This window comes from Ictalurus furcatus, chromosome 1 (assembly GCF_023375685.1).
Source record: "Ictalurus furcatus strain D&B chromosome 1, Billie_1.0, whole genome shotgun sequence".
Lineage (NCBI taxonomy): Eukaryota > Metazoa > Chordata > Actinopteri > Siluriformes > Ictaluridae > Ictalurus > Ictalurus furcatus.
This window is the reverse complement of record NC_071255.1, coordinates 26,150,381-26,294,559: the sequence shown is the minus strand read 5'-3', so window position 1 is coordinate 26,294,559 and position 144,179 is coordinate 26,150,381. Positions and strand designations below refer to the sequence as shown.

The following is a 144,179-nucleotide window of genomic DNA, read 5'->3' as shown; positions in this document are numbered from 1 at the left end:
AGCAGTTTTAGGGCCCTTACAGGCCAGTGACTTGAATAGTTATACTGTATAGTATATTATAACTATTACTTATATAATTAAAACTATTAATTGTGTTCAGTGATAACTTATTGGAATTTACTATAGTATATTGGATTTTATTATTATTATTAGTAGTAGTAGTAGTAGTAGTAGTAGTAGTAGTGTTTCCTTATGAATTGTAGGATTTTTACATCTTTGTCTTCTTTGGTTCCTATTACACTATTCAACAATTAAACAAGAACAAAGCAGATCATCAATTTGTGCACTTACCTAAGAGGAGGATGACTGAAGTCTTTTCAGTTCTGTGGCACAATAACTTTAATGCAAGCTGGTGGGGTCAGCAGTGTTGTCACACAGGTAAACAGCTTCTTGCAGGTGCTTTAACATGGCTGAGAGAATGGAGTGGCTGGCGTAGATTGTACAAGTTTATATGCCTCAGCTCTGGGTGAATGGAGCTTCTCCTTGCAGGCTTGTAATGTGGCCCCCTTGACCAGGATGAAGTATGTGCCTAGAGAAATTGGAGCTGCCATGAATGGAGAGTAACTCCCATATCCACATTGTAGCCTGCAAGTCTTCCTACAGTACACTGGAGCTATGGGTTTACTGGCAAGTACCCTACCTCATTTAAGCAGGCCTGGGTTACCCCACTGCTTAAAAAACCATCACTTAAACCTACTGCAGTTGACAACTACAGACCTGTCTCCCTCCTCCCTTTTCTTTCCAAAACCCTTGAAAGAGCCGTTTTTAATCAACTCTCCAATTTTCTCACACAGAACAACCTCCTGGACACCAAGCAGTCTGGATTCAAGTGCAATCACTCCACGGAGACTGCTCTGCTTTCCGTCACTGAAGCCTTACGACTAGCAAGAGCAACCTCTAGATCATCTGTCCTTATCCCACTCCATCTCTCTGCTGCTTTTGACAGGGTGATCCATCAGATCCTCCTGTCAACTCTCTCCAGCCTGGGCATCACCGGAACGGTTCTGTGCTGGGTGGAATCATATCTCTCAGATAGAACCTTCAAGGTATTGTGGAGGGGAGGTATTTCTGAAACTCAGCAACTCATAACTGGTGTTCCACAGGGGTCAGTTCTGGGTCCACTGCTTTTTTCTATCTACACTACATCTCTGGGGCAGGTGATTGAGTCTCATGGCTTCTCATACCACTGCTATGCTGACGACACCCAGCTCTATTTGTTCCTCCACCCTGATGATCCATCCGTCTCTGTACGAATCTCTGCTTGCCTGTCAGACATCTCGGTCTGGATGAGGGAACACCACATTAAGCTCAACCTGGCAAAATCTGAGCCTCTTGTAATCCCAGCCTGTCCCTTAATGAACCACAACCTCACTGTACAGCTCGCCTCAAGCCAACCAGGACAGCCAGGAACCTTGGCGTGATTCTTGATGACAGCTTGACCTTTAGAGACCACATCTCAACTACTGCATGGTCCTGTAGGTTCATCCTGTACAACATCAAGAAAATCAGACCCTACTTCACTGAACAGGCTACACAACTACTAGTCCAGGCTCTTGTTACCTCAAAACTGGACTACTGCAACTCACTACTCACTACATTGAGACAATGTCTATTGTAAAAAGCGGTATACAAATAAAATTGAATTGAATTGAACTACTCTTGGGCCTCCCAGCCAGCTCCATCAAACCCCTTCAAATGATTCAGAATGCAGCAGCATGCCTTGTCTTCAACCAGCCCAAGAGAACCCATGTCACACCCCTCTTCATCTCCCTCCACTGGCTTCCTGTAGCCACCCGCATCAAATTCAAGGCCTTGATGCTCACCTACAATACCTTGTCTGGAACAGCACCCTCCTACCTTAACTCTCTCCTGAAGGCTTACCTTCCCTCCCGCAATCTGCGATCAATCAATGACCAACACTCTAGTAGTACCTACTCAGCATGGCTCAAGGTCCCTTTCAAGAACCTTCAAACTAACTGTTCCTCTGTGGTGCAATGAACTTCCAACCTCAATCTGGACCGCAGAATCGGTCACCATCTTCAAGAAACAGCTAAAGACCCATCTCTTCCGTGAACACCTAACAAACCCCTACAAAAAATATATATATATTTTTTTTAATACTCTGGCACTTACACCTCTACTCTGTGCACTTAGCTTCTTCTGGAACTCAATTAATGGATGTTGTATGGTAGCATTACTTGTATTGTTCTCTGCTTGATATCGCTTTGCTTGTATTTTCTCATTTGTAAGTCGCTTTGGATAAAAGCGTCTGCTAAATGAATAAATGTAAATGTAAATGTGATGCAGCAATTCGTGCAAAAGGAGCCCCAACCAAGTATTGACTGCATAAATTAACATACTTTTCAGAAGGTCGACATTTCTATATTATAAATTCTTTATTCTAATATTCTGAGATACTGGATTTTTTATTTCAATGAGCTATAAGCTGTAATCATTAAGATTAAAACAAAAAAAAAGGTTCAAAATATTTCACTTTATGTGTAATGAATCTAGAATATATGAAAGTTGCACTTTTTGAATTAAATTACAGAAAAAAATTAACTTTTCCATGATATTCTAATTTTTTGAGATACAACTGTATACAAAATGTAGTTCAGCACTGTAAGAAAAAAGTTGCTAAATGCATAAAGGGCACCAAGATAAATAATCATGAAACGGCTAAACAGGGAAGAGTCTTTCTTGATTAACAACAAGAAGGTTTCAGAACTTGCACACATAAGCACATATAAATGCAACAAGTCTTTAAAGACAGGGAAACAAGTAAACAAGATAAGAGAAGGTATCAATAACACTGAGGCCAGGGACAGGACCAAAACAAGTCCAAAAACAAACAATAAAAAAGCATAGCCATAAAAGCTGAGATGTGAATGCAGTAGGACAAAATCATGACATGATAATAGATTTGATCAGATTGTTTTCCTTGTCATTAAAAGCAATTTAAATGTGTCTTTTACTTTTGACATTTATATCACTGTGGGAATGTGAGAATTTCAATAGAGACAAAAACTTCTATGGTGTCAGAACAGCCAAAGGCAGGATGGCAACACATTCAGTTGTTTGTTTTTCACTATACAAGACCCAAACCCAAAATGCTTTGTCCAGATACTTTCACATTTATAAAATGTTTAAAATTTTCCAAAGGCAGTATTAACTCACTACTTCTACACTCACATTTTACACACTACCATGACAGCAGTCATATGATTAGCTATCACATTATCTCCTCTGACATGGAATACATTGGAGATTTCAGGTGTGTTCGACTTCATGCGGCACTATGCAGACCGATTGGTGGCTGACTTGAAGCATTGCATGCCGGTTAGAATTTTTGTCCAACTTGAGATGGCGCCAACGCCACGTCACTGTGACGTATGGCATCAAAGTACCGTGATAGCGATATGAGAGCAGCACAGAGAGAAAGTCTACTTCCATAATCGTCTGACAGCAGTATCCCAGGTTCCTCTAACAGTACATCAGTAGCAAGTGTGAGTGCACCCACTGCTATTAACCTGATTCACACCGATACTGACAGCGATGCATCTGCAGTTAAAAAACCACCTCACCTTCACCAGCAATTTGCAGAAAGACTATTAAAGAGTCATACATATGATAAGAAATATATTTCTTTGGGCTTTACATACATTGACAGTAAAGAAAATCCCCAGCCACAGTCTGTTATATGTGCAAAAGTACTTATAACTGCATGAAACCAGCATTTTTTCACAGGCATTTACAAACAAAGAATGCTACTTTGATAAATAAAACCTTGAGAGTTTTTCAAAAGAAAATTTAGATAACTCAAGAGTATTAAGGCCACTGTAAATACATTAATGCCGTTCTCAACAATGCACCTTTGTGAACATGGGTTCTCAGTACTTACTTGTATGAACAACAAATATAGACACAGACTATGCATAGAGAAAGATTTAAGACTCAAACTCTCACCAATACAACCAACAACTGCAGAGTTATGCAAGTCATATCAAGCACACCCAACTCATTAATCAGAAAAGGACTGCTGTGAGTCTGCAGCAGGGCAAGCTTCAATGAAGACCACACAGAGGGCATAAAGGGGGCGCTCGCGAGAACCCTCACAAGCGCTAAAATCACAAATGGGTCACATTACGGACTTTTAGACTTTAGACAGGCCATGGTTGGATCTTCCAGCAGGACCAAAACAACAAGTCAAATCAACACAAAAAATGGGTTACTAACCAAAAAAATCAAGGCCATGGCCATCCCAGTCCCCTGACTTGAAACCCATAGAAAACCTGTCGGGTGAACTGAAGAGGAGAGTCCACATGTGTGGACCTTGAAATTTGAAGGATCTGGAGAAATTCTGAATGGACGAATTGTCTCAGACCCCTTGCCATGTATTCTCCAACCTCATCAGGCATTATAGGAGAAGACTCAGAGCTGCTATCTTTGCAAAAGCAAAGGGAGGTAGCACAAAGTATTGACTAAAAGGGTGCCAATAATTGTTTCACACCTATATTTAACATACAAACACAACACAGGTTTATCCAATATATATATATTGGATAAACCTGTATCGTGTTTGCAATTGTTTGATATCCATTACATTCATGGCATTTGGCAGACACCCTTATCCAGAGTGACTTACATTTCTCTAATTTATACAACTGAGCATTTGAGGGTTATGGGCCTTGTTCAGGGGGCCAGCAATGGCAGCTTTGCAGTACTGGTATTTGAACTCATGACCTTCTGATCAGTAGTCCAGCATCTTAACCACTGAGCTGCCCCTGGCCCATTTTTTGTGATCTTTTTAACAAAAGATCTAAAGGTTAAACAATAAAGACAATTTTTCACAGACTTCTTTGCTCATATTTACCAAGGGTGCCAATATTAGTGGAGGGCACTGTATATGATTGGTTCAGCATTCATTACTCAGCATTACTGTATATTCATCAACTCAGTGTTTCATAATAAACATATTCAGAAATTTTCTGAAGTTGTTACATAAGTAATGCCATAAATTCAACAAACACTGCATTTTCCAGACTGGGAATATACACCAGGTAACCTTTAAAATAAACCCTCTCAGCTTGCCCACAAATATGTTATTTCTATACACTTGAAATGACCTTTGAAATAAATAGCATTTCACCATGGAATAACTCACATTTCCACAAATGGTTGTTGTCTTTCTAATGGCATGAATAAGTAATATCTTCCAAGTCTAAGAATTGTTTTCATTGTTCTGGGACCAAAATCAAGATCTCATATTGCCCATAGTTTGAATGTGTCTAGATCAGCACATTCACAGATGAAAGCAATTTTACAATGTTATATGCTATGACTTTACACCAATCAACCATAACATTAAAACCACCTGCCTAATATTGTGTCAGTCCCCCTTGTGCCATTAAAACAGCTCTGATCTGTTGAGGCATGGACTCCACATGACCTCTGTAGGTGTGCTGTGGTATCTGGCACCAAGACACCTACAGCAGATTTTTTTAGTCCTGTAAACTGCAAGGTGGGGCTTCCATGGATTGGACTTGTTTATCTAACACCTCCCAAAAATACTTGATCAGATTGAGATCTATGGAATTCGGAGGCCAGGTAAACACCTAGAACTCAGAAGGATTCATCCATTTCTATCCACATAGCTCACTCAGGTGCTTGTTCAGTCCCTTCTCATTTCAAAACTGGACTACTGCAACTCGATCCTGGCAGGTCTGCCTATCAGCACAATTCAGCCTCTGCAACTGATCCAGAATGCAGCTGCACAACTTGTTTTCAACCTTCCTAAGTTCTCCCAGACCACCCCATTGCTATGCCTTCACCACTGGCTTCCTGTAGCTGCCCGCATCAGATTTAAAATACTGATGCTTGCCTACAAAGCCAAAAATGGAGCAGCACACACTTACTTCAAAGCACTTATCACACCTCACACAGCAAAATGCTCACTTAAATCATTTAGCACTGCTTGACTGGTCCCATGCATCAAGAATCTTTTCTGTTCTGGCACCTAGCTGGTGGAATCAACCTCCCTAGATGTCTGAACATCTAAGTTACTGGCACCTTTCAAACAATGTCTAAAGACCAACTTCTTCCTGAAATACTTAATTTAGCCCATGGTGGTGTTGTCTGTGTGCTTTTCTTACTATATTAACACCTTATTGAGTGTCAGAATGTATATTGATAGACACTTCCAAGCACTTTTGTAAGTTTCTCTGTATATGGGCATCTGGACAAATGCCATAAATGTAAAGGTAACTCTTTACATGTTCCTGAACAATTTTTTTGCAGTGTGGCCCGGCACATTATCCTGCTAAAAGAGGCCACTGCCATTAGGGAATACCATTGCCATGAAGGGGTGTACTTGGTCTGCAACAATGTTTAGGTAGGTGGTACATGTCAAAGTAACATCCACATGAATAACAGGACCCAAGGTTTCATGGCAGAACATTGCACAGACGGACTAGCCTTCACTCTCCACGCACATTATGGGTGCCGATGACCATATTGCTGGTTCACTATTTGTCCTTGCATGGACCACTTTTGGTTCCAGGAACACCCCACAAAACCTGCCATTTTTTAGATGCTCTGACCCAGTCATCTAGCCATAAGAATTTGGCCCTTATCAAAGTCACTCAGATCCTTACCCTTGCCCATTTCCTGCTAACATATCAACTTTGAGAACTGACTGTTCACTTAATATATTCCCACCCCTTGATGGCTGCTATTGTAACGAGATAATTAGTGTTATTCACTTGACCTGTCAGTTGTTTTAATGTTATGGCTGATTAGTGATTGTAATTGTTGGTATTATTTTGGAAATATTGACTACTTAATAAGAGGTCACATGTTCCAAGTTGGATGTGGTCTTTTTTTCTTAATTTAATGTATTACTGGTACCACTACCATTAGTACCACTAATTATGCTCTTATCACAAAAATTTCCCCCTGAAACAATTTGCTGACAACTTGGGGTACAGTTGACCTGAATCAGATCAATGTTATCTATGTTTTATTACTGTAAGTGTTGCAACATTACTTGTTTGCTTTTGCACAAAAAGGCTAAACCTCACACAGAATAAGTTGTCCAATCAAAAAGTATAAATTAAAATACAAAACTATCACAGTTTTACTTTTAACTAAAGTTATATTTCATGTCTGTCTTTTGTAGAAGCCTTGTAACTGAAATGTTCATTTTCATGCTCAAATGACATTCTGCCTGCAAATGAAATAAATTTTTGTAGATTTTAATAGTTCTGCTCTGAAGTTAACATTATTATCTCAATTATTTTACCTTGCATTAGATAAAAAGTCACTGGTGACATTCTGCCTTCTGCCCTTCAACAGTTTCCTGGGTCTTGGCTGCTCTGACACTTGGATGTTTCCTGAGTCTACAATGCTACAAATGGAGCAAAAAGAACCACTCTCACAAGCCACAAAAGCTCAAGGGCCTGGAAAACGCTGGGCAATCTTTAATCCAGCCTTTTAGCTATAGAAGTGGTAAAAGTGCTCTTATGTTTCTCATCACAGGCAATAAATTAAATGGCATTTTAGGGTTTTTCTCTGTGTCATCAAATTCTGATGAAAATTGAACATAAACATACTCTGTGGACCCCTGGGAAGGTAGAGGTAAAAGATTGACATTACATGGTCAGGTTGTGCATTAGCCTGCATAGTTAGAGTGTAAATATGCAGAGATTAAGCTTGAATCTTCTTGCTTTTAGTCATTGCCTTGCAAATTATCATTAACATGTGTTGGCAGTACTTGCGTGTAGTTGGCCCCCCACCCAACGCAAAACGTCGGCAAAATAGTCTCAATCGTTTGTGCTCCGTTTGTGCAGGTTTGTGATGTACTCAGAAACAAATGCTCAATTCTTTGATCCTTCCTCTGAACCACAGGTAATAGAATGTGTATAAGAGGCTCTCCTATTAAAATCTGACTCCTAGAAAAGGTTGGTCATTGACTGTTTCATGTTATAATTTGGGATGGTTGAGATACAGCTGCAAATTAATATATTAAAACTAAGGACATGACTTGGCAGCAAACCTTAGCAATGTTTTACTTTGTAACTGAACTAGCTTCCTTCTTAGCTCATACCAAGGTCATCAAACTTGGGGTTGCTGCAAATTTTCTATCTAGACTGTCTAGCAGAGTATTGTAATCTTTGGTATAAGAAGGTGCACTGTGGTGAAGTAATACAAGCAAAGAGTGTTTCAACAACCAACAACCAACACTGTTTCAGTGCTAATGATGAGGACTGAAACCTGAATTAATTATTTCAGTGTCCTATGCAAGTTTTGATTACTTCTAGTAGGATATCTTTAAGAAAATGTGCCTATATCATATTTGAGAAGAATGGACAAAGTTCTCACTATTCAGTCCATGCACACCATATGGATGTTTCCTGTAGGTCAATCTGATTAGGGCAGCATGTTAGGATGAATCAGTGTGACTGCACTGCTCTTATTTTATTTCCTCACAAGGATTAGTGCAAGCCTCATGAGGATCTCAGCATTTTGCTGATTAAAGTCTCTATCTTTGATCAGAGTTATGATACTCCTGTGTCTGGTCAGAGGTGCACGATGTGTATTATGATATTGGTGTGTGGGATGGGACTGAGACTTACAATTCACAAACAAATTAGTTTTTTTTTTTCCAGGGAAATTTGCAGAGTGGAAACAATGGGCTTTGTCTGTTAATCTTTTTGTAAAGTTGTGTGTAAAAATTTACATAGGCCAAGCTGAACTAAAAAATCCTGCCAGATTTCAGTTCTATATTTTCACTCACATGCATATGCTGATAAATGCAAATAACTAGTAAAGTACCAAGTGCATTCACAGTACAGCTTATTTACATTTAGTGACACCCACAAAAACACATTAATAGTTGAAAACACAAAGACCTGAAAACAACTACAGTACACATACTCAGGACCACTTGTATGTATCACAAGATCACACTGGGTTTGGACACAGGTTTTTATAGAAAAAAAGATGGCAAGGGACTCCAGAGTGGTGCACCAGATAAAAATGCCCTCATGTGATCACAAATTCAAATCCTGATGATGGCAGAGCCATCTGTGGCCAGGAGCCAAAGGAGCAAAATTGGCCCTGCTTTCTGGGTGAGAGAGATGGCATACTCTCTCTCTTCTATCAATCACAGCAAAACTAGCCAATTGTTGGTGTCTATTGAGCTCATGTGCTGTATGTTCAAAAGGCCGGACAGTGCTTTCTTATGCAGTGTGTTATGCAGTGAGCAGTTGTGACACAGTAGTTCAACTTCTGCTTTTCCTTCCAGCATGACGGTTAGCATATTCACCCTCTCAGCTGGCACTTGTCATATGATAGGCGATTGCTGGCCTGTGAACAAATTGGGGAGAAAATGTGGAAAAAAGGCACAAGATGTGGACTAACTTGGCAAAGCATGGACAAGGAATCATCACTGGCTGAAAGAAGGAGCAAGACTTTGCACTGAACTGGAGTTTGCTGTGGATATCAAATATCTGGACTTTTAGTTCACTGAGGACATTCTTGACTGAAGCTGGTAGTGCCATGATATTCTGAGGATCTTCAGAAATGGAGCTTGTGTTTTTGATTGAATCAGGCAGGAATATGGCAATACAATTATTTTCCTTGCTACTGGCAGCATTATACAATGTACTAAAATATTGAATTTGCTGGCATGAAGTCACACTTTCAATACTTCTAAAAGAAGGAAAAAAGAAAGTCACTTGTTTGCTGTGACAAACCTTGATGGAATAAACTGGAATATTAACCACATTCTGTAGCAAAAGAAATTAATGAACATGCAGGCCAAATATTATTGTGAATATTAATGAGATAGGATTTGGTGCAATTGATAGAAATGTTGCCTCAGAGCTCCACAGTCCCCAGTTCAATCCTGAGCTCGGGTTACTGACTGTGTGCATGTTCACATGTTTGTCCTGTGTTTGTGTAGGTTTCCTGTGGCTTCTCAGGTTTCCTCCCACTGTCCAAGTATAAACCCCATGCATATAGGTGGATTACCTATACTAAATTGCCCCTAGGTGCCAATGTGTGTGGGCATGGTGCCCTGCAATGGGCTGGCATCTCAGGTAAGTTTTTTGACCAGGATAAAGCAGTTACTAAAGATGAATGAATGAATGTAATAGAACAAGATAGAAAAAAAATTGTATGATGACAAGGAGGGAGGGGCCAGGCTGTGAGGATGCACGCCTGGCATTGAGTGATCTAATCAGTGGGAGAGAGTGATAAAGGAGTGACTGGAAGTGCCAGAGGGGAGAGAGAGAGGCAAATGCACTTTGTTTGGCTTACATTGGTGTGTTTGTTTTATGTTCTGTTCATGATTATATATAACGCTTAAATTCAGCCAGTTCCCGCCTCCTCCTTGCCCATCTTTGAACTTTGTTACAGTGGTGCTAAAACCCAGGAAGGAGGCTGTGCTGTCGGAGAGAGCCCTTGCCGCTGTGGGAGGGTTGTGATGCAGAGGAGACAGTGGTGCTGGAGCAGTTGCTGGGAAAGACTGAGGAGTTGCTGCCAACCACCAGGAGGCAGAGGAACTGCTGCCCTCTGCCTGAAAGGGGAGGAGCAGCTTCTGTCCGCCAGGGGATGGAGGACCCTCTGCCGGGAGGCGGAGGTGCGGCTGCCATCCACCTGAAGTGGCATCGTCAGACATCATGGGGTGTCAATTGCCAGTTGGCTGAGGACCAGATGACAGCATGTGTGGGGACCGGAGTGTTTTTTTTCTATCTCCTCTCTCTCCCTCTTGCTGTCTCTCCTGCTTGCTTCTTCTCTCACCCCTCTTCCTCCCCTCATCTCTCCTCTTGCTTCCAGGATGCGGGGCCGGCCGGCTGAAGGACGCAGCCTGAAGGGTGGGAGGGAGTGTAAGTCAGGCCAGGGGCCTGAATCTGGCCACGGAGGAGTGTGATGAGGAGGAGGGAGGGGCCAGGCTGTGAGAATGCATGCCTGGCACTGAGTTGTCTAATCAGTGGGAGAGAGCAATAAAGGAGCAGCTGGAAGTGCCAGAGAGGGAGAGAGACACACATGTGCCTTGTGATCTGTTTGTGTGTTTTCTGTTATGTTTGAGCTTTGTTCATGATTAAACATTATGTTTACATTCAGCCAGTTCCTGCGTCCCCCTTGCCCAACAACAGCTCTAACTTAAAAGAGATATAATTTTGATAATTTATTTCTGGTAGGTGGAGGCTTTGGCTAGCATAGGTTATAACCCTAGCCCCTCAAAGCTAGCATCTAGTATATAAATTTAAAATGGTTTAGTGAAGTCGGGACAATCTTTTTTACCATTCTTTAATCTGCCAAAGACATCCTCACACTAAGCCAACCAATGGACAGACTTGCTTTCCTAATTCCTGATCTTGCTTTCCTAATGCATCTCTACCACATAAGAGACCATGAAGTGGAACTGCTAAGGCAGGTTGAACATCCACCTGTACAGTCCCTGGATCAAGGGTTTGCCGAGTGAGCTCTCACACTGCACATGCCTGGTGTGGAGATACCTTTATCATGTTTGCTATAGGCCACCTCTGAGTGGCCTATAGCAAGTTGAGTAAGATGTTCAAGTTGAGTAAGAGTTCACGGTTTGAACTCTTACCAAATACCAAACTCTAATACCATTCTCTATATGAGTTCTAGCCATATGCAGCTCTGTGTCTCCACCAAGATGCAGCTCTGAGCTGGGCACCTATCCTCATGGATTTGGGCCCACAATCTCACTCTGTGGGGCCATCTCTACCAGTGGCTGATGGGTCAGTCACGCAACTCCAATCTTACTGTCCATGGCCTCCTCTTTGCAATTCAGCTTCAAATCGTGATGGCTCACTTCCATTTTCCTGTAGCTGCAGAGGGCACAGTTACTTGAAAGGCAACTACACTGCATACACTGTAACATTGCATACACTACACTGGGAAGTCACCCTGGAAAAGACTCATCCAACATGTTAACATCAATGGCAAGAACGCCAGTCTCAGCTCTTAAAAATTCATCTTTAACAGTAACTACCTCTTTTCATGCACCTTCCCCCCATCCGCAAAGAAGTCTAAAATAGCATAATCTATATGAGGGATAGTCAAACCATTTTCAGGCTTACCCAATTCAGTTCCTCTGCCCTCTTGGTGTAATGTGACTCAACCATTTCAGTACAAAAGTATTACTGAAAAGGTTCGCTTGAGAGCCAGTGTCTAAAATTTCTGGCATTTTGACCCCTGCCACTTCCACTTCATCCAATCAACACTGTACAATAAGATTGGGCCTGTGAACTCCCGTATGAAAACTATTCCCGGCTTCCTGCCCAACAGAGGCTGGGGAATCTAGTTTAAAGGGTGATGGGGTGCTCCCCATTCATGGCAGTATTGTCAGATGTAGCCAACTGTGTTATACATGCTGCAAATACAGTGCTGTGAAAAAGTATTTCTTCTGTTTTTGTGCACATCTCATACTAAATTGTTTCAGATATTAAAACAAAATCTAAGATAAAACAAAGGCAACCTGAGTAGACACAACATACAGTTTTTAAATTATAATTTTATATATAGAAGCAAAAAAATTATGCAATACCAACAGGGACTGTGTGAAAATGTATTTGCCCTCATAGTTACTCATTCCCCAAATCTATGAAACAGCATTCATAATGGTGTTCAGCTGGACTAGATGCAGCCAGGTCTGATTACTGCAAACCCTGTTCAATCAAATCAACAATTAAATAGAACTTTTTCAACAATGTGAAGTTGGTTAAAAGGTCTTACCCCATAACACACTATGCCAAAGTATGCTAATGTTTTGCTGCTTCAGAGCCTGGGCAACTTGCAATAGTTGAGGGAAACATGAATTCTGCTCTCTACCAGAAAATCCTAAAGGAGACCGTCCAGTCTTCATTCCATACGTTGAAACTCATACAGTCATCCAAAGAATAGGAGTATGTCTACCTCTGAAAGACTCAAAAGAAAAGCTAAATTAAAGTTTTGGAGTGGCCTAGTCAAAGTCCTGTCTTTAACTAATCGAGATGCCCTGGCAGGACGTTTTAACAGGCAGTTTAAGATCAGTTTATGCAGTGTGGTTGAACTAAAGCAATTCTGCAAAGAAGAGTGGTAAATGGTCTGCACTTATATAGCGTTTTTTTTAACCTTAATGGTTCCAAAGCACTTTACACTGGTTCTCATTCACCCATTCACACACACACACTCACACACCAATGGTAACAGAGCTGCCATGCAGACGCTAGCTTGCCATCGGGAGCAACTTGGGGTTCAGTATCTTGCCCAAGGACACTACGGCATGTTGTGTGGGCCGGGAATCGAACTGCCAACCCTATGATTAGTGGACAACCTGCTCTACCACCTGAGCCACAGCCTCCCAAAGAGTGGGCCAAAATTCCACCACAGAGCTGAGAAAGACTGATCTCCAGTTATCAGAAGCACTTGGTTGCAGTTATTGCTACTAAAAGTGGCACAACCAGATTTTAAGTTTAAGGGGGCAATTAGTTTTTCAAATTGGTGATAGGTGTTGGATATTTTTTTTTGCCTTTGTTTTATGTTGTATTTCATTTGAAGATCTAAAACTATTTAGTATGAGATACACAAAAACAGAAGAAATCAGGATGGGGCAAATAGTTTTCACAGCACTGCAGGACTTCGTTTGTCAGCGCACTGCCAGGCTTGTTTCCAAGAAGTTTTGTGTTCTCATTGGGTAAACTGTTCCCTTGACAGGGGTCTTCCCTCTGACTGGACACAGCTAATGCTTGATTTCATCTACCAAGTTCTTAATAAGTATCGCAATTTGTTCCTGTACTTCCATGCATACATCCATTTTGAGCACCTATTTCCACTTACCCATAACCCATCTGCTGTGCTGGCAATGGGAACCCTCTCCCTGGAGGACACTACACACTTCTCCCCTTCATAATCTGCCTCTAATGCTTGGGTTCTGCACAGGTCTCTGAAAAGAGGAGATCAGGCTGTCTGTGGATGATGAGGCACCGTATCTCTCTCTGAACAGAACCAGCCTTCAGGGCCAGGATCAGCTGATTTAATTTGGCTACCTTCCCTTGAAAAAGTGGGTATACCCTGACACCTCCCCCTTAACCAAGGCCTTACTATTGTGTTAATTATTGAAGGACTTGCTGTGTTAGCTACACTGGAATTTCCTCTACTGTGCATCATTGCTGTGCTGTGTGGTAAGGTATCCTGCTGACTATGCCAAAATAAATTATGTCACAAACTGTCTGGCATACCCCAGAAGTCTACCCCTTTTTTTGTTTTGTTTTTTAGAATCCCAAGCCACCACAACACAATAAGACAAACACCAGTGGTAGGAAAAAATGCTGTACTTTATTATCACAAGGCACAGTTTAAACAATTCAAGAAAAAAAATTGGCCTTATTTAAAAAAAAAAAAAAAAAAAAGAAGAAGATTAAGATAAGGCTTTTATCTTGTCAATTCACTTGGCCATATACACAAAACAAATATTAAATCTGCTCCAACAGTCCACTCCTGTCTGTGCCAGCATTCCAGCTTTGGAGAAACTCAATGGTGAAATTTGTTCCACCATTGCCACAATGGTGTACCAGTGGCAAGTGTGTATTCCTAACTGGAACCTATGTGTTTAGTTGATTATCCAGTTGCTTGTAACATCAGAAATCTTGTCCAGTCCTCACACACACCTGCAGACTCCCTTAGCTGCTCTGGAAACAAAACAGCGAAACTTGCCTTCTCTGACAGAAAAAAAAACAGGCCACACATACACACAATGGATGCCTTTCTACTTCCCTTCATACCAAGGGATATGCGCTCATCAACATTCCCCACTTCCAGGATTGCATGGTGTTGCATGTTGCTGCAAGCTATCCCTGATGTGGAAGCTGGTGAGTTGAAACAGGAAGCCATCCCTATCAGTCCATTTCCTTGTCTTTTTATTGGATGCAATGCTTTCAGCTGGTGAAGTTCGATGTTGTTAGCATTGGCAGGTCCATAGTATCAGTGTCAGGTGCATTTGTCTTGGCAGTAGTGATAAAAAACCAGCACAGTACCCAATTTTTTTACACAATAAATTTCAAAACTTTCTTGGTGTAGCACAACATTACTTATTTATTGTGATCACATGCAAAATCTTATGATACTGCCAAACATTAACACATCTTTTGACAGTAGCACACTTGAACCTGGTTGATTTCCACTGCCCATGTCCATGACTCCTTTGCAGTTATAGTCTCCTGTGACATTCTGCCTGAGGGCTCACTTCTGATCTTAATGTACTGTACATGTGCCTTTAACCATGTTTCAGAGAAAAAAGATAGAGTGGTTTCTCTTTTATTTCAGCAGTACTTACATGTGTAATAAAATAAGATAGTCAAACTATAAAAATATTATTGCAGAGAATGAATGCTCAGTGATCAACTTAGGGCAAATATGAAATTAAATATGGATGTCACCTTTCATGTACCAGACTAATTTATAATGAAGCCAGATGTTTGCCCTATCACTTCTACCCCCAGACATCCTCATAGCAGGTGAAAATAAGATTGAATAATTGCCTAATAGCAGTGCCCCTAAAGTTAAGACAATAAAGCATTGCACAATATCAATGCTTTTAAATGAAATAATCATTGTACACTAGTTTTCATACTGTTATAAAGCTCTTTGAAGCTTTTAGACTTGAAATAAAAAAGTTGGATGAAAGACAGGAAAGGTCAATAAAAGGGTATAACCTTTTGTGGATCTGAGCAGTCAGACCAGGTTTGATCTGACCCTTTTGATTGAGAATGGAGTCTGATTTAGCTGTGCTCTGATATATTTGCCCTTATACAGCAGCAGCAGAGCATCTAAGTCAACCTGTCCCTGGAAACTGTCCCTATCCACAGCATATAAAGAGAAAGCAGATGTTCACAAGTCAGCTTGCACCATTAGATGCTGTGACAGCCTTTATAAATCTTTTATTTAGCTCTTTGCAAGTGCCTTAGCAGTACTTGAGGACAAATTGACTTTGAGAAAGAGTCAAATACTTTAAGAGACCTTCCACACTTACTGTGGTGCATAGCAAGTTATTCTCAAAACATTACAAAAATGTTTTTAAGAGACATTGATCCCCCTTCATATATCGAATCGTACAGTCAGAACAAACTCCACACAGACAGTAACCAGAGCTCAGGATCAAGCAAGGGACAAGGGACTCTGGAGCTGTGGGTAGCTAACCACTGTGCTAATGTCAGGTAATATAGTAGCAAAATTCTAATCTTATGAACAATCCACACATTTGTCACAATGATCTAAACATACAGTCTATAATTAAAGAAAAGAAATACTTGTCATTGCCCCCTTTTTTAACTTCTATCTCTAATTAGAATCCCAATGATGCCACATGCAGGGACCAAATTTGCCATGCCAATTTGAAAAAAATATATATACACTGAGAAAGAAGAAAAAAAACTCTGAAACTAAAAACAATGAACTCAGTGGCAAAAATTGAACATGGTCCTTAAATAAGCAGCATTCTTTGTTAACAGTTTTCCAAGCTTCCATTTCGCTAATCATGTGTGGTGAGAAGGGGAATTACTTAAGAACCACAGTACAATGACTACGCCACTTGCGAACTCCCAACCAAGGAATACCAGCCCATCAATGAACCCAACAAATAGGCTACACAGATTTTTCCCTTAACAGGACAAGAGACATGGATGAACAAATAAATTACTTTTATTAAGTCACCAAGATTTAGTAAAAAATTGTTCAAAACCACATATCAAATGAAGATGAAACAAGAAAGAAATGTTCAATACATTAAAAGATTAGTACAGCACTGACTAGTACAAATTATTTTGAATATTAGCAATACAAAAAATACAAAATTACTGGCAGCCGGAATGTATATCCAGGCTGTAAAATCGAATGAATGTGTGTGGCGTAGACCACCTTGCCACAGCACACACATCCTGTAAGGATACCCCTTTGGACAAAGCCTTTGAGGAGGCAACCCCCCTAGTGGAATGAGCCCTTATGCCCAGAGGCATAGTGAGACCGCGCGCCTCATAAGTGATAGAGATAGCTTCCACTATCCAATTAGAGATGCGCTGTTTCAACACAGCATCACCTCTGCTGTCACCGCCAAAGCCGACCAGCAGTTGCTCTGACTTATGCCACTGGCCTGACTGGTGGACGTAAGTACAGAGAAACCTTACTGGATACAGTCGGTGCAATTTCTCTTGTTCTGGTATGAGGAACAGAGGAGGGCAGAAAGCCTGCAACACTACTGGCTGGGAAGCAGATGTAGGCGCATTAGGAATATAATCCGGCCTAGGATACAGGAAGGCCGTGGCTAATCCAGGAGTAAAGTCAAGGCAGGAAGGGGCAACAGAGAGCTTGTAGATCTCCTACTTGCTTGAGAGATGTCAGGGCCAGCAGAAGAGCTACCTTTAGTGTCAGAAGCTTCTCAGAGGCTGACACTAAGGGCTCAAATGCGCCACCTGACAGACCTTCCAGGACCACAGAAAGGTCCCAGGAAGGTATGCGTGGTCTACAGATGTGTCTCAGCTGCCTGACACCATGCATATCCCTTGAAGTTAGAGGATGTTGCCTCACAGAGGCTCCATCAATAGTGGTGTGGCTGGCCGAAATGGCAGGCACGTACACCCTGATTAGGCAGTCATTCCAAACCCATTAGACTTTCGTTCATCTTCAGCACACAAATGAAGACATTTTCAATGAAACCTGGGAGATTTCTGTCCCTCCATTTACAGTCCAAGTAACCAAAAACTTTCAGGTTCCAAAAAGTTCATAAAGGCATTGTAAAAGTAATCCTTGTGACTCCAATTCTTCAATCTCACTTTTATAAAGCAATACAAATGCTTTGTGTGAGCAAAAATACTATATTCCAGCATCCACCAATTTAGTGAGAGTTCATAAGTGACATACTCGAAATAAAATGCTCACTGATAATAAATCCTTCTGCCTACACACATAAACAAGGTATCCTTTGAAAGTACCAGATTCAAAATTACTCACCGAATACTATACAAGTGTATTTATTATGTTGTGGCAATTTTTTTGATGACACTGAGATGCAAGCATATATTCTAAGTGATCTATTTAATTCTTTCAGTGTTGTTTTCTACACTAAATAGCATTGTATGTTTATTTGTCTCTTCCCTTCAAATGATAATCTAATTGATAGTTTATTGTATTTATTTTGCACCTGACATACATATGCATATAAGTATTCTTGACCTCTTATTCAAATAGCTAAGTGCCCCATTATTGCGTCATTGTATTATCATATTGACCACAAAAAAGACTATTTATAGTCAACACTTCATCAATTTGCAGGAACATTAACATTTTTGGGCACAACAATAGTTGTCTTATACCCACACCCTCCCAAAAAAAATATTTAAAAAAATTAAATAATCTGGGTCTTCCCATAAGTATGAGAATGCTGTTGTTGTGACTTTGATGTAATTCAAATCATTACTTATTTAAAATGAGTATACTGTTTAAAATGAGAACTTTAAGGATTTACCTTTAAATAAGTATTTGTTGCAGTGGCCAAATCACCAAATACCTTATATTTAGCAAAACTGCATATGTGCTTTAACTAGTTCACAAAAAAGTGTGTGAATGGCTTAAGCAAAGAACAGTCACTGTTCATAAGATCACAAATTTGGTCTGGTTGAGCTGAAAAAAGAAGGAGCAGTTTGAGAGCCAAAAGATTCAACCCTTATCTCACCTGTCTGTGAGATTGTGAAATTGATAAGTGCCAGCAGTTTACTACATTTTGTTGAAGACAAACTCCATAAGCTGAGCCAAATTAGCTAAATTATGTGACTCACTGAAAATAGCCTGAATTTCCTTCACTACAACTGTAAAACTTGGCTTGTTTAGACTGCTCTTTTATCCCTCTTGCCAAGTTATTTCCATGAGCTCTTGACAGTGAGTAAGCATGTAGACATGTTAGCAGTGAAAAAAATTAAACCCAACACTCTATGATTATTCTTAATTTGCTGTGTCTTTTTTTACTGAATGAATTTCAATAGAACATGGTATACAGTGTATTAAGCCACTACACAGAACAATTTGTCTATTGCTCTCTCTTCCCCCACTTGCTGTCATTGCATTGCACTGGTCTAGTTTCAATAAAATAAGATCTGGTTTCAATATAAACTCTCCTGGAGCATTCTTTCTCACTCTAACATTAGTTTGAGTTTCATTGAACTTTGATACTGCACCACAGGCAAGAAGAACTTTGAACAACAGTAGAGGTGAATTTATCTGTATGTATAGTATTACAATTAAACTAGCCATAAAACATCTGGATAAGTATTCTCTTAGGTTAAATTGTTAAAATGCTTTAAATACAGGATTTACCAAGGTGACAGAAGTGGCTTTCCAAAATGAAAGAACTCAAGTGGCCTGCACAAAGCCCTGACCTCAACCCCAGTGAACACATTTGAGATGAAGTTAAATGATGACTGTGCCACAGGCCTTCTTGCTTGACCTCTGACCTCACTAATGTTCTTGCAGCTCAATGGACATATCCCTACAGCTACGCTCCAAAATCTAGTGGAAAGCCTTCCCAGAAGACTGGAGACTATTATAACAGCAAAAATGGGATCTTTTTAAATATGTATCTTTAAATCTGGATCAAAAAACTGAAATCTATTCAAAAAGCATGTATGAGTATTATGGTCAAGTGTCTCCAAACTTTTGGCTAGAGTTGGGGTACTCGATCCTGGACTCAGACTCAAGTCCAATTATGAACGAACTTGACACGGACTCAGACATTTTGGACTCTGAAATGTTTTAAGTACACACGGGTCCGCGTCATATGTAACATGAAAAGAAAGATAAAAAAAAAATAACAACATAAAATTAAGATAACAAGAAATTCATGAATGCCTCCCTGCCTGACCAGGGGCTTTCTGTGCGCACACACTTGAAACGTGCACACAGAAAGCCGCCTCATCATATGCTTACCGAAATTAGTTCTCTTTAGCTGCTTATAATACTTGAATGGTCAAATAAATACACACACATCATGTCAAAATGCTGGTCTGGCCGAGTATTCATGTAAACACAGTCGATTATGTCTTAAGTGAATGTAAACAGTAGTGAGAATAATCGGAGGTCTGTCAATTGTCATGGATATCTCAGAGGCTACTCTGGACTACAGCTCCCAGCAGCCACTGCACTACATATATATATATATATATATATATATATATATATATATATATAATATACTGCACTTTGGACTTGCTTTACTTGGTTTATTCAATTCCCGTACTATTTCTTACTTGAATACTGGTAGACCTACCTGACAACACTTCTGGGTTACTGGGTAACCCTGTTCCCTGAGAAAGGAATGAGACGTTGTGTGACCTTCATGCTGTGGGAAGTGCCCTCGTGTGTGTCCACTATCTGAAGTCTGTGTAAAATCACGCCTATTTATCGGTCTGCCGTGTTCAGGGGACATGGCATTTAAAACACCGTGACTATAAAACACCACCTGTAAACCACGTCATCAGCCTCTATTATCTGAAGCAAAGACATGATTCACAGGCATGCCTCAGTATGACCAAGCTATGCAATGTCTCGTTCCCTTCTCAGATGACAGGGTTACATGCATAACCCAGACGTTCCCTTTCAGAATTAACTCAATGTTGCTTGAACTTCAGGCTGTGGGAATGAGTATACCCACTCCGTCATACTGAGGGTATGGCCTGTCACAGAGGCTCCATCAATAGGGGTGTGGCTGGCCGAAATGGCATCCACTTGGACCTTAATTGTAGAAGGAGCCAATCTTGCTGAGAAACGTTCCTGTAAGAACAGTCTCACTGACGTTCCTAGCATTTAACATTGTCTCTACAACCTCAGTTGAGAGACCGGAATCTATGAGCTTGTGCCCCTCAGGGGCCAAACTCACAGTTTCCATAGTTCCGGCCGAGGGTGATAAAACCCTCTGGCTTCAGACAATAGATCCCTGCAAATGGGAATCTCCCAGGGAGTGCCGTCCAGCAGAGACATTAGCTCCGAGAACCATATATGAGCTGGCCCATAAGGCCAAACTGTAATACCAAATGAATGTGTGCGGCATAGACCACTCCACCACAGCACACACTTCCTGTAAGGGTATCCCTTAGATAAAGCCTTTGAGGAGGCAACCCCCCAGTGGAATGAGCCCCTATGCCTATGCCTAGAGGCATAGCGAGACCACACGCCTAATAAGCAATAAAGATTGCTTCCAACACCCAAATAGAGATGCGCTGCTTTGACGCAGCATCACCTCTACTTTCACTGCCAAGCAAACCTTTCACTACTACTTTCACTGCCTTTCTAACACCTTCTAACACCTTGATTTCTTTTCTCTGAAACAAATTGAGAGTTTCCTTTGCTGAATGCTTTGGATCATTGTCCTGCTGGAAGGTCCACCCGCATCTCATCTTCATCATCCTGGTGGATGGCAGCAGATTCTTCTCAAGAATCTCCCAGTAAAGGGACATCAATTATATAAAGTCTGCCAGTACCATGCAATGAAAAACAGCCTCACACCATGATGCTTCAACCTCCAAACTTCACTGTTGGTATAGTGTTGTTAGGGTGATGTAACGTGCCATTACTTCTCCAAATATGGCCCTCGTCTGACCAGACTACACTCTCCCAGTATTTCATAGGCTTGTCCAAATGAGCTGTAGCAAACTTTAAACAAGCTTTGACATGACTTTTCTTTAGTAATGGAGTCTTGTGGGGGTGAGCATGCATAGCGACTATGGTGTGGAGTGCATTGCCTATTGTTTTCTCTGTGACGACGGTACCTGCTGACTCTAAGTGTTTCTGGAGCTCTTTCTGAGTGGTCCTTGGCTCTTGCGTGGCCGGTTTATGATGGAGTGATGTTGCTTCCATTTGCAGATAATGGCCCCAATAGTGCTTACTGGAAGATTCCGAAGTTTTGAAATATGTCTGTATCTGATTCCATCAATATGTTTCACAACAATAAAGCTGCAAAGGTCTTGGGAGAGCTCTTTGCGTTTACCTATCAAGAGATGTTTCTTGTGTGACACCTTGGTAACAAAAAACGTTTTTACAGACCATCAATTTACTAACCCAGCTGATATTAATTTGCACAGATAGGAGGTATAATTACTTTCTAACTATGCATTTCAGCTGGTTCCTTGCCTTACCTTGCCTTGGAGAACTGCTTTTTTTTAGCATCTTCAATACTTTTTTTCTGTGTCATTCCACTTTATTACAGACAACTTTATTTATGGACTTTAATGTTGTGAATTCTTTATATTTGCGGATTTCTTGACTTAATACTGATGTCTGGTGAAAACTTCATGTGAATAGTCTCATTGGAAATATATTTGCTGAAAAAAATGTTGATGCGTTCCATACTTATTTTCCCCACTGTATATATGAGACCACCATTATATTGTCTAACACATGGTGACCTCTCTGAGAAGGAATTCAGTGCTAGGAGAATGGCCCACACTTCTAGGTGATTTTTATGCCACACTAGATGACGGCTGCTCCAGAGACCATGAGGGAGGCATTTGACATTACCGCCATTTGATAAGAGATGTCCCTAGAATGTGACTCAAGGCTATAAACTGGGGACACCTCCAAATTCGCAGAGCGTGTAGGCATCACTGTGTGACCTTGAATACTCTCGGGGGTTTTGTCCTTGGATGAAACTCCCGACTTTCAGACACCACTGAATGGTCTCATATGCAATGGGCCCAATGGTATGACATTGGCTGCTGCTGCCATAAGCCCCAACAGTCTCCACAGAAACTGGAGGGGATGTCCAGACCTAATCTTATCTTGCTCAATGTTGATTGGATTGCCCTACATGTGTTGTTGATAGATATGCCCTCATTGTACTTCAATCCCATGTAACCCCTAGAAAAATCGCTCTTGACTGGAGAAGCAACTTTGCCTGAGGTTCAACCTGAGCCCCAAGCTCCTCACATGGGTGAGAACAAAATCTCGCTGTTGAATAACCAAACTCCCTGGACTGTTCTAGAAATATTCAGTCATCCAGGTAAACACATGGATGCCCTGGAGTCGCAAAGGAGCACTTTAGGACGGTGTGAGAGGATAAAGCTAGACTGAAAAGAAGAACTGATATTGATACACACTCCAAACTTGAACTTCAGTAACTTCCTGTGACTGGGCAATGGAATATGTGCCTTTTTAGATCTATCGTCACAAACCAATCCTTAAACTGAGTCTGTGAAACAATACATTTGAGCATCAACATCCTGAACCTGTATTTCCAAAGCATACGGTTCAGATGACACAGATCTAAAACTGGCCACATACCCCATCTTTTCTGTGGACCAGGAAATAATGGCCTCCCTCAGAGATGAGGTATATGTTCTATGGCCCCTTTGTCCAAGAGAGATCTACTTCCTGGGCAAACATCGGGCTCTGCCTTGTGGTGACTACTGTGGTGAGCATGCCTCTGAAATGGAGGGGGTGTCGAGCTATGAATTGGACCTGGTACCCTTTTCTACAAATGACAGAATCCATGGAGACACATTTGGCAGTATTTACCATGCTGCCAGATGATCTTTAGTGACGTTAACTTTCCACATTTTGTTAGAGGGAAAACATCAGATTTTCGTTGCCCTGTGACAGCTCGCTGACCAGAGATACTGAAAACTTGGGATGACATTGGCTAGGGGAGCTCTACAGTAATACTGGGGGCTTACTGCCCTAACAACCTCTTGTCCCCTGATACCTCCCTCCGCAGACCTTCAGGACATTCTTTTTTCTTTTCGCCACTGATTATCATTTTAAAACAGGCCTACTAGCAGGCTGCATCTGTGGCTTTCTGCGGGGGAGGCAGGCCGCCACACTCATCTTCTGTGCCTCCCTCATAGTTCAGCAGGTCTGCCTGGTAGGCCTGCCACCACATTGCCATTGTATGCTAAGACCCAAAGCAAGACCCACTGCTGCATAGGCTTTGTTAACCAATGCCGAGGTGGTCTTACACTGCCTGGATGGTAAAGCCAGCCCACCTGATTTTGCTGCTGTCGCTGGAGAGAGGTATAGCAAAATAGCTGTACTGTTTATTCCCCCAGTGTCCAAATAATGACACATTGCAGGGTTATAAACATGGCTTTCCCCAGAAGCGTAACACTTCATGGTGCACTTCTGGGGGAAAAAGGGAGTTTTCTGCAGCGTGAGGGAGCGCTCTCCTTCTCACTGGCTCCCCCCTCTGGCTACTTGGAGTCAGAGATGGTGGATTGGCTGAGAAGTGAGAGAGCCAAGAGCGAAGCTGCTTCATTGTGACCCCTTTTTATAAATAAAGAAATAAAGGTATTTATTTATTTATTCTTCTGGAGACTTTGACTTATTTTTTCAGCAAAACCCAGCAGTCTTCATTGTGTTTTTTGTCTGAAAAGTGGTCTCTTACGTTATATGCTGCTTTTGTTAATGACATACAAAATGTTTCTGTAACGTTTAATTTTGTGCTAGAAAACTAATGTATGGGAATGTAATATGTACTGACTTAATAATGTAGAAGTCATAAAATAAAAAAATCTATAACAAAGTTTGTACTAAAAAAAAAGGGTGCCTAAAACTTTTGCACAGTATTGTACTTCTTAATGTAGTAAATATCATAAACCTCGCTGATCAGGATTTCTTTTTAGAATTAACATGAAAAAAGTTAGAACAGAGCTGTGTTCATAAATTAGTTTATTGTCATTCATACACAGATTAAAAACAGTAAAAAAGCATGAAGCTTCTTGGAATGACATGCTGCTTAATGCAACTACCCTGTACTCTCTATCTCTCAGACTATATAACTGTGGGGGAGAGGCATGAAATTATTGAAATGTCAACTCAAACTGGAGGACACAATATAGTGTGATACAATAACAAAACAGGTTAATTTGTATTTTCATACACTTGTAATATAATAAAGGTTCTACAAATACCTCTATATCCCTTTTTTTCTTTGAAACCATTTTTTATAGAAAATTAGTTGAGGTGCTGATGACATGAGATAAAAATATTACATGGCAATGGCAAGATGTAATAGTGGTATTTTTTGTTACATTTATATTTCCATTGGTTTGTGAATGTTAAAATATAATTTAACTGTTCAGTGTTGAGCATTCAAATCTTTTTTCAATTTAATTACTTTCTGGACTCCTCCGGACTCAACTCTGACTTGGCCATTAAGGACTCGACTTGAGTCCAACTCGGCCCCTTTTGGACTTGGTCTCAGACTCAATTGGTTAAGGACTTGGTCTTGAATTAAACTCAACAAAAGTGGACTCGGACCCAGCATTACTTTTGGCCATATAGTATATTTTTCTACTGGTTTAAGTGGAGGTGATACCCTAACAATCCCCTGCCAACTTATAGAGCTTTTAATATATGATTTTTTATAGGATTAATTGTTTTAGTATCATATTGTACTGAGAAAAAAGTTCTGATGCAGACCATTCTTATGTAACTAAACATTGATCTTGTTTGTACATGCATTTAGGAGGCAGAAGATTGGAGGAATAAAGGTAGCATTGACTTGCAAAACCAATGCAAATCAGCTCATATTGGTTATGTAGGAAGAAAGTGAAGAGGTCTTAGTGACCATGGGAGCGAGGGTGTTTATCTCCATGTGTCAACCTTTCAGCTTGCTCCTACTATCCTCATTGTTACCATGGCAAAGTGACATTTTAACTCACCTCAACTGACTGACAAAGGCTTTCTTTTAAAAAGGAATGACTACGGAGTGATTTTCCTAGCTAAGATGAATGCAGACAACAGGCCTGATCAATGAATGGTCTGATCTTACAGCCTTGCTGACAGAATTGCTAATATACTGGACCCAGTGTACACCATTATCATAATGTTCTAAAGAACTTTTTCTTCTTTGTCTGATTTATCTATGTCATCTAAAAGATCAGCAGAACTCAAAACTGAGCATTATAATAGCACTCACACTTGCATCACATAATAGCACTCAAACTCAGAAATGCACACACTTCAGCACACTTCAGACTTCAGTATATTATTATTATCGTTATTGTGTTCTTTCTACTAGAGGCACTACACTGGCAGACTTAGACTTAGTCATGAATTAGACTTTCGTTAGAACTTATAGGACACTACAATTAAGATCAATGTAATGTTCCTCGAGTTCACACACTTGGTGAGATTTATTATTTGTTGATTGACCAACTTTAGATTCACTGTCTAAGCATTCCACATTGATAACACCACAGTACACCTCGGATGGGTTTCTGTACCTTCAGATAGGACTGCCAAGTCACCTAAGCAATGCCTCTGGACTATACTGCTAAAAAAAAAACACAAAACAGGCAAGCAAACAAAAAGCAACAACAACAACAAAAAAAGATAAATTCTATTGATTTTCTTTATTCAATGAAATAAAAAAAGATTGATAAAGCAAACCTAATTTTAAAAAAAATAATTTGATTCCCTTGGATATTTATGAGATTGTTCCCTAAATTGAGGGATTTCTGAGATTTGGAGCTTTGTATCTGATAAGCAGAAATTAGCTGGTTGTAATGTGTCTGCTCTCTTTGTAAGAGAAAAGCCTGTGGTATTGACCAGGAAAACACTTTACTTTAGGTGGTTTTTTCCATTGCATGGTTTCCTCCTCATTCTGTCAATCTAATCTATCCAATTACTCAAGCCATTTACTTCTGAGCATTGCTGCACAATTGAAAAGAGAGAAACAGCTATGTATGCATTTGTACAACCACACTTTTTGTTATCAAGAATCTTGCCCATATACGCACACTGGTCTGTCACATAAATATCACATTGAATCAAACAAAGAAGTTAGGTAAAAATCCACATGGCTTCAAATACAGCATGTTTTGCATATACACTGATGTTGTTGTGAATAAGAGTTCTCACTCACATCTATGTAAAATCTATTTTGTTTTAGATAATAATAATAATAATAATAATAATAATAATAATAATAATAATAATAATTCCATAACAACTGATAAAGCTGGTTAGTTTGGAAGTTCTGAAGTGTATATGAGAAAATAATTGAAAATTCTTGTATTTGGACCTCCTATGCTAATTGTTAGCCAATCAGCTTACAATAGTCAGAAAAAAGTTGTCACACAAATGCGAGAATCGACTGAGAACTCCCAGACTGCAGTGTGGCTTACAAACATAATGAATTTTCAATAGAACTCTCTACTGCAATTGGATCCTTCTATGACAGATTACTTTGCCTCACCATGGATGCAGCAGAGTCATGGTATCATAACGCCATGGCAGACTAAGGAAAGCTGATCGGAGAGCACCACCAAAACCTGGCCGAGCCTGAACTCACATTTTTCACATTTAATTTAACACTTTCATATCGACCAGGATCCAAAAATATTAAGGCTGACTCGTTGTTCCATCTACATCCCTCCACTGACAAAGATCTGAGCACCAAACCCATACTACCCTCCTGTTTTTTCAGAACTATCACTTAGGACATAGTCAAATAAATCTCTTACACTTCAGTATGAACTCCGTCCACATGCCCTGTGGGGGTGCAGGTTCATACCACCCAGCCTGAGGTGTAGGCTCATCACCAGGGCACACACAATGCTAGCTACTGGGCATCTGGGGACCCAAACAACCTATCATCTCTTGAAGGCTAAGTACTGGTGGCCCACCATGATCACCAATATTCACCAATTCATCTCCTCATGCACAGTTTGTGCCCAGACTAAAGTGCCAAGTATGCTGCCCACCGGAATGCTCCTGCCCTTACCCACACCTCAATGGCCCTGGTCCCGAATTGCCACAGATGTCATCACTGACCTCCCTGAGATGGCAGCACTGTGATATTGGTCATCAGTGACAGGTTTTCAAAGTCTCTACATTTTATTCCCCTTCCTAGCCTGCCCACCACCTTCAGGACTGCAGAGTTCATATTTACCCATACATTTGGGTATTTTGGGATCCCAGAGGACATAGTAAGTGACTGGGTTACCCAATTCACTTCTAGAGTCTGGGCCAGCTTTATGGAGAAGCTGGGTGACACAGTGAACCTCATGTCAGGCTATCACCCACAGTCCAGTTGACAAGTTAAGCAAGGTAGTCATGAGACTGGCAGATTTCTGCCAACATTCTGCTCAGAGAACCAAGGGGATTGGGCTCAGTTTTTCCCATGAGCTGAATATGCACAAAACACCCTCCACTACACCGCGATGCAACTGACTCCCTTCCAGTGTGTTTTAACTTACCAGCCACCATTGTTTCCTTAGAACACCAATCCCTCGGACTCATCCACAGTAGATGACTGGTTTAGGCAGAGTTAGCAAGCATGGGAGAACACACACCAGCACCTAGAGCAAGTTTCTCAAAGTAACGCAGAGTTTGCAGACTGACACCATGGAGAAACCCCCAATTCTAGCCAGGCAATCCAAGGATGTAAAAAACTCAATCCCTGATACTTCAGCCCCTACAAGATCCTCTGGAACATCAATGAAGTAACATACAGTTATGTGAAAAAATAAGTACAGCCCATGGAAATTGTATTTTTTTTTAAAAAACATATTTGGACAAGCAAGCATTTGATTATCTTAGAAACATTGCCTTTTAACAAAGGTGACACTTTCTGTCAGTGATTAGAACCTGCTTAGGGAGTGCAGGTGGAACCTGTCTTTTTTAAATCTCTCACATCTAGTGTCTGGTGTTCTCTTTGTTATTGTGGCGTTTGGTGTCATCATGCCAAGACCTAAAGAGTTCTGTAAGGCCTTCAGAAAAAAAGGTTGTGGATGCCTATGTGTCTGGCAAGGGATTTAAAAAGATCTCCAAATTATTTGAAATACATCATTCCACTGTAAGGAAAATCATCTACAAGTGGTGCAGATTTCAAATGCCAGTTTGACCAGGACTAGCAATCTAAGCAAATCCAGCCCACGCGCAGACCGTCTGATGCAAAGAGAAGTCTCCAAGAACACCAAAATTTAATCACAGGATCTGCTAGTAAGTCTTGCAACTGTTCCTGTCAAGAAAGAGACTGCAGAAAGAGACTGAAAGAGACTGCAGAAATTTGACCTGCATGGGAGGCTTGCCAGGAAAAAGCCTTTGCTTTCTAAAAAGAACAGTAGCACAAGAATACAGTTTGCCAATGAGCATATAGGCAAAGACCAGCCCTTTTGGAATAATGTGCTCTGTACAGACAAATCAAAGATAAAGCCTAATACCAACTGTGAAGCATTGTGGTGGAAATTTTATGGTTTGGGGTTGCTTTGCTGCCTCGGGGACTGGACACCTTGCATTCATTGATTCAAATATGAATTCTGCATCATATCAAAGAGTGCTTGAAGATAGTGTGAGGTCATCTGTCCAAAAGTTGAAGTTCAACCGAAAGTGAACCTTTCAACAGGATAATGATCCTAAGCACACTAGCAAATCCACCAAGGAATGGCTCAAAAATAAATGGAGGGTTACGGAATGGCCTACTCAAAGCCTGGATTTGAATCCCAATTAAATGTTTTGGGGGAATTTGAAATGGGCAGTACTTGCAAGAAAAACTTGCAACTGAAAGCATATTGCATGGAAGAAAGGTAAAAAATTCCAGCAAGCTGATGTCAGAGATTTGTGGACAATTATGCAACTATAATTATTATGCCTACAATAAGTTATTTCTGCTAAAGGGTGCAATACTAGCTTCTCAGGCCAAGGATGTACTTACTTTTTCCACAGAAGAATATCACATCTATTGATATTTCTGTTGAATAAATTATTGAAAAAGCTATTTTTCCTTGTGTTTTTCCCCCAAGTATATCAACTTTATTAATAGGCTCTGTTTCAAAGATGATCAAATGTTTGCTTGTTCAAAATTGGTCAAAAACGCCAACAGTTTTCATGTGGTATACATATTTTTCAACATGACTGTACAAGCTAGATCTACTATGTCACAGTCAATTTTCACCCTCATTCCATGTTTCCCATCTCAAGCCTGTCACCCCTGGACCACTAGCATCTGAATTTCCTCCCACTACTCCACCAGCACCCCTTGACTTTAATAGACCGCCCACTTACCCGGTAAAAGAATCCTAAATTCACGTAGCAATTATGGGAAGTCTTATTGAGTGGGAGGGTTACAGCCCCAAAGAGCAGTATTGAATTCCAACACACAACATTCTTGACCCCTTGATCTGCCAAGAGTTCCAGGAGAGTTAGAGGAGTGACCCTTCCAATGGTGGAGATTAAAGACCAAGACTCTCTCACTTTGCCAGAATTGCCTTTTCTAGAACCCCACCTGGGTCATGCTCAGGAGATTGAGGGGGGCTCTAAGCCGATATCACAACTTGAAAGTGGCCTTGAAAGGGTGCAACCTGTGGGCTCCTGTACAGTGGTCTGACAAGTGAAAAATAGCATGGGTGGGTGCTCACCAAAATCTTGCTGCTGCTGGTCTGAGTATGAGTAAGACAAACTGTGTAGTGGGTGTGTGGTTAAACTGCTCCATCAGCCATTGCTCTGAGGTATCAAGGGGCATGTTAAGAATCCTGTGCTTCCCAAACCACTGGCACAGCTCCTGTACCAGCCAATGGCTTGCCCACATACAGGGACATGGAGCAGGCCCTACCCTGCCCATCATTGTTTTGCTTGTCTGCCTGGTTCTTCAGTCTTACTTACACATGCACTCACTTACACTCCCAGAAACCCACACACAGTGTCTGTTGATATATAGAGTGTTAGCATTTGCTGGTGTTCTTAGTGAATACATCTGATTCCCTGAGCAGCAGCCATCTGTTTAATGGGAGTTGGCATGGAGTTAATGCTGCTTTGATGAGCAAAAAAAATAGAAGAAAAAAACATTCAACTATGCTGCCACTCAGCTTCCTGCTTCCAACCAGCCATTCCACCAGATGAACCAGTTGAATGAGCAAATCCCCACAGCCACACTCCAAAATCTAGTGGAATGCCTTTCCAGAAGAATGGAGATTATTATAACAGCAAAGGGGAACCAAATATGAAATGAACTGTTCAATAAGCACATATGAATGTGATGGTAAGATGTCCGCAAACTTTTGGCCATATAGTGTATATGATGTCTATGTGTGTATTTGCTGTAAATTAAAACTCAAACAGTCCTATCAAATATATTTGTGCTTTGGAGCTATGAGAGTCTATAAATGCTTTATAGTGTTGTCTAATGGTAGATAATTTGTGAATATGGCCTGTAGATCAGTGCAACTGGTCTATGTGGGGCTCACAGACTCACAGAAAAGCCTTGCTGAACTTATCAGCCTTTGACAGAGCCAGGATAATTATCAGGGGAATAAAGGAATTTTATCTGTTGGTCAGTGGCAACATCAGCACACTGACAGCAGCCAGAGGGACAAATGAACACTAATGAACACCCAGGAGCCAAAAGCACAAGTCTGCACTTCAAGACACACTGAAGCAGCACCTCATCAATTAAGAGTAACATGTTCAGACCTTCATCTTCAGACCATTTTAGACATGACAACACTAAAAATGGTTTAATATGCTGAGCCTCTTATTCCAGACAGAGAGATGCAAATATCTTTTTTAATTAAGTAAATTATGAATGTTATTTGCTTATTTAAAAGCTAAATAAACTAAGTTCATTTGTTTATTAATTTTCAAAAGCGGATTTAGTCCTTATGGTAGTTGACATAAAGGCTGTACCTTCTTTACCTAGAACCTACCAAATGCCGCATTTTCATGTTAGCTGTATGTGGTTGATGGAAACCCATAAATAAAGTATTTTTCAAAGTCTCCACCGACGTGAACACCACACAATTGCCCCTCTGACAGGACCGTCCATCAAATAGTGGAGGGTCGAACTACTGTTAGCTTAAAAATCTAGCGACTGAAGTTTTCATTTCCACTGCAGGTGAATTAACACAGCAAGTGTTCTTCTCATAATTTTACAGCAGGTGCTATTCAAAATAAATGAAAATCCATTAAATCAACATAACTTTTACATACCATTTATCGTTTTTATTATAATTATTACAGGTTTTTAAAAAAATATTTCAATATGTAAGATCAACAAACCTCACTCAGATGAAAGTGAGACTACCAAGAGACTGTCGAAATATGATAAAATAATCTAAATGTAAGTGACATGTCCAAAATTGGTTCAGAAGCATGCCGTGTGCTACGCTGGCAGTGACATAACCAAAAATTTATTTCAGCAGGTTGAGGACGTGTACAAAATAAAACCACAATTATTTTCCTGATCTCTACAATTAAATTAATAAGTGTAAAATGCTTGTGCATTTGAGGAGGATGTCAGACAGCAGTAGGCACTGTGATGACACAAAATTGTTATTTATTCATTTAAGGTACAACCTACCATTGGCACCCTGTCCAGGGTGTACCTAGCCTTGTGACTGATGCTCCCTGGGATAGGCTCCAGGTTCCCCCGTGATCCTGAAGAAGGATAAGCGGTATAGAAGATGGATGGATGGTACAACCTACCGTCAAATGGTCTTTTCAAAGTAAAGTCAAACGTTGCCATAAAATAGCTTAATGACAGTTCCACTGAACAAGATTAAAACCTTATTTTTGCACTTTTTATTATAAATCCTGATCTATTTTGTAGTAAACTCCAACAGGTTACTTCACCGGCTCTCACCTCAGCATCTCTGTGCTTGTATTGTAGCTGTCTGGTTAGTAACATTCGATCAGAAACAGAAAACATGCATCAATAAAATGTGATAAAGAAAGAAATGCATTCATAAAAAGCATTTATTACAATCAGTATAGTAAATATTATTACCTAATAGTCCATACACTTTAATAGTTGGTTAGCACTTCTCTTTCCTAGAAACACCCTTTCCTAATCTGATGTACACTTTGTTTTTGGCCCTTGAATGTCTCACAAACATGCTGATGTGGCTCTGGCAGAGTTCGACACCCCTGATATACGTAATCTAAGGGTAATAATAAATAAATAAATAAATATATATATATATATATATATATATATATATATATATATATATATATATATATATATATATATATATATATAAATTGTAATTTAACAAAGAAAAACACAGAATCATTGATACATAAATCATTAAGAAGAAGGACTCTTGGGTGGCGCATGTTTTCTACGATGGAAAAGTCTTCATGACATAGGACTTTGCATTTCCCTGTTTTTCAGTGATATGACAAACTGTGGTTTTTGTCTTATTAAAAAGGTGATAAAAAAAAGGAGATGCTTGTGAGGGAATGACTGTTTATAATGAAACTGTCTATGATGAAACCACAGACTTCCCAACAGATACCTTGGACAAACATGGCTGCTTCAGACTACACTCCCCAGACCACAGACACACTGCCTCCCTCTCAGTCACCCAGCTTCTAATTGAGCACACCTGGGCTCAAACACAAACACACACACACACACACACTCACACACACACACACACGCATGAGTGTGCACACACACAGGATGCTTTAAAAGGAGACTCAATCGTGTACACTGCAAAGTATACACTCAGTTACCCTTTGTCTCTGATGTTACCAAGCCTTTGTTGATTATTGCTTCTCTGGTTTTTGAAACTGTTTGTTTATTGTTTCTGATTTTCGCCCAGAATGCGCTAAAAATTAGTTTGTGTATTAATTAATCAACGTAAAAACATTAGTTTAATAAGTATTAATACATTATTATCAATGTAATCACATCTTTTGACTTAAAAATCTCTTGTCAATGTTGATGTTCTTGTTGTTGTTTTTTTGTAGAAAGAGCTACTTTTTCTCATGATAATTTCTTTTTTATTCCAGTGAAACATTCTAGGTTTGGTGACAGTCAGCCAGGCAGCTCTGTTGTCATGAATAAATCCGAATTAACATCAGAATGTCAGTTGTGTGCTTTTTAGATTATCCCATAGCAGTGAGCCCATTGATGGATTGATGGAATTCACTGCCATCATTGTAAAATGCCACAGAGCTTTTCTAATCCAGAGAGGTTCTTTGATGCTGTGAATGGATGAAATATTTTCTTCTTTTTTTTCTGAAATACAATCATATGGGGAATATTTAAGTGAGTAGTAAAATGTTCATTTATATATATATATATATATATATATATATATATATATATATACATATATACACACTTGCTACAATGTAAAGTAGTGAGTGTACAGCTTGTACAACAGTGTAAATTTGCTGTATCCTCTATCACCAGCATTGTTTTAAAATGTCATGCTTTAATTTGAATTAAATATATAAGGAAAAGCTCCTGCACCTTATTTCCTCTATAATGAACACATGACTGTATTCAGAGTTGTGTTAGACATGCATACTTACAGGCTAGTACTCCAGATGTAACTAATAATTTACACACTTCTAATACAGATGCATAGGAGTTGTGTGCAGGACGGAGTTTTCTGCAAACAGAGGTGCTGTCTTTAAGGGCAGGGTAAGCTGAGCATGAACATGGAGAACTTTCCTGGTTTAAATACTGATGTAACTGTAAAGTCACTAACTTTCAATACAGCCCATATATTTAATAAATTTCAGTAAGGACCATAGCTCAATAGTGAATATCCCTAGCTTGATTAGTTAAATATACTTACATGCCATATTTCAAGCTCAAATTAAGTTTCATTCTCCAAATTATAGCAATCCATATGGTTTAATTATTCCATAGTAAATCAGCTTTCAAGAAACAGCATGCAAGTATGACTACAATTTACAACCCAGCATTTGTTTAACATATGTCTTCTTGTGTCAAGCAAATAATTAAAATTGTGTGCTTTTAAACACATACTGTATTAGTCAATTATTAGCGTAAAATAAATTTAACTGAAGACTGAAGACTTTGTCAAATATTTAATTATTACTATGATTTTTCAAATGAAATTGGATGAAATGTCCAGGGTAACATGCATAGCCTATGAGCTGAATAGTCAAAGTAAATTAAAAAGATAATGAAAAATGCACAGAGAAACATTACGTTTTAGGCATTTTCAACTTGTATTAAACAAATGTGTCAAAAGGCAATAAAGTAGATGCTGGAAGGTGCGGTGACATGTAAACAGTCTTTCACTAGCATGAAGATGATTATGAGCACATTTCTGCTACTCTGTTGACTTGAGAGTGGCACATAATGAAATATCCCTCTGTCTTTATGAAGTTCCTTTTAAGTTGTCTCCATTTTCCAGGTAGAAACTGCAGTCTTACAGAGAGGGAATGCATTATGAATAGAAGGCTTCTGCCTCTCCTTATTACTTGCAACATCTTACTGCTTTAGTGAAGCTTCAGTGCTTGTGAGTCAAATCAATCTCCACTTTTCTTTATTAGCATGAAAGGGTTTCTCGCACCTTGCACTCTCCAAAAAGATGCATCGCAGAAGCATCCATTTGTAGCTCCAGTGGCCACATTACTTTTTAAAATCTAAGTGTGGTACAGATGCCATTATTTGTAATTGACTTTATAGTCTGCTTTCTTATTTTTATTTTCCAAGAATACACTCTTTGAATTCTTTTTCAGATTGAAGAGGTGGCAAATGAACATAAATGTGTGTAGCAATCAAGGTGACTGACATCACTGTTCTGTTGAATTGAACAAAACAACATGAAGAAATCTTTTGTTTATTCAAATAAAAAGATGAGAATCAGTAGCAAGCAACAGCAGTCAGAAAAAAAGGGGTATGACACAACAATGTGAAATTTTTATATATTTATTAGTACATAGCTGTTACAAGGGTTGGGAGGGTTGCTTTAAAAATGTATTTCATTACAGTTACAAATTGCTTCATAAAAAATGTAAACAGTAACGTAGTCCAAGTATCAAAATATGAAAGTAATAGCATTCAAAACAGTGTTGCTGTGAATGCAGACTTTAATACACTGAAAAAGACAAACTATTAGCAACACATAAATATATATAAGTAAAATTGGTTTCACTCTGCTCACGTTTTACATTTTTTCCTACATTCTTTTGAATGTGCATGGAATAAAAAAAATATCAGATGCCACGAGTGTACCTTCTGCCATTACTTACACATTTGAATGGCCATGTAATAAGTTGCAATGTGATAACATGAAATTTAAAATGACCTTATACGGCCATGGGTATTGTTTTGATTCAGGACAGCTGTCATTTGCTGCCAAATGTGGAAAATTGTGAAAATTGTGGATGTATGGTTACCCTAACAAAAGCATTTCAGAGAACAATTTGTTCATTTCTACCAAATTAACTTCTTGCAAAATTCTCTGCAAGAGAGAACCAGAACTACAATGGCAAGAAAAAGTATGTGAACCTTTTGGAATTTCATGCTTTTCTGAATAAATTTGTCATAAAATGTGATCTGATCTTCATCTAAGTCAAGGGTATTGACAAATATAATGTGTCTAAAATAATAACAAAAAAAAATTCTGATCCCTCATGTCTTTATTGAGAACAACCAAAAAAACCTTATAGTGCTTGTGGAAAAAGTATGTGAACCCTTGAGTTAATGACCTCAAAAAAGCTAATTGGAGTCTTGTTAAGAAAATGAGTTTGGAGGTGTGGACTACAGCTACTTTGACTGATAAAAACCCCTCAAACTTTTGGAGTTTGCTCTGCACAAGAAGCACACGCTTATGTGAGCCATGCCTCTCCAAAAAGAGCTTTCAGAGGATCTACGATCAAGAATTGTTGATTTACATAAAGCTGGCAAGGGTTACAAAGTGATTTCAAAGACTTTAGAAATTCACCAGTCTACAGTTTGGCAAACATTCTACAAATGGAGACACTTTGGGACTTTTGCTACTCTACCAAGAAGTGGGCGCAAAGTCAAATGACACCAAGAGCACAACGAAGACTCATCAATGAGGTAAAGAAACAACCCCGAATGACAGCCGAAGATTTGAAGGCATCATTGGAACTGGCTAACATCTCTGTTTATGAGTGTACAATACGTAAAACATTGAACAAGCAGGGTATCTACAGCAGGACACCACAAAGGAAGCCACTGCTTACTCAAAAGAACATTGCTGCATGCCTGAAGTTTGCAAAAGAGCACATTGACACTCCACAGCAGTACTGGCAAAATGTTTTGTGGACTGATGAAACTAAGATTGAACTATTTGGAAAAACCACACAGCACTACATCTGGCGTAGAAAGGGTATGCCATATCATCATGAAAACATCATCCCAACTGTAAAGAATGGTGGAGGAAACCTCATGATTTGGGCCTGCTCTGCTGCATCAGGGTCTGCCCAGCTTGCAATCATTGAAGGGAAGATGAATTCCCAAGTATATCAGACAATTCTTCAGGATAATGTGAGAATGTCTGTACGTCAGCTGAAACTGTGTAGAAGTTGGTTGATGCAACAGGACAACGACCCAAAACACTGGAGCAAGTCCACAACAAAATGGCTTCAGAAAAACAAAATCCACCTTTTGGAGTGGTCAAGTCAGAGCCCAGACCTCAACCCAATAGAGATGCTATGGAATAATGATAATGAGTCTTTATTGGTCACATATACAGTAGAGCACAGTGAAATTGTGTTCATCGCATACTCGCCTGTCAGGAAGCAAGGGTCAGAGAGCAGGGTCAGCCATGATACGGCGCACCTGGAGCAGAGAGGGTTAAGGGCCTTGCTCAAGGGCCCAACAGTGGCAACTTGGAAGTGCTGGCGCTTGAACCTCCGACTTGACTTGAATGACTTGAAGAGAGCCATACACATGAGACGTCCAAAGAATATGACAGAGTTAAAGCAGTTCTGCCAGGAAGAATGGGCTAAATTTCCTCCTGAACGATGTGCAGGTCTGATCCACAGCTACAGGAAGCGCCTGGTTGAGACTATTGCTGCCAAGGTGGGGTCAACCAGTTATTAATTGTAAGGGTTCACTTACTTTTTCCACTGCCATTTTGAATGTTGAATGAGTGTGTTTAATAAAGACATGAGGGATCAGAAATTTTTTGTGTTATTATTTTAGACACATTATATTTGTCAATACCCTTGACTTAGATGAAGATCAGATCACATTTTATGACAAATTTATTCAGAAAAGCATGAAATTCCAAAAGGTTCACATACTTTTTCTTGCCATTGTATAATCAAGCAGCTGTCTATATTGTGTTATGTCAAAAGATTAATTTCTTTGGTTTTAAATTAAAAAAAAAATTGTAATCCTGATAGTATTTTTTTTTTTACAAAATGTACCTGTTATCTGATTACTTTGTTTTTCGATGTAACTGTAACAGATTACAGTTACCAGTTTTTTGTATCCTGATTATGTAGTACTATTACATGTATTCCGTTAATCCCCAAGCCTGACTGTTACGTATGACATATGAAATAATATCATCATAATAATAATCTTCACTTTGATAAGGTATGGTCTGGCATTGTTGCTGAATGTCCTTTGATTAAACGACCCATTGTTTGTCTTGTGAAATGACTGCACACTCCTCCAATATTGTGTCTCAAATGAATGAGTGGCTGATGGGTTGGCTATTATGGCTGTGGAGCTAAGCACTATTGTTGATTTATTTTTAATGGCTTTTCCAATTATGAAAGCAACAATATCCATTAGAAGTTATTGTTGACGTATGCTGGTGCAATTGGAGTGCCGTTTTGTAGTTAGCTTTGTCATCACTTTGATTATCTCTGACTAGTCTGCTGCTATGAATCAAGAACTCTAGATCAATATTCAGATGAATTCAGACAGCCAAATAAAGCACGTGGACAACAGTGGTCATGAATTATTTCATTTTATTTCTTTCTCTGCTTGGGAAATACAGTATATTCACTTTGGAATGATGGAAACAGGTAACCAGTGGAGTTGATAGATGATGTAAACTGATCATTTGGTGTATGTGAGAGCTCGAACTGCTGCATAAGTCATACTCTGGCAATAGTCAAGATGTAAAAAAAAAATAATAATAATAAAATTTTCTAGGATAAAGAACATTTTAAGAAAAAGTAAATCAACATTAAAACTCAGCTTTGAGTGACTAGGAATACAAATGCACAGATTCATTCAGTCATTCATTATTCTTTAGTAACTGCTTTATCTTGGTCAGGAGTCTATACTGGGAACAAGAGGTGTGAGATGGGAATACACCTTGGATACCCTCATTGCAGGACATCACACACACAAAAACACACACGTTTTGTGAGGCATGATTTTGGGGGGTGGGAGGAAACCATAGTACCCCATATGGAGAAAACGTCTGGGTTATGCACGTAACCCTGTTCCCTGAGAAGAGAATGAGACGTTGTATGAGCTTCACACTGTGGGAAATGCCCTCAGGCATGAGTGGTATCTGAAGTCTGTGTGAAATCATGCCTATTTATAGGCCTGCCGTGGTCAGGTGACGTTGCATTTTCCGTGTCGCATGATTATAAAATAGCACCTGTAAACCACATCGTCATCTCTATTATCTGAAATGAAGATGCAATAAACAGTCATGCCCCAGTATGACAAAGCTACGCAATCTTATTCCCTTCTCAGAGAACAGGGTTACATGCATAACCCAGACGTTCCCTTTCAAAGGGAACTCGTTGGGAACATTGCGTGAGCTTCATGCTGTGGGAACGAGTATATCCACTCAGGGGTGTACTCACTTTTGTTGCCAGCGGTTTAGACATTAATGGCTGTGTGTTGAGTTATTTTGAGGGGACAGAAAATTTACACTGTTATACAAGCTGTACACTCACTACTTTACATTGTAGCAAAGTGTCATTTCTTCAGTGTTGTCACATGAAAAGATATAATCAAATATTTACAAAAATGTGACGGGTGTACTCACTTTTGTGAGATACTGTATGTTTTGAGTGTTTAATTAGACCAATTAAGAAATACTTTCTGTGGTTTAAGTGTGTCAGTCTTAGCTTGTTAAGTCATGTCATTAATTTGGTCAGCTGAGAACTATCCTGGAAATGTATGGATAAAATGTATATAATAATATATATATAATATATATTAATCTATTATTACAATTATTATTAGTATTACAGGCTATAACAACAAAAAAAAAACACTCATACTGTATATATTTAGTTAAATATGGTTCTAATATAATCTCCTTTTCCATCTCTCCAATCATATTCTGCTTGCAGGTGATCAGTTGGCTTTTTATGATTTTTTGAATTTATTTTGTTTTCGCTTTTCACATTCTGTGTGATATATAATTATATTGGGCTTGTTTTGAGCTTGTTTTTGAAGCTGCAGTTGCTTATTTGTCTTGCAAGAGTTGGCAACACAGCTTCCTGGCCCGGACACATGGTTCTCGCTATGATGAGGGGCTGAATGTTGTAACCAACTGCCAGTCAATTAAATGGTATTGAACTTGAGTGACAACTCAAGCATTGGTTCCAGTCAGACAGAACACAGTTGGTCGGTAACTGAATCCAACAGTTTTACACAGCTCGTATAGCTTGTTAGTTTACCATCGGTAAATATTGTAAATAAATTATTTGTAAAATATATTTAATATTATTTTATATTATATTGTAAATAAAAAAATATAAAGTTATATAATTGATGTTATATAATTTGATTATTTTCATTCATATTTTATAAATTTTTCTACCTCCATCAGCGAAACTGAGATAGTTAGCAGATTACCTGGCAAAAACTAATTTTGTTGATCTGGTTTTGTAAAAGACTTTTAAACAGAAGAACAGCCCAACAGATGAAAAAGATAAAACAGAAAAAAAGTGCTATACTTTACAAATACAATTGAACGGAATTTAATTGAATTGAACATGCACACACACACACACACACACACACACACACACACACACACACACACACACACACATATATATATATATATATATATATATATATATATATATATATATATATATATATATATATATATATAAACTTCTCAAAAATTGATCAGTGGAAACATGATCCACCTGAGCTCAATTTTGAGTGTCATGGCAAAGGCTGTGAATACTTATGTACATGTGCTTTTTTGTTTTTTATTTTTGATAAATTTGCAAAGATTTCAAACAAACTTATTTCACACTGTCATTATGGGGTATTGTTTGTAGAATTTTGAGGAAAATAATGAATTTAATCCATTTTGGAATAAGGCTGTAACATAACAAAATGTGGAAAAAGTGAAGCGCTGTGAATACCTTCCGGATGCACTGTGTGTGTATATATATATATATATATATATATATATATATATATATATATATATATATATATATATATATATATATATATATGAATATGAGCAACACAAACTTGTGCTTCCTCTATTTTAAAAACAATCAGAAGCATTAGTTTTGTAAATATTAATAGATAAAGTCTATACGCATAATCATCGGAAATGATTTGCAGGTACAGCTCTGTGCAAAGGTTTTAGGCACGTGCAAAGAAAGGTTGTAGAGCAAAGATACCTTCAAAATAATGAAATGAAATGTTTCTACATTAATATATATATATATATATATATATATATATATATATATATATATATATATATATATATATATATATATATATATATATATTGTAAAGAGCAGTAAACAGTACTAAATTAAGTAACAATATTTGGAATGACAAATAAATAAATAAATAAAAGTAGTAGTTTGTAGTACAATTACTGCAGTTTTATAAGGAAATTAGCTGGTAAGTTTTATTAAGCATCTTGCAGAACCAGCCACGTTTCTTCAGACTTTGACTGTCGCACTAGCTTTTATATTTGCAGCAAAACTCAGCAGCGTTCATTGTGTTTTTTTGTCTGAAAAGTGGTCTCTTATGTAATTTGCTACTTTTTTTAGTGACATACAAACATTTTTCTGTAACATTTAATTTTGTGCTAGAAAACTAATGTTTGGGAATCTAAAATGTGTTTTGTACTGACTCAATAATGTAGAAGTCATAAAAGAAAAAAACTATAACAAAGTTTGTGCTAAAAAAATAGGGTGCCTAAAATTTTGCTCAGTACTGTACATAGTAAAAAGAATGCCGGCCAAAAACAGATCCATGGGGACATGCCAAATAACTTAAGCAGTACATTAGTCTTTCTCAATACAGATGAAATATTCTGTCAGTGAAGTAAAATAAAAGTAAACTAGCAGAGAGCAGTGGTAGCAACACAGGTGTGTGTGTGTGTGTGTGTGTGTGTTTGAGAGAGAGAGAGAGAGAGAGAGAGAGAGAGAGAGAGAGAGAGAGAGCAGGTCTATTTGTGTGGGCATGTGTGTGGGGTGTGCCTAAGTAGGTGTTAAAAATAGGGGGAACATTAATCACTGACTAGAGCAGATACAGATTATTGTGGATGGGTAAGTCCAGGTCTCTTTGGAAGCACTCCAGTCAAGAGAGTGAGAAGGCAGGTTGTAAATCAGAGCCTGTCTATGGCTGTCACAGTAGATGGATCTGAGTGGTATTTGTCACAAAAGTAGACCTGGAGGCATGGGGGAGATCAGGAACCACAGAAAACAACCCTTAGAGAAGGAGAACTCCCCCAAGTGAAACTTTGTTTTAAGTGGCTTTAAGGACTCTTGATTTTTCTATGTTGTATAGCGCTTAAAATATTTGGGATCAAATTTTTAAAAGAAGGAAACGGGATGAACCGGCATTTGTACTATGCATGCATAATGGGTTTTTACAGAGTCATTTTAAGCATTTAAGGTTTTTAAAAACCCAGTCAAAAGATGTTTTCAGCTATTATTAAAGCTAACATTCCTTGGAACTGTTATAAATTTATCAAGAATTATATGAGCAAACTGTTGCCCTGCACAGTGAGGAAAATGCTGAGGGAGTTGCATGAATGAAGCCCTTTATTAGAGCTACTAAGAAAAAATGCATCACGTGGACTTTGCACAGCATCACTGGAAGTACAGTTGGAATGGTATTCTGTGGTTAGATGAGGCCAAAATCAAACCTTGGCTTATGAAAAATGGGCAGTGCATACAGGGAAAAGCATCCATACATATCACATATCCACATAGAATTGTCACATTTATTACTTTTTGGAGGTCACATCCTGATACTTGCACATATAAACTAGACACATTTTATTTAATATGCTCAATTTCTTTTTTTGGACTGTAAATTCTTACACTCTTTTTTGTTCTCTGAGTTTATAGGGCTGCATCGTATGGGATCTAATCAAGCCACCAGAGGTGAAAATTTTCAAAGCAATCTTGTTGATTTCACCTGATGAGCAAACACATGCAGAGCATAATTGCATAGCAGATGCACGAGAGTGGTGATTTCCATATAATTGAATCCAGATTACATTTAATTAGTCATCTTATCTGGCATGAGCTCAAGCACTGAAAACACAAGACTCTACAAACTATTTTTTTTAAAAAAAAAACAAAAAAAACTGCACTACAATAAATAAATAAATAAATAAATAAATAAATAAATAAAAAACAAAAATATAACATCTGTAAATTATACAAAATTTCACTAATATGATGTAAAATATATTGATATAAAAAGCTAAATTATTTGTACTGAAATCTGTAATTTTTTCTTTAGTTATTTGGTGTGAAAGAACACGATCAATATACTGAAGAGAAAATAAAAATGAATTAATGAATGAAAATATTTTTGGTGTAAAAAAATACAAAAATGTAATATAATATTTAATATAATATGAGGATAAGTCAAATGAAAACCTTAAAAGTGCAACAAAAAATGTGACTTTTTTCCTCCCAGAGGAATCAGCACTATAAAATAATACACTTTTGTAACATGTAAAGGAAATTTGTATTTGTATTTGTATTTGTATTTGTATTTGTATACAAATTTTGTAACCATTCATAAAAGAAAACTTCAGATTTTAAACATATCACCTAAATATAAATACATTATGAACAATTGTATTTTTAACTGTTAATAATATTACAACTTATAATTGATCACTAGAAGTAGGAAACAATTAACAGTTAGTGAACTATGTTTTACTTGCTGATAAGTAGTTTATTATCAAATAAGATGCTATTCAAAACGCCAAGGAGCTTTATGATAAGCTCTAGGCCATTAATACACACTAGAATTCCCCAAGCATCGAACCCTATCCTTATGTGTGAATGAATCTAGATTTTAGGTACAACAGATTTTATTTTTGATTTATGTAAGTGATACTGTACAGGTGACAGGTACACTATATGGCCAAAAGGTTTTGTACACCTAACCATCACGCCCATATGTGTTCCTCACCAAATTGTTGCAAATTTGGAAGTGCACAATTGTATAGAAAAAAAAATTGTATGATGTAGCTTTTCAATTTCCCTTCACTGGAACTAAGCGGCCCAAACATGTTCCATCATGATAATGCCCCTGTCCACAAACTGAGGTCCATGAACACATGATTTGTCAAGGATGGAGTGAACCTCAACTTCACTGAACACCTTTGGGATGATTTGGAATGCTGACTGCTTCCCAGGCCTCCTCACCCAACATCAGTACCTAACCTCACTATTGCTCTCATGTCTAAATGGGCAAATACTCATAGCCACACACCAAAATCCAGAGGAATGCCTTCCCAGATGAGTGGAGGTTATTATAAGAGCAAAGAGGATTAAATCTGGAATGGGATGTTCAACAAGCACATATTGGTGTAATGGTCAGGCATGGAAACCATTTGTGTATACATACATGTTTGTGTATGTGTATGTGTATACATACGTTTGTCCTGAATGAATGGTAAAACAACTTGAATGGGTTTTCACACACAAAAAAATTGCTTTTTAAATTTATGATTTGAAAAGCTCCTTGTGTCTCATTGTTCATGGGGAAGTATCGTTTGCATTCTGTAACGTGCCAAGCCGTTGATCCTCATTCTTTTGTTTCATGGTTTTGATCCTGTTCTCGTTCTTGTTTCTCGATTCTTGTCTCAGCTTGGTTTGTCCTGTTTGCCATTCGCCTGACCATTTGCCTGTTTTTGACCATGCTTTTGATTCACGTTTTGGATTTGTCTGCCTGCCTCTCTTCAATAAAGCTCTTATCTGCACTTGCATCCATCTCAATACTCCATTACATGACACAGACAAAAAATGACTTTATTTATTATTAAGGGTAATTTTAGTGATGGATCCAAATGTTCACATTTACCTATGTAAAACCCAATTCAAGTGTTTTATACTGAGCAATTGGACAAGTTTAAAAAAGGCACTAAAAGCTTTAAATTGTAGATAACTACCAATTACCAATTGCTATTAAATGCTGTAATTGTTAGAAGTTAGGGTCATTTAGCAATCAGAACTCTCTGAAGACTTTTTTTTGTATGTAGTTGATAAAACTCTCCCTTCCAGATGCATTTTTGCTAAATTTTACACAGATAAAGTCAGTGAAATGGGTCAGAAATGGCCGAATATGTCAATACTATAATACAGCCTCTTTGTATGTTTCCAAATTTTATCCATACATTTCCAGGATAGTTCTCAGCTGACCAAATTAATGACATGACTTAATAAGCTAAGACTGACACACTTAAACCACAGCAAGTATTTCTTAATTGGTCTAATTAAACACTCAAAACATACAGTATCTCACAAAAGTGAGTACACCCGTTACATTTTTGTAAATATTTGATTATACCTTTTCATGTGACAACACTGAAGAAATGACACTTTGCTACAATGTAAAGTAGTGAGTGTACAGCTTGTGTAACAGTGTAAATTTGCTGTCCCCTCAAAATAACTCAACACACCGCCATTAATGTCTAAACCGCTGGCAACAAAAGTGAGTACACCCCTAAGTGAAAATGTCCAAACTGACCTAAACTGAGTTCAAATTGACACATTTTGTTTGCAAAATGCTCTAATGCTTACAAAACTTTAAAAACATGCAAGATAAGCAAATATTTCTATTAATCATCATAAATTGTGCTCAAATAAATTATAAAATAAATAATATTCCTTCAATCAATCATTACACAATGGCCAACAAAATACAGTATGAACCTGCAACCTTCATTTGTGCTGTATGCCTGTGCCATATGTTGAATTTTACAGTACATAATCATAGTGTGTGCCAAAAAAAGGCAAGCAAGCATATCACAGCAGAAACAGTATTATTTTCTCCAAATGTGAATCCCCCCACCTGAGATATCAAACCCTACTGCACTCTACACTTTTTACTTAATTTTTAGATGCCCTGTTGAAATACTGTAAAAAAAATAAATAAATAAAAAAATAAAAATAAAGCAACATTTTCCAAGGGTTTTCCCCCATTCATTTTATTCTTGTGTGTCTTTCTGTGCCCATCAACTGTTATTTACATGCAAGACCTAAAACAAATTCAGACATTCATTATGGTACAGTTATTGTTTTGCACTGTTTATGGTATTACGTAACCAAAGAATGAAAAAACTAAAAATTTCACCCAAAATCAGAAAAAAATCACATTTAGTCCATTTGTTCATTTAATCCATTTGATGATTAGGCCACAGGTTCTCATCGCATTTGATGCTTTCCCTTGCAATACACACACACAAAAAAATCCTTGCTCCTCTGCACCTATTGCCAGGCAACCAGCATTCATTGCCTCTATAGAGACATCTGATCATATGGTTGGTTATCATACATCTTCCATCTCCAAGCAGTGAACTCCTCAATCGTGTTCAGAAAATGAGAGTATGCAGGGAGGAATTGTATCATCACATGGAGGTGTGCTGCAAACTATTCATCCACAGGGCGAGAATGGTGGAATGCACGGTCCCAAATGGTAAAATACAGAGTCATCTACAGTCCTCTATTTTCAGGTGGAACCAGTCTTTCATTCAGTGCATGCAGAAATATGATGAAACGCTCTCTATTGTATGGGCCAACAGTTGATATATGGCGAAGGACACCATCATTGGAGATGGCAGATATTGGTGTCTCTCTGCCTTGGCCTCTCTTTACAAATATGTGCCTCTGGACTCTTTGATCCATGCTTACAAATAGGAAATCAAAGGTGGCATGGCTGTAGATAGATAAGAATTGATTGCTGATTGAATAATTGTGCAAAGGATTTTCACACACGTGCATTTGAGAATCATAATTATGCAAGTAATGGCTATTAGCTGTCAATAAAGCTTCTCTTTTGTTTGACACAATTAATGCAATTGAGAGTTTGGTTTTTGGATGAGATGTGTGTTAACTTTTACTAAAAAAAGGTGTGAAAAATGTTTGAAACCAATGAAAAAGTGTTAATACATTTGCAAGAAAAGACTTTTGCTGTGGGCGCACGGTGGCTTTGTGGTTAGCACGTTTGCCTCACACCTCCAGGGTTGGGGGTTCAACTGTGTGTGTGGAGTTTACATGTTCTTCTCGTGCTGCAGGGGTTTCCTCCGGGAAACTCAGGTTTCCTCCCCCAGTCCAAAGACATGCATGGTAGGTTGGTTGGCATGTCCAAAGTGTCCACAGTGTATGAATGGATGTGTGAATGTGTGTGTGCCCTGCAATGGATTGTCACTCTGTCCAGGGTGTACCCTGCCTTGTGCCCCATGCTCCCTTGGATAGGCTCCAAGTTCCCCGTGACCCAGTAGGATAAGCAGATGGAAATGGATGGATGGATGGATGGATAGATGGACTTCCTGTCCATATTGCTGTTCTATGAAGATGATGATGATGACCAAGTGGATCCCAATTTCATTAAGCATGTCTTAGCAAATCAAGAAAAGACTGTAAATAACTGTGCTCACCAGAATACCACAAAATAATTCAGGCCATGTAAAACTCAACAGCAAAGGGTTCAGAGATGCATCAAGCAGAACAGTCATTTGTACAAACACTTAGCAGTTAGATCTTGTCCAACCAAGCGAAGAGGAAACTGTGAAAACAGATGTCCTCATGAATTAATAAGTCGAGTATGAAAAATTGCCTTATAAAATATGCTGGAGGGGAAATGTTCATTTAATTATTACTTTCATATCATTCAGTGACTTTAACCCTCCCATGTGTGTGTGTGTGTGTGTGTGTGTGTGTGTGTGTGTGTGCATTCAACAGGCTTTCGTTCCGACTTGCAAATGCATAGTCACAAAGGCTGAGTTAGCTGTCACAGGATCATACAAGCAATATAAACAAATGAGTATTATTGTTCATAACAGATTTTGTTGGGATATTAAACAAGTTAGCATAACAATAGCACCTAATCAATCATAAATATTATTATAATGCACAATTGAAGCTCATTAAACTACTATTTCGACTAGACTGCTCAAATTAACCTTAACCTTGTAGAGTACTATATGAAAATTCCATTGCATATTTCATAATTTCTTCATTCATTCTTTGATTTGTTGTTGAGAAAGCAGATAAAATAAATTTAGGCCGGACATTAGGCAGTCTGGCAATGAAAAAAAAGTAATGCAATGTTTATGTTTTTATGCAAGAGTGCATAAACTATATTCTTTAAATATAATAATAACTCATTTTTTAAAACCCGTATTTACGATAGGCTAAATCAGCACACTGCTGTGCTGTTCAGATTGGACTCCTGCTCACAGAGTGTAAATAACTCCAAGGCCACTCCAGTCATCCTTTCTGCCTCCTCTAATCACACAAGTAAGCAACTCTAGAGCTCAATATTCTCCTGATGATGGTCTGCCTCTGTTAGTTTATTGACTTATTTACATATGTTTGGGGGCACAAATGCACTGAGATGCACTTGTCAAGAACAAAAAACGAATAGGCAGTGTATACCACATTACAAACGATTATAGACATTTTATTAGAAATATGACACATTCATCTTGTGCTCTGAAAACTGTACATTAACAAAAAAGACCCAGTGAACTAAAAAAAGAGAGAGTGGGGAGGAGATGGTGGGAACAGGAAGTTTAGACAAGTACAGATCTTCTTGAGTGACAGTCAGTGATATTAAAACACACACTGTTACATAAAGTTACAGAACACTCATATAGTCCAGTAACCTGACAAGATTTGGGGATTGTGTAATGATTTTTATAATAAGAATAACAATATTCCCCAAGCACAGTAAGAAAGATATTTATAGGCTAAAATTCATTGTGTAGAACTCTTTTGGAAATAATTACAATGCTGTACAATACAACAGGGCTCTGAAGAGTGAGCCTTGTGCTTTCTCTGTGTGCAACCATCGTTATGTCATCACATAAACTCTCTGCAAATTCATATACTCTTCATATCTAATTATAAGATACATTAAACGTATATTGTATATTCGTTCCCCTGACCTTCAAAACATTCTCTGAGTACTTTCATTTCACTTTCTCTTGCTTACGGTGATTGACACCTTTAAGAGTTCTGACAAGCTTGTCAGGGCATCACCATAAAGTGAAGAGCATCATGCTTACATGCCATGGGCACAGCACAGATGGGTATTATGTTCTCATCCACCATGACATGTCCTTTCTGTTCACATCTGGACTGAAAAATCCACCAACAGGATTGAATGAGTCAGTCAATGAGATGCTGCAGTAAAACTGCAGACTTGCACAGATGTTTCTAAAGAATCCATGGATGGTTGGCATGTATTGGATGGTTCACTGGTTCATTTGGAGATAGGAGTGGCACTGACACAGGCGCTTTAGGTTGAGGAGGGTTGTGTGGTCAAATCTCTCATTTTGTGATAGTGGGGAGAGTATGGGCAGTTGTTCCTCTCATTAACAGTCATGTTCTGATGGCTTTGGGCTTTATATTTGGGTAATGGAGACCTTACCATCATGCCACCCATCATAGCCAAAGCAGCACAGAATCTTTTGTGGCACATGAGCAATAATAATAATAATAATAATAATAATAATAAAATATTACATTCATGATGACAGTTAAAGGATATGGACTGCCCATGAGGTTTTCTGGCTTTCATACCATTTGTTTTGCAAGATACCTTTGCTAAAAGGCTCCTTGTGGTTAATAATCCAAACATCCTTTATCCATAATGGTCTGAAATAGGTGTGTGTGTGAGTTCAAAAAAATGTAAGAAACTGAAGGCCACACATTCAGGATCCTCCATCCAACCACCTGAATTTCTGTTTCTCTTTTCCCATTTTGTTCCCATAGAAACACCCCAAAATGCCAACACTGCACTCACCCAGTCTCAACAGTCTGAGCAATGCCAAGCCATTTACACAACAACATGTTCAGGCCACTTTTTTCCCCAAGTATTATGATTGACATTCCAGCATCAAAATAAAACAAATTATACACCACAAAATTGCCCTGTTTCATCGCTCTTTCACATCTCACTCTCCCTGTATGTCTCTCTCTTTTTCCCTGCCAGTGGAGTTTTTTCCCTACACCTCTGTGTGGAGCTGTAGGCTGCTCAGACTTCAGTCTGCAGGTCCATGATCTCCTGGCCCACCAGTGGTATGGTGGCGCTGGTCTTCTCCCACTCCACAGCCTGCAGCTCCAGAGGAGAAGCCTGTAATGGCTCCAGCTCCTTCCGCACCCATGATGGGGGAGAGTGAGTCTTCCTGATGCCCTCCCATGCCCGCTTGCTGGGTGTCTGCTGCTTATCCTGTTCAAGGAACAAACAAAAAGGGAACATATTTGTAACAATGTTGTGCATGGCAGGGTTGCAAGGAGAAAGCCACTGCTCTCCAAAAAGAACATTCCTGCCCTTCTGCAGTTTGCTAAAGGTCATGTGGACAAGCCAGAAGGCTAATGGGAAAATGTTTTGTGGATGAATGAGACCAAAATAGAATTTGTGGTTTAAACGAGAAGCATTATGTTTGGAAAAAGGAAAAACACTGCATTCCAGCATAAGAACTTTATCCCATCTGTGAAACATAATGGTGGTAGTATCATGGATGGGCCTGTTTTGCTGCATCTGGGTTGGGACGGCTTGCCATCATCGATGGAACAATGAATTCTGAATTATTCCAGCGAATTCTAAAAGAAAATGTCAGGACATCTGTCCATGAACTGAATCTCAAGAGAAAGTGGGTCATGCAGCAAGACAATGACCCTAAGCACACAAGTCATTCTACCAAAGAACGATTAAAGAAGAATAAAGTTAATGTTTTGGAATGGCCTAGTCAAAGTCCTGAACTTAATCCAGTATAAATGTTCTGGAAGGGCCTGAAGCAAGCAGTTCATGTGAGGAAACCCACCAACATCCCGGAGATGAGGCTGTTCTGTACTGAGGAATGGGCTAAAATTCCTCCAAGCCAATGAGCAGGATTGATCAACAGTTACCGGAAACGTTTAGTTGCAGTTATTGCTGCAGAAGAGGGTCACACCAGATACTGAAAGCAAAAGTTTTTTTTGCCACTCACAGATATAGATATAATATTGGATCATTTTCCTCAATAAATAAATGACAAATTATATTATTTTTGTATGATTTGTTGCAAAGAGATTTGATCTCTTTATCTAGTTTTAGGACTTGTGTGAAATGATGCAGTAGTTTATATTTATGCATAAATATAGACAATTCTAAAGGGTTCACAAACTTTCAAGCACCACTGTGTGTGTGTGTGTGTGTGTGTGTGTGCGTGTGTGTGTGAGAGAGAGAGAGAGAGAGAGAGAGAGAGAGAGAGAGAGACAGAGTGACTGAAAGTGTGGCTGACTGACAGAATGACTGACTGACTGACAGAGTGAATGACTGACTCCCCAACTGACTGAGTGATCAACTGACTGACTAAGTGACTGACAGAGTGACTGGCTGTCTGACAGAGTGACAGAGAAACTGACTGACTGACTGATTGAGTGACTGGCTGACTGACAGAGTGACTGACTGACTGAGTTACTGACTGATCGAGTGAGCTCCTGACTGACTGACTGAATGACTGGCTGACTCACCAACTGCCTGAATAAGTGACTGACTGACTGAGTGACTGGCTGACTGACAGAGTGACTGACTGACTCACCAACTGACTGACTAAGTGTCTGACAGAGTGACTGACTGATTGAGTGACTGGCTGACTGAGTTACTGACTGATCGAGTGACTTCCTGACTGAGTGACTGGCTGACTGACAGAGTGACAGAGAAATTGACTGACTTGACTGATTGAGTGACTGACTGACTGACTGACTGATTGAGTGACTTCCTGACTGGCTGACTGATTGCGTGACTGACTAACAGAGTGACTGACTGAGTGACAGAGTGACTGATAGAATGACTGACTGACTCATTGAGTGACTTCCTGACTGACAGAGTGACTGACTGACTCAATGAGTGACTGAGTGAGTGAGTGGCTGACTGGCGGAGTGACTGACTAAGTGACTAACTGATGGACTGAGTGTGTGGCTGACTGACAGAGTGATCAACTGACTGACTGAGTGACTGACTGACTGATTGAGTGACTGACTAAGTGACTCAATGAGTGACTAAGTGAGTGGCTGACTGACAGAGTGACTGACTGAGTGACTCACTGATGGACTGAGTGAGTGAGTAGCTGACAGACTACAGATGTGGCCTTTTTGGCCAAATGTGCATTTTTTCATGTGGTTTCACACGAACTGACACGTGTGTTCACGCGGCACCCTGCAGGCACGCTTCTTTAGAATTTAAATTAATTTGCTGTGCTTCACACAATAACCACCAGGTGGCGCATAAAACAATATACTGTAGCTGAACACATAGTACACTAAAAAAACGGAAGGTGTGGTCAGTAAGATTTAAGAAAAAATATTACGTATGGTTTTGTCCTACTGGTCTTGTCTTTCCTGCGCCTGCAGCATGTGCGTGATAACACGTGATACCGCATGAAATCGCAGAATCCTTTTTTCTTTGATGTGCATTTTCAATGACTACATCTGTAAATGGTAGAATGAGTGAGTGAGTGACTGACTGACTGACAGACTCAATGGCAGAATGATTGAGTGAGTGAATGAGTGAGTGACTATCTGAATGTATGGGTGACTGAGTGAGTAACAAACTGAGTGAGTGAATGAATGACTGCCTAACTCTGAGTGAGTGAGTGACAGTAAGGGACTGAGAGTGACAAGTATTATTTTTGTGAGTGACTGAGCGAGGAGTGAGTGACTGAGTAAGTGAAGGACTAAGTGAGTTAGTGCCTGAATGACTGAATGAGTGACGGAGTGACTGAATGAGTGTCTGAATGAGTGACTGAGTAATTGATTGAGTGACTGATTTAAAGTCAGAGCCCTGAAGTGCTTTGCATTTAAAAAGTGTTCCAATTTATAGTAGAAATGTTAAATGGACAGCATAATCAAATAATCAAATCAAGAGAGAGGGAAAAAAAGGGTGAAAGAAAATGTACAGCAGCTTAAACATCAAATAAGTTAATTTATTTAAAAAATAAAATCCACCTCTCAAAAATGTCCCTTAACTTGAATGGAAGAGAATGCGGTACATGAAAAAAGCATTCACTTCCAGTAGCAGGTAATTTCACATCCACCTTGTCTGATTACATGCTGAGTTTAACCCTGTGAATCCATTAATCTTGGAAGCATGGCCCAATAGAAAGCATGTGGAGGGCTGAGATGACTTCTTTCTGGAAGACTCAACATGTAGGATCTGCTTATTTTTACCATTTGTCCTCAATAAGAAGCTTTATCTGCTTCTCGGTCACAATGTGTCTTATCACTCACAAACAACAAACTAGGTATCTGGCTAATGTTTGCTGCTCATTGAAGCAGTTTTTCTCTCCAGAAACACATCACACCAGGAATGCTGATAATCGCCTGATATTTCTCCACCCTTGCAAAGAAATTAGCAAGACGAGTGTGACTGAGAGGAAAAGGGAATTAAAAAAAAGAGATTGGCCAGGAAGCTTACGCTAAGGTTGGTCTTATCACTGCCTCCAGATGACACGCTCCACCTCTTCCCAGGCTTGCTGTCCACCGGTGGAGATTCTCTGTCTTTCTCAGCATGCTGCAATTTTCTGTTCAGGTCCTGGAACATGTCCTGGTGGCGTTTTCTCGTGTGCATGATCTTCTGTGCAAGAGTAAATAGGATAATGCAAATATCATCATGTACACAGTTCTCACATGAAAATGTATTCCTTTTCACAAGACTACAGATTAATGCTGCAGGTACCTCAAAATCCAACTCTGCATACCGTGATTTTCGTCTCTGCAATGAGTAAATACGAAAAACAATGTTAGGATCTTCAGTGTTACTGTTTTGTTTTGTTTGGTTTTTTTTTTTAGAAGAAAAGACCACAGAAGCATTAATGTTGGGGCAAAGTCTGTAGAGCATCTTTCACTGAGAACTTGGCATGAACATACAGCAAACAGCTTGTGACCTCATGGCCTTTCGTTAGCCTGTCTCAAAGTGTCTGTGGAGAGCTTGACCTTCTGCTTGAAGCTGCAACTTTGCACTGCATTCTGGGAACATGTTTGGCCTGAGGTCAAATAAATCACCCTGGGCTCTGTGGTCACTTTGCTGTCCACACTAGTTACTGGCTAACATTCAAAAACGTGAACAAGAACTGACCTTTGGAGAACACCTATAATGCTGAACAGGCTAATTTTGGGTGTCCGTGCCACTTCTATTTGTGAGCAATGCTTATGGAATGACATTTTTTTTGTTCTGCTATTTAATTCCTCCAGAAATGCTCAAAGGTGTCCATTAGGAAAATGGGACAACTATTATACACTAAAGACAGTGGAGAGAAAAGAAAGAATGAGAAAATAAATCAGACAAGATCTGAATTAAGGATCTTACAACAATTAAACAAGCCTCATGTTCACTTTGAACACCATGAGAGTTTTATGATGGTGTTCACTTTGAACACCATGAGAGTTTTATGATGGTGCCTTTTGGCATGTATAGTTAATATAGAGCAATTTAGAAAAACAAGCCTGTCACTGGTATCATGAATAATTCATGCTGCACATCCTCTCTTAATTAAGCTACACATAAACAGTGTTGCAGTAGCTAAGTTTCATCATCATACAGCCTGCAGGTAGGCTCATAGTGATACACAGAGTCTGATTAACACTCATTCACTTTTCTGCCTGGTTAAGCTAAAGGCCCCGATAACCTTCTAGTAACTAATGAAATGCTACAAGTAGTGAAATAATTTGGCATGACTGTTGATGTTTCATGCAATAGATGCAAATGAAGTGTATTCAAATCAGCTAAATCTTTATCAAGATTATGTTATACACTCCTTTATGGACTGAACACTCCACATGCTGCACTTAGTGTTAATAATATATATATAAAAAAAAATTATAACTATTTATAAATTTTAAGCTCTTTTAATATCAAATATGGAAAACGGAGAAGTGTATTTGTAGTTACATCAGTTCTATGTACAGACCGCTGGCAAAAAAAAGGCCAAGTCTGATCTTTATCCTCATGTGTGATGGCAGTGTGAACAGTAAGGTACACTGAATCTGACAGTTTCAATTTCAATCTGGGCTACTTGCATATGTACTGAAATCTGGTACAGGGCTGATATGTGGTGATTTGTGATTGAAACTCTTGAGTCTCAGATATCATGAGAGTTAGCCGCATACTGCCTGGATTTCACAGGCAGTCAGGACAAGCGTGACAACTTTATGCTGTGAGTTACAGGCTGTGAATTGCTTTAAAAACTAATAATTAACAAAACTTTCATGTAACTAGAAGGTTTCCCGATGAGACCCAACATTAAACAATCTATCTAATTCTATTTTGTGGCTCAGGAATGTTAACAAGTTACATGAACTACAAACCTAGATAAACAAGCTGACATTTATCACTTCTTATTTCACATGACTGATTTCACACTCAATATTCAGCTATATTTTGTCAACAGTTCTCTTCTAATCATAATTGTTGTTGTTTTGTACATGAGGGTCTGCTGAGGAGTGTGAAATGTTCAGACTAGTATCGGATAAACACTAAAAAACCACACTAAAAACGTTAATTTGACCAACTTAAGGGAAAAAAAGATTTATTAAATCTTGGAAATTGGAGTAAACTGGAGCTGTATTTAGCCATAGTAACAAACATCAGTAAGTGAACATCACCATGAGTAAATTGTTGTGCAGCACAATCCATTATTGTGGCACAAAAACAGATGAAGTATATAATCTATGAATTAAAATTTGGAAACAGCAACTTACACTCCTAGATAATCTTAATATATAGCGTTAAAAACTACAGCCTTACTAACTTACCTCTAAGGAGCTCATGGACAGCGTGGAGATGGTCTCGCTCTTCGACATCACGCCTGAATTCCCTGGGTCCACTGGATCTAATGCGCTGTTAGTCCTGTGTGCCTCGCTGGAGATGTTCTGCAAGGGGGAGTCCTTCTCTGAGCATGGCACATTCACCCGTTCAGCAGGAAAACTCTTTAGCCCATATCCTGGCACAGGCTCTGTGCTAGCTGTGTTGCTCAGATGGATGAGTCTGGTCTGTGGCACATGCTCGATGCTGATGTTGTACTTGGAGTCCTCTTTGGTTGGCTTGCTTGTCCTGAGGGTGGTGGCAGTGATGGTATTGTTGTTGTAGCCTTGTGTCACTCCACCTCCCTCAGAACCCACGTTGTCCCCCTCCAGTTGCTTGAAAAGCTCTCCATCACATACGTAGATGGCCTTTGCACCAGGCAGCTCAGTGCTGATGCCCGCTGTAGCTCCTTTGTCACGGCGCAGTGTGAGCGTGTGGCTGCCATATTCTGCCACGTTCTGAAGGTGTACTTTGGCCATGCTGGCAGGCATCGTATTGAAGTTGGAGCCTTTCTGCACTGTGAGCTGCTGAGGGGCCAACTTCTCCTCACCCTGCAGGGAAGAGCGCTTACCGGGACCTGCGAGAGAAAAAGACAGGGCATCAAGATCAGGCTCTACAACACACTTAACAACACACTTCAGCTAAAAACACAGTTGCTTTTGCTTTCACTCTGCCCAAATAGGAAGGGCTGGATCAAGTCTGATTCCACCCCCTGGACTTTTGGTTCTACAGCAAGAGGTACTTGACCAAATCAATAGGCACCACATTTAACACCACAATCCTCAGCAAAAGAATTCAGACCAGCTTAGCAGAATAACAGAAAAAAACAAACAAGCAACATTTTATATATTTTTTCACCAGGGGGTTCAATTAACACACAAATAACTTTTGGGTGCATCCATTATATTGTAGAAATGAAGCTTACCTGACAAGCACTCTATAGGGGTTTTCTATTTATATAAAATGCCAGAAACACATATATTTCCCCCCATGTACCCATAAATAACAATGTCTTTGCTATGACAACATAAACATAAACATGTAAAAATGTTTTAAATAAACATGAGATAGTTATCTATAGATTAATTAGATAAACTTACATTTGTTAGCTACTAGTGGCACAGGCATCACCAGTTCAGTGGTTTGTGTAACCACTGAAACCACGTATTTACTGATAATCTTTCGGCTAGTTCAATACATAGTGTACACTTGCTAAAGAGGTGGACGCTCAGTGATCCTTCTCCCTCTGTTATTATGGTATGATAACTGTATAACACAGTGTCACTGGTTTTGGTAGATCAGTATCTATTTGATTGATCAGTATCTGGCATTACTACAAGATTCATTCATTCATCTTCATAGACGTGATTGATCCAGACATCAGTAACTACTGCAGGGCACCATGCGTGCACACACACACACCCACACACACACACACACACACACACACACATACATACATACAGCCAGACAGACACACAGACACACGCACACACACACACACACACATACATACAGCCAGACAGGCACATAGACACACACACACACACACACACACACACACACATACACACACACACACACGCACACACACACACACACAGGGAAATCTCATTCAACATCATGCACACCTAGGGGGAATTAGCATAGTGTTATTTATGTATGTGCCGTTATGTTTTTGGGAGGTAGGTGGAAACTCCACGCAGACCCTGGAGCTGTGAGATGGCAACTCTACTGCTGTGCCTCCCCTACTATAAGATGGTGACATGATATATTACACTGCAGCAGCAGGGAAAACTTTAAATTAGATGTGCTAATGCTTATAATTTCAATGCTATTTTTTATAAAAAATATCTAGTAGCATATTTCAAGGTATGCATCAAGCATCTATTGTGACATAATTATCAATACTAGTATAGATTAACAAGATAAAACTATTTCAAATTTACTAACCATAAATCAAGTTTACATGGCTAATCCTTAACGTAACATATTTATTCTTTTATGCATTACAATTTGCCTGCATTATAACAGTTCCATTATGGCCGCTCCAAATCTCAAACATGACTCCTGGAATGAGTACATTTTCATTCATATTTGTTTATTTGGATGACATAAACAATCTACTAGAATGCCTGTTTATGACCAGATGTGTTTAGAAACCAAAGTAGCTTGCTATTTAATATAGCACACTGCACTTAGCTTGCTGCTTCTACTCAATTTAGGCAAATGATAAGAGATGTCTATTGGAAAACAATCATTACGTGCTAGAAGCTCATGAGTGAAAGCAATGCTGTCAATGACAACAATGCCAGTACAAGCAGATGCTAGTGCTGTCACTATAAAAACACTCCTGATGCAGCCATCTTTGATGTAACTGGCCAGATAATGGAATATGTCCATTCAACTTATAATTGTACACACACACAAAAATCACTCCTTAAACACACTGTCAGCCTTGTTGTGTCTCAGCTATGCTATGTGGCTAGATGCTGGTGTGATATGCCGTCTGAGATAATCAGATTAACAGCTCAGATGGATATCAGAGTAGAGAGTGCTGTTTGATGGCGAGACGTCGGGAGGGACTTAATTAGGAGCGGCGGATCTAAGACGCAACAAGGGACAGGCAGCCCTATTTACCTGAGCATTACAACTCAGCGGCAAGCACACTGTGGCTCTCAAGGCAGAAATTGCATTATGGGTATGTAATGTGGTGTGCTTCTTGTCAAAACAGCCGGCCGCACCCTCAAGAGGCTGTCACAATTGCAGTGGCTCTCAGGATGTGAAGCAGTTTGAAAAAAGGAAGCAATTCTCACTTAGAGGCACTGAAATATCAAGAAAAATGCATACCTGATCTGCAAGCAATGTCGACGTCCTTCTCAAAGTCAGTCTGAGGAAAACGCAAGAAGGCAGTTTTAGTGGAAAGTGGCAGAAGGGATATAGTGCGTATACTGACATCCTTACTGTGGAGTATTACTGATTTAATTACCATGAGCTGTGCATGACCATTCTGGAAAGAGCCTCCTGAGTCGCCATTTCCATCTTCCTGGCGGTCAACAACTCGACACTTCACTGCTTCTTGAACCTAAAGTACCATATAAACAGAGGTCAAAACCTGACAGAAATCACCCATTTTATTTTTTCAGAAGATTATATTTCTCCTTTTGGCCAAAAGATACAGTTAGTCATAGGTACAGTTTTGCCCATAATTGCACACCTCTCTGCGCAGGATGCAGTGCACCATCACAATGACAAAGCCCTCGAGGGAATCAAAGATGGCGAAGAGGATCTGGAAGAGAGCTGAGCGGCGGTCAGTTATGGCCAACACTGCAGACATCCAGGTGAGTGCTAACAGTGGCAGAACCACACATGAACTCCACAAAGATGCCCTACAGGAAATGAGGGGAAATATAGACAGTTCAAAACTACAAAGGGCAAAGGTAAGAACTCCTGCCTTTACTGTTGGACAACTTTAACATGCGATAGATGAAATACATAATGTATTTTCCTATTTCAGTTTTAGATCTTTTGAGCATTTAGTATTTCAGTGTAAATCAGTGTGAAATACTCAATTACTCAATACGATTTTAACATGAGCCTGTTATGTATGTATGTATGTATGTATATATATATGTATATGTACATGTAATTAATAAAAAAAATATATTACCAAGACAAACAAGTACATGCATCCTTTAATTATATTCTTATATGTGTGTAATTCACATATACAATATGCATGTATGTTTGAACATGAATGAAAACATGGGAGGAGGAACAGCAGGTAAAAGAGTAACAAATCTGAATAAAGGACTATGAAGAACCCAAGAGAAAGGTAAATGAAAAGACGAATGAGATTTGAGACAGAAATGGACATGAAAAGCTCCCTGTCCTCATCCATAGCATGATAATAAAATTGTCTTAAACTTTGTTTCATTGATTTTATCTACCATTATTATATATTCTTCTTCTTATTATTATTATTATTATTACCCCAACCAGTCGTTTCCTTACTTTTCGGTTATAAGTAAACTGAATTGACCGATGAACATAAATAATTTGCAGAGATTCTTGCAAAAAAATTTTTTTATTTGCAATTTATTCTATGACCTCATTGTGGGCCTGTGTATCAATACATATAAAAGTAATATAAAACTATTTCAGGTCACATGAGGTCACAGAATATAATATGTATGATAACTCATCTACTATATATGTAGACACTTCATCATCTGCCTCCTTTCTGCACACACACACACACACACACACACACACACACTGCAAATAATAGACTACTACACAATATCTAAACATTAATTACAACACTAATATTTTTTATACAAAAACATTCTCTGTAATAACTCATATTATTATCTTCATATATATATGAAGAGTAACTGCTCAGTACTTCTATAACTAGTGTTAAGGTAGTAAAAATTGCAGTGTTTTTCAAAGTTTTCAGAGAAACAGGAAAGACAAGACTCCTTTGTCAACCTAAATGACTTGTCCAAAAGGACACTTTATACTTTGTGACCTACACCGCAATTTTGACAATACATTCTGTGTAACCTAAACTCAACTAATCTCATACTTTTTGCCATTATGTTAACACACAGTACTACACACAAATACATATATGTATTAAGTTCTTAACATTTTCTGGCACCATACCATATTTTTTATATATTTTATATAGTATTCCCTAACATGAAACATGGGGGTGTTTCTCACTAGCTCCCTCAAGGAGACGAATCAAAGGGGAGTGGAGAATGTAGCAGGAGAAAACCGGAACCAAAGAAGAGTGAGGTAAGAAATAAGCAGGAAAGGAAAAGAGAACTGAAAGTTGAGCGGTAGAGAATTGGTAAATAATTAGCAGGACTAACATGGCGTTACTGGTAGCTGTGGTGGAAAGGTCGGCCGACGAGATAACTCCGCACTTGGCACATTTGAGCGTCATATTGTACAGTGGCACTGTCATCTGACTGCAAAGTCAAATCAACAAACTGAAAATACACACATTCACTAACATACATACACACACTGAACCTTTGGCCACAGAATCCCCTTTCCAGCTCTCTGTCAGGGCTATGGGGTGTGTTTTAAGGATGGGGGAAATGACACTCAATTTTTATGTTTATTAATTGGCCTGATTCCAGATGTGGCACATGGGAGACATAGAGAACTACACTGGAGACCTTAAACTGTTCATAACTGTGTGACTGTCATCATTTATGATTACATAAATATTATAAGATTTGAATTATCTGATGTGAAGCCTAAATGGTTTCTATTACTACACGATCTACAGTCGTTTTAATGCAGCTACGTGTACAAGACTGAGACTGCCTTCATCACACTGTGAACTTGCAAACTGATAACAATATCTCACACACACGAAGCCATGCTAATATCATACATATTAAGCACACACACAGACAATTGTCTTCCTATACTTTTACAGACTTTCCATTTACATCATTATTAATGCAGCTAGTTAAAAGTTATGCTAACACCTAAATCTAACCTTAACCTTAACCTCAGAAACCAAATGTCTGTCTTAGTGGTTGTTTTGTTTGTTCGTTTTCCATAGTTTTCCTCTTTAGGACCAGCCAAATGTCCAAATCAATGTCAAAACTATAAAGTATTCCTATCTTTGTGGGGACATTTGGTCTCCACCAGGGTAGAAAATTGTATACACCAGCACACACAAACACATTTGCCTTATCCTTATGAGGACCTGCCAATTCCATTGGTAGCTAATTAAACCTATACCTACACCTTAACCTACCCCCCCCCCACACACACACACACTGCATCAAATTCATAAAGTATTAACAATTCAAATTTATAAAAAAAAAATTAATTAAAACGTCTGTTAATTTAATATAGCCACCACATCTTTATAAGTATACTTCATTTCCTCGCTGTTCTCAGAATGCCGTGCACAAATATAGTTAGCATGTGTATATAACACAATGAGGTCACTCATTGTGACATCTCCAGAGACTGGCACGTTCACAAACCGAACAAAACAAAGAACATTATGTACTCATCTCTTATCTCTAAAATGCTACTCAGTTGTGATTCATTCTGTTGTCCACAGACACAAAATGGCCACTTGCAAAATAGCAATTAAAGCCATCAGCACGATACGGCTGGCCTCATGGCCAGTGAATCGATCCTGCAGCTGGCAGACATGTAGATTAAACCCCACATAATATCAAAAATCCAATTCCATGCTAAAGGCCAATGCAACCAATAAAAGGTGGCTGCAGGCAGTGATATTAAAAAGCAATCAGTGTTTTTGTGAATTACAAGGTCATTTTACTAGTCTTTATGGTGAAGGCTAGAGGCACAGAAGCACAGCTTTACTGCAGGGGCATATTGCTGATCGACTCTAATACACAGCTCTACTCCTGGCTTCATCTCCCGTCGTCATGTTTTTCAGTTAGACAGCGTACGCATCCTCCCTCCACCCTGCTCCTCCGAAAGCTACATTTTAAAGAAGCCAACAGTAGTTTCATCTGCCTGAGGGCATGTGAGCCAGTCTGGGATGGAGGTAACTGCTTTTCCATCACTACTTCTAGCCTCTACCAGATCGTATAGGCTTATGCCTGATTTTCATGTTACTAAAACTTCTGGCTTATGATCTTTCTTAGGATCTTCATCAATCCAGATGGACAGGTCTACTGACGAATCTCTAATTATATCAAGCTTTCTATTAATAAAAAGCATTTGAAATATTGCTAAGAAGGTAAAAGAGTTTTTTCAATAGATCAAAGGTGATTATTAAACGCAGACTAACAATGGGAATAGATTCATTCAGACATTTCACTAGTCCAGGGTTATGCAACTAAAATTGGTAAATGTTCAGTTACATTAAATTACTTGCATATGAAGACTAAGATAAACAACTAACATGACTGATCGGTGAAAACAGTTACCTTTTACTGCTTAAACATGTATGACTAGTTTATGACTATAATTAAGCCAATTTGAAGTGGTTATGTTTGTTTCTCACTGGCATTTCATAATTCAGAACCACAGACTGTGAACAGAAGAAGAAATATTTACTTGGCATTTGATGTGAGGTGAATAAACGCATACTTCCCTATCCATTCATATTTAAACATAGACTATAATGGCCAAAAGTTTGTGGACACCTGACCATTACACTGATATGTGGTTCTTCCCAAGACTGTTGCCACAAAGTTGGAAGCACACACGGAGCAATAAAATTTCCTTTCACTGAAACTAAATCTGATCCAGCATGACAATGCCCCGTGCCCAAATCGAGGTCCATAAAGACATGTTTTGCCAATGTTTGGTGTAAGAAAGTGGCCTGCACAAAGCTCTGAGTTTAACCCCACTGAACACTTTTGGGATGAATTGGAATGCTGACTGTGCACCAGGCCTTCTTGCCCGACATCAGTGCCCAACCTCCCTAATGCTCTTGTGACTGAATAAACAAATCCTCACAGCCAGTCTCCAAAATCTAGCGGAAAGCCTTCCCAGAAGAGTGGATGCTATTATAATGGCAAAGGGGAATTAACTCTGGAATGGGATGTTCAAAAAAGCACATATGGGTGTGATTGTCAAGGTGTCCACAAACTTTTGGTCATGTAGCGTATATAAAGGTTTTCACTGTCAACTTATCTTTACATAAGCCATGCCATCAGTTCACTGATCAGACCAGAATTGGTATTTTTTTTTTGTTTTTAATTTGTTAAAACAAACCCATTTCTTATCTATTGTCTCTAGCCATGTAGCTAGTTGCTGGTCTGATGAGCTGCCTCGAGCTAAATAATTTACACAAATGCATATGACTGGATAATCTGCAACAGAGGATTTGCTAGTTTTTCCCCCCACACATTTATCAGCGTTGCTAGTTTTTTATTCAAATACTCAGTTCAGTCTGCTAAAATACCAGCTGACAACCTCAAGTGCTGCTCAAGTCTACGCTTATCTATAATATCTCAATAGTTTGCTTAATATATGTGAGATGTTCACATTGTTTTATTATAGTCTATTTTCTGTGTTGGTTTAGTAGTCACCAAAGTGTATAAAAATAAAGTGTCTCTGAGAAATCATTTCTGCACCATATGCTGGCATTGCAATTGAAACTGCCTAATAATATTCACCTTTAAAGTTCTGTACGGTAACAGCGCATATCATTAGTCTGGCCTTTTCTATATTTCTTTTTTGTAATCCTTTTCATTAAAAAAAATCCCAACCTGCATTGCCAAATCTCTGAGGTTAGCACACTAGCCATGTGTAGGTTCTGCACTGTGCTTAATTAGGCACAGCACACATTCATTATTTTAATTAAGCATGCTATGGATTTGAACCTCAATGAGGCCAAGGGAGAGACAGAGGGGGAGAGGGAGCCTTTGAAGGAATAGTTGTCCTTCTGAAATTCAACGACACACACATACACAGAGCAGGGGAGAGAGAGAGAGAGAGAGAGAGAGAGAGAGAGAGAAAGAGAGAAAGAGAGAGAGAGAGATTAATTTAAATGTACCTCCTGGTCTCATTTCTGGATTAATTTGCATTCTTTAATTTGACATTGCTACATTTTGAATAATCAAATCAAAGCCTCAAGAGCCACTTAATCTGTCAAATGGACTGTGGAAAAAGTCTGAGAATTAATCTAAGTACCCTACCAACATCTAGTAATATTGACATTAGTCAAAGTATCAAGGTGATCTGAGGGGCCTTTGTCTGTGCCAATCAGTGCCCAGGTAGGCAGAAAGATCAGCCCTGAGTGGGAGCAAAGGGGGATGCTGTGGTAACCCTGGCACAAAAAGTAAGTAAGTAAATAAATAAATAAATCTGTCATAAATATCATTGCACAGACAGACACACTTGTGTTTTGACAAAAATGAAAGGAGAAGCATGAAGCTGCTGGATGCAAAAACAATGGCAGTGACGGCCACGCAGCAGCCTGCAGGCAAACATAAGCAGGTGCCCAGGAAAGGAAAGTAATATCAGAATGAGCAGTCCAGTGTCAAAAATAAATGCTATAACATAAATGACTATGGGAGTAACTGATTATTTGTTTATGGTATTAATGATCCATGACCACAACAGTACAACTGTTGTGATTGTACAAGCATAAAGTTAGACAATATTACAAATCCATACAGCACTATATTTAAGACTATAATAATGATTCTCAGTTCACATTATGATCAGTAGCCCCTTTAAGTTATATGATTTAAAACTTATTTTAATCAATGAAAGGTAATGGGAAAACTGCTCAGGCTGAACTATATTGATTAGATATATGAAATGTTAGTGCATTTTTGTTTTATGTTTGCCTTTGCTGGGCTTGACTGCTTTCCTTTGAACAACCATTCCCATAAAACAAACAAACAAACAAACAAACAACAACAAAAAAAAAAACAGCCATGGACATGTACAAATTTAGAACATCTACTGCAAATAGCACCACCGGAAAGTAAGAGAAGCTGGGGATACAGATTGAAAAAAAATCAATCAATCAAAGGAATGCAAGGCCATTTATGCATGCTATGTTGCTTTTGAAAGGATCAACAGCCAGTCCTCTCTGATCTCTCCACTGTCTCTACCCCCTCACTTCCTTCCTGATGTCTTTTGTCTACTTTCATCCATTAGTGAGCATTAAATTATTCCTATTGCTTTGCTAGAACAAATGATGCATATTTTTGTCTTGACCTTTTTATTCTGTTTCAATCCCGGACTCTCTTTCACGCTGTCCGTCTTCACTCTTCATCCCTCCCTCTCCTAGTCTGCTCTTTGACTTGATCAGTGACTAATCCACTTTTCCTATGTGCAGTCTTTGCAGGAAGAGAGACAGAGGTCTGGCTGCTGAGCCTATATGCTCTGCAGCTTTGATGGATGTGTGATATGAGGCATACCCTGCCCTCTCTTTCAGTTTCATATCAGTAATGCCGTCTTTGGACACCAGTTTGTTAAAAACCAGAATCCCGATAACCATGTTAACCTAGAGAAGAGAGAACACAGAGGTGAATGGACATTCACAAGACAAAACACACTCACTGATAAAATATAACTGGCACCAAGCATGATTACACAAAGCAGAGATTAACTCCCTAGATTCAATTACAGAGATTAGTCTACGCTGTTTTGTATAAACAGACACCTAAATCCATAAATGATTTCTACCAGATATTGTGCTACAGGCTTTCTGGGAATAGTGTTTTAGCTAACTTAAAGGCCACTTATTGATAAGCAAATAAGGATTGTCTATTTATCCCTCCATCCATTTATCTATCAAAAGTCTCATTGCCTGCCCCAAAGAACTGTACATTTTTAGCAGCTGGCTAGGTGAGAGCTGAGAAGAAATCTCTCTCTGAAACAGGAAATCAAGGACCAAGAAAGTACCAAGACTACAGCTGCAGCTGGTCCCACAAATGCGTACAAGAGCCCTCCTTCCAGAGACAACCAGCAGCTAGCAGGGTAGGGAGAAACAAGGAGAAACAGAGAGAGAGAGAGAGAGAGAGAGAGAGAGAGAGAGAGATGAGAGAGAGAAAGAGAGAAAGAGGGAGAGAGAGAGAAGTTAAAAAAGGGAAAAAAGGTAGACAGGGAAGGGAAGGGAAGAAGAACTGGTCAGACTGAGAAAGGTCATTTAAGACAGAGGATGTATGATCCATTACAGAAGAAGAAGAAGTCTGCATGTTTGTGAAACATTAAATCCAGGAATCCATTCCATGTTATTGAATAAGTGTGAAAGGGTGCAACATACTGCAAAGGCTATCTGAAAAGTACACTTACTAGTTAACAGTACCATATCCTTTAGCCTTGGTAAAGCCAACAGAGATGGCCACAACAAGAGCAGGTAAGCCTTTAGAAAATAAAGGGAGAAGAATGATTAGACAAGATCTACTGGATAATAATACATATGCCTAAATTTTAACAAGACAGACATGTCTAGTAAAGTCATTCACAATCACATAGCAAGAATGACAAAACACCAAACCAGGGCTGCAAAAACTAAGCGGTAAAATCTGTAATAATCAATAACTAAAATAATTGACAACGAATTTCATTATCAATTAGTTGAGTCTGTGACGTCACTGTGGATAACCACCGTCAGTGACATCACTTTACAATGGTGAAAAATGCATTTCTATGAATTAAACACATCTGAAAAACAGCGGAGGTCACAGAGTGAGGTGTTGCAGGAATCCAGGTTGTCCAAAACATGAGAATGTTTTATATTAATTGCTTCAAACAAACTCGTAAGTGTATTAACATGGCTTGTCATGACAGATGCTGTGACAGATGTTTGTGTGCTGTTTAATATGTTCCAGACATGTTTTCTTCACTGCAGAAATTACATTTTTACCTTTATATCCTTATCTGTAAATGTTTGAATTTCATGCCAGTATTTCCATTTTACATAAAGGTAAGGTAAAGGTAAAGGCACAATGTTTGAAGGAAAAAAAAATTGGGCAGAATGTGAAATAATGTTTTTCGAAAAATACAGAAAATAAAAATTGGGCTTTTAATCCAACTAATCAATTAATCGAAGAAATAATCAACAGATAAATTGATTATCAAAATAATCTTTAGTTGCAGCCCTACACAGAACCTTACTTGCTTTACACATTACTTGAAAACACTGTATTATCCTCTTTATTAATACTATTTGGACTGTTTAGAAGTAACAACTACTAGCAATGATTAGAACATGCAATTCGTCCAGGTAGAATTTGTCAAAATAATGCACTACTTTTGGGAAATCGAGAGTTTGATTCCCAACAATGCCACAGCCAGCTGGGAGCCAAGAGAGCAAAATTAGCCATGCTCTCTGGGTTGGAGGAATGGTATACGCTCTCTCCCTTGTCAATCACACCAATAGTGGCCAATTGTGGACATCTGTGACCTCATGTACAACCCCAATTCTTAAAAAGTTGGGACAGTATGGAAAATGCAAAAAAATAAATAAAAATGCACCCTGTACTATATTGAAAAATTATTAGCAAATTATTTGATCTTTTACTTTGTGAATTTATTTTTGAAAATATACTCATTTCAAATCTGATGACTGCAACACACTCCAAAAAAATTGGGACAGTCGACTGTTTACCACCGTGTAACATCACCTTTTCTTTTAATAACATTTATTAAGCATTTCGGCGCTGAAGTCACCATTTGGTTAAGTTTAGCAAGCAGACTTTTCCCCCATTCATCCATGATGCATTTCTTCAGCTGCACAACTGTATGAGGCCTTTGTTTCCTTATTTTGTGCTTCATAATGCACCACACATTCTCAAACGGAGACTGGTCAGGACTGCAGGCCGGCCATGCTAGCACCCGCACTCTCTGCTTACGCAACGATTGAAATCCAGGCAGAATGTGGTTTGGCGTTGTCCTGCTCTGGATGGTAGCATATGTTGCTCCACAATGTGTACATATCTTTCTGCATTAATGGTTCCCTCACAGATGTGCAACTTACCCATGCCATGGGCACTGACACAGTCCCATACCATGACAGACACTGGCTTTTGGACCTGATGCTGATAACAGCTTGGATGGTCATTTTCCTCTTTGGCCCAGAGAACATGACGGCTGTTTTTTCCCCAAAACTATTTGAAATGTTGACTCGTTGGACCACAAAGCACAATTCCACTGTGCTACTGTCCATTTCAGATGAGACCGAGCCCAGAGAAGTCGGGACTGCTTCTGGACAGTGTTGATGTATGGCTTCTGCTTTGCATAGTAAAGCCTTAACTTGCATCTGTGGATGCAGCGGAGAATGGTGTTGACTGACAAAGGTTTACCAAAGTATTCCAGAGCCCATGTCAGGATATCTATTACAGAATCATGATGGTTTTTAAGAAAATTACGTCTGAGGGATCAGAGATCAAGCGCATTCAGAAGTTGTTGTCGGCAGGGGCGTAGCCTTGTCTGGGCATTCGGGGCTGTAGCCCTGAAGATTTTTTCTTTAGCCTTGAATAATTATCCACATGGAGTGGTTTGTCACTACATAACTGAATGCCAGTAAAAGAAGATTTTACTTTTATATCTTCAGTGAACCAAGGCGAGACCAATCAGAGAAGGTTTACAGGAAAATACGTGGAAACACTCGTGTCTTATTGGCTGACAGGTCTCAATTCTGCCAAATGCTAGCTCACACAGTCAGTGTAAGGAAAAATTGATATAGACTGATTTTTTCTTAAAACCATTAAAGGGGTTGAAACTGATACGCTAACATCCTCTGATGCTGAGCAGAAAAACAAGGTGTGTAAATGTCTATATGAGTTCCAGTTTATGTGAACATGATATGAGCAGCGCATATGGAAAATAATGTACTTTGCATGGCACTGTAGCAGCTAAACCCATAGCTGTCTGGTAGTCCTATAAACAGTGACAACACCCAAGGCAAGTTTTATGATAAATCCAACTTTTTCTGATCATGGCATACACTGACAGCTAACTTACCTCATTGTCCATTAAACAAAACTTAGGCTACTAGCTGAGCTGGAAAAATGCATGGAGAAGAATCTGGGCTCAGTTGGAATATTCGCTGATGCATTTGTTGGCAGATTGGTGAGCCTCGACCCATCCTTGCCCTTGATGAACTAGGCCTTTTTTGGAGGCTCCTTATATACTATGATTAGACAATTGCCTCACCTGTTTCACATCATCTTCTTATTTCAACTTCTTTGGAACATGTTGCATGCAAAATACTATGCAGTGGATTAGGTAAAACAACAAATTCCTTGTCTTTATACGATTTTTGTTTAAATACAAGTCAAAGTACATTTACACATCACTCCTCTTTGTTTTTATTAGCATTTCCCCTACTGTCCCAATTTTTTCGGAATTGGGGTTGTATGAGGAAAAGTGTAGATAGTGCTTTCCTCTGAGTGTGTCGGTAGCTGTTGTGTGATAAAGGAGAGGTGGGTGAGAGACAAACAGGGGAAAATCCCAGCAGAATGCAGTCCTTGCTACTCTTCATCTCTAAGATTACTGTTGGATTGTTGGTCCACACTTTAACTGTCTATCACTATTCCAGTCTCTCTGGTGACTCCTGTACATGTGCGTTTAAACAGTCAGTGAATAAAAAAAGGTCTCTTAGGCTGGCCTGCTTGGTAGTCCAGACTACGAATGGAGTGCCTAGTTTGTGTCTGAGAAAATAAATTGAAGACACCTGTGAACACTGGTTAAAGACAGCTAAATATAGAGCAGACAGACAGAGCTCACCCCATCCCAAGCAGAGGAAGCGTTTGCGTATGATACGGTTTCTCAAACGGCCAGTCACAGCCATATAAGACTGCCAGGCCTCCGTCAGAACCCAACAGAAGGAGGAGAGAAAGAAGAAGTGTAGAAAAGCAGCCACAAGAGTACAAACAACCTGTCGTGGAGAGGAACAGAAAGAGAAAACTTGCTTTTAAGGAGTGTAGAATGAATTGTATGTGTATTTGTGTGTGTGTGTGCTTGTTTCCTATAGAAGTTACCTTGTTTCGTGTCTGAGTTTGACCAATGAGGATTAGTGCATTTGAGGAGATGATGGACAGGCAGAAGTTGATGAGAATGACTGAGCGTTCGGATCGGATGTACCTTCAGGTGAAGAGAGAAACTCTGCTTAGAAAAATCTGCAGCCCCCACACAATGACTCATCCAGGCAGCAGATACCATGATGATATTCATAAACAGCCATGTTCAGAGTTGCGCATTGAGGAGCTTATACAGAAGTTGCATTCTCAGATGTAATAGACTTATGCTGTCCTTGACACTTTGTGTGCGTAATGCAAAGTTTGTCAAAAAAAGAGGTGTGTCTCAGTAACACTGTGTCTCAGTAAGACTGAACTTAAGTTGATTTTTCTTCATCTGTCTGCATTTTCTATCCCGTTTTTTTTTTTCTTCAGCCTTAAAGGCAGTGGTGTAGATGCTATTAAAAAACCTATTTTTAATATTTTGAATGGGCCACCCAAAAAATCTGCTTAAGCACCTGTGTAAGCCGAGTCTGAATGCAGACAACTGTACCTGCCTAAATATTATTACATAAATATTATCATTTGGATTTACAAACACTGCCCAAAACTCACTGAGCCCAAAGTGTTCATAAGTTATTATTTTAGATGCATGGTATGAAGCCCTAAAATGATCTATCATGTACAACATAGCATATTGTGATAAACAAATACTGCTTCAAATATATTGGCGAAGAGTTTTTTTTAATGACACGGTCATTAAAAATATGGCTGCACAACGTGCATTTGTCAAACTGTGAGAATGCCTATGATTCACCAGCATGCTCAAACCATACTCAGCAGAAATCTGAAATTGGTCTGTGTGCTCTCAGCATGTTTTGCGTGAGCTGTTTGATTGTTCTTTGGTTGACTGGCGCTGTTAATTAGAACTTTGATGAATAAGTCAAGGCTATTTAACTGCAAGGTGTACAGTAATTGCAGTGCACTTTGCTTATATTTATAGATGTATTAAAAGTGTAACATAGTACAGTTTCCAGAAAAATGGGACATTTTGGAGAAAAGTTGTTCATCAGTTCATTGTTTTATGTGAATATTTTTTCCCTACTTATTATATTAAATGCAAATTGTATTGTTTCTGGCCCACAGATTCCTTGTTGAATATACCCACACTAAAACGTATGAAATTATCATAGTGTACTGAAGAACAGCGCTATAACAATCATCATATAATATACTTTTCATCCTGAAAAATACAGTATATCCTATTAAACCTTCAAATATTTGAAATACAATTAAGAGACAAAAACCTATTGCTTGGAAAGGTTAGTTAAAGCTTAATGCTGATACTGAATATGTGTGATCTGTCTGCTTTCTCCATCTTTTTGTCAATTTCATTGTGGGAGACCAGGGAACATACATGATATTTACACAAGCATGCAGAGCTTCTATGGATAAACACATATACATACTTCGTTCTCATTTGCTTTCTGCTTTAAATAATCCCCTTTCTGCCCTTTTTCAAGCTGCTGCGTACCTCCACACAGAGACGTAGATGATGATGAGGAGCAGGAGTGTGAGTGAGGAGACCCCACAGCCCACAATCAGCGTCACGGACGGAAGCTGGCTCTTGGATGGATCCATGCTCTGTCAGTTAGAAAAAAAGATGGTTGTGTTAGAGCTAATAGAGTGCTTGAATAGCACAGAGTTTGTCTTCTTCTCCTCCTCAGACAGCTGCAGTGAGATTAGTGCTGTCCACAAAGCACTGGCTGAGGAGCAAGGTCAACTCAAGGTGACTCAGTAAGGAGCTGCTTGCTGAAGGGCCACACAAACCAGAGCCAAAATGCAAAACCGTCACGGCAGTCCTCGCATACAATCCTGCTGCAAATGCCCATAACACTGCTATGCAAGTAAGATTTAACGAACGGACTGCCACCGTCACCCTTGTGAAACGAATCTCGCCATTTCCATGTTGGTGCAGCTGATGCTCCAGTTTCCATGGTGATGGAGTTGAGAAACAGCGGCCACTGCAGTGGTGGATGCAGCATTAACCCGACTAAAGGTGGCTGTTTGTGCGTTCAACATGAGCTACAGTGTGTGCTGAGTGTCTGTGTGTTTCCATTTATGCCAGCGTGCATATGTACACGTCTGTGTGCTTCTACTCTTTGTTGAAAATTGTGATACAAAGAGGAAGTGATGTGAGATCTGATATTTAAATCCGTTTTTCTTCAGATAATACAATGAAACTGGATGGATCACATCATTGTGATTTAAATTATTCAAATTATTTAACTGAAATATTTAGAAGTATGGAAATACATGGCACAGGATATGGGAGAGCTAGCTAGTGGTTGGGAATTGACAAATTACCAAATTGGGAGGACAGTGGTTTAAAGAAGTACTGTAATACTACTGTAATACAGACAAAATCAAATAATTTGCTAATACGTGAAACATTTGGAAAAAATACTGGGCCTAAAGGTATAACAAAAAATGAACAGATGTCTTAAAACTGAACAGATGTTGACAGAATCTCAACAGATGAAGTCATGGCAGATGTCCTAAGGACGTGGACTTTAGGAAAAGCTGCTACTCTGTGTCCTACGTGTGCTTTCAAGGAGGCTTGTGGACATGGTCATGCTGTGTGCACTCAGACATGTTGCATGAAGGACAGGACACTTCAGGGCTCTGCAAATCACATTCACACACACACACACACACACACACACACGCACGCATGCACACAAATAACTATAGCCTGTCTCATCTCCAGGTCTGATGGTCAAGCAGAACGAAATTAATTAAATCCTTCAGATTAATCAACACTGTAGTGAGTTCTTCTCTTTGCGCTGAAAAATATATTTGCACATACTATACAGAAATATCCATCCATCCATCCATCCATCTTCTACCACCTACTCCTTTTCAGGGTCACAGGAAACCTGGAGCCTATCCCAGGCAGCATCGGGCACAAGGCGGGGTACACCCTGGACAGGGTGCCAGTCCATCGCAGGGCACAATCACATACACACTCACATGGGACTCGAACCCTGGAGGTGTGAGGCGAACGTGCTAACCACTAAGCCACCGTGTGCCCCTTATACAGAAATATATGATACATATTGAATTGTCTAAAAATTGGCTTGTGAGAGTGTTGATGTCTATAAGACAATCTGTATGATTTGAGCCATGATTATCTACATATCTATCATAGTAGGCTGCTAAACTACAGAAACTTTCAGAGTCCATAACACTTCATGGCTCAGTTACTTCTCAGTGGTGAAAATGGATTTCATAATTCCTCTCTAATATTCTTATTATTAGTCATGTATACATACAAGAATTTTAAAGTGCGTACCTAAAGTATAATTCTTGGCCAGTTTCGATGCATCTCAACATAAAATCCCAAGCACTGCAATTCTACTTGTGTGTATGTACCCTGATGGATCTGAGGCATCACTATATGAATGATAGATTGTCTCAAACAATCCTGAACATTACAAAATCCACAGTGACACAGTGTGAAATCAACACAATGTCTGTAATAGACAAGAATCATTCTGTGCCATGCCCAAATGAAAAAGACAGCAAATCCCACCTCAGCACATCTCTAATTACACGCTTCACTAGATCAAAATAACTGGCTTGTACCTAGAACATGTTCCTCTTCCCTAAATGGGAGGGCTGTTTCCTTTACTGTAGCTTTGCAGGTCCAGATGATATTTGTGTTTGGGAATTAAGACTATATGGAAAAGCAGTGTGATCTGTTCAGTGTGATGCACTGGAGACCTCTCAACATGCAATACAGAAGCTGAGCATAGGGAAACAAATTGCTTCATCACAAACAAAACAACACAGAATTTACTTTGCATGAATAGTTCATTAGAACTATCTTTAAGTCTGGAGAAGTGGTTTTGTTTTTGAAAATTGTTATTGTGAGTTAAAGCACAGCACTGTTGAATGCTCAAATCTAATTGGTCAGAATGTGTTGATTAATTTTCTATAACTGCAGCTCTGACATTAGTTTGGTTGCAAGGTTTACTGTATATTAATATGTTCATTCTGATATATTATTTTTAGTTTCTATTGTAACAACTTCCACAGGGGCCTTAATGGTGGATGCTCCACAAATGGCTTTAAAACATGTAATTCTTGAGACGGTCAGGTTTTCTGTTGGGAGACTTTTAGGTTTGCATTTCCAGTGTCAGCGATGTAACAGTCAGAGTTATAGCTATAACTTTAGGTTTTTCTGACAAAGGAAATTTTTCAGGACAGAGGATGTTGTGGATTCTTGCTAACATGACCACTGCTTTTTTGTCTTATTAACTTTAAAGAGAGAGAAAAAAGAGACTGTGTCCACTGTAGCCTCAAATATCTGTTCTTCCAGGAGTGGAACCCAGTGTGGTCTCTGTTCTAGCCCATCTGCAACAAAGTTAGGAGCATTTTATGTTCTGTGCTGTGTTTCTGCTCACCATGGTTATAAGAAATGATTATGTGACTTACTGTAGCTTTTCTGTCAGCTCAAACCAATCTGGCCATTCTCCTGACTTCTCTCATCAACAAGCCGTTTCCAGTCACAGAACTGCCGCTCAATGGATGTTTTTTTCTTCTTCACACCATTATGTATAAAGTCTAGACAGTGCCTCCAGGATTTCGCAATTTCAGAAATTAATGCAAAATCAAGAAAACTCACAGGAACCTGCAATTTTTCAAAATTAACACAGATTTTCCGTAGGTTTGGGCCAAGACGCGTCATGTGATGTCATCACAACGCACATTCAACCAAACCCCTCTTCAATTCACGTGCGTCAAACAGCTAAAATGTCTCGTTTACCAACCAACATCACTGCGAAAGACCATGCAAAACAATTTTGTGCGATTGCAATTTCGGCAATTCAAGTAGTTTTCCCACAAAAAAAAAACACCCCACAAAAACTCAGCAAATTGTATTGCAAATTTTGAGAAAAAAAAAAACTGCAGCAAAATCAAGCATTTTTGGCCGCAACAATCCAAAAAAAAAAAAAAAATCCTGTATGGACTGTCTAGAAACTACGAGTGAAAATCCCAGGAGATCAGCAGTTTCTGAAATACTCAAAGCAGCCTGTCTTGCACCAACAAACATGCTACGGTCAAAGTCACTAAGGTCACACTTTCCCCCATTCTCATGTTTGATGTGAACATTAACTGAAGCTCTTGACCTGCATCTGCATGATGTGTATAAGAGTGTGTATAAGAGTGTGGAATGTAAGCTTAAGCTACATCTTCATCTCTTTCAACTATCTATTATTCATAAACGCCGCGCTATATTCACATTAGTTTCCTGTATGAAAATAGGAACAGTAAATCTACAATAAAAAATCAGCTAATTTCAAATTTGAGCATATCAAAGACGATCCTCTAACTCACACCACCGTGTGATCCAACACATTTTTCACATTAAAATATAGTATTTGTGGAGCTCAAAAAATATCCTGGCCAGATGAGTACAGAGATGCAAATTAGAATTTCTTCAGGGCAACTCAATACAGCTGTAGCATTTTAGAGGATCAATGCGGTCGAACTGGAAGAAATCATAAACTGTCAGTTAATGAATTACTACAACACTTGTAATAATATGGCCAAGAATATTTGATGACTCAGACCTTCTTAGGAATCAATGATCTTTTGCAACTCAATGGCAAATGCTTTGAACCAGTAAACTGAAGCAGCAGTACAAACACTTGAACTATGCTGAACTATGGATGTTTTGACTAGCCTTAAGACTACTTCTATATGTTAGTTTTTTTTATCTTATTGAAAAAATACAACTGACATGTCATTACAAAGATGCATGTTATTTCAAGCATTGTCAATCTCACCTAGTCCTTTTCTGTAGACCTTCATGTGACACAGTTCAGGGGTGGGAAAATCACTAGCCTAGGCACCTGGGACAAGCAAATTTTGTGCCTGGGCAATTAGTTTTTATTTGTGGTTGTCAAGAGAGCAAGTAGGTTCAAGAGTCAGAGAAAGAAAAATAACCAAACTTCCTACTGACTTTTAAAAATCAGTTTGCAAAAAAAAAGTTTTCATTTGGTGTGTATGTTTAACCATAATGAATTCACAGTGATGCGATTTACCTCAATGCTGCACTAGACAACTGCCGAAAAGTGATCGGGCTGATGGTCAGATCATACACGAATTTCAGATCTTTTCACAATCAGGAACATGCAGGTATGTGGAAACACTGACAAAACTGTGCAGCACATCCGGCTTACTACATTCTACCTCGCATTCAAACATATCAAGAAAAAAAAAGATGCTAGCCAGACTTGCATAATATCGTTTACTTGATATGTGAGGACAGAAGAAAGCACCTTGCAAATGTGATGTGCTACATTAAATTGTATCAGGAAAGATAAGGACTATGGCTACACAATCGCCTCCCAAAACACAGGAATGATCAAGCACATAGGAGCTCTCAATTATCCGGTGGGCTTGCTAATGGATTTATCATTTGTCCACCCCTGCAGCTGCAATTATGAAGGCTAGGCTACAGGGCAAAGTAACTTATTAAACTCAATTACATCTTGCAAAAAGAAAAAGCAAACACACACAAGAGAGCCATTGGTTACACAGTAGATAACTGACTGCACCAAAGTCTGATTTTGCTCTATAATTTCCACACCACGCATACAAGATGGGAGTAATAAGCGGTAGACATGAGAAAGACATGAATTAAGAAGGTCTATGGGCCATTTCCTCTGGCTCATTTTCATTCTGAAGCTGTAGGAGTTTAGTTGCAGACAGAGGGAACATCATTTGGAGCATTCAGGAGGTGGTTAGTGTAGTGGCAGGAATAATTAGCAGTGCAGTGGTGGGGGGTAGGACAGAGAGCCAGAAAGGAGAGAGGACAGGGAAGGAGGACAAGCTCCTTTGCTGGCACACGACATGACCGATCAAAACGGTCCAATATGCTTCACCATGAGGAATGTAACAAGCTAAGAGCCACCCTCCCTGAGTCTGCTGCCATCTGCCCAGGTAGGCCAAGATGCCTACTGAGGGCAATGAGCTTGTCCCAGGACTGGACAGGCTTTACACATGGATCAAGCATAATGCACATATACAGGACATGGTGAAAGAGAATATAATCTAAATTCAAATGTAGGATGCAAAATGAAAACCTACAAAGCCCACTGGAAGTTAAAAATAAAAAAAAAACCTTCCTACCCTAACAATGTATAAAGAGTCTACCTTAAATACACAACCAAAGTTATGGCTGTTTTTTATCCAAGTTATGCACACTGTAAACCGGTACTTGAGGACACTCTAAGGACATCATACACTGAAACGCATGACGTGTGTAGACAAGGTGCATGCTGGGAAACAGTTATACAACATACCATAATATTTAGCAAATTATTATACTGTATTCAAAATGTTTCTGTGTTTATAGTTGTAATTCGCTCGTCTGTGATATTGTAACAAGTTCAATGTCTTTCATGACATTAAAAAAATAAACTTCTGGCACACATCTAGTGTCGACATAGTGTACCGTATACTGAAGCACTGCAGACTGAATTCAGTCCAAACCCCTAACTGATGCAGTAAAACCTAGTTGAGGCGTCATTTCCAGCCTGCCGAATGAAATGACTGGTGCTTCCACAGTGATGTGTAGACAAATGTGTTATTGTCGATGCAGAAACCTTTTGATGCTGACAATGAAAAAAAAAACACATCTCTGGTTCATGAAATACAGGGGAAGTGTTTTCGGGATAGATGTGTGGGTTTTCTTTCCCCATCAAGGCTGTGTGGCCTAACGGCTATGTGGGCCAAGCAGCATAAAGGGAACGTTACTGTGCCTTGTATAGCTTTAAGAGCCTTGGCGGTCCATGCTGTTACCAGGGCAACTGGTGAACAAACTGCTTCAGAGGCAGTTTCCAGTCTAATAATAACTAATCGCATTGAATGAAAAATCCACCCAAAGATACTGCTCATACAAGCATGCAGTAAAAATAAATGTAGCTGTCTTTAGCTTTATAGTCAGTGTCCAGCTGTGAGTATTTTCACACCAGGCTACATAATGCAGGTAGAATGTTGTAGCATCCTACTGTAAAAGCCATATTTAATGTATACTTCAATCACAATTACACATCTACATTTTCTATAATTTACTATCCAGCACCTAACATATGTCCATCAAACCTAGAACAAAATGTATACATGTCCTCTTCATACACTGAAACTAGTCACTGGCATAAGCCAATTTCCTGTAACCGCATACATCCTTACACAATGGCAACGTTCAAATCTGCATTTTATGGCACTACACAGTTTGCTAATATGTATGTATTCTGCCATAATATTTAGTATGCTGTAATGGTTATGCGGAACACGCTACAGAATGGTTACAGAAACACGCTAAAAATTGTCGGGAGCTGGAGAGCGCGCTTAATGGAGAGGGGGAGGAGGGGTGAAGAGGTGGGAGAACTGTCACAGGAATGTGTGGATACGTAACGAGGGCGCCTAAAACAACCAAAAGACCAACCGACACATTCACACAAACGCGTCCTGCGGCGTCGAAGAGACAAGAAGAGGAGATGCACTTACCGCGTCGGGACTCAGGCGGGCCAAAATGGCGAAGGCGGAGAGGCGCTCGCACACGCACTTGGTCCTGAAGGCGTGCACGGGCACAGCTCTGCAAGCGCGCGCCGACCACGAGCCCAGCGGCGACGAGCTGAGCCGGAAAGAGAGAGAGAGACAGACCAGAGAAAGAGAGAGAGCGAAGCAATCAGCTCAATCAAACAAAAAGGACAAAATCAAAAACCTTCAGCTGCTCCAATTTTATCCGCGTTCTTCAACGCTGCCGAGCCGGAGAACAAAAGAGAAAAAAATCACAGAGGGAAAGAGAGAGAGAGAGAGAGAGAGAGAGAGAGAGAGGAGAAAATAGGCGAACATTGTGATGCTCTTCTGTATTTCTGCATGGACAGGTTAGCTATGGGAATGATGCACATGAGGGAAATACATTTGCTTAAACTATGGATATAACTAATCTTGCCACTGCAACAACAACAATAATAAACCAATGCATGATATGCAAATGCAAATGTATATTAGTGCTTAAAAACAATCTTAGAACTATATACCTTAGTGGCATGTCCAAGTTTTTTTTTATACATGGAGTGGCTAATTGTATAGTATAGGTTATAAAGTTATAAAGTTATAATATAAAGTTATATTTGCACATATAAGTTGTTCTGCACTTCATGCTCTGGGGGAATTATTGAAAATATCTACACCGGTGATCAAAATCAATTTGATCTACATACACTTTATTACATCCTCATGAATTAAGTAGGAGTATTTACATAGAGATGTGATTTGAGGTCCGAGTTAGGATGGGAGCTGATTTATTTCAACATGTGTGCCACACCTCTTGTTAAGGTCTTCCTTGCATGGTTTTATATTCATTAGTAGTGCTGTTGCAATTATTTTTGTGTCTGATTTCTGAATGGGTTCTCGGGGCTTGTCCATCTAGATTATGATTAGGATAAGAACTAATACTCTTGGCTCATTTTAGTATGCTTGGGCTGGTTAGTGTTTTTGGCAAGCAAAATTAGCCTCAACTTAGTCTGACAGGTTCTATCATCTGGCCTTAGGCATTTGTGACAGATTGAAAGTAACAGCTTCACACGTTATTTCCTGAATCATAATCCAGTGTAATGTTTCTTATGGCAGTGGTTTCACGTCCACTTAGTTCAGACCTAAATTCATTAGCACATCAATTGCATTTTGCTTACTCTTGAACGTGATCATCTTGGTAAGAAGCTGAATTAAGATCCTTATCATGAAAACCTGATTATTTATTTATTTGTTTGTTTACATTTACATTTATTCATTTAGCAGACGCTTTTATCCAAAGCGACTTACAAATGAGGAAATACAAGCATGTTTGTTTGTTTATAATTTTTTTGCATGCACCTTGTGAATTATTGCTTCTGCCTTCTCAGGGTGGGGGCTATGTTGATCAGAGCCACACTAGCCAATTGAAGATACACACAAAAACAGTTCAGTTAGGGATTTTCTCCAATACGTTCAGCTGCTTCATTATGGTGAAAAGATGCACTGGCTTGATCACCTGCCTACAACAAAGCACATTTTACCTCTTATCCTCTCAGATTGGTAGTAGATGTACAGCATAGAAAACATATCTAGCAGATGGGAATTGGCTTTGATAAAAAAAATTGGAGAATATTGAGTCACGAAAACATAAGACGTAAACATACATTTTACAACATAGTGTAACAACTCAATAATATAAATCCAACATTGTGTATGGGCAGCTGAGGCCATGGGATACCACACAGCTCCAAACAGGGTTACATATAGTAAGTGCAAATAACCCGAGCCCACATTACCCATGGTGCAGTGAGGCTTAGAGAACAGCCTGGGGCAAATGGAATGGCAATAAGGGTCATGCCTGTAGCTCCAGGGAAGGCTCAATGTTAACAGCATTTTCTCTGAAATCCAATATATTATTACCCCCAGCAGAGTCTGTGTGGGTGATGCGATTATCTCTGTCGACCACACAGACATTTACACTCAGCATAGCACCACTGGATTTTTGGATCACTGGGCTGACAGTGCTGTGGTGTGTATAACGTATAAATGTGTATGTGTGTGTGTGTGTGTGTGTGTGGGTCTGTGTGAACGTTCACACTAGCAGGCAACAAAATGGCAAGCGACCATTCTTTTTCTATGTATGTGCACGACACTGAGCCATGATTTCCGTGACAGTGGCAAGCTTCACAGTGACAGTACAACAAGCACGGCATTTGAACTATTTTCTCTATTTTGTGCAAATTAGATATGATGCTATACAGTGTCCAATCCAAAAGATTGCTTTGAATGATTCCTTGAACCACTCCTATGGTGTGTGTGGTCAGACATTTCTTCAGTACCCCACTCAGTTTAGTTCCACCCTGCAATTAATTTAACTTACTGTTTGACATTCAAAAATGGAAGAAAATCTTATAACCATTGTTTCATATTATCCTGTCATATACCGTGGTGCTTGAAAGTTTGAAGAATTTTCTATATATCTGCATAAATATGACCTAAAACATCATCAGATTTTCTCCTAAAAGTATACAAAGAGAACCCAGTTAAACAAATTGGACAAAAAATATTATACTTGGTCATTTACTTATTGAGGGAAATGATCCAATATTACATATATGTGAGTATGTAAACCTCTAGGATTATCAGTTAATTTGAAGGTGAATTTAGAGAATTTAGGTGTTTTCAATCAATGGGATGACAATCAGGCACGAGTGAGCACCCTGTTTAATTTAAAGAATCTATCAAAGTCTGATCTTCACAACACATATGTGGAAGTGTATCATGGCATGAACAAAGAAGATTTCTGAGGACCTCAGAAAAAGAGTTATTGGTGCTCATTGTGTACAAATGGAGGAAATTCAAGCATTGTTACTCTCACCAGGAGTGGTTGACCAACAAAGATCACTCTAAGAGCAAGACGTGTAATAGTTCACAGAGGAACCCAGGGTAACTTCTAAGCAACTAAAGGCTTCTCTCACATTGGCTAATGTTAATGTTTATAAGTCCACCATCAGGAGATCACTGAACAACAGTGGTGTGCATGACATTGTTGCAAGGAGAAAATCACTGCTCTCCAAAAATAACTTTGCTGCCCATCTGCAGTTCAAAGATCACAAGGTCAAGTCCGAAGGCTATTGGTTAAAAAAAATATATTTTGTGGATGGATGAGATCAAAATAGAAATTTTGGTTTAAATTAGAAGGAAAACACTGCATTCCAGCATAAGAACCTTATTCCATCTGTGAACCATGGTAGCAGTATCATGGTTTGGGCCTGTTTTTCTGCATCTGGGCCTAGACAACTTGCCATCATTGATGGAACAATGAATTGTGAATTATATCAGCGAATTCTAAATGTTAGGAAATCTGTCTGTGAACTGAATCTCATAAGAAAGTGAGTCTTGCAACAAGACAACGACCCTAAGCACACAATTCTAATAGTTAAAAGATAGTTAAGAATAGTTAAAGAAGAATAAAGTTAATGTTTTGGAATGGCCAAGTCAAAATCCTGACCATAATCCAACAGAAATGTTGTGGCAGGACCTGAAGCTGTTACGCTCTCACCGGCAGATGGCACTGCGGCGTCGACATGCACGGGCGGCTTTAGAGAGCGCGCGTGCACGAGACTGAACTCTTGTATACGGACACGTGCCTTACTATATAGTATAATACTACCTGAATGTAGTGGTGAATGCGTTACGCATGCTAAGCGGTCTTATTTTCGTGTCCTGCTCTCGTTCTATGCCTCGACTTTAGCTTATGTTTAACCTTGATGATCTTGTCCAGCATCGACCGCATTTTCTGTATTTTGACTGTTGTTTGTAAATAAAGACACTGATCTGCACCTGCTTCTGCCTCACCTCCCGTTTCGTAACAGAAGCAATCAGTTCATGTGAGGAAACCCACCAACATCCCAGAGTTGAAGCTGTTCTGTTTGGAATGTGCTAAAATTCCTCCAAGCCAATACGCAGGACTGATTAACAGTTACAGAAAATGTTTAGTTGCAGTTATTGCTGCACAAGGGGTCACACCAGATACTGAAAGCAAAGGTTCCCATAATTTTTCCACTCACAGATATGTAATATTGGATCATTTTCCTCAAAAAATAAATGACCAAGTATAATATTTTGTCTCATTTGTTTAATTGGGTTCTCTTTATCTACTTTTAGGACGTGTTAAAATCGGATGATGTTTTAGGTCATATTTATTCAGAAATGTAGAAAATTCTAAAGGCTTCACAAACTTTTAAGCACCACCGTACAACCTCTAATTAAATTTATATAGAGACATTATGAAGAAAAATAAAGTTACAAGGAAAGGAAGTAGGAAAGTTCATTGGTGCCTCTGGTGACTGTATGCACCTAATACAGTTAGCTTGCTTTGCTAATGTGTCAATGAGGCTAATATAAAGACTTACTTTGTGTTTAACTAGTTATGTTTTGGAGCTATATATATATATATATGTATATATATATATGTGTGTGTGTGTATATATATATATATATATATATATATATATATATATATATATATATATATATATATATATATATATACTCTATAGCTACACAGTGCATGTCCAGAAACAAGAACAGTAGTGGTCATTTCACACCTATAAGACAAAAACTATAAGTGACATGAGTGACTTGATAGTGTGAATAAAGGGTAAGAGAGGCATAGAGAGAGAAATAAGCTTAACATTTAACATGTTTAAATGCGTGTTGCGCCACTGGATGTCTTGATAGCAGTCAGTCATATTGATTGTGCAGATTGAAGAGTGTGAAGCACCACATGGACCACATGCCTTCAAGCTGTTATCAAGAAAACACGCAGTGACAAGGGCGCCACTTCACATTCCAATTTCTTTCCCAAATATTAACTCATTAATCACAGCAGCTGTCCAAGATAGATTTTAATTTTGCACCAAACCCACTCCCTATCCTACTGCCCTTCTCTTCAATATATACCTTGATTGCATTTTAGTATTTTCATCACACTGTGACTTTCCTAGTCCCCCCTCACTCTTTCTCTCATCCTTGTCTGTCTTGTCACCCTGCACTGTCTCACTCCACTCATTTAGGAACAATGCAGAAAGCATTTTACTTGTAGGTTTTGTGCACTTTATCCATTTAAATGCAAATGTTCCAGCCAATGCAATATATGCACTCTTTCTGTTTCAATCAAAAGATAAAAAAGAAAGCACAGGGATGAAAGTGTAGGGCATGAAGTGAAAACAGGACTGAGACAGGGCTACACAGGCCACAGGATTGCACCAAATGATACTACCATTTCACAGCTTGATTTCCGTTGTCCTTCTCACTCACTCTCACTCTGTTACTTTCTCTGTTTTTTTCCTCTTTCTTTTGTCCCACTCTTTCTACCTGGCTCGTTTTTTTCTGTATGTGATAGACATGCTCTCCTAATTCCGATTGATTGTGTGAGTGCTGCAGAAGGATGACAGTGAGTGTAATAGATTGTGTTCTCTCTGTCTGATCACTAGCAGTACAGAGGCAATGCTGAGTGAACTTTTCCACTATGACACTTTAGTGTCCTCTGAGACAAGCCTCTTAAAATCACTCGCTCTTGTGTCCCATTTGAGTGCTAGTCTCTCACAGCAGACGGGGCAAAGAGAGAAAATAAGAGTTTGTGCGATCGGATCAATGAGAGCAAGCCTCTTACCTGTCACTCTCATCCCAGGAAATGCATGTTTGGTTGGTCGTGCCCTGTGTGAACAAAAGAGAGAGACAGCTATTACCTTGTGTCACTGAACCACACAAAGAAGCTTAAGTCTTATTTTTAGTTCTCTATGCCTCATATTCTTGTGTAATATCAGTGAACAAGAAATCAACTAACTTACACATGACACCAAATCATAAATATTAGCTGCAGATTATAAACCTGTTTCAGGTAAACTGTCAATGTAATGGTAGTGGGTGGTGTATTTAAGCAATATCAGCACAAGGCATGAGCCTGCAGAGTGAGAGATCTCTCTCAGAGTGAGATCTCTCTCACTTTTATACAACTGTTCTATAAACAAGAAATTAATATCCAGTAAGTGACATTTCAGACACAATAAACCACACTCATCAGAAACAATAAGGCATACTCACTGTATAGCACGTCTGCTAGCGGGCTATCTAGATCACACTGATTTGTACATTCCCCTTAATGGTGCTTCCCTTTAAATCGACGTCCCTTCTTCCTTTTAATCTTCAACTGATCAGCTTTCATATTTTAAGCGAAATGTTCTGTACTTAAAAAAGTATTGCTTGCCATGTGCACTGATAATGTTGCTTACACTACTGTAGTAACTGTTTCAAAATAGGAAATGGAATTTTGTTTAGCAAACAGACAAGTGGAGTGAAACAAACAGTGGATATTCCCAGTGTGTGTATACAGTAGGAAATAAAGCAGTCCATACAGGATTTCACTGAGTTGTTTTGTGATTGTTGAGGCCAAAAATGTTTGATTTTGCTGCAGCTTTTTTCCAAATTTTGTGATGCAATTTGTAAGTATTTTGTCCTTTTTTGCAGAAAACTACTTGAATTGGCAAAATTGAAATTGCACAAAATTGTTTTGCATGGTCTTTTGCAGTGAAAGTTGAAACATCAAGTGAGATCTTTTAGCTGTACACATGTTCGACACATGTGAATCGAGCAGGGCTTTGCCTAAATGCACGTGTGATGATGTCACATGATGCATCTTGGCCCAAATCTGTGGTAATTTTGAAAAATTGCAAGCTCTTCCGAATATTGCAGAGTTTGCTTGGCTTTGCGTTAATTTCTGCGACCGCAAAATCCTGGAGGGACTGATATAGGTATTCTTGGAACCCCAATCAAATGGACCAGAACTAATTGTATAAATCAGTATAATTATGATATACGACAAAATGAAGTGGAACTTTGGCTCAGGAACACAGTTTATCATTGAAAATAGGTAAGAAGCAAAAGTCTGAGGGGTTAAGTAAAAAAATACTATTTAGTATAGTTAAAGTATAATGCATATATAATAATAATAAATAATAAATAATGCATATTCAATGCAAAAAGAAAAAAATGCGAAAAAAAAATTAGTTCAAACGAAGAACGATAAATTATTAAGAACGGTAGGAAGGCTTGCTTTTCAGACTTTTCAGAAGCAAAAATATATTGCTTCTTTGTTTCTTTGTCCTTTTAAGCTACACCTCACTTAAATGAATGATCTAACATATTTTGTATTTATGCTCCTGACAAGCAGTCAGGCAAAGAAAGCTATTAAAACCAAACAACAAAATGCTCCTTTCTTTAGGTTATACTTGTGAAATTATTATTATTATTATTATTATTATTATTATTATTTGTTGTTGTTGTTGTTGATGATGCACTACCAATAAAGGTTTCAAAAGACAAACGAGTTCAAACATCACTTTCTTTTATTCTGTGTGCATTTCATCTGATTGAGTTCAGAGGTCAGAGTAGCTTACGTTGTAAAGGTGTGAGAACTCAATCTCCACTGGGGCAGAGAGAGAAATAGGAGTGGGTTTGATCGTCACAGAGATCACCTTGGAGTTCAGCACAGTGCTGTTTCTGTGAGGACAAAGAGAAGAGAAAGTGAGAGAAGTGGGAAAGGATACAAAGGAGAAGCTGACCTTGAGCTTCAACCTGAGCACCAGTATCCAGATTTCAGTCAGATTAGAACTGCAACTTCATATATAAAAACACAACTAAACATAATAGCCATAACACATTAATAAGTCTGCACACACACACACACACACACACACACACACACACACACACACACACACACACACTCACACTCGCACACACAAACACCTGTACAAGTACATAATCAGTCAAGATGAGTGTTTCTGTCAGCTGGTGTCTCTCTCAGAACGCCACATGATCACATTCAGAATGATAAAAAAAAAAGAGGTAACTAGTAAAAAAAAAAAAGCTCAAGGGCAGGAGGAAGACAGCACAAAAAAGAAATTAATAAAAAGAAAATTACTACTGCAGATTAACAAAATTAGAAAACATCAGACCTATTTCTACTTCCCGAGCTATTAACCTTGAAATACTTTTCCTGTAATTGTGTATTACTTTTAAGAAGCATACTGAATGAATTAACAACCCACAGACGGCAATCAGTTCCTGCTCATTGCATTGCAGCCTGGATTAGCAGAAACATGAAAGGACCAAGCAAAGTTGCATAAATCAAGAGGAGAAGGTGGAGTGACACAGCTGCTTACCTCTGAAGAGACAGGATACTGCCAAGGTTTCGGTAGAGGACAATGCCAGTTACAAACGCTGAAGCCTCATCTTCAGCTGCAATGCAACACACACACACACACACACACACACAAACACACACACAAGAATGTGCACAGGAAAATTACTTAGGTGGCAAGGAGGGGCAGCAGGTAGCATTGCCACCTCATAGCTCAAGGGTCCCTGGTTCGATTTTGAGCTCAGGTTACTGTCTGTGTGGAGTTTTACATGTTGTTACATGTGAGGTTCCTCTAGGTTCTACAGTTTCCTCCCACCTCCCAAAAACACTGATGATAGATAGACTGGCTATGCTAAAGTCTCCCATTACCGAGTGTGTACATGGTGCCCTGCGACAGACTGGTATTCCATCCAGGGTGTATACCAACCTTGCAAAGTGTTCTTGGGATGGGCTACAGATCCACCATGACTCAGACCAGAATAAATCCATCCATCCATCCATCCATCAATTTTCTGTACCAGTTATCCTACCCTAGGGGACTCAGAGCACGAGGCCGGGGACACCCTGGACGAGGTGCCAACCCATTGCAGAGCACAATCGCACACACACACACACACACACACACACACACACACAGACACACACACACACACACACACACTCTCTGGACAATTTGGAAATTCCAATGAGCCTACAACCCATGTCTTTGTACTGGAAAAGGAAACCAGAGTACTCGGAGGAAATCCCGAAGCACGGGAAGAACATGCAAACCCTATGCACAAAGGGCAGAGGCACGAACCATACCCCAACCCTGGAGGTGCAAGGCAAACATGCTGACCACTTAGCCACCGTAATGCTGTCCCAAAAACCCCCGGATGAATCATTTACTCAATTTGAAGTAATGTAACACATGATATTAAATAAAAGCAAGTAAGCTGGAAAATATTGCTCTAATTGGTCCATTCAAACTTATTGTAGCTTCTGTAAGAGGGAGAATTCATGTCACGCAGCCTATACCTGCAATTAACACACACACACACACACACATATATATGCTTGTCATACACAGTGACACCTAATTCACACAAGCACACTTTCACATTGGCTACCATGATGGCACATATTAACATATTAGGTCTGAAATGTCAAAGCTATGTTGAAGCTGTGATGAAAAAGCAGACAGATGAAGCATGGGAAAACACGTGCTTTGGTGCAGACACGCTTCACAGCTGGAAAGGAAGAAGTGGGGCTGGACAGCGCCCAGAGCTTGAATACATGCAAACACAAACACACACAGTGTGTGGCTGGCAGACACAGAGAGAGTGAGTAAGTTAGGAGAGAGGGAGAGAAAGACTGGCAGCCAGGCAGTGTGTGTACTGACTACACCTCTGGGGCTGCAGCTGAGCCTTCATGGGTATGGAGGGGCGGAGAGCCGAAAGAGTCTGGGCTACTTTTCTGTGATCCCTAGGGACAATTTTATTCCTATCTGCCTCCATTCACTCTATCTGTCAGTACAAAACAGCTACAGCTGCTATGGGAGCAAAAGTAGAGTCATGGAGAAAATACCCGCTGGAGTTTTTCTCTGTGCTCTCAAAGTTTATTTCATATAAGCACCACTCTCAGCATGCCCCAAACTTGACTCGTTATCAATCTGCACCAAGTGTCATGGAAACTGAGTCCCCAATGGGAGTGGAAATTAGGCCTAATTGCTCTTGATTGGCTCCTGTTGACTCCTGATTAAGCAGCAACTGCCCTATTAGCATAGTCACAGGAGTGGGAACTTCTCCAGTGATGCATATGTTTAGACAAACAAATCTCAGCCCACTGCTCTTCCTAAACAAAAATAAAGCAAAGTTTTTCTTTTCAATAGACCTCTCTCTGTATAAGACTATGGATACTACCTGTGGACACCTAGGTTCCCCCTTGCTTATGAATACCCGTGCAGCCATGCTTTCACTTTCACTTTCAAAGTAGGCAATTGCTTGAATGGTGGGTTCATTATTATTATTATTAATGAAAAACACAACAACTACAAAACAGTACAATGACAAACTCGCTTATATTAAACATAGAACTTTTGAAACCAAATCTTCCGGCATTGTGTTGTCAGTCAGCTCGCCTCGCTCTCACTCATGCTAAATGAAATCTGACTCCTGCTGATCTGTACTGTGACTCTGACTCATTCTGAATTGAGCAGACACGTTCAGTTTTTAATTGTAACATCTGTTCTCTAACTGAACTAAATGATTTTTATTACTACAAAAAGGCCTAGTACACATCAGGTGTGGAAGCTATTTCTATCTATATCCCTATGTTTCATACTGAGCAATGTGATTGGGTTAATTCCTGTTACAAGTTTTGTGATAGGGAAAGGGTTATTATTGATATATAAAACGGAACGCTGATAGGAATGGAGCACTGTAATTAGTTCACCTTTGTGGACCGAACAAAAGCATGACTAAAAAACTTTTCCTACAAGAACGGCTCCTCATCCGCAAACATTCCTGCTCCATGATATTCATTGCATCCAAGAAAAGTGCTGTTCTTTTCTACTTGAGTATTTGCACCAAAGGAAAATAATCACCAAAGCAAAACAGTAAATAGATTAACCTAGTGTCTCCCAGTGTGCATACCTGCACACTTAAAAGTGAGGTGTGGAATTGTGCATTCAATCCACAGTTAAAGGAATTCTTTAATGTGAAAACAAACCTGTGACTTTGAGCCCCTCCCCAAAATAAGCCCAGAATTGTTCGTGGGTGCTGACTGAAGTATACAGGCCAAGTGCAAAAACACCCTTAAAGTTAAACATCTCAAAGTAGTAGCCCTGTAAACATAAGTGTGTCTTGTGTGTCCATCCATCCATCCATTTTCCATACCGCTTATCATACACAGGGCCATGGGGAGCATGAAGACTATCCCAGGGAACTCTGGGCACAACCAGGGTGTGATGGGTGCCAACTCTTTGCAGGGCAGTTTGGATATGCCAATCAGTCTACAATGCATGTCTTTGAACTGGGGGAGGAAACCGGAGTACCCGTAGGAAACCCCCGAACCAGAGCAGATTCAAACCCCCAACCCCAGAGGTGCGAGGCAAATGTGCTAACCATGAAGCCACCGTGTTCCCATGTTTTGTGTGTGGTGTATAAGCTACTCACCTGGGTTACCGGAGGAGACAATGCTCTTCGAGATGATGACCTTGTCCTCAGAGTTGCGAGCCCAGTCCTCCATGCCCATCCAGCCCTTTTTTGGAAAGCTGATATCAGCGTTGCCTGCAACAGGTCGCTTGTGAAGGCTCAACACTGTGGGAAGACACACAGACAGCCATTAGGACTAAAATAAACAGGCACATTGTTTCAGCAAACCTGTCCTTGTGCAGTCTATAGAGATAATTCCTAAGGTTTATTAGCTTGACAGAATACACTTAAAATGTTTATTTACTGTCTGTGTTTGCGTGCATGTGATTAGGCATGGGAGTAAGAAACTATCTGCTCAGGGACAGATGACAGTTCCATAGCTGGACATGCATTTCTGACAGGTGATGGTAAGGAACTGCTCTCGGCCCGCACACCCCCACCTGCTTCTCTCCAATCTGGCATTCATGGTCCCCCTGAGTGTCCTAGTGAGAAACAGCTCATCTCCTGCCTGTCTCTGCCAGTTTCTGTGTGTGAGTAAAGCACATCTCCCATGTGGGCCCTGAGCTGTGGAATTGTGGGTGGATCACAGCGGGATATGAATGCCCTGCGAATGCCCAGAGCTACAGGATCTGGGTAAATGTACATACACCTGCTTTTCCCAGAAGAAGCATAAATATCTCAGGGGAATGTTTCCTTCACATTGAGGATTTTATGAACCAGTGTTACTGACATTTCCAACTCCAGACAATAATGTGCCAAAAATATCAATAGCAGTACAGGAAGATATTTAAATGAATTATCTGTAAGTGTATATTAGTTTTTGAATGCCACAGTGATGCCACATATTTTAGAAACAGCAGAGCTGTTAATATGACTAACCAAGGTTGTCTGTGACCTCATAGTTATCTTGAAAGTCCTTCATTCGGAGGCTTATGACGTCAATGAAATCTTCCACCAGACGAAAGAGCTCCTTAACATTAGGACCTAGCTGAAAAATAAAGATGCCAGGAAGACGATTAAACAAACCAAGACTTTAAAATGGTAGTTGTGTGTTAAAGGAGTTGAGTGTTAAAGGAAAATGAAAGCAAGTGATGACAGGATTGTTAATATAAATGCAGAGAATTAGTTTAAAGATTCACTATATATATTTGATCCATCAAATGCCCTTATTAATCATAAATGTCATTAAGTTTACAGAGTCCAAAACTATGCATGCAATGTGTTTCTGTCAGTGAGTGTTCTAAGCATATGGATGTGGTCCTAATCTACAGCTGATTAGTGATGGTGATGCAGACTGCAGAATGTTTAAGGACTGAAAGAAGAGAGTGGAAGCTTCTCTCTCTGTAATGCTCCTACAATACATACTCCTCTGCCAGACCCACAGCTGACTGAGTCATACCTGCTGCACTCCCATTTCTCTCTCTCTCTCTCTCTCTCTCTCTCTCTGACATTTACAAATGTGTACCAGAACAAAAGTTTAATAAGTGATAACACCACCTTCAGAAACTAAATGTAATAATGCATTAGTCATATAGTCCAAGCTAAATAATGGGTTTCATAAAGGCCATTCTTTCGTGGTTAAGATCCAAGTCAGAGAACAACTTCATATTAAAACTAAGAAACTCAACTATGTGTAGCAGGATGAGAATTTCCCGTGCTAGTATCGGGGTGACGTCACTTATTGATGGCCAATCATCGTTAAATCTGCGCTATTTAAAGGCCCTTTGTTTGGTCACCTGGTGACGCATCATGGCGGGCCCTGGATTTCATTCCCCTTACTTGATTTGTTTGTTTTGCAGGCGTAAGTTATTGACATTGGCAAGTTTCTTTTTTTATTTCGTGTTTGAGGTAAAGTGTTTTTTATTGACTGTGATTAATGTGTTGGTCCGAGTTCTTTGGTGGTGGGAGTTTCCTCACTGAGTGTTGTGTCCTTGCTGTTGCTTCAACTCTCTCACGGTGTGTGTGTGTGTGTGTGTGTGTGTGTGTGTGTGTGTGTGTGTGAGTGTGAGTGTGGTTGTGTGGAGTGGAGTGGTGTTTGGAGACCCATTAAGTTGTGAGCTAGCCTACCTGACTCCTGGTAAGCTGCAGCTCTGTGTTGTCATTGTTTCTTGTTTTTGTTTTTGTTTTTGTTGGTGGACAAGCCAGCAGAGATAGACCAAGTTTATTGTCCAAATTTATTATTATATCCAAGTTTATTATTGTGGTTATTTTCCCTGGGGTATTTTCCCATGGTAAAATTAGCATAGTTGGCAGGATTCGAGCAAAATCCATTATATGGGTTTCCCTCCACTTCTGGTATGCCATGTATGGTTACATTAAATATACACTTCTAATTACTAGTGGTACTAGCGAATGGGATACCTCTAAAATACAGTTTTAAAAGTTCTTGATTCCATCTGTGTAAGCATGTTGGAATCTAACAAGCATAAATAATGGGTTATATTGATGCTACACTATCACCTTTGCTATTGAATTGCAAAGCCACAACGGCATGGACTTTAACATTAGTTTTGATTTGTTTGAAGCACATTAAACCTTGGAGGAATGAGAGGCAGCTAGAGAATGCTGAAAGACCAAAACAACTTTCATCTTTTTAACTTTTTGCCTGTGGGTGTGGGAGACTAAAAGGTTAGCTTAATACAATATATTAATGAGGTTGCTATTTTAATTTCAATCTAACTCATTTGTAAATTTGCAAAGTATGGCCATAGTGTAAACAAGATAACATCTTGTGGAAAATAACAAATGTGGAAGAGGAAACACCCCTCTGCTTTTTGTTCTGCTCTTTTTGCCTCTGTCATTATTTTCTTATATCGAGACTCTTCCTTGGGTATTACTTTTAAATGAAACACCTTGAAAATATGGCAAATTAATCATGAATCATATTGTGTTTATTCCTGCTATATACAGTATATTTAGTAAAATGTAGGAGGCAGCACTCACCAGCTGTGCTTCTTCCCATCTCTCTCTGTTTTCTTCCATCAGCAGGTTACTAACTGACTGAACAAAGTTCTGCAGACCAAACAAGTGCGTAGTAAGGTTTCATATAGTGTAACAATATCTCCATTATGTCTCTCACTGTCTTTCTCTGAGTCAAATTTTGTGCTGCACTAACCCTCATGTCAGCACTACTGGGGCTGTAGTAGGACCTCCTAAATATCTCTGTCATGTTCTTCAGGATGTCGATTATAGCCAGCAAGTCTCCACTGTAGCTGGTCCCCTCACTGGAAGTCACCCTTAGTTTGTTCATAACCTCTGAAACTCCATCTCCCACAAGCCCTCTCTGTGCCTTTGACAGGTGGTCACGGGTCTAAAGAGATTATTATCATCAAAACATATCCAGTACACATAATGTGCACTAGGTTTTGGTCAATGTGCTGTCATCAGAGTGCTCACCAGTGTTTGGATGCTGCGATAGTCGTTTGAGATGCACTTCATATAAGAGGGGCTTTCCCAGTAGGCAATTCCCTCTTCATCCAGAGAGCAGCGACGAAATATGGTGCCTGAAGCAATAACACACACAGTGGCTGTAAATGGTAAATGCAGCCTGTTAATGGCAGTTTGTTAATACTGTATGCTCTCATGTATGTATTTGCATGAACAGAGGCACAATCATTGTATTTCATTTAATTTCATATGTGTATGAAAAGGTACAAACCTGAGGCCTACCCCTAAACCTTACCCTAACTTTTGAATCTTTTTATACAACTTGAATAGTCCTGTGACTAATTTTGAATTTGTGTGAGGCAATGTTGGTTCTTCAGAACTCCTTCAACAGTACATTTCTTGCTTTTCTTGGTAACTCAAGTTGTAGAACCTTCCCTTAACGGACATTATTTACAGCATTAGTTAACATTAACAAGCCACATATTAAACCCATGTATTACCAAACCTGACTTTATATCACAGTGCTGTTGAATTTTCAAATTAGGTGTTGGTTAATTTTCTTTAAATGCACAGCTTTGACAGAATAGTAGATCAAGTGAATTCACAGATTTGATGCACTCACTCTAATACTTTATCATTTATGTAGTAACAACTCATTCACAGAAAATTTGTATGGCAGATGCTTCACATGAACTAAAGCTAATAATAAGCATGTTTAAAAAAGTGTTGTTATGTAATAAAGAAAAATATATAAAATACCAAAGCTATCTGTAAGGAGACATAAATTTAATATTTATGGAAGTGTCAGCTCTTTGTAATGGTCACTTTTCAAGAGAGAGGACTTCTGATTTCATGGTAACATGATAAACGGCATTTTTTGTTCTTATTAACTTCAAGAGAGAGAGAAAAAAAGAGGCTGGTGAGAAAATGACTGTGGATACCTGCTATAACACAAGTGATAACAGGAAGCACCTTGTGCTAACACCTAGTGATAACATTAAATGTACCTATAAATGGTTAAAGAACTATAAATGATTAATGAATTTAAAATTATAATGGTTACCAAATTGCTGCAGTATAATAGGATTAAAACACTGGGATATGCTGTCATGGAATGTCACTTTGGATTGGTAACAGAAACTCTGCTTTGCATCCGGTCGCATAATGTCACTTTATATTAATTTCTTGTTCTATGCTTGAGTAAAAATAAGTCGACAAGGACCAATATAAACAATGCTTTAATTAGTATACTTTCAGCAGATTATTGGCCGATTAATTATTAGGCTATCAACATTTAGTAATTTCTTGTAATTTAATTTTATGTGGATTTATTTTTAGTTACTAATAGAACTATACACTAGGTTATGCAGTTATATTTTACAATTAATATGTGTTTACTTATTATTGTTAAATTTACTTATGGTTTCTTAATGCTGAAGTTGGCGGTTTGTAAAATGTTAACTATTGAAATAAATAGTGTTAGTTAACATGTTTGTTACACTTTATTTGATTGAAGTTGATAGTACTGAATCTGAATGATGCTGAGAATAGTGATGAGCCATGCAGGTGTGTGCTCATATATGGGTGGTTCAAGTTTGGTCTCTTACCAGCAGCATTTGGTGGGCAACGTACAGCTGCTGTATCTCCAGCAGGAGTTCTCTTCCACACTACATTTGAGAAGTTCTCCTCATCACAAATCTCATGTGGTTCTGTGTTAAATGAAAAGTTTTATTTTGTAAAAAAAAAAAATTATATATATATTATACAAGTAAAACATTGACTGGCATTACTAGCATTGCACCTGGGCATCTCTTCTCATTGCAACGCTGTGTTTCCATGCGATCTCCTGGGCATGGCTCCCCGGCAAAGAAGGGCCCATAGCACACTCTCTGCCTCTGCTGGCTCCCCCCACCACAAGTCTTTGTACAGCTCGACCACGAACTCCACTGCTGCCACTGTCCATCCACAGGGCACTCCCTCAGGAAGCAGTCACGCATCTGCAGCCACTCACCCTGACATTCTGAGCCACCGTATGATGGGCCATTACACTCGCGTGTGCGCTGCATGGTCCCATTTGAACATGAAACTGAGCAAGAACTCCAACTAGACCACTCATTCCACACACCATCCACTGGGAGGAGAGAGAAAGAATTGGGGAAAATACAGAGAGAGAGAGAGAGAGAGAGAGAGAGAGAGAGAGAGAGAGAGAGGAGAGCTTTTTGTTGCCAAGCCTTTAGTCCATTCTAGAGTGTTTTAAAAGCTCCCTTAGTCACCATCTCTGTGAATGAGGCTGACAAAGCTGCCTTTCAATATCACCCCTCCTACACAGCCTCTCATCTGCCTTTAATTGTGACACTTGATGGAAGTCATTAAAGCTAAATGAGGCGCTCTTTATTTAAAGATCTTCACCTGGGCAGACAGCGATGTTGCAGAATTTGGTCTGTTTCTCTGGGCCCACGCATTCATCACCTCCGAACTGCGGTGGCTTGCAAGTGCGTGTGCGGTCCCTATATCCACGGCCACAGGTAGAAGAACACAGGCTCCATGGAGACCACTCATCCCATGCACCGTGCACTGCAATCAGAGCGGCTAGGGGATGATTTATAGAGAGAAAAACACTGGTCCACACACAAAAACCATCTACTTAAAATAAATACATAAATAAATAAATGTGAATATAAAAAAAAAATAATGTCACTGTACGTCTCTTTTGTTAAAATTCTGAAGCATGCAAACCACCACATATGATGCGATCTGAGATCTTGAATGTTTTAGTAATATGAGGCATGACTGTGTTTGTGTTGGTAGATATTCTGTGTATTTCATATGTGGGTGGCTGTTCGAGGACCGCTTTGCATATTTATGTATATCCCAGAGGTGTTAAGATGTGGGTATGCTCTGATGTGCACTTCCTTCAAAAAGCTATAGACAGGGAGTGAGAGAGTAGAGAGGGGGAGAGGAACAAAGAAGAGGGGATGGAGAGGGAGACACCGATCATCATCATGCCATTGGGAAAAAGTTTGGCACTGTTGGTAGACGTCATGCTTTGCTCTACTTAAACCCATTACTATCTTGCTGAGCACTGGAGCTCAGGGAGAGAGGGCCTCAGCTGGACAGTTGGAGTGTGGGTACTTGGCATTGGAGTTTCAGGAAAAGAGAGGCTGATGGTATTGGAGAGGGCGGGGCGGGCTTCTCTTACCTGGGCACACGGCGGTGTTGTTGCAGGGTCTCTGCTCACGCAGTGGCCCGCTGCACTGCGTGCTGTATGAAGCTGAAACACAGAAGCGCGTGCGGCTCTGCCAGCCTTCGCCACACGTAGCTGAGCATACACTCCACGGGGACCACTCCTCACCCACAGGAGAGTCTACCGGGGCAGGGTGGGGGTAGAGGAAAGGGAGTAGGGGGCAGGAAGAGGCAGGTTCATAAGGGGCAGAAAGAAAGAAAGGGCCAAAAAGAATTCAGGAATTCAACATGCAGGAACAGCTTTCGATGCTAAAAACGAGAGGCGTCAACACCCTCAGGCCTCTTTACATATCCAGAGCATCCATCTCCAAACAAGGTGAATGCTTCTTTTCAGGATATGTCAAGTGATATTTTGAAATGGCTATTCAGCAGATGATTTCGACACCTGTGATTTGCAGCCAATAGGGAAGCAGAGCGAGTGACAGGGGTCTGACAAAGCGCAGCTGATGGAGCAGGGAAATCATGGAAATCATGCAAAGGAGAAAACTGTCTTAATCGTTCAATAAAACAGTAGCAGACTTTTATCACTGTCCACTAAGCAGATGGCGTGCTTGAAGAGCAGAAATATGAGCCTTCATGAGAGTTCAGTAGGACGTGTTGAGCTGTCATGACTATCCAGTAAGATGATATGAGCTGTCAGAGCAAGGAATAAGGACGTACTAGCTTGGAAGCCTCACTTAAATAAAGGCAAATCTAATTTCTACATCAAATCTAGTAAAAGGTATTCAGCAGAAGAAGCAAGGGAAAAAATAATTTTAAAAAAATTCTGTCTCAAATTATTATAAAATGTAATGGAAATTTTAAATAAAATCAAATAAAACTACTGAAAGACATTGAGAGAACATTTTATTTTAATGTAACTTAAAACATATTTGAAGCAAAACATGTACCCTGGCTGTCCTGGGCATAATTAAGAACACAAGTAGTACATGCAATATTTAAGATAACCCCATGCAGCCACTTTTATTTCACAGTAACTCAATCTCTAATCTGATGTGTCAAGCCAAAACTCAGTACAAAATAAACAATCATGCAAAGACAAAAGACAGCATGACTAGACAGAAGCCATGTGTTGCCTTTAATGGTTATGAAGTGGAGATGTTGGCTCAACAGGCTCTCAGATATTTGAAAAATATTTTTACATATTGACAAACTGCTGTCTCACTGTGAACCATGCCAAGACACATCACGGGACACACACATCCCACTCATATTCAGATGAGATGAGGCCATAGCCACATGCACATCCAATCTACACCCCTGCGTGTATCTATGTGTGATAAGTGGTCACAAATAAGTGTGTGTTAATTTGATTTTGTGTATACATGTTTCATGTTATATTTTAAGTGTCACGATTTTCATGACTTATAACCTGGCTAAGACTCAGCTGACTGAAGTTTGACTTGGTACTTGAGCTTTTAATTTTAAAGTTTTATTTATTTAATCAATTATCAAGTTTTGATTATTTTATCAATTTAATCAATTTTATTATTTTTATATTTTCTTACAGGAAATTTTCTTACGTGAAATTATTGTTTCGTCAGCATCACTGTTAATCACACTACACTACACTAGCCTAACACAATACAATTTGACTTGAACGTGTGTGTGTGTATGTGTGTGTGTGTGTGAGTCCAAGCTGCAGTATAAAGGAGGCTGATGCCTCTATTCTTACCTGTCTGAGGAGACTGCTGTCCAGCACGGCTCTTGTCCACATCCTCTCGTTTGCGGCTGTCCGCCGATCGCAGAGATTGGCTACGAGAGCTGTATCGGCCTTTGCCTGCAGGATGGGGTGGGGTTAGCGACTAGACTGGATTTCCTATTGGACAGAGCTGTGCGTGACTGTTCAACAGCATCTGCCATGATACGGCGATGCTGATTACTGGGGCTATGCTCATTCCAAAAAGAAGTGTGCACTGGATGTGTGCCTGTGGGATATTATTTGCCCTATTGTTTTACAGTGGCACAGTGGTGTTGAGCATATATTCTCAGTGTTTGCACGTGTATGATCAGTAGAGTCTAAATAATAGGAAAGAAGAACCAAGAAAGAATCTTAGTATAATTATTTAAGAATGAGAGAGGGAACTGTGTTGGGCAGTTTTAGCATGCTGGTGTGTTGGAAGGCTGAGAGGTTGAGATGGAGTGAGCAGTGGATGTAAGATGAAGGCGTGAAACATCATGCATGAATGGAACACATATATAAATGAAGACATTTACAGCTGACGAACCTGAACATGGATCTGTCAATTAACTCATGAGCTTTTCTTCACAATGAAGTGTTCGTCCCATTCACACTGCCTCATTCATAATGTCTGAACTCTCCTTACCAAGATTGGTGTCCTCCAGTCCAGTATATTTCAGTGTGCTTAAAACCTTCGCTTTAGATGAGTACTGGCTGTAGCCTAAGTTAAACAACAGGCACAGAGAGAGAGAAAAAAAAACATTCTATCATTCTATCAAAGCTCACAGCAGAAAAACACCAGTACCTCATTCCCTGGAAAATATAAAGAACTTAAGAAGAAGAGGATGATACAGTATGGATCAAAAAGAGAGGCAAGCAGAATGTGTAGCCGGTTAGACTGTGTGATTATGCCGGTTAAGATTTTCACTTGTCACACTGTAGGAGATGATCCCAATAAAATTTTTGCTCAGTCTATAACAGACCATGAGATGTGTTCTCCATGTAAGATTATACAGTGAAGATCCTCTAATGACAGACCTGTGGTTAAAGAAAATTACTTGATTAGTGCTTAATCGTTAGCATGTTTGTCTCACACCTCCAGGGTTGGGGGGGTTCCATTCCCACCTCCACCCTGTGAGCACGCAGTTTGCATGTTCTCCCTGTGCTTTGGAGGTTTCCTGCAGGTACTCCATTTTTCTCCCCCAGTCCAAAGACAGGTGTGTGAACGTGTGCGATTGTGCCTTGTGGCAGATTGGCATCCCATCCAGGGGGTCCCCAGGCTACAGGTGCCTCACTACCCTGTGTAGGATAAGTGGTATGGAAAATGGATGGATTGCTAGACAAAATACAAAGTAAGTGAATAAGAAGGGGACTTTGGAGCCGTTTGAGGATGAATAAAAAAGGACAATATGGAATGTCCATTCTTCAAACTAAGCTTGAAGTAATAAGTATAATTTGGCATTTGTGGTAGCTTTCCAACTCACTACACTAGAGCCCTGGTATGAGAGTAGGAAGGTAACATTATTATTATTATTGTGAGGAAATCAGTATTTTAAATGATCATGTGCTCCAATGTAAACATTTCATCTTGTACTTTGAGTTTTGTGTCATCCTATGGCATCCTCCTTTTGGTGACTTTCAGATGAGTGTTGCAGCAGCTGTACAGTCTGAAAGTTTCAGCTGTCTTTGGTCACAGTGGCACTAAAATCGGTGCCAGTAAATGTGTCACATTATGCCTCCTAAGACCGCCATTCTCAACTCAAGAGCAAAAAATTTTTTGTATGTGGTTTTTGTCTATGACAGCAAAATCTGATCAAAAATTGTACAGTGTACACCGGCTTAAGGTAGAGGGTGAGAGAAAGATGGGGAAAGAGAACAGACATGAAAAAGAACTGTGAAGTAACACAAAACCATCTGCAATCACACACACACAGCAGAACTCACCAATGCAGGGTTGAGGGTTACAAGGATGGCCCTCTTCTAGCACTCCAGCACACAGGTACGCCTCCTCCGGAGGTGACTGACACACACGTGTGCGTGTCTGAACACCACCCCCACACTCAGTGCTACATTCTCCCCAGTTCCCCCAGCTACTCCAGCCTCCTGAGATACCACACACACACACAATTAGCTGGCTACCGCAGTCCTGGAGCAAAGCCAATTTTTTCCATCCTAATTTATATGAATTAAATTGCAGTGTCATTTAAAAGTCCCTGTCCAGCAATGATGTCCCCGGTTTCGCGATCCCATTATGATAGCATAAGGATGTGAGAATGGGCCCATAAATACCAGTAGAATGTGACTCTCTATGTCCTGTGCTCTCATGAATGTTTAATAGCAGACAGTGCCGCCTGTCTGCTCCCACAGGCCCTGACAAATATGTATTAATCTGCATGAATAGAACATGAAGCTGGCCCATGTTCTGGCACAGACGATTTTAATTACTCACAATCAACTATGTGGGAGGACAGGAGCTGATATCATAATGCACTCTCAATGACTAAAGACGAAGCGAAAGAGTGAGACAGAGAGATGTTGAAATTAATGTTTTTGCAATATAAGTGCAAATTTAAATATTTAAAGATAAGTCATATGAGGTGTACAAGTGTGATTTTAGATGCTTTGAGAATCCAGACATACTGAGCAGTTGTTAATGGCTCCTGGAAAAAAAAAATAAACATAAACAGACTGCGATATTAGCAGCATTATAATTGGCTAGGGTATTCTGCCCCCATTACATAGATTATCCTTGTGCTCAGTTTTCCTTTAGGAAAACTGGCCTATGACTGTAAAACATGCACTGACAAGAAGCATCAATATCTATTTGTTTGTGCAGATTGAGTGATTAAAGGCACACTGTTTACCCATGATGCTGGAATTGGTTTTGCTGCAGGCAAATTCACCTGCCAAACAACATAATTGATCACAATCCATAAATGACCAGCATTGAATGCACAACAAAACATCTAATCCATACAGCCAGTGACAATTATGAGCCAAAAATTAACCCTGGAGACTTCCAGCTGCAGTCTGCTTAACCTCATCCATGAGCCACGCCCACAATCAGATTGTTCCCTCGACTGATAATGCAAACAGAATAAACAGCAAGCTTGGCCAATCCCTCGTGGATTACAGGAATCATGTCGTGGGCTGTCACATCTTCACATGGGATGCTAATGAAGTAAAACCTGAGTGAAATAACCTTCAGCTTCCCTTCAGAATGATTTCAGGCTTATTTAAAACAAATGGGTCTTATGAATAGCAAGAGAGAGAGAGTTGGCTAATATAGCAGGGATGAGGAGGGGAAGGCTTTCTGTCAAATGAAAGCTCTCAGGAGAAATGAGAAGAAAAAAACAAACAAACTCCATTTGGAGATAAGATTCTCTCCTACAGTGAAAAATGGTCTGCGAATATGAACTTTTTTTCGGCTCAGTAATCACAGGCTCTGCATGAAAAGGGAGGAAGAATAATGTAGTGTTTTCTTTTTCTCACCCTAAGGACATTTTATTATGCCTTCAATAATTCACTGTGCCTCTCTTGCCCAATGGTACCTCCTGTAAATTCAGGCTTTCTAGAGTAGTTTTTATCATCTTTAAACTCCTGTTCTCCTGTGTTTCTCTTCCCTCTTTGCATGTATCCATTGTCCATCCTTCTCCTTGTTTTTCTGCACCATGTTGCAGGGATCATGTGGGTCATGCTGCTCATCATTTTGGCACTTGTGTCCTTTTGTGCATATGTGTGTGTCCGCCCTGCTCAAATGAGCCTCAAAGTCACCTCTGCATCCCGTATGGCGTCTGGCAGAAACTGAGTTGAGGATCTGCTTACATATTGTTCTATTATCTCCCATACTCATTCCCATATCACTCTGAAATCACTGGATCATCCTGCCTTGGACGTGCTACATAATAAGTTCTAATGTTCATACACACAGTTTTTGTCAGTTGAGGAGTGAGAAGCGCTGGGAACAGTAGCAGATTCTCCAACACACGGCTACTGCTGACACCCAGAGGACAGTCGCAGTCTACTGCACACACACACACACATACGCGCGCACACACACACATTCACCATCAACTTAGAAAGAGACAGCACACAAGTGGCTGAAAGAGAGAAAGGAGAAGGCGGTGAAGTGGGAGCAAGAAGAGCTATGATGGGAAAGGAAGAGAGGAACAGAATGAATCACAGATGCCTACGCTAGATAAAACACAAAATAAACGCAGGACACATAATCTTTTACATCACATTCTTATATGAGTGATTTTATCCTTTCCTTTTCTATAAAAATAGACAAGAAAATATCATTTAATTTTTTCCCCTCTCTGTAGAAGCAGATAAATAAACTTTATATAGACTCCTTCAAGTTGTGAGAAGAGCACGTTATCTCTTCTCTCTCTCTCTCTCTACTGGAAAAAGCTCTCACAGGTCTAATCCACTGTTTTCTCTGTATGTGTGCCTGCGCGCTCTATCCTGCTCAGGATAAATATTTGAACAGTTGCACCCGCACAATCGCATGTTGTCAATTAATCTCACTCCAGGGGCAGGAAGCAAATCTCAGTGCTGCTCCCATGTCTACATGTCTCCTTCTTGTCCTCTGCCTTCCACCGCAAATCTTGTAAACTCCACGCGCACACAATAGCTATTTTCTAGAAACTAGCAGGCTCTTCCCTAGCACACAACAGCGCAGACCATGGGAAGGTGAAGGCTAACATGTGCTCCTTCTGAAACACAGGAAGTTGCCTCATGTTGCCACATTTTCTCCTGTCAATAGATTGGCATAGGCATCTGAAAGCAGTTGGAGAGGGGCACAAACTGCCTTCTTCCATATGAATGTCATTCTGCTTGACAACGGAGCGAGTACTCTCAGCCTTCAAGTATCGGACATGGATGGCTGTGAATTTGTCAGGATTAGAAGTTACAGATGAATCCCCAGACGATAGAACATGCTTACATTAGAGATGTAACTGAATATGAATACAATATTTGGAATGAACAGATAATGACTTCTAAAAAAATAGAAATACAGACACAAATAGGAGGCACACTAAGTTTTTCTATTTAAGTTTGCAAGAATGGTTTATCTGGTCAAGACTAAAGGACTTGGCTCCTGTGGGATGTAACAAAAAAAATTGTATGAGCGAGTGGATTTTACTTTCACGCATAGCGAGCAAGTGGTCAGTTATGAAGCTCAAGGGACAAACATAAACAGGAACTGTTTATGTAACTTAGTTCATGTTTATGTAGCTTAGCAGCTCCCTGGTCAGGGTTGCAGTGGTTTAAATTAAGTTACTAGTTTGTTTATATTTTAAGAAATAGAACCAAGTAAATTGATTAGAAAATATCATGAGCAGGTACAAACAAAATTAATAACGACATGAGCAGGATTATGAACTCAAGTGAACTCCAGGGTTTCCATGGTCATTGGGGTTCATGTTTAATGAAACATACAAACAAACAAATGGATTATTTTTATTTAGATATATGGATCCACCATAACGCCATACTCATCACAACTATTATCAGAATACTCGAAAGCTAAACAAGCAAACAAGATAAAATGCATTTTAGATCATTTATGAAGCACCAGATTGCCTTAATTGCTTATTTACATGATCATATTTTCCACATTATTATCATGGGTAAACTTAAAAAAAGCTGTTTAATTTGCCTTTTCTTCACAAATGAAAACTGTATTTAGCTCACTTCCTAAGAGAGAGAGAGTAGATTATGATGCATATCAAGAAACACATTAGCAAGAGCAGCGATGCTGAATAAAAATGAGAATGAAGTCAAACGGATAAAGAATGTGATGGCAATAAAAACATGTATTTGGTAGAGCATTCTTTGGTTGCAGCTGTGGGTCAGGCAAGTCGACGTTTCAATTTCGAAGATGGATGCCTCTCCTCAGCAGAAATGAAAAGGAAAAAAATCAGCTAAAAATCAAATGCACCTTCGCTAAAGGGATCAGATGAGACAGGGCAGAGATGAGCAACAAAATACCGGGGCTTTCTTATTTTCGTCACATTCATCGATCTTTATCAGGGAAATACTTGGTCATCATCGGTTCTTTTTGTTACTACATACAGTATGTACAGTATATGCTGTGAGGGAGAAATATACACACCCACACATTTTCTGTCCACATAATAAAAGCAGAATCATTTATCAGTGAAGTAGTCTTGATTTTCAGGTAACCACATCAACTGGACAAACATCAGCATGCAATGAGGTGAAATTCACTGCATTGAGTCTTTCTGTGTTTCTGCTATGTTCCACACAATGTGCACAGCCATCAGAATTGCTCCTGGAATCCAAATTACATAGGTACTAAAGGGTTTGAGAACTGAACAGCTACAAGTCTGAAAGTCTGTCAAACTCCTTTAAAAATTCAAATGCTCTATAATTTTATACTGTCACAGACAGCATGGACATTATGAATAGTGCTACACTGTGCGTTCAAATCATATAAACCACAGAAGGTAAAAGTTATCACTTTTTATGGCCAAAAACAAGAACATTCGCAACTCAGTAATACTATAACATTTAACTAAATTTTTCACAAAAATTCAACATTTGTCATAGGTTTTTTTTGTTGTTGTTTCTGTCTCTGCCCCTGCCCTCTCATTGATTTGTTAATCAACTGTGTTCACCTGTTCCATGTTAGTTCTTGATTCGATTGCATAGATGAGATGTTTTCCCTGTTGTGTCAATGTATTGTTACAAAGTCTTGGTCATGGACTATTGTTGTTGATTATTATTGATGTGTCATGTTTGTTTGGTTTTGGCACTAGTTCCCATTTCTGATTTCTGATTATGGATTATCCCTATTTAACTTTGCCTGTCTGTGTGTCATCCCCTGCTATGAACTCTGATTTCAATTATTGGATATGCTCCAAAAAAAAAAAGAAAGAAAGAAAAAAACATTACCAAGTTTACACAGAATTGCTATACTCACTACTCAACGCATCCTCATTTAGGATTGGCCACAGAAAATGTGACTATAAGAATTGCTTGTTAGAAGAAATATTTACACATAATCTTACTTATAGGACACATCTTGCGCCATTTTTTAAATTAAACTTTATTAGAAAAGCACTACATGTTTTATTTATAAATTTTTTTATTCATTCATAAATTCTATTAGAATCTATGGAGGAAAATTTGTCTGGGCAGTGCTAATATGTGTGTGCATGTTTTTAATACATACGTGTGTGTGTGTGTGTGTGTGTGTGTGTGTGTGTGTGTGTAGACAGTGTCAGCAATATAGCCTGATATTAAGGATAAATAAAAGAAGAACCAAATGATGTTTCACTTGATTCCATCTTATAAACTAGTGTGTATCTTCTGTGTTAGCAGTAAAGCTAGTGTTCCTATGGAAACTGGTCAGGCTCTGTTCGTATGTCTGTGAGTTGGTGTATATGACATCCTACATAGCCATCTGTATGACCTTTTTGGGTAAGTGGAAAATTTAAACACACTAAATCATCCTGAGCCAACCCCCGTCAAACAATTTGCATTTCTCAATCCCTTTATCATTTTTTTTTTTTTATCTCACTCACTTTATTAAATGTTCTTTGCCTGCCTCTATCTCTGTCTTAAAGCTCTTCAGTGATAAGGATGTTTGCGCAACTGAATGTGTGTCTGTGTGGGTTCATGTGTGTGTGTGGAACATGTCTCCACCTCCAGAGCTATGACTCACACAGAGAGGCAGGCTGAGAGCCCACCTCCACACACACTTACACACACACACACACACACACACACACACACACACACAAACACAAACAAAGGGAAAAAGAAACACAACAGGGCTCTGCTGCAGGTCTACCTAGAAAAAAGGGAGGAGACATGTGTTCATTGAGGCATGCTCTCCAGGGCTTCTTTGGTGGGAGCTCAGCCAGGCTAAAACGTGTGTGTGTGTGTGTGTGTGTGTGTGTGTAATGGTGGCGGATGGGGCAGGTGGCTCCTCTGACTGGGCTCACACCTGATTGCCAGTCCTCAGGAGGGGAAAGCATGTTTACTATGGCTTGAAGTACACCCTGATAAATACAAAGACAATTTGTCTTCATTCAGTAACTCTTTCTCTGGAACTGATGAGGTTTTAGAATTTTGAAATATTTAAAAGAAAGTAAATGTTCAATATCTTAAATATTTAATATTCAAGATTCTGTACTTTATAGGTCCCTATTTAAATGTAAGAAAATTTGTGATATTGATCATGTTAAGTGCTTTGTACAAATGCTCAGATTTTCTCATGCCTAATCTCTTCTATTGAAGCATGTGTTCAGACAACGCTTCAGTGGATTTGAACTAAAATGGATCATAAGGTTTTGCACAATCTTGTGGAGTCCATGCCAGCTCGAGTTCACACTGTCATAAAAGCAAAAAGGGGACATACCATATGCTAAGAAAATCAAAAATTCACGTAAATCTTTCAAAGATTCTACTTTTCCCTCAAACTGCTGTCAATAATATGATTTGTAATGAAAATTGTTATTAGAAAAGAATGCAAAATAGAATTATTTTATAAATAGAATTATTTCTCACTAGTATCAGACTTTTGGACCCCACTGTGTCTACTGTATGTTAACTGGTCAAAAACAACAAGAAAAAAACAACACTACAAAACCAATATGTTCTCACATGTAAAAATGTATAACAATTTACATGATAAAATTTATATCACAAGATATGAATGGGGTTGATGTTGTGACTTAACTTCAAAGGACACTGAATAAAATTCAATCACATTACACTCACTTGTTTGAATTCATGTACATTTCTAATGAAATCAGTTTCTACAAACAAAATAACTGGAAAACTGTATAGTATTTTGGGAGCAGTGAGGTGATTGCACATTAGTTACCTGACGTATGCTTTTACATTTAATTTACTAACAGAGTCTGGTAGTGTTTTTCCCACCCATCCTGTTAGAAAATCTTAGAAAAAGAAACCTGGAAGGGTCATTTTATTACCCTCTTTCTTTTTCCTGAGATTGATGAACAAAATTGGATGAGCTTAGCAGTTACACTGGCTTTAAACTGCCACTGGAAGATGCTGTTGTAAGTACAAGGTGACCTTTGCAAATGCTATGAGTGTTTAGACAGATCTGTGCTTCTAATGTCTTACTGTCAATAATGCAGAGTCTAGAGAGGACAAGTACATGTAAAAAACACAACTGGATGCTACTCTGAAAAAAAAAATCCCATGGAAGACTTACAGTTTTATGAAAAATATGAACTGATGGAGTGGAAAAATTTGAGACTGAGAATGAAAACGGGAAACAGAGGCAGAGAGATGGAGGGTAAACCGTGAAAAGAGATGACCCCCCATCAAGAAAGAGTTGAAATTCTTGCTGCATTCCTGAACTGAGCTCAGCATGCTTTTCCAGCATATTATCCTCGATTCACCGATGAGCACTGTTCTCCGACAGCAAGAGAGACAACAAAAAGTTTCCATTTGCTCATTTGATGACAATTTATAGCTGAAAATCAATGGCTTCCTTAATAATACACACAAAACCAAGACACCAACGCACTCACTTACCCACGCACATGTTCTGACACATGGCTGTGCCAGTCCTTTATTATCAGATGTAAAGAATCAGCAGTAAAATTGCTTAATTAAAACATGAATTTTTAATGAGCCCTGGGGTTGTGAGGATGGCCACGGAGATAGAACGTAAGCAGTAAGGCATTGTCCCTTAGAGAGAAAGAGAGAGTGAGATAAAGAGAGAGAGAAAGAGAGAGAGACTGTTCATCTAGTCAAGATAAGCACTGTGTTCATCACTTGTTGAGGACGGGCAGTTGAGCTGTCTACGCCGTGTGCTAAAGAAGAACGCCCCAGGTGGCCAAGCAGTCCCACAACACACCTCCACACTGAGTGGTGCCCTCACAACCATTTTCAGACACATACACTATATCTGTCCAGATTTGTGTCCGGGTCTATGTGTGTGAGAGCGAGAGAGAGAGAAAGAGAGAGAAAGATTGCAAAGTGTACAATAGCTTGAGGATTCTTAGCTTAGGATTCCAGACACTTAGTTCTTTAGGGACAGTTTTTTTTTTTTTAAATCCTCTTGCAGAACTCAACAGTATCAAACTGAACCAGGTTCACACTGCCTGGCAAAGGCATTAACACAATGCACATTTATCTTACTTTACTAAAACCTTCGCAAAACATTTGACCAGAATACAGAAGAAGGTTTATCACCACCGCCTCCTCGAAATGCGCTTTATTCCTCCGTAGCCACCCTCAACCCCGCAAACTCACTTTTTCTCCAATCAGTCTTTCCAGCATAGGCAATAATCTGTTTCTGCTCTGAGCTATTGAGTGTGTAATGAGTCTCCTCGTCCTCTATGACGCCTCTGAGCAATGGGTCACACTCAAACAACAGACACGCCTTTAGCATTTTAACGAGGAAAGTGCTCGCTCACGCCCTACTCGAAGCTGTTTTTTTCTCTTTCTCGGGCCAAGCATTTTTGCTGGAGGGTTTAGGCCGGGCTTGGCTGATTGGGCCGGCGTGAGACAGACATCTTTCCATTAATTTTCACGTGGGCGAGCACAGAGAGACAGAGCCGAGGGGGTTGCACTGTACTGATAAACCACCTGTCTGCCATAAGTCATTTGTTATTTCCTCTCTTGCTTGGCTCTCTCTCAGCTATCATCTCAAAAAATGGACCTTCATGCCACATTAATCAATTATTTATTCGCTCTTTCTCCCTCTCTCTGTATCTGTCTATCTATCTCAGATGACATCCAGTCATCCTTCCATCCTTCCATCCATCCATCCATTTAACCATCTAAGTGACCTTCTCCTTGTCAAATACATATAATTTATCAAAAAAGGGGAGAATTTTTTTTACCTCAAAAGTTTGACCTATGAAAATCATCTTTTTAAATAAGCTTCGCGGAAAAAGAAATAAAAAAAAGAGGAGGGAGATTAGATGACAAGCCACTTCATGAGGTCACAGAGGACAGCAGTCCTCTATTGTCCTGGCAGCAATATCAGTAACGGATTGGGTTTCCCACCTGCATCCACTCTCTTAGGAGAAATCAGAGCATAGCGAAAGATTCAGTGACCAGCCTTCCCTTCCCATCCTCAAATCCCCCAGTGCAACACTATCCCTATCCCACATCAGTCTGGGAGGATGCCTGCCAAAGAGATGCTCCCACAAGTCCACCTGATATCCCCAGCTGAGCCCTCCACAGGCAGCGTGTGGCGCCAAGCAGCCAAGGTCACTTAGTCATGACACATCAGCTGAAATGCAAAACCACTATTTCTGCCCTCCTCTCTTTCTCACTCTTTGTCTCTTCTTCTTTGTCTAACTTACATCAATTATTGTAGACACCTTGAGCAAAGAATAGAAGACAATACTCTACATTTTACCCACAGCGTATCTTTCATTTGACATTCTATACTAACAATAGGCTGTATCAAAGAAAACTGACATGTATAATTGACACTAAAAATGCTGCATTCTTTTTTCAGTATAATACAAACTTTTTAAATTGAAAATTATATTATCAGCAATAATAGTGAAAAGTAAAATCTTAGAAATATTTCCATGAATTCCTTAGTGTTTGATACCGTATGTCCCTTTTTGCTTTAATGACAACATGGACATGCTGGCACGGGCTTCACAATTTTGTGTAAAACCTGGCAATCCATGTTAGATCATATCCTGCAGTGTCATCTGTATATGTGTTTCAATGGATGGGATAATACTCAAGGAAAATCTGACCTATTGTACAAACAGAGTTAACATGATTAATATCACAACTTATTCAAGTTGTGAACATTCAAGATATTGAACCTTTTTTGTCTTTATTTAAAATTTTTCATTCTAAAACGTTCTGTTTATTATTATAGAAATGATATGTGTATTGATCAAAATCGTGTAGCAAAATGTTGGCTTTTGCAATAGACATTTATGCATTAAATCAACTGGTAAAATGACTACTTAGTGAGTGACTGTACTGAATCCTGCTTGGCTTAGGTGATGCAAACAGAGCTACAAAAGCTACAGTTAGCTAATTATCCCACAATTAACCTTTGTAGTAATGATATCACAGAAGCCTGCAATTTGAAAAAGAGCTCTAAGAGAAACCCTGTTTTTAGCATTTTCAGTGAGCATCGTGACAGATTTCTGAGGTTCCAAAGAAATTTGGATTTCTGTGGGTGTTTTGGTAAATTGTCAATTTTTCATGAACCAAAATCACTAATTAATTAACTCTGGCCACATTATCGCAATCTGGTATTAAACAGTGACACATCACATCTTCCGAATGGTTTAATATTCATATTCTGATCACGTGTCATGTGTAGAAAGATATAATAGTTGGCAATATTCTATTTCTGGCCAAATAGCTTTCTTGTATTTGGTAAAGTAAATGGTGTCATCAAAACCATTCTATTGAGAGTAGGTGTTCTGTGAACCTTCACTTTTACACTCATCAGTGAGCAGTTTCCTACTTTCTGGTTAAGAATAGATTTTGGGTAGGAGAACGTGGTCAGACATCAATGAAATATTTATTCACCAGATGTGTCATCGGTATTCAACACTGGCACTTCCATGCATTGTGCTGGAGAGAAAAAGAGTAATAAAAATACTGTGTATAATACAGTATGTTCACCATTTATGCTCAGAAAAGAAAAAACAGACAGCTTTGCAATGTCAGGCCCTATTCAACACTGGAATTAGGGCTGGGCGATAAAACAGTATTGGTATTAATCGATGGTACACCTTTAACCGTAACAATAGAAAAAACGTTTGGTATAATGCCCAATAAAAAAACAACCTTCAAGCTTGCGCCATCCCTGGATCATAAACAGCCTTGATAAAGGAGTGTGCTACGAGTGACAAGCAAACAGCCAATAACAAGTTGCGTATCTGTGGGGTTCAGTTGCGCCATCGCCATGTGACATCAGAATACACACGAAAATAACTGCCGTGCCTGCCGAGGACATTGTGAATAAAAAAGAACATGTCAGCTCACCATTGTGGCAGTCTTTTGGTTTCTTTCCATCTGACCAACATCAGAACACCATCGTGTGTAAGCTTTGCAAAAAAAAGCCGTCCCGGCCAAGTATGGAGAAACAAGCTGCGAGAGACTTGTAGTGCGCATGCGTGTGACTCTGAACATTAGGCAAGGAAGAAAAGTGACATTTTGCCGCTTTTGTGTTTTCTGTTAAAATGTCGGCTTTGGGGAGGACAGTCCTCAGAGCAGGAGCTCGACTCGTCTGACGTGGACCTCAGCACAGTGTTATTCAGAAGTAAGTGTTAAAGTGGGAGTTTTATAAGAGGCTAGGCTAACTATGCTAACAGGCTGAGCACAAACCAGAGCACCAAGAGTCACATTCTGCGTTATAATGTGATATGGATCTCCCTAAAATTTTCCTTGATTGTTCTACGTTTACACTTTTACATTGCACACATATTGTAACATTTTATTTATTAAGTTCAAGAGTTTCTTTAACACTTGTTTATTTAATCTTCATATAAGATATAAGAGAAGATATTTGTTTAAATTCTATTTTGTTTTTGACTGTTAAAACTAAAATTATTTGTTGTTTGCCTTAATAAAGTGGGTAAATTAAAAATACACTGATTAAATTCAAACCTTTCTTTCTACTGGTCTTTGGTTAAAAAAGTTTCAAATCTATCAATAATTATCGATACTGTATGATATGAAACATTATATCATGATACATTTTTTGGCTGTACTGCCCAGCCCTAACTGGAATATCCAAACCAACTTAATGGTTTAAAATCCTAGGTTATTTTTCAGCTTTTCATCATAAAGCATATTATTCAGTAACGACTATTCAAAGATTACAATGGAACTAATAGATATATAGTTACATGAGACATCCAAGTTGATTCACTGAAAAGTTCTGAGAGTTTATTAAACAAACCTACAAACTCTCTTCATTTGTGAACATCCTCCAAGAGGACTAATGAGGCATAGAATAAGTGAAATTAATGTGCAGCAATATTTTAATGACAATAGTGCCATGATAATGAAAAAGAAGTACAGCTATTAGCTATCAACTCACCATGGTTATCTGTGTCAGATGGTGTTCCTTTCACAGTGGGATAACAGTTCTCTAGGTAGACTCCATCTCTGTAGCATCCATTGCCCTCTTTGTCATGCAGTGGAGTGTTCACGCACTGACAGGGAATCTGCATGATGCCACAGGGACGGTTGGAAGTGCTATATGTCAAGCAGTCCTCCAACCACTGGCACAGCATCTGGCAGGCCGCCATGCTGGGGTTCCGCTTGCCTACCACCAAGTACTCCACCTTAAACTCCCCATTCCCCTCTTCTTGACCTGAACCCCCTCTTGCCGGTCCTTTCCGAATCTGCAAGAATTGCTTCCCTGCTTCCAAAAAGGCCATGTGGGTGGAGGCATCACACAGTTTCACTACTTCATCAAAGCTTTCCATGCCCAGGTAGGTACGTGTGGTCTCCAGGAAGGAGTCGTATTGGAAGGTGCGGTGTTGCCGAGGCACACAGTCTTCTGTAGGCTTGGTGACTTTGATGAAAATAGTGTAGCGCCTTGGGTCTGGATTCTGCAGTGTCCAGGAGCAAGGAGCATTAGGAAAGGCAAATGAGGAAAAAAAGAAACCAAAGAAGCGGTTCTGGACTAGAGTGGAGCAGGTGTCTGACTCTGGGCCAGAGGGTGCAGTGCTGAGACCACCCAGCCACAACAGCAACAGGAGAGGGAGGAGCTGGAGTGAAAATGGACAGGTCCTCAAGACTTTGGATATCATGGTCATACACACTGTCCAATGGAAATAAGGGCTAAAGAGCAAGCTCACTTTCTCTTGCGCCCCTGTCTTGAAGTCAACCGCCTCTTCTGGATGACAAAGAAAGGTCTTCTGAAGTGGGCCAAAGCCTGCTGTGCTTCTTGCTCAGGATAAGAATCAGCTTTGGTTCGCTGATCCAGATTGATGTTGATGATGCCTCAGGCCTTGACAGATCTGTAGGATCAGAGCATACAAGAAAAGCCATGTGAATTAAGATGAAAAGCGAGTTATGAAATTATCATTCGGAAAACAGACAAAACTTGAAATGTAATAGCTTCAAAGAAATATGGGCATAGACATAGATAAACATTCCAGGTTGTAATAAAGTATAATTTGACATACACTATGGCATGGACTAACAATAGTATTTTACAACATCTTTGTTGCTTATGACAAAAAAACCATTTCATTTAAGGCAGGTACTTTTCACAAAATATCACCCTCCCGTATTTCATCAGTGAGCCTGATATTTTATCTAATTATAGAGCAATTAATTAAAAAAAATTAACACCTGCAGTCAATCATTACTGCACTGCATTTGCTGCTTGGCAAAATGATCAAGAGCCTCAATCTTAGTGAATCATTAAGCTAAAAGCTAATGTACCGGCTCTTCACGCCTGTATGTCACCACTCCCACTGACAATTCAATAACTCCAGCAGCATATACTGGGTACAATGGCTAACAAACTATGATACATACAGTATAATGGAAGCTATTCTAGCACTGAATATACAGGCGGACCAAGCAGAAGGCATTTGAGCAAACGGAAGCACGCTGCCAAAACAACTGTAAGGATCAGGGAGCCACTGCAATCACACACCATGTGGGATTCTATTCTGGCTTAATCAGTGTTTGCTAAAAGCTCTATTTTCCTCCTCTTTTTTACCCAGTATTTGTTGAAATAAGTAGAGCCCGTCTGTATTATCCAGCTGTGTATATATTTAAGAAGGAAAGAACAATGTGGCATGAGAATAAGAATGAGATCTCACAATTTTTCAACACAATTGTTTCAGAAGTAAAATGACTCAGTAATCAGAAAAAATTACTTGGTGGTCATTAATTAGGTGAGCCTTGGTTTTGGTTTTGTTTGAGGTATTTGAGGATGCACTGTACATAAATAGGAACCAAACCAAGTTATGCTAACCAGTCTAAGTTATGCAGCGCTGAACCCACTCATCCTTGAACACTGTTTTATTGCAGATACCAGGCCATGATTCCCCTGGAAACAGAGGCAAATGTCCAGTGGCATGCACCCAGCATTAGGAAATGGGGGTTGGGCTGAGCATCAACATAGCTGTTTGGCTTGTCTTCATTTCCTGAGTGGGTGAAAGAAAACTACCTTGTGTTTTTCATGTGCAGCACAGTATAAGGCATGAAGACATCCCAACAGTATAGCTGTAGCTACTCTTTTGAATCTTGGGCATAACATAGCATTAACTGCAGCACCAAGCATCCACAGGAGCAGACCTAACTCCTTTGGCATCAGTCAACTCTGTCAAAACAACTAACAGCAATTAATGTGATACTTGGCTTATGGTGGAATCTACTTATTTAGCCTCTCTAGCCCTGTATATGCTGCTATCACATAATGCACTAGGTAGGCTCTCGTTACTGTATGATGCTTCTATTATCATGACACCAGGGTGTTTATCAATCAGCAGTGGCTCACTAACAGCAGACAGTGTACATCTACTCACTTAAACCACTTCTCCATGCTTTGCATCAAACCGTGTAAGTGGCTAGATGATCTCAAAGCTCGGTTACTGCCTGATTAATGGGCCACATCAGGTTTGGGAAATTACGAGATGCAAAGTAATATGCCTGTTTTGGCAGTAATATGGACAGAGAATGCCACTTTATGTGTTAAGAGCCTTTTAAGGTTCCCATTCTAAGGTTCTTGAGCGCAGTCCTTGAGGATACCCAGCTAGCCATCATTTAAAAAAAAAATTCCATCTAAATTCTAAAGTTGCATTCATTATTCATGCAAAAGAAACTCATTCCATGGGTACTGAATGGAGAATTTCTATGCAATGGATTTGGTCTGTTATAATTCTGAAATTTTTTGATAAGTAATAAAATGTATGTTTGCCCTTTAGACTGAACTTAAAATGAAACTTTTATTAAATAATTATGGGTATTTTCCATATGGAAATGTATGATCATGGAATGCAAGTCTTAATGCCATTCAGGCTAGCCAGTTGCTCTCCATGGTGCTGAATTCACATAATCCAACAAAACTCAGCATCCATGTTATACTTACTGATAAACATGGCTGAATGTAGGAGCTTTACTATTGTTAGTAATATCAATATCAACAACATTACATTTATTAGATATTATATATAGTATAGTATCTGGAATACTATAACTCATGCCTGTGCCGAATGCACATTATCTGCTATTTGCACACTACCAGTAAAGAATGCACATAGTATGATTACAGGTCATTCTATGCACATAATATGTATATGTGATATTTCCTATGCATGTTCCTTTGTGTCACTGATAAATGTGTGTATGTCAGTTTATGTCACTTATGTTGTATGTTAGATGTCCATAGCACCATCACACCAAGAAAAATTCTGATACATGTCTATGCATCACTGATCACATAATGCATTGGTTAAAAAATCTTCCTTGACTCTCAGCAAGCACATCCAATGCTGCTTGCCTTTGTAAATCACCTCTCATAACTAACAGAGGGACATATACAGAGTCAGGATCTTTAGTTCAATACTTCAAATTACCAATAACCTTGGAGGCAATTCATGCCTCCAAGGTTAATACTGGTTTAACAATGTGGCTTCCATCCTTATTATTTGGCAGTTAATGAAATAGCACTTGATCCAACACATCCTATTATTATTCATTATTATAAGAAATAATTAATCCTCAAGTGAAGCAAAGTCTCCAATCTCTTCCATGTGAAAAAAAAAAAACAACTTTCTATGAACTTGGCATAGATGATATCATTAAATAATAAATAGTGTCTTATCTGTGTACTTAATATTACCTTAGAGCACAAAACATTTGTTTCAGCATGACATGCTACAGATATAGAAGAAACTGTATGAAGTTGAAGAAGTACACTTCCCAGTTGTACATTTCTATTTAAAACTATACAGTTCCATGTTTCTGGATTTATGGTTTGGCCATGCTGGCGTGTGTGACTCTCAATGACTCTGCAGTTACATCTACAAAGGCTGTGAAGAATTTAAGCTGTAACATGGTGGGATCAGGAGACAGGTGGCATGTTGAGTCACACACATTCCCAGAATGTTAGTCACCACAGCTTTCTGCGGATATCTTAGCAATAGCACAGTCACTGTAATGAGATGATGCTCCTAACCTGTCTCTGCGCTCACAATGATGACCAAATGTGATATGAGGGTGAAAATACAGGGGAGTTTGCAAACTCTTTATTAGCATTATAATTAGAAAGATAAATGTTGGGTCAGTTTTCCTTCATTAAGCAAGTATGAGATGGTAGAAACAGGCAGAGGCATTGAATGGTTCATCTGGATTCTCAGTGCTTAGTTGCTGCCACTTGCTGTTTACCTAATATTGGCTGCTGTTAGCTTTCATGTTAAAAACAACAGCAAACAAAACACTTACCCAGAGAGTCAGAGAGAGACAGAAGGAGAGAGATCAAGACCATCAGAGGGAGAGAGAAACTACATAACACATGTGACTGCTGCTTCTCTTGTGTATGCTCTCTCTCATTAATCATATTCCTTACTCTAGTTGGTGCCAATCTTATTTATTTATTTATATATAAATTTAATTTTTGCCTCATCAAATGAAAAGTGCCAATGACAACTCCAGTGAACAAGGTTATTTGAGAAAACAGAACGCAACAAGCAGCACATTCTCATTCAAGACTATTCACATTCTCCTCTATCTACACTTTAATGTCTATGACAACCAACACGGGAGGCCTCACACGGCTCTGGAATTAAAGAGATAATTATCTGTCTCTGATGATGAATGTGTTTACTGTGCTAAATGCCGGGCTTTTTCATCAACTCAGAAACTCCTCTTGCTCCGAGGCAAACGACTGCAAAATGCAATATGATATGCTGCCATACACAGCACTTCATATTCCTGATCCTTAATTTTTAAGGGTCATGAACTTTCACCTTTCAAGACATGATTCACAATTTAACATCACAGAGAGTTCAGTGTTTTAATGGCTGTTATTGAGAATAAAAATTGCTCTGATGAATAAAAATTCAACAATCATTTCTTTTCGATTTTTTTCTTCTCATCTCATAAAACAAAGTACACACATCTAATATTGGCTAATGTCAGAGATTATACTAATGCATGATGCTGATTATAGCCTAGCAGATGACATATTGAGCAGTAACATTTATCGAATTGAAAAGCTATCTCCAAGTCAAAAGTCACTTAAGTGTGACAAAAACATTATATATACCCATACATTATATATATATATATATATATATATATATATATATATATATATATATATATATATATATATGTGTGTGTGTGTGTGTGTGTGTGTGTGTCCACACAGCATGTGGACATGCCCCACACTAATGAAGATTTGTCAGCTTTTCAGCAGTAACATGTGCTAGAAAGGATTCTGCATATAATTTAACTTGAAACCATTTCAACAGGGATTGTCTCAGCTAAGAAAGAAAAGATGAGGTAGGGTGCTCTCAGTGAGAAATACAATTAAATGAATAAACAAAACTGCATAAGCACTTGGAATGATTTCAACATCAATTTAATTACAGTAGTCACCCAGTATATTGAATCTATCACCATGACACATCACCATCATCTCATGCTTTACAAATTCAGAATGATTTGCAAGACTTAATACGTGTGAAAGTTTATGAAGGTTAAGACTGTGGAGGGTGTGTTAGTATTTGTATATTTCATTGAATTCATTACCATAGAATAAAACAGAACAAAATTTTCTTCCACCTGTGTTTGAACAGTTGTTGGTTTTTTTTTTTCCCCATTAGATCAGGTTCAGCAGATGGTACTTAATTTTATAACCCACACCCCAGTTTCCAATAACACTGAAAACATTAATCAGGGGTCAATTTCAGAAACTCATGTTGAGATTCACACTCCGAAACTAACTTGTAAAATGACAGGTTCAGAATAGTTAAACCAGACCTCTTCACCTGCAGTAATTAGCTAATTAGGGTGGAGATTCTAAGCATAGGTTAATCAGTGTCAGAAATGCTGTATACTTTTATTCATTCATTTTGACATAACTCATATATGGTGAATAATTGTTCTTAGAAATGCATGTCTAAAGTCATGCTAAAAAAATAAATGATGTGTGCTCTATGGCAACTAGCTCTATACTCTGCTGCTCTCTACCATACTTTTACAGATCGTTTTGCAGTCTATGCTTGGTTTATAGACTGTATATAAGATATGCAGAAGAGCACATTTTAGTTGCAGAATTTGAACATTTTAGTTGTTTTCTCAACTTTTATTCAGTCATAATTAGCCTTTATTTGCCATTTTATCCCATTACACATAGCCCTAGCTTTGTTGCAGTTGCATTTATATAGCACTTTTCTAGACACTCAAAGTGCTTTACATAGTATGTGGGGGGAATCTCCTCAACCACCACTAGTGTGTAGCATCGACCTGGATGATCTGATGGCAACCATAGTGTGCCAGAACCACACCAAACACCAGCTATTAGTGGAGAGGAGAGATTGATGTATCCAATTCAGGGATGGGGATTATTAGGGGACCATGATAGAGAAGGGTTAATGGGGGAATTTCACCAGGACACCGGGTTATACCCTTACTCCTTTTACAATAAGTGTCCTGAGATTTTTAATGACCACAGAGAGTCAGGACCTTGGATTAACGTCTCTAACGACGGTGCTGTTTTTACAATATAGTGTCCCCATCATTGTACTGGGGCATTAGGACCCACACAGACCACAGGGTGAGCACCCACTGCTGGCCTCACTAATACCACTTCCAGCAGCAACCTTAGTTTTCCCCAAGAGGTCTCCCATCCAGGTACTGGCTAGGCTCAACCTTGCTTAGCTTAAGTGGGAAAACAAACAAGAACTGCATGAAGATATGGCTCTGATCAGGAAGAAAATGATGGCTGTTTCTCAAGAACAGACTTGTGTTCTCATGAAGACCGGTCTTGCCAGGCTACCTTGGAAGAATGAACTCTGAAGGTCAGGAGGACATAGAACACATCTTTGTGAGAATTGAGATGTGCTGTGATGTTCCTGTTGTGCAAAGGACCGTCCCAGCACATTTCTAGTTGTGGGCCAGAGTCCTCATCTCTTCAGTGCTCCCTAAGTAATATTGGTCAGCGGGTTAATAGATTTATTGTTAACTGGCTGAGTAACCAAATGTTAATTATGCCTGCCTGTTTCAAATCCCCCCACAACCATTCCATAAACCTCCATTTCTTCTTTTTGAGCCATTACTTGGTGGATTTGCTAGTGTGCTTAGAATCATTATCCTGTGCAAAGGTCCACTTTCAGTTCAACTTCAACTTTCAGACAGATGGCCTCACATCTTCACGCACTCTTTGATATGATGCAGAATTCATAATTGGATCAATGAATGCAAGCTGTCCAGTCCCTGCGGCAGTGAAGCAACCCCAAACCATAACATTTCCACCACCTTTCTTCAGAGTTAGTATGAGGTGCTTCTACATAAACACTGCATTTGGTCAACTGTTACTGTGGCCAAACAACTCTATCTTTGATTCATCTGTCCAGAGCACATTATTCCAAGGGGCCTGGTCTTTGCCTATATGCTCATTAGTAAACTGTAGTCTTGCAAAGGCTTCCTGGCATGCCTCCCATGCAGGTCAAATTTGTGCAATCTCTTTCTGATTGTAAAAGCATGCAACTTGACACCAACAGTTACTAGCAGATCCTGTGATGACATTTTGGGGTTCTTGGAAACTTCTTTTTACATAAGATGGTCAGCTCTTGGACTGAATTTGCTGGGATGGCCAGTCCTGGAAAAATAGATATTTTTTTTCCTTACAGTGGAATGACGTATTTGATGATGTACTCCTTTTCTCCTGTTGTTGCCATATTATATTTATTTATTTATTTATTTATTTATTTATTATTTAGGCCATTATTTCATTTTAAAGCCTTTATGTCAGTCCACAACCCTGACCAGGATACGTGGTAAATAAAAGTGAGAGTGAGTGAGTAAAGTAAAGTATATTACAGAAGTCTTCATATGAAAACTCATATGAAAATCTTATTCTGCTGCTGAAAAAAAATTACACACAATTTTACTTTGCTGCAAGCTGTAATTGATCACACTTTCAAGACTTGACTGATGAGTGTACTTTTAAAGTACATTGTGAACATGCACAATCCAGAATTAACTCAGCATGAGGTTTGAGTTAGCTAACTGTCATTTGCTTTTTTTCTAAATTGAATTTAGGTATTTTCAAGCCCACTTCTTTGAAAAGAAAAAAAAACTGAATGTAGACGTTCTACATAAGATAAATGTTCCATATAAGGAGAGGTATTACTCAGTAATGCTCTGCTATAGCTCGTGCAGAATTTCCTTCAGGTTTGTGGTTGGCTGGATATACTAGTCTATTACACATAGCACTATCCTCTTTCTCCCCATATACCTCTTGTACAGCTCTGAGGTGTGTAATGGGTTGCAAATGAAACATTACATGGAGAATTTCATAAAAAGGGCAAGGTGTTTTTAAAAAAAAAACAACTTTTGACAAGCTGTGTATTTTTTGAAGGATTCTGGTGTGCTGTGATTGCCAATGATGCTGAATTTAATAGAAGGTAGTTTAGATTTATGGGGCAGAAAGAGGATGTCCTGAAGCCACTTCAGTTTAACTAATGCTATGTTTCTCCAAGGGTCAGAGATTCATCATTTATCTGGATTTGTGTTGCTCACATCTGGGAAACTCAGTAATATTTCTTAGGCTTGTGTAATGTGGAGATGGATAAGAGCACACTGACAAGAGGTGCAACGGAAATCACAGAAGACTAGTAATTAAGAGATTAAAAAATTAAGGAAACGGAAAAGAAAATTCATGCTCTGCTTAGCAAAGCTCTTTCATCTACCCTGTTAAATTACAAATGGCCTCCATCAAATAATATTAATGCTGAAGTGAGTTAAATTCTCCTTTGTGGAGGTGACAGGAATGTGAAAAGAGAAAATTATGGAGGTGCTAATATTCAAGGGTGAGGAAAGATTTACCAACATCATATTGAAACTGGATAGATTTTGCAACAGTCTTTAATACCATTAGACAATTAATATAGGAGAAAAAAACATGTATAGTACTATGCAAAAGCCTTAGGCACATGCAAAGAAATGCTGTAGCGCAAAGATGCCTTCACAAATAATGAAATTGAATGTTTCTACATTAAAAAAAATACTATAAAGAGCAGTAAGCAGTGATAAATGAAACTAAGTCAATATTTGTTGTGACGGGAAAAAAAGAGTAGTCTCAGGTACGCTTCCTACAGTTTTATAAGGAAATGTGATGGCAAGTTTTATTAGGGTGCCTAAGACTTTCGCACAGTGCTGTATATCATTGTTCTGACAATCAGCTGGCGCCAATGGTTTTATGACCAGGATTAAAAAAAAGAAAAGGCTCAAAGGAATCCCTAATGCTCCACATCCTAAAGGAAACAAATCAAACCTGTAATAACCACTTTAGAGTCTCAGACACTTGATCAATTATTTACTCTTTGGTAGAGAAAGTATTACTACAACGATTTCCCTGCTATAGCCATTTAAAATCAGGACCATTTATTGTTGTTTAATTTCATTCTCCTTTTTTTTTTTTTTTTTTTGCTTCTTGGTAATTATTTCTGGCCATGAAAATAGAAACTGAGTGCAAACGGGTTACACTTGGGTTACACTCATCTAAATTAGCAATCATTATTGCTAATGTTATTATACTTGTGCCTGCACAGAAATAAAAGCCCTAATAGTAAAATAAAAGACTGTAAAAGACTGTGTTACCTACTGGCTCAACTTTTTCGTTATGCTGTCATAGCTGGAGCCTCTGTTTACACTCTGATCACAATACACACCCTTTTAAACCACTGCAGGGCAAGAGCATGTCTAATAATCTGTTCTCTCTCTCTCTCTCTCTCTCTCTCTCTCTCACTGTCTCTCTCTGTCTGTTGTGCTGTATGTGTTCTGCTGCTGGATGTGATGCTGGTACCTGATTCTTCTAAAGCTGTAGCTCATCTTGCCCTCTGGACCTGCCTGACTCATTGTGATACTTCTTCTGCTTTGAGCTTCTGCACTTATGACTCACTTTCTGCTGCTGCTGATGGTTCCACATGGATACCCTGAAGATTTGCTCTTCTAAAAATTACAGTAGAGACATATCTTCTAAAAACTGCTCGTTTGTAAAGAAACTGTTCACATGCTTTGAAGGATGCTTTGAAGCATGTGTTTTTATAATTCTTTTAAATATAATTTCATCCATAAAAATTGCTCCTCAAGATAAGTGACATCTTCAACTGAGATGCTGTCTTCTGTAATGTCTTCCAAGCAGGAAAAAAACTTGACTTTGACTTTAAAGGGATGAGATTTAAAGTCAGTAATTAATAGTGCAATATATTGGCCTTAAATAGCAGTCTTTTGACTGTATTCACAGCCCAAATCATAAATGCCAGATTTATCTATTGTGGTTACATCAAACTGGACTTAATACTGCTCTTCCCTTAGACTGATATTGTGCAAGAAAAAATATAACACGTCTAAGTGCAGAATTGCATGTAGTGCTGTTTGCCTTTTCTTTAAAGAAAATAATAAAAATAAAAAGTGTGTTTTAGAAAAGCAGAATTAATTAGCCAACTTGAACACTAACTAGCTTTAGTAGAACACAGGTTAGCTAATATCAACAAGAAGGTTGTTGAATTTTGTTTCAAATGGGAGTTTTGTTTCTCAAAATATGAAAATTTTAATGTACACAATATGTAAGTATTTTGATATTTAATCCCAAGAACAATGGAAGCACTCTGTTTTTCCCAATACCTTGGTTAAATAACTCTTTTTATTATATGATTATACTGTTATAATAGTGCAGTGCTACCGGTGTTATCTAGCCAGAAGTAAGTTCTTTGTTTTTGTTGTGTAACATTGATTATGGTCTATTGGTCTCTGAAACTAAGTGCATGTCCCAAATTCATTCAAACTTATGCAATGCAACTTTTTTGTGCGTTTTGTGGAAAACTACTTGAATTGGCAAAAGTGCAATTGCAGGAAACTGTTTTTAATGGTTTTTCACAGTGATGTTTGTTGGTAAATGAGACCTTTTAGCTGTACTCATGTTTGACACACATGAATCAAAGGGTTGCTTTGGCTGAATGCACGTTGTGATAATGTCACATGACATGTCTTGGGCAAAATCTTCAGCAAACCTGCGGTAATTTAGAAAAATTGCAAGTTCCTGCGAAAATTGCAGTGTTTCCTTAATTTTGCATTAATTTCTTTATTCGCAAAATGGCAAAATCCTGAAGGGGCTGACTTATGTGAATCTGCAGTAGTATACCTAAAATTAAGGTATAATGTCCAGGAGAGATGCAGAGGTTTCAGTAATAGCTATTACACATTTCCGTAATAAATAACTGGCATGTCTGTTACATTTATAGCACACTCTGTTTATCTTACAGTGTTTCTAATTTAGATGATGGTTTTAGGCTTATTTTCCAAGTGAGATGTGACCGTTTTAATGTCACTGTGACAGCTTGTACATGTAAAAGGCCAGTTTTGCAGTAACTGATTGCAGTGAGGTGATATACACACTGTCAAAAAAGCTAAACCGTAACTGGTCAGAGGGGTGGAGCCCTCAAGGGTGCATCTTCTGTATCTTTATTTGCTTCAGAAATTAAATGCAGTGTAACTTAGTTATGGAATATAATTGGGCCACAGTTGAACTTGTTGCAGAAGGTACAGTTACATCTTTGTAATGATCATTAAAAGCATGATGAGGCTTTGATGCATTGTTCATCCAGGTCTCTTGATTTAGAATTATATCCACTTTGTTGTTGTGTCTGTGTCCTAGTAATGTTTAAAATATGTAGCATCTTTACATTTTTTTTAGACTATGCACTGTTGAAATCAGATGAAATCAGATGTCAAGTACATGGGGCTGGATTTAAAGCTGTCATATTGCTTGACTGTGATTTACTCTTTTTTTAAAAATACTTTTACTCCCTAAAAGCCCTGACTCCAGAATAAATAGAGCTAAACTATATAATCCTTTGTTTGATCAAAGAGGCCATGTGGCCTGGCAGTCGGATCTGCTTTCTCTGACTTTTTTTTTGTATAACACACTGCATGCATTTTGACTCTACAGTGTAGATAATGATAAAGACTGACTCTGTGTATGGAGAGAACAATCAAAAGAACATCTATTCAGTAGCTGCAGCAATAAATACACAGATAGTACAGTAAGAAAAAAAAAGAATGAGAGAGAGAGAGAAAGACAGAGAGAGAGAGAGAGAGAGAGATGGTGTAGAGTGACATGGTGTGGGAGCTGGGCAGACCGGCTGGTGGAGAGGAGAGAGAGCTCCACATCTGTTTCTAAAATGATCTAACAGGCGGTATCTGCACGCACCCTTTCCCTCAGCACATCCAGCCCAGATCTGTTTGTTTTCGCTGTCATCAAGAGTCCAGACGATTGTTTACCTGAAGCTAATTTCAATTAGGCGTCTAACTGTCTGCTGAAATGGATGGAGCTGAGGATGTACCAGTGGGACATGGTCTCTCTCAACTCTTTTACATGATCAAACTTCTTCAACAGTCATGCCATATGTGTGGTGAAGAAAATCTTCAATCGAATATGACTTTCACCCTGCACATTCACAAGCATTTTTGTCACTCAATTTGTATGAAGTGTTACAAAGATTAAGCTTAGGGTTAAGGACAGGGTTAGAATTCATACCAAATTTTAGAAACTGATTTGTATGAAATAATAATTTTAAAAAATCCAATCACATCGCAATTGATCACTTAATTTTGTACTTGAATGTTTTCTTGGTTTTTTGTATGTGTGCTAGTACTGAAAACACTAACACTTTTGTGCACAATTTTTTTTTTAATCACAATATTTATATTACTTAAAATTGCATGTCATGTGAATTTGGAATTTTTCTATGTTAAAACAGTAAATGGCGTGTACATGTGCAAGAATGCCATGAGTAAAAAAGTAAAGTACATGGTACCTGAAAAAAAAACAACCTCTTCCAATATTAATTAACATTCAGGTCTAAAATATGTAATGCTGATATCCAAAATGATGAAAAAGACCATTTTAAAAAATAAGATTCTTTTAGCATTTATCTTGACATGCACCATTTGCACAGTTTATGAGCAAATTTTGGAGGAAAAAAATTTTTTTCTACTTTTTTAATTTTATCTTCAGTGAAAAATTACTTTTTAAAACCATTTATTGTATTTTGGAGCAAAATTATTTTTAAAAAATCATTTGGGATTTTATGTAGAAAAATTGTAACTTCATGTTGCATTGAGAATGGTAATGGACTAGAGAGCAACATTTTTTATAATAATAATAATAATAATAATAATAATTGTTGCTTTTTTAGTAGTTTTTTGTCTGTTTATAAATTTTTCAACTGTACGTGGTTCATTTTTTCATGCTACACACTTCAAATAGAAGATTTGAGAAAAGATTTTAGGAAAAGATTACTTCTTAATCTCTCTCTTACAGCTTTGATACAAACTTCATAAACTAAAACAAACAGATCTTACACTGCATCCAATTCATTGCCTCCTCTGATGGATTACACATGTGAACCAACAGTTCATTAAGTGAATACATCCTCCTAGTTTTGTCCAGCACCTGTGCCCAACTTGTCTCCCCATTTGTCTGATATTCTCGTGATACTCAGCGACATCGTCTCTTCATGTGAATGAAAGCAACTACCTCCTGTATAATATGACTGGTACATTTAATACAACCCTAATTTGGGTTTCATGCCAGCTAAATCTGTTTGTAATTTGTATTATTGTGCTAGAGCACAAAGCAGATTACAGACATGGCATTGCCAACATTTTTATGAGGTGTTAATGACAAATTCATTGCAGGGGAGTTTAGACACCGGCCTCTGGAAAGCAGAGGCCCTTAAAAAAAAGACCTTTAGCTTCCTTTTTCTGTCTGATGCCAAGAAAGTATGTGTGTGTATGTCTGTGTGTGTGTGTGTGTGTGTGTGTGTGTGTGTGTGTGTGTGTGTGTGTGCGCGCACATGAGTGTGTTTTGGAGAGAGCTCTGAAGATGAACTGGCTAATCGCTCATAATACAAAGTCTTGCAAAGGAGATGTTGCAGATGGCAGAGAGACTGTCAAAACATCCCTTCCTCTCTATCACAAATAATAGTACAGATAATGATGGCTTTGTGCCAAAGCACAATCATATACATATGAGAGGGACTAGCAAATCAAATCAAGCCATATCACATTCAGATCAAATGAGCCAGACAGCTCGTTTCATTTTAAAGGCAAAGAAATGGATTAGGACTTGGGGGTATTGTATTCTACTGCAGTAGCCTCTTTTATCTAGAGTCCATCAGATGGACTCATTTACTCAAATCATTGTAAGCTCATGTTAAATTGCAAGTTGGGCCAAGAAAACAATGCTAAGTTATCCTGGTATGCCACAAATTAAACTGCAATCACAGTATCTGCCTTTATGAAGAGAATGTTTCTCTCCAAATTATACATGCACCCCATATGGAATATTTGCTTGATGAAAACTTTATGAAAAGCTTGCAGTGTTAGTTAGTGGTGTCACTAGCAACAAAAGAATGTGCTTTTTAATAAGAGCTTGACTTCTTCAGTCACGTAACTCCATGCCCATCGTTAATTCGGATGACAGTATAGTTAAACAGAGTAGCATCTTTTGAGTTTTCCCTTCCCTGAGTTGCCTTAACCACAAACACACACACACACACACACACACACACACACAGACATAGGGAGAGAGAGAGAGAGAGAGAGAGAGAGAGAGGGATCTGTTCAATTCCTCCGTTCAATTCCTCCGATAGCAGTACTAACAATCACAATCTGTTGGCTGAGTCTATTCTGGGTGACTGACAGGAAACATCTGCTTGAGGAGATAAGGAATATAAGTAGATGTCTATAGCACTAATTTGGACTAAAAAGAAAATACCATAGTTATGTTAAATAAGGAAATAAATGTAAAATAAAAATACACCAATGTCCTTCTAACACAGCTCTGAAACAATCTCTAGTGTCTAGTGTTATGCTAGTTAACCTCTAGTGAAAAAGTGATCAGTGAACACACACTATATAAAGAAGCCCACCAGATAAATGGTGAAATGTTTTCAAGACTTTACATCCAGTCACTTTAAAAGTGACACCTTGCAAAATTGATACTTTAGGGTTGTTTGCTATTTGGTTTGATTAGTTTTCTCACTGCACATAATTAGAGGCATGAGACCTTGAGACATGTACTGAGTTATGTGCTCTTGTTTACTATGCCCTGTGCTTTGGTTCTCTTTTAGTCATGTCTACGCCCCATCTTGTCATTGGTTTGTTATCAGATTGTGTTCACCTGTTCCGTGTTAGTCCCTGAATTAGTTTGTCTATGTATACCTTGCTGTTCCATGTATCAGGCCAAAGTCTTATGGTGCTTTTTGTATTATTAAATCTGAGACTTGTTTTCTAGTTTCCACATTCATTCTTGTTTTCAACCTTTGCGGTTTGATATTGATTATGGATTATCCTTGTTTGATGTTCTCTGTCCGTGTTTGGACACCCGCTATGGACTCAAATTATTATTCTTGCATTCGCCCCAATAAAGCTCATGCATGATTTTAACATAACTAGCTCCCTGCCTCTCAACACATGTTACAATGGGCAGCATAAACAAAAATAAATTCTCTGAAACAGCAGTCCTATGGATGAATTTTACAGAAAAGACAAATTGAAATTAAAACAGATTTTGGGTAAGATTCATCTGTAATAAACATGCAGAGCCCACTTCTAAACAGCCTCTGATTATGAGCATGTCAACTTGCATTTGTGCAAGTGTTTCAAACAAAGTGATATCAACTAGCAAGCAGGAACACTAGTTAGCATCTAGATCTGACATTGACAAGACAAATTCATAAGTCCTGCGTTACATTATACCTACCTAAATATGCTGTTTGGTTAGAAATACGCCACATCATGAAAGAAACATGTGTTTAAATCTGACAACTGCCCTTAGACTTTAGGTTTTACATGTTTTGTTTTTTTGTTCAGTTCAGGGAAACATTTTGAAATGCTTGTCAATGGCAGCTGCATATATGCTATTTACTACATATAAAATTTTGGAGCATCCCTTTAACCCTACTATTATGTATTTAAATTGTCTTGGATGACTGAACACAGAATACATTCTGCTCTTCCCCTTCACTTGGACAATGCAGCAGAGACAATGAGCATTCTGCTCTTACTGCTGATTATCTCAGCTATGATTCTTGTACTATTTTGCTGAAGCTAACATCAGCATTTGAAAATAATACACTAGAACAGGAACCCTAAGGCAACACTTTAGATCATAAACTCACCTTCACTTGACCTCACTCTCAATCACAACAGTCCTGCTGCCCTCCTTCAAGCACCTGTCTCTCCTAAACAAGGCGAGAGACACTGTAGCCACTGACCTCACTGCGGCTCGGCAGAAAACAAGTGTTTGAGTGTGTTTATGTGTGTGGGGGCGCTGGGAGCACAATGCCAGCTCAGTGCAAGTACTGTGGGAGTCAGGGGGACACAGAAAGAGGGACTAAGAATCACCGTGTGGGAGAGAGAGGAAGAGATGTGAGAGTGCGAGGGAGGCAGAGAGCATGTGGGAATGAGATAGAGGGTAGAGAATCTCTGGGAAAGCCGAGTTGAACGGAGCTATTGAGTGCGGGCTTCTCGCCTCTGCCTTCATTAACATGCAGATGGGAACATCTGTCCACACTCTGCCATGACGGCTGAAATATTTACGACTTGCTGTTTACCAAAAGAGGACCTGTCTTACGTGCCCATGGGTGCATCGCATTCTTTCTCCAAATTATCTTTCTCTTTCCTTTCACTTTCTCTCTATCTCTCTTGCGCTCTCTCTTCAACCCACAACTCTGAGCCTGGCATGCTGCTTTGTCTGATAATGGTGACGCTGAGTGACAGTTTTTAATCCTGTCCTCCTCTAATGATATTTGCTTCTCCTCTGCGCATTGGTCGGCTATCAAAATGTCACAGGCAGATTTACACAAGTCCAACCTTCCAAACACAGCTTATTTTAGCCTGCTGCTTTGCAGAGAATGGGAAAATCCATATCTAATAGAAATCAATGGGGGAATTTACATGAGGTAACGGCCTCTAATGTCTCTGTACACAGGCCTGAATAAACATACACATAAATTAAGAAGGGACATGTGTTCGCTGCAGAGCTGCAGCAGCAGATAAGAAGGGAACACAGCAACCTTTCGTGAGGGAACAAGCTTCTTAGGTCACGCTACACATCCTCAGTAGTGTATAGAAAAGAGTTGAGTTGAATTGTCAATCGTGACAATGATTAGCCATATAGTCAATGTCACATTCACTGTGAAACACAAACCTCTATAGCTGTACTATTCACTGTATTTTAATTGTGATCATGATTTTTTTTACCTTCCTCAATTAAGGAATCATAATATTTTTTTTTTATTTTTTATTTTTTTTCAAATAAAGAAACATTGGCAACTGCAATATTGGTGAGCTTAAATAAAGTTAGTTAACTGACAAAGATTAAAGTTGCTTACTTTAACACAGATCACAAGCAATTTATTCATATAACAGTATGTGGTTGAATATTGTGCTGGAATATTTATTTATGTATTTACATGTTGAGTATAATTCTGTTTATAATCATCATTTAAAAGTTCACCCAGATAATTAATTCGACTAAGGTCTCATTCTGATTCAAAGATTTATATATTTGAAGGAATACAGGCTTATAATGTACACGGTGAAAGAGAAGATTTACTGTGTAATACTGTGTAATTATTAAAATGATTAAAATCATGATCGCCAGTGCTGTGTAGATCAGAAACAAGTGGGCTTCTGTTTTCTTTCAACATCTTGAGCTACAGTACATCTTGATTTTTGTAAATCTGCTTTGTGACAATGTCCATTGCATACAAATGTTTGTCTCTATACAAATAAAACCGTGTAAAATTAGTCCATACAGGATTTTTTTTGTGATTGTTGTGGCCAAAAATGCTTGATTTTGTGGGAAAATATGCTGTAATTTTGAAAAATTGCTAGCTCCCCTGAATATTGCACATTTTATCACATTATCATCCATCTTTACACTCTTAGAAAATCTGAAACTCTTCAGGGTTCTTCGATTGTCCCTCCAGGGAAACCCTTAAACGTTCTACATAAAATAAGAAAGTACAACAGAGTGTTTCCTTCTCGGAAAAGGTTCAAATTAGAACTCTTTTTTGGAAGCTAAGAAACTTTAATTATCCAGTCAACTCTTAAAGAACCCTTGAAGAACAGTTTGTCTCGAAGTGTAGTAACCTCGATAACTATGTATCTGACTGTGTTGTGGCCCAGGCAGCTGAAGGGCTTTGATGCGATTGCTCATCACAGTGCTGAATGAAGCACAACAGGCCTTCAGGGCATAATTACCCAATGTCAACAGTTAGTTCTCTCACACACTGGCTTCACAGCAGGGTCTTATTAAGAGCCCAGAGCATACTATCGATAGTCTGCTTATCCATATATGCCAGTTTCATGTCCTCAACATCATGGCCTCGGGAAGAATAAGTGAAGCTGTTACAGTGTCCTGTCTGTAGAGTCTTAGTGCAGTGACAGTGGCGTCACCTCAGCGCTGTATATGGTTGAAGAGGGATAAGAGTTCTGCTGCTATCTGAATGCTGACAGTCAGACGTTCACTGTCAGTTACTGAGGGATGACCCATAGTATCCATCAAACTGTCCATCCTTGAGAGACTCAGAGAGCCAGATAGGGAGGGGGAGAAAGAGAGAGAGAGAGAGAGAGAGAGAGAGAGAGAGAGAGATCAAACATCTCTAACCTGATAGTAACAATATATCTCTGACTTTTCATGGTCTCTGAGGAGACACAGAAAGACACAGTGTGACAGAGAAACACCCTATATCCTTTGGATGCATGTCCCATGTCCTGACACATTCACACACACACACGCGCACACACACACCCGCACACACGCATGCATGCATGCACACACACACAAACACACACACAATCAAATGTGCACAGTAAACATTACATGCTGCTGCAGTTTGCCTGAAGAAAAAAAAAAAAAACATTTGTGCAGAATTTGGCACTTAATGGGATGGAAAGACAGAGGTCGCGCTGCCTCAGACAAATAAAAAGTCTCAAAATGCTGACAGGGCCAGATTGGACAGGCTACATTACTGCGAACAGATGCTTCTACTGTCTTAACTTCTTTTTCTTCTTTTTTGTTGAAGGGAAAACATGCAAAATATATTTATAGTAAACAAGGAGATGAATTCAAGCCTGATTACTGACAGGTTGTTTTTTTTTTCTTTATTTCAAAGGCTGTTTCTTCACTGCCACATTAGAGAATGAGGAATTAGTGGATGAGATGCATTTGCGTACATCTGTTCCTCCACAACACACACGAAACAGCATGAGACAATTACAATAGTTGGCACAATATCACAAAAGCACCATATGAGCCCCGAAAATGAGGAGTAAACTTTCTTGTTAAACCTAGGAACAATTCAATCATTGTAAGACTAAAAAAGATAACTATATCAGTTAGTACTAAATGTTCCAAATGAATTTATATAACTTAGGAACAATGTCCTGAAGACAGGCAGGATGACATAAATGGCATAGCCTCAATGAGCGGTTATCAAACTTGATTATGCTATAGGATACTATTTAGTGAATTGTTAGAGTAAATTTGTAACAGGTAGTGGAGAATCAACAACATAGACATCTAGCATACAGTCTAGCAGATCATTTTGGGCAGTTTTCATTTTGACCAGTTCAAATGTGTTTGAGGTAACATGGGTTAACCACCAAATTACATGCCAAAAAACACAAGAAAGACCTGAAACTAGCCCAAGAAAATTTGGTCATTGGAAAAAGAAGGATGTTTTTTTTCTTTGTCAGCGTTTGCATAAAATAACAAGTACAGTATTTCACACATATTTCTGATGTACAGACATTATTGACTCCATAATACCCCTTTCCCACTCTCAATCTTTTCAATATATTTTATAATAGAAATGGTTCTGTACATCACAGACGCACTGCGTCTGCACGTTGATCTTTGCTCAACACAAAACTAAAGTAAAACCATGTAGTGTCTTGGCTCCACAAACACAATGGCAGAGTTACAAAAACACAATGGTAGAGTTAATAAAAGTACTGCACAGGTTCAGGCCTCTTGAGATCCTGTAGGATTTATACACAGAACGGAGATGGTGATGTCAGATAGTGTGGATTATGCATGCACTTCACATCAAAGCTACCCTTGTTCTCACTGCAGAACACAGTGAGTGTAAAAAGAACATTTATGTTTCATTCATGTCCTATTACAGATGCTTTGATTTAATTTTGTACACATGCTGATCTTAAACTGACACCAAGGAGCAATGAAATCATGGGGCTTTGATTCATTGTGTAAAATTACACAGGCACTCCAAGATGTAATGATTTAGAGCCATTGAAATGATTCCCAGCCTCGGATGAATTGCAGACAGTTGCACTTTGTAAACATATGCAGAATGAATCACTAGATAATGGAGAAATAATTAAATATACGGTACAAAAGATAACAGTGAGGTGTTCTCACTGCTTTCAGAGGGACTCAGTGTAAATAAAAGGTCAGAGGCCTTTGAACGGTAAATGGATGTGAAATAGAACAATAACCATCATCACTCTCCAGTATGTCACCCACGGTTTATGTGTGAATGTGCGTATGTGCTGAATACTATAGAAAATAAAAGCTTGAAAAATGAAAAACACTACAGAACATATGTCAAATTAGAGTTGAGGATATATCAAACACAAATTCTTCACTTCACAGCTGTTAGCTGTTTTGCAAACACATGCATTTGCAACTGTCTTAACTCCTATATGAATCTGCGCACCAATAAGGTCTGGGACTTGAATTGAACAAATGTCTGCAGAGCTCATTTTCATTTCTTTAATAGCAGGGAGTTATCAGTGCTTATCAACTGCATGTGCTGAACAGGCCGCAAAAAGAGCTGCATTCGGTGCTTTGCTGTGTTTTATCTCATCTGCTATCAGCAGTACTTCCACTCGTCCTGTGGCTGAGAAAGAGAAAGGACATGTACATTTACATATAAGTGGGCAGGACTGTGGTATCCCCACTGATGTGCATCATTCTGACTTTAGCGTCTGTAATTAGCTAAGATAGGTGGCATGTCTCTCCAACAAAATTTACGCCTGCACATGTGAATTCCACCTTGTTACCTTTCATGGGGTTACACTCCTTAATTAGAACAGTGTGATAGAGGTGTGTTCTCCTTCACGAGATCCTCACAGCTTTATTTTTAGTGCTGTCTAATCTTGTGGGCTAAAAGACACTCAGTCATGCCCAAAAACTAAGGCAAAAAGCTTCATTAAGTAAGGAATAAGACACAAAAGGGTGTGCTGTTAAATGACAATAACCCCGTGATAGAGTGGAGTGATTATTTTCCCATAAGAGCACATCTCAAAGTGTTTTATTCCTCTTATGCCATAGCAATTTGCCAACAATTATACTTTTAATTTATTAATAAATGACGTGCTTTTTAACCATTTATAATCGCATTTAATGTTGTGGAAGGTCCGTCAGACAAGTTAGTTCATTTACATTATAGCAGCTATAAACAGCCCTTCCCTCACCATCCTCTTTTTATCAAGGTTAACAAATGAAAGTCACAGCTTGTCATGTTACTGAGGCTATGGATATGGATAAATTTGAAAACGTATTCTCTTTTCTACATTTTGGTCTACGGTCTACACTCAGGCAGCGTTGTTATCCAGCGAAAACAGTGCTTTTTGAAAATGCTCTCCCAAATGGATAAATTTGAAAACGCCATTTTCGCATTGCAGTATTGACTGAGAATATGGAGATATTCAAAAACGTTGATGTATTTTCAGTCATGTGATGCAGTCATGTGACCCATTCAATTCAAAACAAACAAGACAGTGCACAATGTTGTACTGCAGTTGTTGTGCCTGCTATCCAGTTTTATCGAGTTGCTAAAGATTAATGTCACTTTGTACAACCTTCAGATTCACTTTTAAATAAATGCCTGATGGAAATGAAGGGGAATGAAATGAGAAGCCGAGAAGCACAAATTCCTCTGTCCTGAAAACTCTCCCATCAAAATACTCTACTATCAAAAATTTCTTTGTTAAATAACAACACATTTTTTACAAATAATTTTACATTACAGCTGTTTGAATAACACTGTAGCCAGAGCTGCTGTTATAGAAAATTAAGCAAAACCTTCTGACCAATCAGATTAGAGCACGTAACAGCGACGTGGTAAGATTTACTATGCACGCTATACTGTAGTAGAACAAGACAATGAGTCAACATAAATGTTAACTTAAAATTGCATTCACAATTGAGAGTAATTCCAGTGCTGTTTCTTATCATGGATTACCTCACTTTGGTTCTGTTCACAATAACAGCTTGAGCAGATTGCACAGAAGTGTGGCATCCATCTCAGTATCTCTGTGTGACAGTGGAAAGTCGCCATCTTCTTTAACAAGGCATGGGACGTGGACAGGGACAGCTAATGTTTTATGTCTTCCCTCCCTTCTTTATTCTATGCCCATGGTCACTTCTGTGTCTGCCAGCACCCCGGCAAAGCTTCATTAGAGAGAAACATAGACCCTGATTAGGATCCCAATTTGAGGAGCGAGCCACCAAATGCAATCTAGTTAAGTCCTGATTGCTGGGCTGAGGATAGCCAGAGGCTGTGAAACTCTTTCTGTTGGGTTTTTAACCCACAAATCACTGAGCCTGCCTCCTGCTCCCAAACTTTCTCTATTCCAGCCCTCGAAATGTTCAGCAAAAAGGTCACAGTGCTTCATCAGAGTGTCTGAGCTCAGCTGGTATAATGAGAACAAATTCTCGATGTCCTTTGATTGTACAGGGCAGCAATGTTGTCAGCCTTAGAATTATCAGATTTAATGCACTTAATTGTGGCCATATTAGCTCACAGACACAGCAGCTATTATTCACAGTCAAGTGTAATTACACTTACACTTTCAGTATGCTAAGGTCCCCTGTACTCTGTACATAGTGTGTAATATGCACATTTATACCACAACAATGTTGAATTCTCAAATGTGATTGGTCAGAAGTGGTTGATTACCGTTCAGCAACAGCACGGCTCGGACAGCACTGTGGGCTGTATTTCACATCACAGGTTTATATCATTATTATTATGTGCTGGTTCTACTCTGTTATTTTTTCTTTAGCAGCAGCTCATTCATAGGAACCTGTATGGCAGATGCTCCACATAATATAAGACTAAAAATGAACAGATTAATAAAGAGTGTTATTATTAACCAAGGATCCATATATAGTTGTTGATATGGTGAAGCTTTCTGCAAAGAGATGTTTCTCGGGTATAATAGTCAATTAGTTTTCTGCCATGCCAACTTTGTTTTTTCCACTTTTACAGTAAGGTGACCAGCTGCATTTTTTAAATTAACTTTAAGAATAAGAAAAAAAAAAGAGAGGCTGGTGAAGGAACGACTGTTTACAGCTGCTATAATGTAAGTAATAACAGTAACTGACTTGTCTCATGAATGTTCTACAACATTAAGTGTAACTATAAACAGTAATAAAAGATATATTTTTAATATAAAATATTTAAAGTTGATATATTTTAAGACAGTCTCTCCAGGATTTTGTGATTTTGCAATTGCAGAAATGAACACAAAATCAAGCAAACTGCAGTATTCGGAGGAGCGTGCAATATTTCAAAATTAACAGGATTTTCTGCAGATTTGGGCCAAGACACGTCATGTGTGAAATTGCAATTTCGCCAATTCAAGTAGTTTTTCCGCAAAATCAGCACAAAAACCTTCGCAAGTTGCATCGCAAATTTGGAAAAAAGCCACAGCAATATCAAGCATTTTTGGTCACAACAATCACAAAAAATAGACTGTATAGGCTGTTTATACAAATAATAAAAATATAACGTGTCATTTTTTAATAAATTCAAAATTGTAATCGCTGGCAAATTACTGTGGTATAAGAGGAATAAAACACTTCATGATGTACCAACTTCGAGGTGGTAACAGCATCACACCACACCACACTCACTGATTAGTTTCTTATAACAGCACACCCAGTTGTGTTAGTAAATACAGTAAAATAGTAAATACAATACTTACCACATAGTATATCTGTACATAGTAAAAGCATCAGCAGATATTCTAGTTCCAGTGAAAACGATCTTAAATTGTCAGCCGTGAATCTCCAAGCCCGGTGTGAAATGAGCTGATATTTTTTCCAGAGACATGTTAAAAAAAAAAGTGAAAACACCTTTGTGTCAAGAGCTACAGTACGTCTCAAGCCTGTATGCTGATGTTCACAAGGAAGAATGAGGAATGTATTTGCTGGGCATGTTTTATGGAAATATATATTTACACAAAGTTAGCCCTTTCTCTCTTTATGGTCCTGCCTGCAGCTAGGGGTCTGCTGTGAAGGTGAAGGAGCCTAAATGGCAAAAGTGGGGAAGATAACAGTGGGTAGGCAGGAGAGAAAGAGAGAGAGAGAGAGAGAGAGAGAGAGAGAGAGAGAGCAGGGTCTGAGGAGGCAGGAGGCACAAAAACAAAGCGAGGCATCTAGGCTGAAAGGTACGCATGGCTGCCCTCCAAAAGCCAACTGTGCCGGCGTGCCCCATCTCATCCCCTTCTGTGATTAAAACTGTGCTGTCAGGCTACTCTTGCAAAGGCTATTTTTATTCTTAATGTATCCCTCTCTCCTTCTGCTTTAGATTAAAAAAGAAAACCAAGCTTGCCAAACATCTGGGACCATAGGGTAAGAGTTTTGTGCTGTTCATCTTTGCCGCTGGAAATAACCCAGTGACAAGCAAAAAGCATGTTTTAACAGAGTCAATTAATTTTATGCTTTTTTAATTGAAAGCAGCATTTGTATAGTGTATAGAACTATAAACATTATTAAAGCTAATATAGCTATAATAACAACATATTAATAACAATACATTTTTCACAAGTATTATTATTGTTGTTGTTTTTATTACTATTATTATGGATAACACAATCACAATACATTTAAAAAAATACATTTTCTACTATATTTTTAATTCCACTAAAAATGAATGTGTCATGCATTACAGTAGATCAAGATGATGAAACAATATGGATTTTGTGATAAATATCACAGTGCCATTTTTGAGATATTGTTTGTATCTTTTGTATCTTACAATATTTTTGTGCCTGATTCTTTTCATTTATCTGCTTTTTCTACATTATGCATGGTTTCAAATGTTTGTTACATGCGGTTCAAGTGTTTGATTGGCGCTTTGTTAGCAAAACAAATAACTGAAAATGTCTTCATGTATTATATGATATAATATTTTCCCCACCCCGAACAGGCATGATAACCTTTTGGTCAGGAGTCTTCTCAGTAGGTTTTCATTCCAGCTCAGCAGGATCACATCTCATTACAGTTGTTTAATCAATTAACCTGTCTCTTCACTCTCAGAAAACAGTACCTTTTCTCATCGCTGATGTGATACTTTCAAGGGTACAGCTTGTGACCCCCAGTATGTATCTGTTACCTACAGAGATGCAAAGTATACCATTAAAGCTTTACTCTTATTGTGACTAATTACAGTCCATTTATGTAGCAGTGCGTTTTTTAAAAATAGGCTACACTATATTTTTGTTTTCAGGTGAAAGATGCATATTAAAGGTACAACACATGTACCCTTGAGGGTAACACCACCGTGACAAGAAAAGGTACTATTTTTATATGAGTGTTCTGGCTACATCATTTAGGTGTGGACTGAAGATTCCTGGTGTGTGTGTGTGTGTGTGTGTGTGTGTGTGTGTGTGTGTGTGTGTGCGCGCGCGCGCGCCTGGCTGAGGTTAGGTTAGGCACATGTACCACTGAGACTCTTAGTCGTGCGCCCTGAGGTGTCTCCCGTTTTGGGTAATATGAGAATAGTGCGCTAATATCTCTTATAGCCCCCTATCGCTCAAACCCGGCATTACAACCACGAGTCCGTGCGCTCTGGGAAAATCTACTGCCTGCGCTCACACACTCTCATTCCCAGTGCCATACACTTACGTGTGCTCTGTAGCCGAAATCATGAATGCAACATGTGCTCATCTATAACAGGTGCTGGAAATGTTTACGGATAAAGCCAAAAAAGAGAGAGATTTATTCTTAATAAGAGTCATCCTTTTGGATTAGTCCGGCATCCGCAGAGACGCACGAAATGCTTGTGCGTTCCTGCATTGAACGCTTCATTCCAGCAGCATGCAGGGGATTTAACGGATTTGCAGTAGACACACACACACACACACACACACACACATATTGTACAGTAATAGCTTAATTGTATACACACAACCTTTTTACATACACAAACTCTACAGTTAAGCCCAACATGCGCAAAAATGTCAACGGCACGAAAAGTGCGCGTTTCTGATCAACTGTACTGTTAAAGCACTCAAACCAGTCGAAATATGTATGAAGTTAGGTGCGTAGTCCCATCCCTGTCACTGAGGGTAAAAATAAGAATGAGAGAGGCTACAGCAAGCCGAAAAGGACAGACTTCACACTTTTAAAAGGAGACCATAGGGTGATAATCCAGAGGGAGATCTGACAGGACGCAAGTGCGGCGCCTCACAACGGGAAATGAAAAGAAAACAGATGGCACCATTCTCAGGTGAATTTCTGTGTTCTTTTTGCGCATGGGAAATATTTCCTTTATTATAGCTTCAGAAATGTAACGGATTTATAGCCTACGAACTAATCAACCCGCCTAACCGATAGGCAGTAAGCCTTCAGAAAGAATCAGTTTAAAACAAAATGCGTAGTTTAGAACATAACAACAATAAATAAATAAATAAACAAACAAACATGGACACTTATTTCCGTTTAAGTAAAATGTGCTGTCATGAAGCCCACAGGGTCACCATATTAATATTCTCTCACAAATGTATATTCTCGGTTTCTAATGGGGTTTTCACACTTTTGGAATAGAACCATGTTTGGGATAAACGCATCAGACCATGAGTGTGAAGTTCTCAAACGCGCGCACACACACACACACACACGTCTATAGGAATATCGGGAAGGGAAGCAGGGGGTTTACCTCTGTAAAGTTGGCATCTCCACTCGCCAGACGCAATCGTTCAAAAACCTTTCCCAAAAGTCCTCTACCATTCCGCCAACTTGTCCAAAAATATGTCCAATTTTCCTTCTTTCAACAGGCTAGAGCTGTTCAGTTGGTCTTCCGCGGATTTCTGGGAAAACCCGAAACACAAAGCGCAATTAAATGAAGAATCCGTCCATTCGGAGCAGTGCGCAACTCCAGTTCAAATGTCTGCCACTCTCATAAAATGTGTCCTTGAGGAATTCTCTTTGTGTCACCACGAAAGGTGTGCAATAAATCCGAAAGTCTTAATCTTGTTGTCCTGTTTGTTTGAGATTAAAGTGCCCCTCGGGGGGAGTGCAGGCTCCGGGGAGATGTGCTCGGGTCTGTCTCGTGTCCTCTGTGCTGAGGGACTGTGGAATTCCTGCTCGCGGCTCTGTCCTGATGTCCCTCTGCCCGGCCGTCTGTCCGCACTAAACACATTCGGGCTTTGAAACCCGGGGGTTCGTCACTGAAGTGTTTAGCTTGCAACGGCGCCCCCTAGTGGAGATGCAGCAATCGGCAGGTCAAACTGTAGTAGAGCGAGCGAGTGAGAGAGAGAGAGAGAGAGAGAGAGAGAGAGAGAGAGGCACTTCTTTGAAGGACGTGGACTGCTAGGCATAGACTTGTTTAATATTTAAGAATAGTCTAACATTTATTTATTTATTTATTTATTTATTTAAATGAGCATCAACATGATACAGACATGATCTTGTGTCGACTGCCTGTGTGAGTGCTGCTTCTTCTCCCTATGTGTGTGTGTTTGGTGACGTTCCTCTGGGTTCTCTGGTTTCCTCTGAACTTCCAAAACATGCCAGGAGGTGGATTGGCTATGCTCAATTGCCCCTAGGAGTAAGTGAGCGTGTGCAAGGTGCCCCACAATGAACTGGCGTCTCATCCAGTGTCCATCAAAACCTGTGATTCTGTGGTTCCTATGGTTCCTGTGATGTTAAGTGTGGCGTTTACAGCCAGAGACAAAGATGGTTTTGTAGTTTACTAAGCAACACATTAGGGTGCAAATGAGATTCAGTTTTGACTGGGCAGCCAATTATATTGTCTTTTATTATGAAAGTACTAGCAACAGGCACATTTGTCTCTCTCAGAAGGGTTGTTTATTTTTTAGGCTACTAGAGTCATACACAAGCTAATATTGACATCCTAAATAGACTAAACTTTCCATTTATTAAAAAAAATAAAAATAAAAACTAGATCTTGTGGGGTGTCATATCCCCCAAACCAAAAGTGGTTTAAGCTGCCCAGCAGATAAATTCATCACTTCAACACAGCTAATATTGGATGAATGCTGGGACCCTAAAGCTACATTGCTGAGTCCAGCAACAAAAATGCAAAACATACTGAAGCTGCACCTTCCCATGCACCCCACCCTCATCGATGCCCTGCGTCCTCTAGTATCCGGCTGCAGTGAGAAGCTTCACCCAGTCTGGTGTTTCTCAAAAAGCCCTAGGGTTACTTTCACTGAAGCTGAGTCTTTGCCTAGAGTTGGGCTTTGTTTTCAGGGCTTCACCTGGATCTTACCCTGTAGTTCAGCCCTCTCACAGCTTCTGCATGCCTCGTTCTTTTGGAAACAGGCAGCTTCCTGCATGCTGTGTGCTGACAGGATTTCTCTAGTCCCAGGATAGCTGTAGGAAGCTTATCATATTAAAGCTGTTCTATATAGAAAAAAGCTAATCTCTGCCAGACCCTGCCAGACTTCAGTGAGTCTGTCATCATGAAGTCTGTGTCAGGATGTGTCAGTCACACTGAAGCTTTTCTTTTTATGAGAGTAATGGTTGAACAAGCATAGTCTGAGGAGTAGGGGTAAAACTGTGCACACATGTTAACTTTGCACCCTGTACATCTTTGCTTTTTGTACTTAGACTATGGGTTTAGGGAGAATTTTTTTTTTTTTTACATGCAAAGCCTTAAGGAAAGCAATAAGCCTTCCATAATATCAGTTATTGTGTGCCTTGTCCAGTGCATAGGTTTCAGACACCCCCCCCCCATTATGCTCAAGCTCATGGATTATTTATTAAAGTTTTTTTGTCCTTGGCCCAAGCCCCATCACTGGAGAAATCTGAGTTTATACTTGAACTGAGAGGGGTCCCTGTCTGATTTATGTCTCTCGCACACAACATACACATACAGTAAATAAACAGACATGCAAATGTACATAGAGAAGCACCACAAAAGTTAGAAGTAATCTAAAAAAAAATCTGTGAGTATATTATAAGTGATATATCTGGTGCTAAAAATATAGCACAGAAAAACATCAAAATAACATAAATGCTTCTTCATATTGCTAAGAACAGAAATATATAGAAAGCTTAACTGAGAGCACCTGACTGAATGTGACTCACCTTCAGCAGTCATCTTATTTCAGCCGCAATTTACTGATGTACTTGTGTGTCAGTTACATGTGGCAGCATGGGACAAAAAAGTTTGATACCACTAGTGAAAATGCTTCAATTCTGCATTCTTTTCTAATTTAATACAACAATTTTCATTACACATTAAATTATTGACAATAACCTAGGTGAAAATCTTTGAAATATTTACACAAATTTCAGAGTTTCAGTGTTTTTGAGCTGACATGCACTCCACAAGTGTATGTAAATGCTTATGATCCATTTTAGATCAAATCCATCAGAGTGTCATCAACACATGCTTCAATAGAAGAGATTAGGCATGAGGAAAATCTGACCTTTTTACAAAGCGGTTAACATGATCAATATCACAAATTTGCTTACATTTAAAGTTGTGTTTTTGTCAGTGGATGTTCATGGATGCTCACTTCTCGGTTGGTCCGTAACACTTTCAGTTAAATTTGTTAATACGTTTAGCAACAGTGTCGTATGTGATGTACTTGCCATGTTACCTGTTTCCATCGTAATCTTGTGACAGCTTCCTGATCCAGCCATGAAAATTATTTCAATACGTTCTTCTTTTGTCAAAGGCATTCTTAAAGTGTGTGTGTGTGTGTGTGTATATATATATATATATATATATATATATATATATATATATATATATATATATATATATATATATATATATTATATATATAGCTAAAACTTGTTAATTTCCCCTATGTATGTAATCACCCTGTATATTTCAGACTCGATCTACCTCTCTCTGCCACATAACACTGCCACATGACTGAGATGCAGCTTTACACAGTCTGAGAGCAGGAGCTTATGTAAACCTGAAGAGCTGGTGTCATATGCATCACTAACCATTAACTGCCATGATTTATTCACTACTTTACCAAACGGCCATAAATGAATCACTGAAATATTCATAGCATGCAAATTAAGCATCTTTTCACAGATTTCCAGCCTATAAGCTTTAAAGCAGTATGTATATAGAGATTTATGTTAATAGTGTTGACCCAAAGGACTGCTCAGATGGACCCGAGCTTTGTTGACACTCATGTCTTCATGCATTCATTTGGCATATACTGAGAATTCAGCAGCAAGGCAGAATCCAATCTAAACTTATACCTCGGTAGTTAAAGGGTAAGACTTTTATCAAGGGGCCTTGCAGTGCTTCTTTGGCAATCCTGGCATTTGAATTCAAAAGCTCACTGGTAGGGAGCATGTACCTTTAACAGATTTTCCACTATTTTCGTGTTCTATGCAGGTATGACCTTCGATATTCATCTTGGTGGGTGTTTTGATTGTGTTTCACGATATGTGTTTCAGTACACCTATACCTATATTCACATTTATCAAGTATGCCTACCATATACAGTAGGTACTCATTGTAGGTTTATATTTTTGCAAGCCTATAAAAGTCACCCTGTTTGCTGTACATCAATAAAAAGGGACCGCTATAGGACGACTCTAGTTGAAAAGTCAGCATACAGTACTGACACTGATGTGATAGCGAATGTTGCACTGGGCTATTATTTGAACCTAGAACTGCATGAATTTCCTTATAAAGGAAAATAAGGGCTTGGAGGTCTATTTTCTATTGTCATATTACTGTATATAGAGCTTCCCTTTGTGTAGATTATTGTTGTTAACTCAGAATTTAAGCAGAAACACTGCTCAAAATTCCAGGTAAAAATAGACAAAGCCTGACACCTACCCTTCACTGATCTCTGTAATGCACCATTAAAAAAAACAATTCTGCCTATCACAAAAGAAAATTTTATGGCATGTCATCTTTTCATGACAGCCTTGGGGCATGCCTTATTCAACGAATAAATGTGGCAGAAGGGAACA

The 144,179-nt window shown here is 39.0% G+C and overlaps 1 protein-coding gene across 1 annotated transcript; it reads right to left on the bottom strand.

The window, feature by feature from the left end:
• Positions 1-50,154: 50,154 nt before the first annotated feature.
• adgrb1a (adhesion G protein-coupled receptor B1a) lies at positions 50,155-140,425 on the bottom strand. Its single transcript, XM_053634500.1, has 32 exons — positions 139,915-140,425; positions 112,770-113,697; positions 100,661-100,819; positions 99,363-99,437; positions 98,711-98,815; positions 96,992-97,156; positions 96,202-96,381; positions 95,594-95,923; positions 95,400-95,501; positions 93,802-93,908; positions 93,521-93,715; positions 93,349-93,417; positions 91,285-91,393; positions 90,427-90,570; positions 87,294-87,369; positions 86,526-86,628; positions 84,743-84,786; positions 79,054-79,180; positions 72,005-72,114; positions 70,495-70,597; positions 70,241-70,391; positions 66,803-66,872; positions 66,413-66,479; positions 65,926-66,011; positions 60,910-61,008; positions 59,244-59,415; positions 59,016-59,111; positions 58,877-58,916; positions 55,978-56,603; positions 53,903-53,938; positions 53,642-53,800; positions 50,155-50,413 (listed from the first exon to the last, which is right to left on the bottom strand). Exons 2-32 carry the CDS (start codon positions 113,491-113,493, stop codon positions 50,219-50,221), a joined length of 4,824 nt encoding a protein of 1,607 aa, XP_053490475.1. The 5' UTR covers positions 113,494-113,697; positions 139,915-140,425; the 3' UTR covers positions 50,155-50,218.
• Positions 140,426-144,179: the final 3,754 nt, after the last annotated feature.

What these genes read in the sequence shown, in the direction of transcription:
- adgrb1a (XM_053634500.1), bottom strand. Translation starts at nt 113,493, where the DNA reads ATGACCATGATATCCAAAGTCTTGAGGACCTGTCCATTTTCACTCCAG. An exon ending in CTTCCTCTGCTTGGGATGGG is followed by an intron (nt 66,873 to 70,240) that starts GTGAGCTCTGTC and finishes TATTTTCTAAAG; the next exon opens with GCTTACCTGCTCTTGTTGTG. An exon ending in ACTGCATCCTGCGCAGAGAG is followed by an intron (nt 59,112 to 59,243) that starts GTGTGCAATTAT and finishes ATGGTACTTTAG; the next exon opens with GTTCAAGAAGCAGTGAAGTG.